The following is a 144,179-nucleotide window of genomic DNA, read 5'->3' on the forward strand; positions in this document are numbered from 1 at the left end:
ATAACTGAAGAAAAACACAACAGTCTATAGTATGCTATATTGCATACCTAGTTTAAAGAAAAGGCCTAAATGAGCAGGTTAACTTTTCAGATATTCTAGGTTTACTATTCTGTATTTATAACAGTCTGTCAATAATGGATCTCTCTAGCTCTGCACCATCTCTATGTAGGAGATGGAAACATTTGTCCATTATCATTAACAATTTAATCTCTGCACACCTATTCTCAGTTTCATTTGTAAAGCAGCTCTGGCATAAAATTATACTAATTAAAGATACTGAAATTAATAAAAGCTCAAATAAAAAGTAATACAATGAAATGGACCAAAGAAGTACAGAAAACAAATAATTATAAGCATTAATGAAAAATACAATGAAAAATAAATGTATACATCGTTTAATTTCCTTCTTTATTTATTTACCTTTGTAACAATTACCTTACTTCGTTATGATTTAAATTTTGTTTTAGATTACTTCTGCTTTCTTCCATGTTTATCAAATATTATTTAGGCGATAGTGTCATAAAACGGGACAGATGGACCCAGTATTCAAGGTGAGACAATCAGTAGGAAAGTTCAAAGCATTTAATAAATAACAACAAAAAAAACTTAAGTGGAGCTGCTAGGATCTGCGGCTTGCGGATACTGCTGTGGGAGAAACACTGGTTAGTGACCACAATCATCTGATAGAAGTTGATGATCTCAATGAGTCACTTACCTGGTTAAACAGTTCAGTCCATCACCCTTGAAGGGGGTGTGATCCAGCAGATGGGCTGACAGCTGACGCGCGGCGGTCACGCACAGGAGCAGACAGGATCAGGTACAGAAGAGCAAGCTCAGTGGAAGAGGGTAGCCGAGACAGGACGTGGAACCAGAACCTGAACAGGGCTTTTAATCTGGTCTCCACCTTGGAGCCAGGGTTACAGAATAAAAACTGATCCTCCCCGTGTATAGAGCCAAAAACCCAGAGGACTCAGCAGTTGAGGAATAGTGGATTCAAGAGACAAGACGGACACAAAACCCTCTCTCCCCTGGCCAGCAGAATCCAGGACATGAAACTTGGAACACACAGAAATGAACAGAAAAGAACATCTAAAATGCTAATTTTTCTGGCCTTGAAAGAATGACCCCAATGGATGTAAGGCAGACAGTCTCCCATAATAATCTTTAACTGCTATAAATCACTTCAATCCCCCAAACTCCTTATCAGTTGTCTGTCACTTGTTTGTCGGTCGACGTTTTTCTTCTGTTTTCTTTTTTTCCATTAGCTATCAACCCAGTACTAAAAACATCAAACTTGATGCCACTTCTAGAGAGTTTTCGACATGATCCCCTATTTCCTGGTCTTCTGTTCTGTCTCCCGTGGTCAGCAGGGAAATTGAAAACCAGAAACGATGGTATATGCAGACCAAACAATTTTCTCAGAGAGGTCACCACAGACAACTCTATTTACCATCTACCACCTGTGGATTCATCCGTTGGGGCACTTTAAATTCTCTGGTGTAGTCTTGTTAAATCTGAAATTATCTGAAAATCGAGCTCAACATCCACCTCTCCTACTTCTAAATGTTGATGTATCCTGAAGCTACTTGTCTTCAGCAGGGATAATAAGCAATCCAAAGAAACTTAGTAATTCTATGTTATTTCTAAACACCCATTTCTTTTTTTCTTCATCCAAAGAATATCTGTAGGCTCATTCAGCAAGTTTTTCATTTCAAATTCTGCTGCTTGATGTAGTATCAATCATCAACTTTTGTCTGTATCAAACAGAGGCATTTCTTAAGAAATTTCTATCTATTACAGTACATACTCTCTTTAAAGAGGTGTGCATAGAAAATTGTTTTGTGCATTTAAATCATTTTTTACAGATAATGGGGCAATACTGGGTTTATCAAGTAGATCAAGCATTAGCTTTTGACTTAGTTTTTTTTTTTCCCTTAAAGTTGTAGTCTCTGAAGATAAAGATGAGAGGGTTTTTTGTTATATCTAAATACTCTGTTTCTGATTTAAAAGGAGTTAATTTGCCATTCATTCATCATCCACTTTTATTAGTTTGCTTTGATCTTTTTTTTTCCAAATCCTCTTCTTATCTGTAAACAGCTGGTGAGTCAGAGGCAGTGTTTCTGTTTTTCTATTTATCATAAAGCCATAAAGTGACACTTGCAGATCGCCTATTCGGTTAGTTTTACAGCTGACAGCTCCTCGTAGCAGTCACATTCCTTTGCTGCTGGCCACAGAGCTGCACCACTAGGGCAAATTGGGGTTAAGTGACTGTGTCAAAGGCAGTTTGTTGGCGGTCATTGGTGAAGGGGAAAAAAAAAAGAATTTCTCAATCACTTTTCTAGCTCAGATTTTTTCCCCCCTTTTGTATTGGGATTTGAAGAGGAAACCTTTTTATCAGAAGCATGCCTACAAAGCTTTGCCCTTAGTGGTAAACCAAACCTAAGATTGTCCAGCAGAGACAACTGACAATCCATCTTCAGATGGTGACTACTGTAAACATTACATGATTTGCAAAGTTTTTTTTTCTCCCACACAAATCAGTATAAAATTTAAATGGCTTAAACCAATCCTGTCAAGGAGAAAAACTGTTATCACCATTCTATTTTTATTGCCCCTCTACAAAAATGTCCAACAGTACATTATTTGTTCTAAGTTTTGTCCCTCTTTTTTTGTTGTTTTCCTCTCTATGCTTTGCACTCAGTTGACTTTCTTTGCTGTGTCAAAGGGTATGAAAGATTTTTTTCCAAGTACTAAGCTCACTTAGCTGATTGCTCCTTTCTGTTTCCAAAAAGGTGACAGCAAAAATACATAACACAGTCCTTCTTTTGTAGACAAGTGCTCTGATGGTATTTTACCGAAAGTATTTTTATCAAAAACATATTGTCCACAAATAAGGAATATTTGTATTAACCAGAGTTTTATGGAGCCTCAGGAACATGGGGCCCTAGGCAACTGCCTAGTATTGCCTAATGGTAAATACCCCCCCCCCCCCCCCCCCCCCCAAAAAAAAAAAAAAAAAAGATGTTACGGTTTATTCAGTGAAACAAAGGAGCCTTTTCAAATATTCTTTGAAATTTAACACAATAGGAAAAGAAGGCAACTAAAACTATACATTTTTAAGATTAAGTCAATAAGTCAAACAATGATTACATTTTTCAGTGGGACAACTCTCTTTAATTACTACATTAACTTATACACTGAGAGCTTCAAGATATGTTTATACATTAATTCATTAGTGTGTGTCTCTGGGCAAGCTCTGGCTTCCTCCCACTGTCAAATCACATGACTTTTATGTTTTTTGTTCTCTCTAAATTACCACTACATGTGAGTGGGCCTTATAAACCTGTGTTGGACATATACCCTGCTTCTTGCTAGAGCCTCTAATAAACCATACAGTGACAGCACTGGATGATGGATTATGTATAAATATATAGAGAATTTTATTCAAAGTATTTCATATGGAAAGTATTTTCTAAATTTGTGGAATTGATTCGTTGTTAGCCTTCTACAGCTGTAATATTATCTAGAACCTATTTTGAGGAGGAAGACTAAAGAATCCAAAGTGTGGAGCAGGTAGAAGGGATAAGTAGGACATAGGTGAACAAGGGGGAAAATGGGAAGAGAAAGACAGACAAAGAACACAGTAGCAATAATCATGTAGATCCAAAACACTAATATATTATCTACCTACAAGCTGACCTGTTTGCATCAGTCGTACTGAGTCAAGGCTTAATAATAAGAATTAATAATAGCAGTTCAACCTTTTTTGTCCATGTACACAAACAGGACTGAAAGCAGAGCCTCATGCTAAGAAAATTGTCTGTTAAAACAAAAGAAGTGCAGATAGCAAGTTACAGCAATACAAGTCAGACTATTGCTCCCATTTTCCTGTTTGCATCACATTGTGTGTAAAGTTAATGGGGACTTTTGTCGTGGGAAAAAAGTATTCAACTATTCATCCTAGTTAAATAAACGGAGATCGATGGATTTTATTCAGTCGGCACATTTATTCATATCTTTGCAAAGAGAGAACAGTCATCATGAAGCCTTTATTGCACAGCATTCTGCTCTGTTCTAATCTGGACAGCGTTCGTTACCCCTTTCTTACAACAATGGAAAGTAGTCAGAGTCATAACAAATTACACACACTTTGGTTAAACAGTAACATGTTATGAATAAACCTTGAGAAAGAATCCAGTTTGTTATGGGAAGAAGCTGTGTCTGGTCTACAAACACCATCCTGCTGAAAATTGTGTGGCCTTGAGAGAGAAACAGACTGAGTGAAAACTTTTATAGTGAGTAAATAGGATAAATTAATATATAATAGAAGAGAGATAAAAAAAATTCCAACAACACTTTACTGTAAACAAGCACTAACCTAAGCTTTCACAAGCCTTTTGAATGATGTTGGGAGCATCTCATGTCAGACTTCCAAAGTCAACATTTATTAATGCATGAAGTAAAAAGGGCTTAAACTGTGATGACATTTGGGTAATATTGAGGGTGTTGTTTCAACAAAGATGCAAGTATAGAGTAGTTGAAGAAAGTAGAGGAATACAACAGACGGAGGCATCTACATTTAGAAATAAGAAGCTTTAATACTAAAGTGTGAGGTGGGTGTGGATAGGCTTCAGGACGTCTTAACCCCAAAATTGAATGGTTTTTAATCTACTAATTAACCTTTACCTAAAATATTTGAATATGAATAAATCAACCAAAATTATTGACAGTCTACACTGTGTCCACTTGCATATAGACATAATAAAATTTAGGAATAAAGCTGTGCAGAAGTTGTAAAAGCAAATTAAGTGTTTTTCAAAAGTTTTACACACAAGGCCATATTTTTCCAAAAAGGAATAAAGCAGGTTTGACAGTTTAAGCATTAAACTTTAATGTTAAAAGACATAACAGAGTCTACTCACTTGTGATGTATTTCACACACAAAAACACATTTAAAAAATATTGAGTAAAACGGAGTCTACCCTGTGCCTACAGCATGTTATAGCAACTTTCACAGCATAATTCTTACCATTGATTTCCTGTATTAATTCATCAGTTTCTCAGAATAACAGCATACCCAATCCATGTATACTTGTTTATATATATATATATATATATATATATATATATATATATATATATATATATATATATATATATATATATATATATATATATATATATATATATATATATATATATATATATATATATATATATATATATATATATATATATATATATATATATATATATATATATATATATATTGAATTGCGAAATAAAAAAAAAAAACTTTAATTTAACATATCTCTACTACTTAAGATATGAAGAAAACTGCTTTCAATTATAACTTAATTTTTTTAAAACTTCCTTGGGCTCTGAGGTAATGAGATTTTATGAAGCACTAGCAACAAGTAAGGCCAGATAATCACAGAGAGCTCCAGTAAAGATTTTTCAATAGTCAAAGTTTAGCAGACTTATGCCTGCTCTCAATTTTGAAATTACAGCAGAATGGTAATAAATAAGTAGCATAATAAATATACAGTAATGTCATACTGGCTGTCTTCAGATGTTAAGAAAAATCATAAGTATTATTTTTGTGTAATTTAATTACAAGGATGTAAGTACACAATTCCTTGTTCATTCAGCCAATATGAGAAACATCTGGAACACTTAAACTGGAAAAAGAGGCACCACAGAGAGGCACAACAGTGTTGAGGTCACCATGCAAAAAAGAAAAAAAAGGATTAAGATTTGGATTTCTGGATACGCTAGATAACCTGTCCAAACTGTACTGATCAGAGCAAAACAAAGCAAAAAAAAATAAAAAATTCTCCAGCTGATGTAAACAGGTTTGTCTTCAGCTGTTATGCAATTTCATTGGTTGGATTATGAATTTATTAACAACTATAATGAGAGGTTATTGTCACTGAAAACAAAGGAATCTGTGTGTGTCAGCTCAACACACTACATCTTATTGGCCAGCATGCACTGTGCACATTGGCTGGAGGTAAAATATAAGCCAGAGTTTTATCACTCTATATTTGCAACAAGAAGGTTCTGGGTTCGTTGGTATTATTTTTGATCAGTACTTTTCATTTAAATCCCTTCACAAGTTTAATACGTTTGAAATATCTTGACCAGAAACTGCACAGAAAAGCTATTACTTTGCTACTTCAAGGCTGTACTATCGTGATGTTTTTACTACCAGGGAGTCCCAAAATGCAAATAAAAGCCTTCAGCTGATCGAAAAAACCTGCAACCACAGTTCTAATGTTTTGTTTTTTTCTATTTTAGCTTCCATTCATTGAGTCCCTGTTAAGTTAAGAGTTTTAAATTCTTTTTCACAAAGACCTAAATAATCAAGTTCAATCTGATTATTTCTTATGTTCCTAACAGAACACTGCTCTCAATCGGCATATTCACAAGGTGGGCTACTGCAGATAACGACCTCCATTATAGACAATAGAGTTGGGCCTGTTTTTCAGTGGTTCTTCCTATTATTTTTCCTATATATAACCATGGTCTTTCTTTCAAACTTTGCGTGCTCTCTTTCCTTTTATCACATAAAAACTGGCTCAGAGGTAATCTGTTTAACAAAATCAATGTCTCAATTTAATTTGCTGGGTTTCACTGATGGAACTTTTTCACCCAGTTTATTTGGTATGATTTGATTAATTTATCTCTGTCAAGTACCTTAAGATAACATGTGTTGTGAATTGAAACTATAAATGGCAGAGTTTAACAGAATTGTGGCCCATAAACACATCTGCACATGCCCCCAAATACACATATCAGATTTGTTCTGTCCATCCATACATCTATTGATTTATATATATTAGTGGTGGACAGTTTTTGCCATTAACGTCCTGCATTAATGCCAGACTCATTCTGGTGATGAAAAAATTATTGCCGTTAATCTATTCTCAAAGTGGGGTTGTGAGCTGTATCTATACTAATGATGACTTTCACCTTGATAATTTAGCGCATATTTATTTCTGGGAGTGAGAATTAATCAGTTTTCAGATCTGTGTAGGTGTACTGTGAAATTACCACATCGAAAGGTGACATGCTGACATGGATGTTGGGTTCAAAAATGTAGGTTTGTAAAAGAAGAACTGAAATACACAGTAAGGGATTTTCCTGCAGAAGGAGAGACAGTTGCACCCAAGACTCAAACTCTCCCGCCTCCTTCTGTTTTATTAACAGAACATGACACATGGTTACAAACAGAGTATTGTTCTGACAGGACAGTTGATCAGTTCATAAAGACAGGATGCTCCACCAGAATCACAAGGCAGGATGGTCTCCTGACTGAATCACAAGACACAGTGGAGCATCCCCTTGCGCAAACGTTTCATAAGCATACATACATTAATTTTATAATCATCATTGAATAAACCTAACAATGGATGCAGCTACAGTATAATGACAGTTCTATCAGCCATGCTAACTAATCTCCTTGCTCAGTGGATAGCCACAAACTATATATATATATACATAGTGTATATATATATATATATATATATATATATATATATATATATATATATATATATATATATATATATATATATATATATATATATACATAGTGTATATACATCTGGTGGTCATACAATTCAATATATATTCAATATTTTAATGTAGTCTTATATATTTTTCCACCTCTTAATTACAAGTATCTTGCACACAGTGTTTGCTTTTGTGATTTCCTGCAAAAGTGATTCAGAGCCAGACCCAGCCTTGGGCAGCATTTCTGAGGGGGTCATAGTCTACTCCTAATGAGCAAGGCCTCCGCCAGATTACCGTTTTGGGAGTCTTTAGGATCCAATGATCCTATCTTTAAACCATCCTATCTTTTATACAAGTGAACCCAGTGAGAGAGGTGTTACATGCAGAGATTATTGGAGATATGGCAGCTCCAGAAGCCATCATCGACACTGACAAAGAAACAATGACTCAGTGCTCTAACATCTGCAAAGGGCAGCTCCTATCACAGCTAGAAATTGATGAGGTACAACTGACATGCTGCGGCAAGGGGGAGTCAGGACAACAGGTCAATAGAGAGATATCATCATCATCCCAACACACAGAGATTGGGTCCCCAGCCCCAACAACAAGCCCACTAACCGAAAGGGCGGCTGACCTTCAACTGCAGATCATAACCAAACTGCATAACCAAACTGGATCCCCTAGTACGACGACCAAGACTGCCAAGGCTAAGTGACAGAGTACCCTCTGAAAGTCTTCTAGAAGATGTAAATGCAGCGCTACGTACTATCCATACTAAAGACATAACAGAGACCAATGAGCTGACCTACGCCACAGCTACAGTGATCCTAAAGAGGCTTGGCTATAAGATAAACACCACATGCCACAAAGCGGAGCACTACCCCCCATGGAGGAGAAGGGTGGAAGCTAAGATCAAGGCAACACGAAGAGAGGTTAGTCAGCTCTCAGACCTGCAGAAAGGTATAGGGAAGAGGTTACCTAAGTGCAACAAGCTGTCGATTCCTGAGGCTATAGAAACTGCCAAACAAAGACTCATCGCCCTGGCCACCCACCTAAAGAGATACAAGGGAGAATAAACCAGGTGTTCTCCACCAACCCATCCAAAGTGTACTCACAGTGGCAGGGTAATTCAAGATCAGATCCACCCAGGGCTGAGACTGAACAGTACTTGAGGAACATATGGGAGCAGGAGGCATCCCACAACACCAATGCTCAGTGGCTAGAAGATCTAAGAACAGATCACAGCAATCTCCCAGAACAAGAACCAGTAACCGCTACAACGGCAGATGTCCAAGAAAGAGCGGCAGGTATGAAGAGCTGGACAGCACCAGGCCCTGACATGATCCACACCTACTGGCTGAAAAAACTAACCGCACTTCATGCATGCCTTGCAATGCAAATGAACCAACTGCTAATGGATGGGATCCACCCAAAATTGTTAACCCAAAAACGAACAATTCTGATCATGATGGATCCCCAGAAGGGAACAACCCCATCCAACTACCGGCCAATAACTTGCCTATGTACAACATGGAAGCTCCTGTCAGGCATCATAGCGGCTAAGATGAATAGGCACATGGCTCAATACATGCACCCTTCCCAGAAGGGAATAGGCAGTAACACCAGAGGAGCCAAGCACCAGCTACTAGTGGATAGAGCAGTCACTCGAGACTGTAAGACTTGGCAGACAAATCTGTGCGCTGCCTGGATTGACTATAAGAAAGCCTACGACTCAATGCAACATACATGGATACTGGAATGCTTGGGAATGTACAAGATCAACAGGAATCTGACAGCCTTCATCAAGAACTCAATAAAGCTGTGTCCGATGAAAGGGTCTGGCTTTCATCGGTTACCATTTGCATGTTTCCAAGCAATACAAGGCTTTGTCTATATAAGACTCAAACTCACTGCGGATCCGGACATTTGAATTGAGAAAGCTTCCTGGAGAGGTGGCGAAACGTCTTCAAATCTTGGAAACCAAGTCCAGTGGATATTTTTTTGAATTTTTACAGAATGACTATGACCTGGATGACTGAAAACCTTCATCAGCATTAAGTTCATTGAGCTTTTTTTTTGGTTGTGAATATTTCATCAGAGCTTTTGTCATATGTTGCTCAACTATAACAATATCAGCCACAGGAAGTAAATCTGACCCTTTTATGAAGAATTTAAGGGGGCATCTTCTGACAATTTTTTAAGCAATCGGAGCCTTTGAAATAAATCCTTTTGAGAGAAATAACAATGCGAGCTGAAAACACATTAATCACTGCTGCATATTTACAACACCTTTTTTCTGTAGTCTTGTCTTGTTAAATTCAGGTAATCATATTTTTAAGGTGAAAAAAAAGTATATCAAAAGAACAAACGTATTTTTAAATTTCTTGACTGATGTTTATTGCTTTCCTGAGGCACTTTGGAGCTTTGTGACATACAAATCTTGCACTTCAGTACATAAAGTAGTAGGCATTTGATTTAGGGACAGTAACACTGGCCTGTTTGCAGAATGAGATTAAGAAACCTTTGAGAAACAAATCCATCTAGATCCCTTATAACACAATGCCACTGATTTAGGAAAATTATATGCTACTCAAAGTGATGATTTTCTTCTCAGTGCATGGTACTTACATTACAGATTGCCTCTAAAAGCTTTACCCGGCTGGTGGCTATATGCAGTTTTCAGAGTGATGGATGGAGCAAGCCTCTGATCACTCCTTTTCATATTGTTCTGTGGGCTCACAAGGCCTGTATCCCCTCATTAATAAACCCTGGTGATTAATTTCTAAGCCTCCCTCCTGTGTCCCTTTCCTTGTTGTCTGTAAAAAAGGTGCCCTCCTAATTAGTGTACACTGATCGAGCATCTATAATGGCCAGGCAATAAGAGCTGCTGTGCCTCAGAAAAGTATTTGAATGCTCGCTGTCGCAGAAGTCTTCATTTCAAAGTATTGTGGATCATTTTTAGATATTTATATCTTCAAATTCATATGACATATAGTTTTCAGTTGCTGCTGTTTATTCTTATCATGCAAATGAAAACTGCTTTATTACAGATTATTTATTTAAAAAGGTCTGATTGAAGAATGTTATAATGGTATTTCTCTAGTTTTTCATGTTCTTTTTACAAATATGCCACTATGATGGAGACTTTTGCAAGTATCTTGCCATTGGCGTCAAGGGTGGTTGAGTTTGCAATTAAGGTTCTTAGAGTCCCGTTGATGTTGTATAGCTCCAAGCATTCAATGATCCAAATATATATATATATATATATATATATATATATATATATATATATATATATATATATATATATATATATATATAATGTTCTGTTCAATATCCAGCCAGCTGATACTTTAAGATTGCATTGCCCTCCCCAGCAGGGGTGGTAAAATATCTTATTTAATCAGATATTATTTCAGCTGTTATAGACTGTTTATGAACACACTCCCTACTAGCTGTGTATTAGAACAATAAACGAAAGTGATTCAAGCACTAATCATGGTTAAACTGTTAATTCTGCACATACATGGAATAAATTCACCACAACTTCTGATCAAAATATAAGACTTTATTACCAAAAATAATTCAGCTCCAAGTCAAACATATTTCAGTTTAACACTCTTGACTAAGACTAGTAAAACTCAACTAAACTACTATGTACAAAGAGGAAGGGGAAAATGGTTGAAAACCAAATTACAGTTTAAGATGGATTTTGAGTTTGGAAACCAAAGTTTATCTGGAAGAATTTGAAAGATGCTCAAATTAGCTTTTCACTTATTTAAAGAAATTGGAATGTTTTTAGACCATTTCACAATGCAAATCCATGATTTTCTTAATCAAGGACCAATAACCTTTAGTCAAATGATTCTTTACCCTCTTTGAAGTACTGTAGCAAGGAGCAAATATTCCACTAAGTGACTCTTGGTCATACTTGGTAATCGCAATGTAATGAGCATATGAGGAACACATTAACACTAATGTTATATCTGTGTTAAACTCTTAGCGACATAAAGCTTGTCCTAGCTTCAGCAACAGCTCGACAAGTTTCTGTGTAGCATAGCTTAGCATGCAGTCCATTCTGTTAGCATTGGCTTTACTGATCAGTAAACACATGAAAGGATCAACATCATCAAGAGACATGTTGTTTGTTCTGTCCCTAATTATACCAGACCTGCAAACCTTTTTTTCATGTCCATTTGTAAAGCTTGAGTTTTATCCAGCTGCAGCTCAGCAGTCAGGGCAGCAAAACACGGGTTTCCAGCCTCACAGAAGGGTTCCTCTTTGTCTCAGTGTTTCACATCCAGGGCAGGGTTATCGTCCAGTCTGGCTCTGTAACTTCTAAAACTCAAGAGAAATGTGTTGCAAAAGGTGTGTTTTGCAGCAGTTTGGTTCTGAAAGGTTCTGACTTATCCTTGAGGATTGTGGAGACCTGGGTCCCCCTTGATGAGTTCTTGGCTGGTCCCCTACAATTACTTTTTAAACATCAATCTTTGTACTAAAATATTCTTAACATTAAGATCTGAAGGTAAGAGACATCTCCGTGTAATTCAGTGAAAGGGTGGAGTCAGATTGAAAAAAAAATATGCATGCCCAGGAGAAGGAGGGGGTCACTCCAGTGGCTAGAAGTTCCAGGGAATTTGTTGGCAAGGCAAGGCAAATTTATTTGTATAGCACAATTCAGTACAAAGACAATGCAAAGTGCTTTACATGATTACATGTTGGGAGTTGCAGGGGAGTCTGCTGCCATTCTGCTGAAGTTTGACTGGGAAGGGCCATTTTGATTGGCTTCTACTGTACATAGTGTCTAAACGTTTTTTGGGTAAACTGTTGCATCCAATATGTTAGCAGAATGCAAGGTTTTGTCCTGCAACTGGTTTAAAGCTCATCTCTGTTCATCTCAGTTATTGTTTCCTTAGGCAAGCCACTTCACCTGCATTGCCTATTGATGGTGGTCAGAGGCCTTGGTGGTTCCTGTGTATGGCAGCCTCACTTCTGTCAGTGAGGCTGTGGCTTCATTGTAGCTTGCCAAAATTAGTTTGTGAATGCTTGCATGAATGAGTCCATGACTAAATGTAATGTAAAATATTTTGGTGTTCTTTGGCTTGATAAAGTGTTGCACAAGTACAAGCAATTTACCATTTACCAATGATTGCTGCGGTTCTCTGCATCAGTTGTTGTTGAAGGCCAGCCATATATATCTGCTGGAGGTCCTTTTATATTGAAAGTAATCTGTCCCTCTCTATGACCCACCATACACCTTTGCTTAGGAGGACAAATTGCTCAGTTAAATGATGCAGTTGGTTAAGTTTTTTTTAGAGAGAAAACTTTTTATCAACTGGCATAGTTAACTTATACTAAATTTACTGTATTATCAACAAGATACAACTGGGATGTCTGGAAAGTCACTGTAAAAAGTTATATAATCTAAATTTATCAGATGATGTTGCTAGAAGCTGCTGTCTTAAAACAGAAATAATCTTCATACATAATTTGTAATTTGATGTGTGGAGGGAAATTAAGCATTAATTTTGAAAATTGATTTTTGTTCTTTTTTTTCACAGATATTTACTTAATGTCCAATTTTTCCAATACACATCTTTATTTTCAACAAAACTCTAAAGTCAAATTAAACTTTTTACAATCAGCTAAAATTGATAAATACCCTGTTATAGACAATTTGTTAGGTAGCATGTCCTTGTCTGCACTGATCCATTCATTCACTCCTAGCAGTTCAGGGCTGTGGGTGTGCTGGAGCCTGTCCTAGTTGTCATATGTTGAGAAGCACTGTGATGAACAATGTATGAGTAAATTCAAACAACCATGAACACTCTCCCCGAATGTCTGTTATTCAAGAATTAATCTAACACGCATGCTTTTGGATTACAGGAGTACAAAGATAAAAAGCCCAGAACTGAACCTCATATCTGTAAGAATAGTTCTTGTTGGCCTTACATTTAGAACTATATTTTCTGAGCTGTATGGAACAGTTCAACAAAACCTCCAGGGCAACACCTTCAGGTTGTTTACTTATAAATAAAAAAATAAAGTCTATAAAAAGATACAAAAAATTTGCTCAAAACTAAAAAGCCTGAATACAAGTGTTCCTTAACAACAGATATCCTATTTTCTTGTAACTGAGCTGCACTAATGATGAGTAAAACTCACAGCTGAACAGGCAGTGCAGTGTGCTTTGATAAATTGAGTGATTATATTCTAAAACACTCTTTTGCTCTACAGAATGCCGCGACATAAAGTAATCCTGTTCAGATCTCTTGGACTAAAAAGGGCTGGCTTTTAGAGACATTCCAATCCCAAAAGAAGCCGCTTTCGGCAGCTTTTCTCGCTGCGGATTACGGGAGGAGGTGTGTTTAGTTTGATCAGGCCTTCCAGTGATCTTGCCTGTCTGTGTTCAAGTTAATACATCTCATTAACTTATTAGATTCCACTTGGTATCTGCTAAATCCACCATGTGAATGTAAATGAATTATTCATAAGCTTTGCCTCTGAATAACGAATTATTCAGAGGCAAAGCTTATGGATCTATAGATCTTTGTGGTACCAAGTATGACAGAAGCAGGAATTATAATATCTCAGGGTCCCTTGATGTTTAGTGTGTTTTCCAGTTAATAATGTTTAATTATGAAATTTAGAACCTACAAAAATCTATTTCTCAATGTAGTACTAAAGAACTTTCAGTTTTGCTCTGTATTGTTTTGCGTGAATGAAGACAACATTTGCCATGAGCATCAGCGTGGTAAAGCCCATAGCGTGGTAAAATCCTGGTCACCTGCAATGGGATTGAAGTACATTCCTGTTTCCAGTGGCGGTGTGAAAGATAAATATCGATGATGTAATGAATATAATTGTGGGAAAACAATGTCATTGGAAGATGTTGAAAATAAAAACTTTTAACTTTGGGTTTGTACCGTATTCCACCATTTAAGCACTGTAGTGTGGGGACTACAAATCTACGAAACAGAACAGTGGTAAGTAGTTCGGCATCCATTCTTTGTGAGTCAGCTGTCATTCTTGTTAGGTGACAGACTGTACGCTGAAAGAGGCCTCCTTAATTTTACGGCCTCCAAAGGACTTAATCCTGGTAGACTGGGTCCTTCACAGGACGAAGCCACGGTAATCTAGCACAGCAAACTCACCCTCCTCAAAGTTGCTTAATACTGGTGAAAGCAATACAGACCACCTCAGGCAATAACAGAGGTGTCATTCAACTAGTTGTATGCCAATGTGTAATAACAAAAGATATGAACATGTTTCATGATGGTTGAAAAGTTACTTAGTGTTGGTTTATAGTTGAACTTTGTATTCCATGAGATGACATTTACCACAATTTACTTGCATTTGTCTATGTGAGGCAGATTAAGTTCTCATGCAGTCAAAATTGTGCTTTGATATTCTTTGATTATTAGGTTATGCAAAAAATAAATAAATTAAATAAAACCAATGTGATGTAATTGGAGGAAATAAATGGTGATGTTTACCACATGAAATATGATTTAGAACTGGAATATCAACAATGTGAAATAGTCTAATTCAAATTTGTCACACTTTCCATCATGTGTTTCACTCTATTAAAATCAATTTAATCAGTGACTACAAAATAATTTACAAACAAGTTTTGAAGCATATGTTTCCAGTTGTGGATTAAAAGGCAAATAAACAAAATTTTAAGAATGAATCTACATTATTATTGTATGTTGTGCTAACTGAATGACTGCTCATAGAGCTGTATCACTCTGTGGGACAGCTGTATTGTGTGTTTTTTTTTCATTAAGGTGAAAGAAAGCAATGCTGGGTGGAATAAACAATTTTACTAAGTTACATTTATAGAAAAAAAAACACAAATTAACAATGATTACCATGCACAAGTTTAGTATACAAGACATTACAGTTACTTTTCAATATGAAAATACCACACTACCTGTCAGTATCTCACAGAGATCATTGATTAATACATCAGTATTAAAGCCAGACAGCACACTATATAAAAGAAGTAAGGTCGAATTTGATGGCCACGTTTAAAAACCATATGCAAGCTATATACAGTGTACCATGTTCTCTCTTGTCCAACTACAGGAGCTAATATATTGGAACAGACCTTGTGAATATTACTAGACATGTTGCTTTTCTGTGATAATTTTAGTTTAAACCCATAAAGACTGACTTGAATAACTGTCTTTTCTTACTGTAGATTGTATTTTTAGCCTTATTTTTTCTTTCTTGACCATGAAAAGAGACAAAAGACATTAGGCTTTTGTACAACTATGTAAAATATCAAAAAATAATGCAAAACAAAAAAAGTTTTCCACAGTTACAAAATGTAAACTATGAACATGTTAGAATACAATTTGACTTCATTTGGAAATTCATTAACCACTTTTATCACAGAGCCTTGAAGCAGAGTCACACCAGAAAACCATGCTATCGGTGTTGTGTTGTACATATTATCAACAAAATTTAAAGTGGAATGATTAATCTGAAAAGAAAAAATGAGAAGATAAATCCCATTTAAAAGTTTTGTCAAAAATAATCCAAATGATCTTATTGCATCTTGTGATCTTAAAAATCCAAAGAATTTCTAGTCAAACTAAAGTTGCTCCTTCAGATTTACCTAAGCATACAAGTATTATTGGCAAAACATTAATATTACTAGAAAAAAGTAAAAAACAAAAATATGGTGCCCATGGAGTGGATTTCAAAGCTAATTCTAAAGGTCTTGTAAACTCAAAAATTAGTCAAGCAAATATTTGGGAAATGTGTCAAAGCAGAAAATGTGAATAAGTACAATGAAAACATGCTACAAAACCAAAAACCCACAGAAAGTACCTACATGATGTTAAAGAAAAAAAAAAACATGCAAAGGAAAATGATTGCTGAAAACAAATACAAGTTAAGAAAAGCTGCAAACAAGTGATGCATGATGGTATGCTCCAGATCACTTAGGGGAGATTATATTAACTGGTACAGAATATAGACATTATTATATTCCATTTATTATAGACCCTTGGATGGGATGCCATCCAGAGGACATCTAAAAGTAAACAAACGTGTTTTTTCAAAGGTGTTTTTTTTTTCCCATTTCTTTTAAACAATCTCTCTTAGCATCTCGTTCAGGGATATATTAAGAGTCTGTTCTTATACCAATGGATAATTCTCACCCCTACTTTTCTGTAGAGCTTCCGCAACTTTGCTCTAGTTTACAGTTTTTCTTATCTTGCAGTTTTATGTATAAGAATCAATTCTGGTGGATTTTGTTTTTGCAGCATGATTTCACTTTGCTTGTCTTTATTATCTGAATTTGTAGCTTTCTTAACTTGCATCTGTTTTTGCTATTTGCAGTTTTTTGCTGTTGCCTGAATTTTGTGTTATTCTTAATTTTGCTAGTCTAATTTTCGAGTTTTCAGGACTTTTAGATTTAGTTGTCTAAAACTTTGAAATAATAATAATAATAAAAAAAACAAACAAAAAAACAAATATATATATATATATATATATATATATATAAATACTAAATTAAAATATTAAAACAGGTTAAAGTAAAAAAGTCAAGATTATTAGAAGTGTATATTAAAAATAAAGCCAAAATATGGGCAAATTTGTCTCCAGCTTCCTACCAATTTGCTTTTTTTATGGAATATGGACCATGTCGGGTCATTAGCCGTCAAAACCTAAACTTTGTCATTTTACCCTGACCATTAAATGTTCAAAGCCTCGATTTGTGCAATAAAATAAAAAAATACAGTTTGGGGCATCGATTAAAGATTCACAGCAGCTTTTGTCAACAATATGCTGGTGAAGGTTCTCAGTCATCCAGGTCATAGTCATTCCAAAAAATAAAATAAAAACAATCCACTGGACTTTCTTTCCAAGTTTGAAGACGTTTCACTTCCCATACAGGAAGTTTTTTACATTTAAATGTCAGAACTAGCATTGAGTTGCTTCATACAATAGCCCAACAAAGCCTTTTTCTAAACAAAGCCTCTCACATTTTGGACAAAGAAAATAGGTGGTTTGAGAGGGCGTGAAGGAAGCCATCTATGTTAAGAAAGAAAAACCAACCTTAAACAGAGGGGGTGGACTCAGATTTTAGCTTTCAAAAACCTACAAGGCAGCAATTGAGTTAATCCCTTCCTGCTATCATCGCAACCCCAACCACTTTACAGGGGAATAGAAAATCCATCCTATTAAGCTAGGCCAACAATTCCCTTTTCAGAGACATGGACAGGTATGGGTCATTGCAGGCTAACTAAAGAAGCCAAACAACCCCCATTCCAAAGGGGTGGACCCATTCGTCTGTTTCAATTTGCATGTTGCCTAAGCAAAAACAAGGCTTTGGTGGGCTACTGTATAAAGCAACTCAACGCTATTTCTGACATTGGAATTGAAAAGCTTTCTGGATGGGAAGCAAAACGTCTTCAAACTTTGAAACAAAGTCCAGTGGCTTGTTTTTTTTTTTTTTTTTTTTTACTTTTCTGAAATATTGTCAACAATTCTCCTAATTTGGACATCTTGAGATGAAAGGAATATAGTTTACATGTCATCAAAGAAACTCCTCCTCTTTTTTTAAGTCCAGTGCTGAACTGTCATTCAAGCAGTTTAGGTTTTCTTTCTTTTTCTGAAACTATTTAAGATTCACTTATTGCTAAGTTTTCATGATTTTAGTTTGGAAATATTACCTTTGTTTTTATATTTAAAATTTTAACAAAATGTCCCATAATATTTCTCATTTATACAATACCATATTCAATAGGATATGCTGAACTTTAATTTTTGCATGCTGCATATTAGTGACTTTGCATTAGATACTTGTGATGAACAAATCTACCTTCAAACAAAATTTCTTTGAGAGCAGACTATAGTCTCAGTATTTCACATGCATGCTCAAGTTTTCTGCACCAAACTTAAAGGAAAAGTCCGGTCATATTCAGAATTCAAACTTCAGAAAGTACTTTAAATATGAAATTATTACATTTTTTCCCCCTTTATTTAAATGATAAGTCTTTTAAATTAAGAGTAATTTCAAATGAATGTGCTTTACCAGTGAAATCCATGTTTGTCAAAGAGCACTACTGCCACCTACCAGTTTGTGACGTCACAGTGCGGTATCGGCTCTTTAAGTTGGCAATACAACGATGAATTTGATTGCAGATGTTTCTAGTAGTTCCCACTAATTTTGCCTGTAAAGTGGGGAGAATGGAGCTAGGCTTACCGCACAGTGATGTCACTGCTGGAAGATGTCAGGAGTGAGGTGTTACTTACTATATTTGAGCATAACTGGCCGGTCCCAGACTCAGTGATCACAACGAAAATTATTATTTTTTTACTGATTAACGCCAAATTCATTAAATAACATTGAACGCATTAGTTTTAGGTATAAATAATGATCCATTGATCATTCCTTGCTGACCGGACGTTTCCTTTAAAATAACCTTAAGCACAATTTTTTATTATTTTTTTTACAGTGTTGGAGTCTTGTGTAGTGAGAGTTCTTAAAGGCCATTGGAGTGGATTGCTCATTGTTTGGTTTTTATCAGGTCACTCTGCAAGTTCTGCTTTTCTTTTGAACAACTATTTGAAACCTTGAGAGAGGAATTTATCGCTTTCTGGTTAGTGATGAAATGATATTCTTTTGGCTTTTAAATGATGGATCAACCTGTCCTTATTTGAACATTTTAAGTCATACGCTGTATGGCAGTTCTTTTTTGTAATGGTAAGACACTTTTTTAAAGGTCTGTTTGCCTTTACCACACCATACAATATAGTACATGGTAATGAGAAACATTGTTGTAAGCTATCAATTATTAAAAACAGCTGATGTGGCACATAGCAGCAGGAACACTTTTCAAATTCTAACAAATTTTAAGTTTACGTTTTTCTGGCTTTGGAACATCCCTTTTTTCATGTGTTCAATACTTCCCCAGTGGGATTCCATCTTTCTACCAACAACTTCCTTAGTGGATTTACATGCATTGATTTTTTTTTCTATCTGTGGATTGTTGCCAATACTGGATACAAATTTTACATAAATGGCGCAATGTCAATTTCAACCCTTTACATATTGGCTGATCAAACTTCTTTTAGATTGTTAGATTGGTTAGAAATGTCTTCAGTCACAGTATGCAGTTCTTATAAACTGCACACTGTGATTATATTCACAAGAACATAAAATAATAGGTTTAATCCTTTTATGTTCTCGTGACCACTCACATCTGTGTGTTATCAACCTCCTCTACCACCACATCTTTATATAAAACATTTGCTAATAAGCTAATAAAAAAAGATGAAACAGCAATTGATTTCTTAAATTATTATTTTGATGTTTTGTGCTACAAATCATATAGTTAGCACTCTCCATTTTACTTAGAATATTGTTTACGTAATGACTAGTGAAGAAAGTTAACTTCTGAGCCAAGGATATTAATAAAATTGCCATCAATAAAGATTATAAATTGTTGCAGTATTAGGGAATTAAACTAAAATTAAATAATATACATATAATAAGACATTTTTATTAATATAGCTATACACAATTTGTGTTAAACAAAAGGATATTAATAAAATTGCGATCAACTTTGTTTTTTAATGTCTAGGAATAATATGTGTAGCTCTTCTCTTTAAAGTATAAGAAATATAGATACAAAAAAAATCTTGATTTCACATCAAAAAGCAAGAGCAATGTTTTGCCAACCCTGGAGTTTGCATGATTTAAATCTTGGTGTGACTGGCTTTCAATTTTACAAAAAGTAGTGAAACAGTTCAACTAGGAGCACAATCCTGGGTTTGTTTCAATATGTTACTTAAAAGAGGCATCTAGATAACTAATGTCAGGTCAGTGCTTTAACACATGATTCACTACGACAGTACATATTAAATCGAAAGATGTAAAGCTTAAAAAGAAACATGAACAAAAAAACCTATGATGAGATTTCTGTTCAAAGTACAACAATTGAAGAAAAATAACAATTTGAAAGTCGGTCTGGGATTGAAAATAGGAAGGAGAAACCATGGAGGACATTTAAAATATTACAGACTGTAACACAATAGAACAGGTGCATAAGAGCTTGGCCATCAGTCAGTCAAATGGCTGAATTGTGACAGCTGCAATAATGGGTCAGGAAAATCAATATCCCATTGACTGGTCTGCAGGAGTCTAATCACAGAGTTTTACGAATCCAGCCAAGGAGCAGATAGGACAGGCTGATTATGTCAGCCTTTTGGACCTTTTATGATTCCTCTGTGGTCCCGCAGCACCAGCTCAGATGGTCAGGTGAGGACTTTCAGTCACCTTGCATCAATTCCTTGTGCTTTTGCTAGACTTCGGGGGTGAAGTATTTTAGGGTCACAGAGTTCAAAATGCAGACAGCTAAAGGTGGAAAGCTTAGGACTGTACACAACCCCATGTTTGGCAAAGGCACAATAAATAAATTTCATCTGTCTTTCCTTTCGGTAATCATTGCCTGGACCAGAGAAATAACACCTCAGTTCCCGTTTAGGGCTGTGGAAAGTAGGCTTCCTCTGCAGTGGTAGTGTTCCTGTTACTTTTTCAGCCCAGTGAGTCCAAGAGAGGTAACTTGAGGGTACAAAAACACACGCTTTTTCTTGTCCAATTCCTTCCATCATTCTGACACCTTAACAGGTGAGAAATAATGATATGGATGGAGACATACACTTATTGTGCTGCAGATCATAAAGACCATGACCAAAATTCAAATTTTGCATTAAAATATTTTGAAGCTTTTGAACCCTTGTTATTAGAGATGCTCCCAAGGCCTACTGAAAGATTCATCCGCATACCATTTCTGATAAGAGCCTGCTTCCACATTCCAAGCTTCCTGTCTTTTATTGTTTATAATTGTCAGAAAAGCAAACAATGAATCCTTCTGTACTGTATTTGAAAGGGAGCAAGAAAAATAAAAACACTGGGGGGAGCGCTAGTGAAGGCACTGTTATCTTGCAGTCCATTGTGCACTGTGGCAGCTACTCAATGGGATTGTTGATGGTACACTTTTAGCTATGTTATGTAAAACAGTGCTGCTCTCAACATAGAGATGGAACAGTACACATGGGATTAGCTTGATGTAGCTACACCACATGTCTGCTCTTCTCAATCCCGATTTTTCCGCTGGACTTAAAATGCAGAGTGTGATAGGCATTTATTATTTAGAAGAGCATGAGATGGAGAGCAAAATGCCAAGATCTGTCAGAGTGTTGTGGGAGCGGTCTAAAGCTCACAAGCCTGTGACCCTAACAGATTTAATAATATTTCTGTAGTCAGAGATAAGTGGGTTTCAGGCACAGCCGATCAATTATGCATTAGTCGTATATATTTGACAAAGCCTGACAAAGCTCCGATAGCTGCAATGGATATTACTGAAAGACCTTGCAAAAGTTTTCAAACCCCTTGAGCTTTTTCACATTCTACCAAATCAACTTAATATATTGTATTAGTATTTCATTATATATACCATTGGAAAGTTATGCATGAATTATAATTTGGACAAAATACTGTGTTTTGTAGTTTTACTCATTAAAATGAGAAAAGGTTTGTTTCCCTATGTATCAAGCCCATTTTAATCAAATCACTCTAAATATAGTGCAGTACAACAAGTTGCCTATAAGTCACTTTAGCAATGATTAACACACCTGTATATTAAGCCACCAATTCTGCTCAGATCCAAGTAACCTACTCCATGCAGGACTCAAGGTGGTGGTAGCATGATGCAGTTGGTAGAAGTGTTTTCAAGTATTGACAATGACACTTGATATATTTTCTAGAAAGATGGATGGAACTAACTGCAACGTTGTCCTGCTGGGTGTGTGTGACAGGTTTTAAGAATAATGTTGATCTACACAGAAATCGTTTTAAGGTGGATATCTCATGTTTTTAAACCATTCCTTTTTTCAGTGGTGTTCTAAATGAAGTGGAATGACAGTATCTTAGGGCCGGATTTATCAAGATCCAATTTTGCGTGCAGTAATTTGCGCTCGCAAACTGGAATTTTGCGCGAGGGGCTGAACCATGGTTTGCGGGTGATTTAACAAGAGTGATTGCGTAACTGGTGGAAGGTGCAAAACTGTTGGAGACGCCCTATTTAAATGATGGTTTTGCGCGTTTTGTGGTTTGCGGCAAAGTAGTTTGTAGTCTGTACAAACTAGTGCATTAAGAAATTTAAATATTACAGTGACCCCCAACAAAAAAAAAATAAGTAAATATATATATATATATATATATATATATTTATAAATTGGCAACCTTTATTCCCTAAGGTGGTATGTGCTGCAGTAAAAAAAACAAAAAAAAACAGGTCTTTTGTATTGGCCTGTGACTGTGGATGAGATCCCCGCAGCATTTGGCACGTTGCTCCACAGGCGCAGGGGGAGAACCCCGACCCCGTCGGACAGCACTTCTGAAAAAACGAGATTGGGAGATCCCAGCTCTCGCTCCAACCGTACGCTGGAATGACCCAGATGCAAAAAAGTGCAATGTTGCAAGGAGTTTTGTGATATCTGGTATTGCGTGGGTCCTCCTTGCGGCTGGCTCCAAATCCATTCGGAGTTCCCCCAACAGCTCCAAAATGGCAATGCTGGATAAACGATATGTTTTGATGATCGTTTCCTCGTTCATTGCAAAAATATTCACACGGAGTGAAAAAATGCGTTCTCTGCGTCTCCTTGCTTTATTTCCATGTCTCCTTCTTGCGACAATAACTGCTGCCATGTGTGCGCAATTACGCATACAGACCATTTGCACCTTCTTTTGAAACGTGTTAAATATAGAGTCAGATACCGTTAGCAAAATTGCGTTCAAGTTTGATAAATCACTTTGCGAGTGCTAAATTAATATATTTACATGTTCTCCTCCCACAAGACGCACTTTAGCGTGTAAACGCCCCATATTGCATATTCATTGCAGAAAAAGTACTAAATGGATCAGAGGCGCTATTTAGCACGTTTTAAAGACCAAATGCTTTTAGCACGCTGTTGATAGATCAGTTTGTACATTTTTTAGCGTGCGCAGTGAAATAGCTCACGTTTTAATACACGCAAACCTTTGATAGATCCGGCCCTTAGTCTGGTTTCCATTTACCACACGGTTGCTAAACCTACCACTTCAACCATTTTAGTGATTTTTGTGGTTTGATAGCAGAGATATAATTATCTATTAATAAAGAAATGGCCCTGTGGTGGACTGGCGACCTGTCCAGGGTGTACCCCACCTCTCGCCCCTAGACAGCTGGAGATAGGTAACAGCAGCCCTAAGTTGTAATGAGCTGTATTTGTTAATGCAAGCAAATATTTTCTTATCTACTTGGATCTTCTGCTTCCTTGAGGTTAGACTACAGAATCACTGTGAGAAATCAAAAAAGGCAGATTTACAAAGTTAGAGGTCATTGACCTTGCTTGGCTTTTCAGCAGCAAGTACTATGACAATGTGCAAAAATGGTAAAATGAAAAAAAATGAAAAACAGCCAAGTGTTGCACTGGCTATTTTTGGAGTGTAAAACACAAGGAGGCAAACTACACATGCACAGCGCACTTATCAGATTTGTTTTGGTGAAATGCTTAAAGAATATCTGCTATTTATTCCACTTTATAATTATTTGCAACATTGTGTAAGTCTTTCGGGTAAAATTCTGATTCAAAAAATAGATTGAGGCTTAAGGTTATACTATGAAAAAGTTCAAGGGATATGAAGACTTTGCAAAGCAATGTGTTAGCTTCAGTTGAGTCAGAAAAATACCTTTGGATGAAGGGTTTAGATTAATCTCTCTTTTGTATGGAAGAAGCAGCCCCTGTTGCCTACTTTGGTATGGACTGTTTCATCAAAGCAGGTTTTAAGGCAATTCTAAGAAGTGATGAAGCTAGGGTATGTCTAGAGACATAGGCAACTTGTAGAGTAAAATCTCGAGAAGGTTGGCAAGTTTCTATCAAAGAAGTTGCACAAAATATCATGCAAGTGATTCATCACTTCTCTTTTGGATGGCTCTTTAAACGAAGTGGCATGTTCCTCTTAAGACTTTGATGTAGTCTTTTCTTTTCCCTCCCAGGTCTGCTAAGACATAGACCTTTGTCCAGTGGGGGGTTTAACATGGGAGAAGCTGAATGAAGGGATAAAAAGAGGGGGGAAGCCTGGCCATCACCAGATAGAGCAGAAGAATACACTGATGAGGACTGTGAAAGAAGACAACCATCTGAGACCGCTGGCTCCAGAACCACGAGCTCCCATACCTGGAAAAGAAACCCAGTGGAAGAGTTAAGAGGAAATATGTAAAACAACCAAAAAGTCCTAGTGACATGTAATTTTCAATTAAAAAGGAAAGAGGGATTTTATTTTATTTTTTTTTCATATCTATACCACATCTGGCTTTCAACCGGAGAGGCTATTAAAGCATCTGGAGAAAGATGAAGTTTGTACCACATCAAAGAGTAGCTCCGCAAACGGAGCTGCCTCACAATGTTGCTCTACAGAGAGATGGGAGCACAGACCTGCTTTATATGCTGCAGCCCTGTGCAGCCAGTCAACAAGGAATAATAACCCAATGGCAGAGATGGATGACACACTGCACACGTTTGGAAAAAAGGTCACTTTTCTTACACTCAAAATAAGTCTATTACATGTGGTTGGAAACAGATCCAATGAAGTGAAATTGCATTTCTTGTCTAAATGAATAAATCTTCACTTGAACTTTAGCAGCATCCAAAAAATGGGAAGAGATGCAAAGTTAGAGGAAAGGCAAGCTCACTTAATTTGTGGATGTGGATGGGTTCGCTGCCCACACCTTCCCCGCCTCCGCTCAAAACCTTGATCTGAATGAGATAGTTGTCACCGGCGGAGAGGCTCAACTCGGCTGTGGTTTTTGTGGTGAAGATGGTGTGGATGTCGTTGTATCGATGTCTTTTCAGCATCACCTGCAGCAGGGGACATGATGAAGGTAAATGCACCAATGCAAAAGAGATAAAGAGAGCATAAATCTGGTTTAAAAATGAACTGGAACCTACCAGATATCCAGCCACCTTTGACTCTGTCTCCATGGCAACTACAGGGTCCCAGTGCAGCGTTAGTGTGGAGCCAATCATGTTCCATTGTATGTTGAGCGGAGCCCTGTCTGGTGCTACAAAGGGAAATCAGACATAAATATATACATATATACATATATATATATATATATATATATATATATACAGGTGCTGGTCATAAAATTAGAATATCATGAAAAAGTAGATTGATTTCAGTAATTCCATTTAAAAAGTGAAACTTGTATATTGTATTCATACATTACATACAAACTCATATATTTCAGATGTTTATTTTGTTTAATTTTGATGATTACAAATGACAACAAATGAAAATCTCAAATTCATCATATCAGAAAATTAGAATATTACTGAAGACCAATAAAAACAAAGGATTTATAGAAATGTTGGCCAACTGAAAAGTATGAACATGAAAAGTATGAGCATGTACAGCACTCAGTATTTAGTTGGGCCTCCTTTGGCCTGTATTACTGCAGCAATGCGGCGTGGCATGGAGTCGATCAGTCTGTGGCACTGCTCAGGTGTTATGATAGCCCAGGTTGCTCTAATAGTGGCTTTTAGCTCTTCTGAATTGTTGGGTCTGGTGTATTGCATCTTCTTCTTCACAATACCCCATAGATTTTCTATGGGGTTAAGGTCAGGAGAGTTTGCTGGCCAATTAAGAACAGGGATACCATGGTCCTTCAACCAGGTACTGGTAGCTTTGGCACTGTGTGCAGGTGCCAAGTCCTGTTGGAAAATGAAATCTGCATCTCCAAAAAGTTGGTCAGCTGCAGGAAGCATGAAGTGCTCTAAAACTTCCTGGTATGTGGCTGTGTTGACCCTGGACCTCAGAAAACACAATGGACCAACACCAGCAGATGACATGGCACCCCAAACCATCACTGACTGTGGAAACTTTACACTGGACTTCAAGCAACGTGGATGAAGTGCCTCTCTTCTTTTCCTCCAGACTCTGGGACCTTGATTTCCAAAGGAAATGCAAAATTTACTTTCATCAGAGAACATGACTTTGGACCACTCACCAGCAGTCCAGTCCTGTTTCTCTTTAGCCCAGGCAAGACGCTTCTGACGCTGTCTGTGGTTCAAGAGTGGCTTGACACAAGGAATGCGACAGCAGAAACCCATGTCTTTCATACGTCTGTGTGTGGTGGTTCTTGAAGCACTCACTCCAGCTGCAGTCCACTCTTTGTGAATCTCCCCCACATTTTTGAAGGGGTTTTGTTTCACAATCCTCTCCAGGGTGCGGTTATCTCTCTTGCTTGTACACTTTTTTCGACCACATCTTTTCCTTCCCTTCGCCTCTCTATTAATGTGCTTGGACACTGAGCTCTGTGAACAGCCAGCCTCTTTAGCGATGACCTTTTGTGTCTTGCCCTCCTTGTGCAAGGTGTCGATGGTCGTCTTTTGGACAACTGTCAAGTCAGCAGTCTTCCCCATGATTGTGTAGCCTATAGAACTAGACTGAAAGACCATTTAAAGGCTTTTGCAGGTGGTTTGAGTTAATTAGCTGATTAGAGTGTGGCACCAGGGGCCATCAATTTTGAACCTTTTCACAATATTCTAATTTTCTGATATGATGAATTTGAGATTTTCATTTGTTGTCATTTGTAATCATCAAAATTAAACAAAATAAACATCTGAAATATATGAGTTTGTATGTAATGTATGAATATAATATACAAGTTTCACTTTTTAAATGGAATTACTGAAATCAATCTACTTTTTCATGATATTCTAATTTTATGGCCAGCACCTGTATATATATATATATATATATATATATATATATATATATATATATATATATTAGTGCTGTCAATCTATTAAATTTTTTAATCGCGATTAATCGCATCAATGCCTGAGTTAACTCGCGATTAATCGCATTTTAATCGCAAATTTTTTTTCTGATTGAAAATCATTTAAATACTCTCGATGACATACTAAAAATACATACAGGCTAGGTTTGTGCCAATGTTCTTTTTTTAAATGAGAACAGGTCACAGATACTGATTTATGCCATAGAAACATATGGCAAGAAGATGGGGAGGCATGTAGCAAAAAATAACAAATATGTAGCCAAAAAAAAGGCCCTGAAAACAGGCTGATGTAAAAGACAGTCTTTACAGTTAATACAGTCTTTTGAACAAAGACAAACATTTTACCCTACTGCTATAAAATGTAGTACAGTTAACATTAGATGTTAATTAACCAAGATAATAATGAACAATTTTCAATCAATACATCAAAATCAATAGACGGACATCACTAGATGGAGGTAGTCTATGAAAGTTACTTTTCAGACTCTTAACAAAAATGAGAACACACACACACCCACCCACCCACACACAGACACACCCACCCACCCACACACACACACACACACGATACCGACCTGTGACAGCAAGCGTGCCGTAGCAGATTCCATTTCACCTCAGTAGTCTGTTTTCTCAGCGTATTTCAGGTTGCTACTAGTTACCAGACACTCAACTTGTTTGTTGGTGGTGGGGCTTAAAGAAAAGGCACTAGCGTCACCCAGTGTATGAGCGTCTTTTTCCCTTGAGGAGCTCCGCTCTTGAACCCTATGAGAAATGCATAGACTGGGGGAAAATAGCCCCGCCTTCCCGCAGGCTGCAGCGGGATGTACTTGGAAAATTGTACCATAAAACCACATAGCGTTAATCTCACGTTAAAAAAATTATCGCCGTTAAAATGGCCTCGCGTTAACGCGATAATAACGCGATAATTTTGACAGCACTAATATATATATATATATATACAAATCATTAGCTGGTTGCTGAAATATATATGCTACACACACATGCTTTGTGTGTTGCCTATGGTGTATAGCTTACCGAAATCTGATACAAATCAGTTGCATGTAAAATTTAAGATTTCTATGATTAACCTGAGCCTCTAGAGTGGTTGTAGACAGGAATCTTTTTTAATTTTATTACTGTGTCTTTAAGAGAAATATCTTGTGGCTTATAGGTATTAAGAATTAATGGATCACTAATTCTGACCATAACTCCCAAATTTTTTTAGTACTTATTTGTAAATCTAACCTGCTGAATGGTGCATTTCATAGCCAATGCAGACATTGGCTGCAGGCCTGCATTTGACCCCCTGTCAGTGCTTTGGGATAGGGAGGGGCTAGCTCCCTCCTTGCTAAAGAAGACTGTTGAACTAAGCAACCAGTGTTCTCATCTGTTGTCACTGAAGTCTCCAACAACGCAGTAGGGTTGTCAAAAGTATCGATACTCAAAAAAGTATCGATACTGAAATGTTGTATCCGGATACAATACTCATTTTCCAGTCGCACCTAATCAGTCATTCATCTTAAGTGCAGAATAGAGGAAAATGCACTTTCTGAACACTGTGTGATTAAATAATATTGTGTACTTTTCAGTTTCAGACTTTTTTTGTAACAGTTGCAGCTGCTGAGAATTACTTTTTGTTTCTTAACCGGTTTGGCCAGTGTCATTGTTATGTGGGCAAAGCATAGCCAAGGAAGGAACACTTAATTTTAATTTTGTAAGTTTTTTTATCAAGCTTGCTATATACTGTGCACAGCAAACGACCTCAAAATGTTGTTCTTACTGTTTATTGTATTTTTCTATTTATTTATTTATATATATTTCTATTTATTGTATTTTAATTATTAATCAAAATTTTTCTGTTGAAATTTTATCCTTGTGGTATCGAAAATGGTATCGAGTATCGAATATTTTCCTTAGTATCGGTATCGAGTTGAAAAGTTTAGTATTTGTGACAACCCTACAACGCAGTGACTAGACTTGTCACTAGTAACCTTAAAAAAATGCTTAAGGAGTTTAAAAAGTCACTAATATAATGACAAAGGGCCCCTTTTTCTGTCTTCCCTTTTTCTTTTTATCATCAAGTTTTTTCTTGTCTGCTCTGCAGGCTGTGGGTTTGAATGTGCCGTACTTTACAACAAAAAGTCTCATTGGGCCAATGAGCAAACGCTGTGAGTAAGCGGTGCACATGGGAGATGTGCAGTTGCAGAGTCACTTTAGGCTTTGTCGAAGTATAAAATGACGTAAAGGTGACAGTATACCTCTGAAAGCTATAGTACTAGTAGAGGTTAGTACTTCAAAAAGGGAAATATGAGCAACTTCGCAGTAAAAATGACAGTATCAACGATAAACGCTGTTGATAGCTCACATCCACATCATGAAAAAAACAAAAAATATCTCTATATCACATTTATCATTGAAAATAGTGTTTTCTAGAAATATATTGAAATAGTATCTCAGTGCTCAGGTAGGTGTTAATACAACAAATATAAACAACTATCTAATACTGAAAACAGACACAAGGCTCCTTCACTCAGTAACATCAAACACTATGAAGAATTTAGAAACAAGACTTGGTTAGTCTTAAGTATTGTGTTCACAGGTTGGATAAAGGACAGATTTCCAGTTTAGGTCACTTGTCTGGCTTGGTTAAGCTTGTCTGATTCTAGTTATAGTAACTTGTTCCAAACATCTCTACAGCAGTAAAACTTCTACTTATAAGCTTAATTTTGGTATCATAAAGATAATATTTCTTCTGTCCTTTACTAACTGTGTCACTTATGGTCAAAATTAATTATGCTTTCAGCTGTTTGCTGGTTTTGCTGTGGTTCAAATGTTTATATCTGAATCCCAATAAAGTAAGATAGGTTTATACAGCCACACAGTGTTGTGAACAGAACACATGCTTACATGTTACACATAAGTTTCCTCATGATATTTTTTCCAAGTAAATAGCTAAGATAAGCAGGATTTGTTGATATCCGAGGAAATTTTAAGGGTTCCAGGAAGTTGGTCTGTCAGATTTAATTTAATATGGCAGCAGCAGCTTTCATGCTGGAGACGCAGAGCATTCTTTTCTCTCCTGGACTTACGTGGTTTCCTTGTGGTGTTGTTGATGGGTGCCGACTGAGGCCCAGGCCCGGCAGTGTTGAAGGCAGCCACAGAGAGGTAGTAAACCGTGTTCGCTTTCAGCCCTGTGATGTTAACCTGTGTGTAGTTTCCAGTAATGCGCACTTTGCCAACAGTGTCAGGCTTGGTGTCATCTTCCCAGTATACGACCTGAAAGGACAGAAGGTTACAAAAAAAAACAGGGGGCCTAGAATGTTGAAACATAATTTCATTGGTGTATTTGGTTATATTAGTAATTATTTTTAAATATATATGATATTTAAGATATTTGTTTTTGTCGAAAATGAGATGGGGAGGGGGATTAAATAAAACGTTTTTCACTAGTGGAGGTTTGAATGAATTATGTATAACCAGTCACCACTTTACATTAGATCTTATAAACAGGTCATTGGTGGGTAATATAATCATATAGTGGAGAAAGAAATGATCTGATTTTGCTTTTGGGAGATGGATATTGGGAATGGGAGGGAATGAATGAATATAATTAAATGCAAAAACTTGAAGGAACAAATCACTGCAAAGACAGCAAAGCAGATCAGTTTAGCTTCAGACTGTCTGGTGTCTGTGATGTGTGGCGGTGGTAAAGCAATTAATAGAGGATATTACTAGCTTTTTGGCTTACTTAAAGGTTTTCACTCTTAATGAGCCCATTACTAGCTAACATTAGAGTTAAAAGGATAATTATAAATTAGTGTTCGTTTAGGAGTACTTTGAGTTTTTGGTTTTTCACTGTTAAAGGTTTTTTTTTACCAATTTGTAATTAGTTAAAGCCAACATATTAAAAGCACTAGACTGCTGTTTACAATAACATAACCCCCCACCCGAGAAGACTTGATTTTGAATTTATTTGGAGTTAAAATTCAACACCAGTTAAGTATAAATAACTCAACTGTATAATAAATAGGTATGTTGCCGTACAGCCGGGAGCCTATTGAGATTCAGCAGCCTTAATCCACTTTAGCCCTGCAATTTTAGAACTGTGCCATGGTTGGAAAGGACAATGAGGCCAGTGCTATGGCAACAGAACTGCTTGGTGCTATGGGCCAGAGGTGACAAATATTCAGAAAGTACCATGGGGGATAAAAAAAGCAAGGCCCACTTTGCATATGTGAAAAAGAATGCTTGCTAATTCTTTATAATGTTTTTCTTAGTTATTTCTCCAATTCTTTAGGCCAAAAACAACATGTTTGTGTAGACAAATAAAGAATATGGAGAATAAAATACAGTGCCTTGCAAAGGCATTGGCCTCACCTTGTGCTTTCCATATTTAAAATATTTTATTGGGACTTTTAGTGATACATACACGCATTTTTTTTTACAATTATGAGGTAGAAGAACAAGAGGATAATTTTCAGATTTTTCCAGTAATAAAATCTGAGGCTGGTATGTATTACTTTTGCCTCTCTTTGAGTTAATTCTTGTTAGAAGCACATTTTTGCTGTGGTAAATCTGCAAGCTACTCCAACTGTGAATGAACTGACATGATCATTTGGGCCAATATCAGTAATGATATTAACCTTATGACAGATTATAAATAATTTACTGGTATTACATATTCTTATTCCTCTACACTTTGACAGCAATCACCACTAACTTTCACCCCTTAATTAGCTTAACACCCCCAAAACCTATGCAGCATCATTATCACTGTAATATTTCTTTACAAAAACCAAGGTCAAACCTAGAGATCCATTTTCTTTCTGATCTAATCCATTACGATACCTGGGTTGACATATTACCCATTATCCATACAAGCGAAGTTTCTTTTTTTTAAATGAAACCAATCATAATGCGGTGCACTGTATATTCCTAAGTCTAACACATGGAAAGGCTTTGATCAACACCATTCCGTTCTATTTCCAGCCTTATGTTCAGTGGGTGTGGAACAGACTTCCTGACACTGCTAAAGAAAAGCATCCCCACCACATGATGCTGTCATATTTCAAAGTGAAGATAATGCTTAAGTTCTGCCGTATACATAATACTGTATACGGTCACAGTAAAACCTTATTTGGCATCTTTTACAATTTGTTAAAAGATTATTGCACCTGGGCTCAGGATCTTTAGGAATCCTCCATGAGATGTTTCTCTGAGTAATCTTCTCCTCACCAGCCATTAAGAACAAGCCGAAGGCTGTGTCTTCGTATGTTTGCAGTTTTGCCTGTCTGTTTATCAAACAATAATCCAGGAGATATTCAGTGTTCGGGTTCTTTTCTTCAAACCTAACTTCGTTGAAATTTGATCATTGACTTTTATACTGTTTTTGTTACTATTCATGATGCTGCCCATTCTTTCATGTTTTCTAAAACAACCTCTGAGACCTTCACAAAGCAGTTCTATTCATAATATTTTTTTCTATTAAGGCACTTATTACCTAGAACAAAGTAAATGGGGTTGAAGAGAAATGTCTATCACACTTTTTTAGATTTGTATACTAATTTGCAAAGTTTAGTCACATACAATCTCCCTAAAACAATTTTCATCAATGACAGTTTACTTCTAAAACATATCTTAAGTTGTAAAACAGAAGAGAAAAGAAAAAAGAAACAGAAGATACTTTTTAATTGAACTAAAGAGCTTCAGAGAAATGCTTCATTACCATGTTAGAGGAAAGAAAAAAGGATGTATCCATGAGTCATACCTCATATCCCAGAACTCTTTCTGGGAGGGAAGGGAGAGTTTCCCAGATCACTTCAATTTCTGCTGCCGACAAACTTCTGGCCCTAACCCTCTTAGGAGCTGCACTTGGGACTGCAGAAATAGAGAAGAAATGTGGTCAGGATCCCACAGCCTCATCTAACACCATCAAACACACTAATAGCAATAAGAGGGAAGGCGCTGAATAGACCTGTAGTTTCACTGAGAAGCTATTTCCCGAGTTCGCTTTTAATGGGATCTGTGACTGACATAAGGGAAGACTATCTGCCCGGCAAATTCAATTAACGGGATACCTCCCTGACAGCGCAGTGTGGTAAGTGTCTGCAAGGATTTCCTGTAATCTACCAGCAAGATAACTAATATCAAGTTGACATTCAGTGGTTTGAGAGGGGAAGGAAATAACAGCATTGGAAAAGGGGGAAAAAATCATCACTATTCAAGGTCACAATTGTAAGAATAAAGATTACAGCTTATTTGAGCATCACTTTCTGGAATGTCTGCAGCGTACCGTCTTCTGCGGAATACACTGTGGCGATGGAGCTGAATGGTCCTTCCCCCCGGTTGTTGGAGGCTGCCACTTTAACGTCAAAAGGCGAGAAAGGTGGGATACTGTCGTTGCGGAGGACGTAACGAGATACGCCTGGCGTGGAGATGACTGCCCGTGTCCATGTGACTGTGCCCACAGACCTGAAGGCGATGATGTAGCCAAAACCTTCCCCATTCTGCAGTTCCTCGGGCAAAGGCTGGGAGTGAAACACAAAACTATAGTGATATTAAAATGCATACAGACAAAGAAACAGACAGGCCCGTCTCTGCACCGTACATTGATTAGGGCTTCTGGGAATAGATATGGCCTCTTCCTTCATCTCCACAGTCACCTTTTACCTTATCTTTGCCCCCCTGCATGGCCTTGTAATTGTACCTAAGTGCAAAACCCTTCAAAGGAAAGTGCTCTCTTTTGCTGGTTTTGGAGGGGGAATTGGCTCCCTGTAGCCGAGCCAGATGAGGGGTGGCTCCCTCTAATGTAGGTCATAAAATTACTCCACTCAATTCTGCACAATTAAGCAAAACCATTACTTGCCGATGGAGAGAACCGTAAAATGTGACAGATGACTTACCTCCCATGTTATCACTAATTCAGACTTTGTGCCGCCTCCACCTCCGACATCAGTGGGAGCTGTATCAGGAACTGAGAGGTAAAACCCAAAGGGGGAAGCAATTAGAACACAGTTTACAAAGCTTGAAGGAAAGCCCTGAAATGCACTTGTAGCCTTATGTCAAGACACACAGCGACAGATACTGTTCTATGCCACACATATGCCCCTCTCACTGCACGTAAAAGCATTCCAGAGAATTCTGATTTACAGACGTTGGTCAAATGTCAGTGTAAGGCCTGTAAGCCCAGATTCATAATATCTTTCAAATGACATTTTGACTTAGCCCACTCTGTTTCTATTCCCATTTGCCTGAGTGTTCAATGTAGCATGTTGGAAAAAAATGACCACTCACCCACATCCTTATAATATCCTTCTGTAAGAGCAGCCCTGCTCTAGTAACCTCTGTTAGAATCTGATTGCTATCAGTGTTTTGTCCAGCAGGGTTGAATGGAAAACAAGTTTTTTATTGGATTTCTTGTTTCCTTGTACTCTCCTGCCACAATATTTCTTATCCTAGTGAAGTCTGTCTTGCGGCAAAATACACAAGGTCTAAAATATTTAGACTTATCAAACCAGAACTAGATAATCCTAAGAACACGGATCCTTTAAATGCACAGAATGAAGCATATTTTAGTTTTGCTTTTTAAAAGCTTTAAAATATGAGCTAGTTTAAAGGAAAATCGTAAACTGTAAATGTTTCTAAAGTTTGTGTCAGATAATGATACATACCTTGGACTTTACTATTTTTTCTATATTATCCCCAAATTTTTCAAAAGTTAGACATCTCACTAGACTATTTTGACAAAAATATACTTTTTCTACTTTGGATTATATTTTAAAACTCAACTTGACATGTAAAGCACTTAGATATTTATCTTTTGTTAAGCTTAAAGGAAAGCAGCTTTAATTTAGCATTTGTGACTTAATTCAATGGGACAAATATTTGCCTTTTTTGTCATTGGAGAGTTCTATGATAAACCTCCAAATAAACACCCTGCCTTAGAGCCCCTGTGTTGTTTTTTTTAAAAACAACCTTCAGCCTACAGCCATATGTGCTTACTAACATGCATCTTGGATTGTGAAACTAATGGGTGTTGTGCACAGTAAGACTTTCCGGACAAATGCTGCTACTTTAGCTCAGTAAATATCTCCATTGATGGGTTACAGTAGCATTTGACCGAACAACTTTTTTTGACTTTCTGAGTTTGGGTCCAGGCTGCGATGACTGACGTTTTTTTAAGGTCAGCGTTAATTGTAAAAAAAATTATATTCATTTTTATCCAACTCTATTTAATGGGAAAATAGATGACACACTAAGAAGACACTAAGAAGAAAAATAAAGACATACATTTAGCCAATTAGCTGAGAAATTCTAATCATTTGAACATCCAGTTTGTAGCCAAGTTGAGTGCACAGAGGATAGTTTTACATACTGGCATCTTCTGTCCTAGTCTTGGCTGAAGCTGGACTGGGTTCTCCAAGGCCCACAACATTTCTGGCCACAACCCTGAACTCATACTCCACCCAGGCATTTAAACCAACCACAGTGGCTGTCAGCATGTTGCCATTGACAACCTCCGGCACTAGAAAAAAAAAAAAAAAGTAAAATCAAAGCAGAAAATGAAATTGAGGCAGAAAAAAACCCACAGTATCAACAAATATCCTATTTCAAAATCATACAAAGATGTCTAATTGGGATACCTGTATCTACAGCCTGCCAGCCCACAGTGAAAGGCGTCCGAGCCTGAATGATGTAGCCCGTTATGGGGCTGCCATTGTCTGTACCGGGCGTCCAGGACAGCTGTGCTGTGCTATCTGTGATTTCATCCACTGCAACTTTGTCTGGAGGGCCAGGAGGACCTGGAAAAATGAAATAATATAAGGTTATAACCTGTTTTTACAAGCTTAAAAAGTTCTGCTTTAGAAGCTTAAAACCTTCAACTTTATATCTGTAAGCTTTGATATTCCCTTCAATTAAAAGCCTGATCTGCTCTGTGTTTATGCAGTGTGTGTGTAATGTGAACAGCTAAGCATTGAACTAATAAACCGGATGGGCTCTATTTGAAATTGAACCAGACGCTACATGTAGAAGGTAATCTGCTGAGAATAAATGAAACATTATTCACTATGGTGCTCTGTTATTCAAATGTGCTCCATGATATTGTGAGAGGTGCAAATTAGGCAATTATAGTCATTTTCTATGATAAACACAGCCTCCTCACAGCACCTGGCAAAGATATTAAGGTTTGTTAAGAACAAACCTTCCAGCTTAAGAATCAACGATCAGTCCCCTCACTCTGCTTGACACAGCAAGCATAAAACAAATGTACTGCAGCAAAACTGAACCCAGAGCTGCTCACGCCACTGTCAGTCATTTTTATGTTTCAGCAGTATTTATAAGATATTAATCGAAGATGACAGAACTTGGGCTCAGGCAAAGTCCATTTTTGCTTTCCTCCACCGTTTTTTTTTTCCACTGAGAGCCTGGGGGATTTTTCTCACTGGTCTGTCAAACATCTTTCACTTTGGAAAGACTCCTACCTCTAAGTAAACATACAAGGTTATTCACAAATTGGCCGCAAAAACAAGCTGTTGGAATCAGCCAAGTTACCTTTGACAACCAGAATTGCAGAGGTGGACAGGCTCTCCACATCCGTGTTGATGACGCAGACATACTTCCCACCATGGTTAAGCTGGATGTTGCGAATCATCAGATCCCCTGATATACTCTGGAGAAGAGCAATAAATGAGGGTAAGGGGGGGTGCAGTGTTATTTTACCGGCATGCTTTTGGCACAGTGATGTTTAACATTTAAAAAATACTTTCCACTAAGTCCTCAGGCCAAGGTATTTCTGCATCTCCCCACAACAACATGGCAGATGCACTCTGCACAAATAAAGCTGTCCTTCAGGCGATAACTGCACCGACCAACACGCACTTCAACAAACAGCTACCAGCTACACACAGGACAAACTGAGCAAACACATTCAAGCTAATTGGCAATCATTATTTTCTAATAACATATACTTGAGTATGGCTTGGGTGTAGATCTCAGTGTACAAAGCAAATATCACATATTAGCTGCCAGCATATGGTTTCCATTTGAGGAAACAAAATGACGACACAATTTTTTTATCAAGAAATGAAAACTTAAATATTATACTTTCCACTCTAAATGTAAACATTATTGTTGATTGTGTTCAACCCTCTCTGTTGCATTTGATTTGGTGGTTATTTTTCCTCTTTAATTAATTCTTTTAATGATATTTTGGTAGTTTTTAATGACTTTTTATACTCCATTTCAAACCTACTGTGCATATATTATTCTCATGATGTTGGGCCTTAAAATGATTCTTGAGGTAAAAATGTTATCAAATCATTATATGCCAATTTTATTTCTAGACTTGCTCTAAATTCCCAAACAAGTTTAAGAATGATAAACCCTTTGGAAGCAACTCAACAGTGAAGAAAGTGAAGCAACTGCAATCCCAATTTTAAGCATTAGAAGGCCAGACTTATGATTTTGGCCCAAATAAATAAAATCTCTCCTTGTATTTAAATTATCTATTAGTCGTTTTCAAACTAAAAAGCAAAATATAAATATTTGAAATAATTTCTAGCTTTCTGTTACTTCTTCTAGCTAAAAGCCTTGAACAGGATGACTAAAAGAAGTAGACTCTGAATTAGCCTTTAACCTGCTCATTATTTTTCTCTCATTTTAAAACATAATCATGCATCCATGAAAAATTGGAAGGGGCTTTGTGGTTGATTAAGGTCTTGGATAGATCACAGATGAGAAACACAGTTGAACTGATTGCATTACTATTTTTCTTTGTAGAGGGAAAAATATTGCTTTTGGAGACCCTTCTGGCCACAAATGTCCTGCTGACTTTAACCAAAAGCAGACTGTTTTATAATATCACCTCTATTAAATAAAAAATAAACAAATAAATAAACATATATTATAAAAAAGTTAAGTTTCATTTGGAAGGAACCTACTGATATTTTACATTTTCCTGAATTGTGTCATATTAAAACATTGTCCTAGTTTAGACTGATGTATCAAAATTATTGTAGCAGGGGTTAAAACACCAAAAGATATGGGTCTTTTAATACATCTTTGAATACTTTTTTTTTAAGATGCCAGAAAGTAAACCAAAGATGTTGGAGGATTCACCAGGTGGTCAAGTTCCTAAAAAGGACTGAAATTTGTATCATTGAGCTGATTTTAAAATATGTATGTATTTTCTTTTCATTCTAAATAAAAATATAGGTAAAAATGTACAAACATTAAGGTGTTTGATAAACAGCCATCAAGTGATTGCAATAAGTATTATTTGCAGTTGCTCTTGTCAACAAAGTGTTGATTTTCCAAAGGTGCAATTGTAAACAATAAAGTCAGTTGTTACATTTCTGACAGAAGATGTTGTTGCAGAGCCAAAGAATGTTATTTGTAGGGTATTTGGACAGCTGGCTCCCACATTAAACAAGAAATTGGATATATTCACACTCAGGACACATGGATTAAATTCTGAAGGCGCGATAACCATGTACAGACACAGACATAATTAATTCAGAATGAATGTTTTACATCATCAGCTAAGATTGAGCATTTTAGTGCATAAAACCATCTCTCAGTGCTTCAGAAAATAAAAATATCGCAAGCATTCAGCTCATAATGACATTGTCTAAAACCCAGCAACTCACAGTCTCTAGGCATGTTTGTGTCATTCTGACAGAGTGCTATCAAGATATTTTTAGACCATCTTGCAGAGAGTCACATGCATCACATGGTCTCAACCTGTTAAACTAATGTTGATGGAATCTGAAAAGGACCTCTGGAAGGATGAGTCCATTTACGCTAAAAATGTTTGTTTTAAGGTAAAAATACAGAATCTCACAGGGAGAGATTTTATCTGGTCTATTTGACTGTGTCCTTGTTGTGACTGCTGATGGTATCCGCTCCCTGGAAGTCACCTCTCCAAGCAGCCTGTCACAGAGCATGTCAGCCAGTAAAAAAAGGGTATGCTGCATTAAAAACTAGTCACCTGGGGCCAACCTAGGTAAGACTTGCTGCAGTCACAGCAGATTTCATCAAGCCTGGTGGCTAGTCATTGTAGTTCTGGTGGACAGCCATCCCTCAAAGGGATCTCAGACAAAGAGAGAAAAGGCAAATGTATGCGGCCAATGGGAGAAAAAAAGATCTTTACTTCCCCTTTTCTCCTTTAGCACTATTTTCATCCTCTTTGACAGCTTTTATGCAACCAGTCAGATTTGCACTCCAATGTCAGCCACCACCTGGACAAGCCAAAAGCTAGAAATAACTTGCAAGTCCTCTTGTCTTAGCAGAAAGGAAGTGGTTGGGCAGGTTTGCTTTATTTATGGTAATTAATTCATCAGAAGCTTTTAAGAAGGGTTCTGGTAATCTCTCTGGACAGGGGAAGCAGATTCTTGGTGAAACTATATCTCATTAAATGCCATTGCACCCCTCAATGTCACCAGTAATTTCCATTTGCATTAATGAAGATGTGGGGTTGGCATGTCCACAACACTGTCAGGGTCTTCCAACCTTTATCACCTGACTGTCACTAATTGATATATTGCAATGCATAAAGCAAAATTAGATTGAACAAGTAATTATTTATATAATGACAATCTCTGAACAATTAACTTTGTCCTTTGTCAAAGGGAACAAATATTCAACAAGAAGTCATTATTTTAAGGTATAAAGATTTCAAATGAACACTTACTGGTGTCAGCCTTGCCCTTGGTGAAAGCAAGGCGGCTCATTACTTAATTATTTCTGGGCTCTAGATTCATAAATAGGTATGCAAATTCAATTATAGCAGCGGGAGATGATAAGAAAATGTTCTCCCTTGACGTTCAGGAATTAGAAGTTGAAAGGATGAAAAGGAGAAAGACTTTATTAATCAGGACCCTTTGTAATCAAAATAGCATTTGCCAGTATTTTTAGAAGTTTAAAGCATGGAGGCTTACAGTGAGTTTAAAAAGGTTAGAAAATTTAATATATACCTTATGGTGTCCTCATCTGATATAGATCAACTAATCGGCTGGTGACTGGGCCTGTATGCTTTTATACCTAAATCCTGATCAAAAAACCTCAAACAAATTTGTTTAAAGGTCCTGCTCACTAAATGTAAGTGTAATGTAAACTCAATGTTAGCGCAAAAACAGGTAGAGGCTTTTAGAAAAATAAATAGATATTTTATGGAGCTGTCCGGTTTATTCAATGATGATTATAAAATTAATGTGTGCTTATGAAACATTTTTGCAAGGGGATGCTCCACTCCTGTCTCATGATTCAGTTAGGAGACCATCCTGCCTTGTCATTCTGATGGAGCATCTTGTCTTTATGAACTGATCAATTGTTCTGTCAGAACAAATACTGTTTTGTAACCATGTGTTATGTTCTGTTAATAAAAGACGGCTGCAGGAGGGGATTCGGAGAAGGAAAGCTTGAAGTTGGGTTGGGCTTTTCCTTCCGCTCCTGCAGAAGCTGCTTGAATCTCTTTCCTGTGTAGACTCTATTTCTATTTATTTGCAAACCTACATTTTCTGAATCCAACAGAAGCTATAATAAATGTAATTTAACACTGCATTTTGGATGATCTCAACAGATAAGAGAAAGGCTAAACATATTGCAGCAAATCTGCACTGTTTTGTCGTTTTAAGCTTTTAATCTGCAGAATGTGTGGATTTGGGAATAGTGTCACTTTTTGGGAAATTTCACAGTTAACCTAAGCTAAGTGTCTAGTTATTCTACAGGGATTATGTTTCAGATGTTTTCATGCCGAAGATGGTGAAGATGTTTTAAAAATGTCACCTAACTAGAATTAGGCTTTCTTTTATTACAATAGTAAAAATATATTTAGTCAGCACTGCACATCAGTGGGAGGTCTATGACCTCACATAAATGGTAAGCATTGCAACAATTAAAGGTTCTGTAAATGAGAAGGAAAAGATAAATACATTGCAGTGGCATAAAGGCAACACAAATAATTAAAGAGTATAAAAATGAATGATTGATTAAAATGATTTTATAAAAAATAAAATAAAATCATTGATATACAAATAAAAAAATGGACTGAAAACATAACTATTAATGTTTGGATACCACAAATGCCCGATTCAAGGCAATTTATAGTTTCAGCACTTTAACAGTTTTCTGGAAGTTATGACAATAAATGGGATCAATCAATCAATAATTTTAGCTATTTGATCAAAATAATCTTTGAAAATAATATTTTTATAATTCTTTGTGACCAATTTTTACAACTGAAAGATGGAAAGAATATTCGGTAATTCTCTTTTAAATGTTGGTGTCTTTCTTCAATAACATGGAGGATTTCATTGTTTTTGTATATCACCATTGACCTACTGCAAAGGAAATTCGATTTGGCAATAATAATTGGTGGGTAGGAGATTTACTGAATTTGCAGGCAGTAACTGGCTAAAACAATTTCTGATTAGTGCAACTCTATTTATTGAGGCTTTCACAGACTTTTATTATTACATAAACATATATATGTGCCTGTATTCCAAGCTAGTAACTCTCCTTCACTTCCTACACTGACCATAGAGAAGCTTTCAAATGGGTACCTCTTGGCATAAATCATCCTCCATGGGTATTAATGGTGTCTAAGAGGTCCTTAGCTGTGCAGTGGACCATTCCCTACCCCAGCACACCACATGGCCCAATTAATCCCAGAACAGGCAGAAAGTTAGAAGTTAAATGCCTTGAGATGACTTACCCCGCCCACTCTTTCAAAATGATCACGGTCTTGCTGGAAGTCGATGAGCTGGCCATTGAATGCCCACGAGAAAGATACGTCCAGAGCTGGATCACAGGCAATCTGGCAGGGCAACACGATGCTCTCGCCAACAATAATCTCCATGTTAGTGGGCCTCATGGTAATTCTGGTGGGCTCTGGCCAGACAACAGATGACAGTGCATGCATGTTAATTCCTGCCACCAGCACCTCCAGTGCCTCCCCTTGACCCCTGCAGCTGTGATCTCACTACAATTCACAACTAAATCAATTGGATGTCATTGAATGGTCACAGGATGCTTGCTTAAACAAACATCTTCATTTCATGCCTTACTATTGGCAACATTTAATGACATCTCAAATTTGCAGTTAATGTTTTCGGAGCAGTTTGGAAGACAACGTTCAAAGCAGAAATGCAAAGAGCAGAGCATGTTCCCAGCTGCGACTGCGGTGAAATGGAGACCTTAGAATGCTTTGAGGAAAGGTCACCGTAATTAAATTCTGTGACATTAAATAGTTCAGCTGTCAGGGTAAGAAAAGAATAGAAGCTAATGAGAATAAATGTGATGCTTACAAACACAGCACATTAGACTAGGGGGCTACATAAATATGTTATGTCACAGTACTTAGATAATGACCTTTAACTACATCAAGGATGATGTCTGATGCTACTTAACTGCTATCTCATGGAATGTGTAATAACTGCTATGTTTATTCAGCAATAACCCTAAGTTGTAAACATTATATATGCATCGTAACTCAAGAGAAAAAAAAATAAAAATCTGATATTTTCCAGCTATTGCCTGCCAAGATATGGACCTTTATTTATTTATTTATTTTACAAGAGTTGCATAAAATTCAATCATTTGCCAATAAGCTGTCCTCTAATAATGGTTTTACACAAAACAATAATTGGCCGGTATGGAGTGTGCTTGAGTGTGCCTCTTTATAAGTTTTTCAAGGAACAGAAATGTAGATAACAAGCTTATTACTTTTATTAGTGGCAACCTAATATTGGGCATATATCCTCATATGCAGTAAGAATACAGAGAAAAAAAAGAACGGTTTAATAAGAGTCCAAGATTCTGAAAATGACCAAAGTATATTTTTATTATATAGAAGTATACGTACTTCAAAGATTAGAATGATTACACCAGCTCACAACCCAAGATAAAGGGTAATTAAAACCAAATGTTATAACCATTTACAACATTTTCCAATCCAATTAGGATAATGATATTCGTGTCACAGCGTGTCTGCCTCAAGAAAACCACAGCTTGTTCCCTATTTGCCCATTTGAAATTCAATGTCTTAAAAACTGCCTTTTATAAGCATTCTAATGAGAAGTTTTGTGCTTATCTAACAACAGAACTAATTATATGAAATTATGTGAAAAAAAAATCTAAAGGGACAGTTCCAAACTTTAAAAATGAGGCTCTGTTAAAATGAAATTAGTATTTAATATCTTACCTGCAGCTTCTGGTGCAGTTTCCTTTGGAATAAATCCTAATTAGTTGGGCCCACAGGCTACAGCTATTTGCCAGCTGTATGTAAATTTTTTTTTTTTTTTTATTAACCTTTAATCTGTCATCATGTAAACATTGGGTGCATATTTAAACAAGAAGCTAGAGATTATTTTTATTAAAAAAGAAGGAAGCAGGGAGTGTACCATCTTCAATCTAGAGCATGTAAATAATTACCTATCAGAACAACTACCTGATAGTAAAATCATTTTTAGATTAAACCCAGTTAATACTTTTGATTTTTAGGATGCACGCTTATATGAAAGAATAATTCTGACCAAAAATATTTCATTTTCGAATCTGTACATGTTTTACACAGCAGGATAGTAGATGGCGTATTGCCTCTAACCATTTATATCCCTTGTAGATAATCATTAGCTCCTCTGTAGGTAAAAAAATAAATGCAAATAGGACCATTCTAGAAAGGTTAATGGAACTACACTCACATAATAAACTAAAGTTATATTTGACAGTCAATGGCAAATTCCGGAACAAGTCTACTCTGTTTGAGTTATTTAGAGATCCTGAAAGAGTATAGTTTTCCACTGATGTCAAACATCAAAATTGAAAAAGAAGTGAAGATGATATGACTCTTTGAATGTTGACACTCGCAACAGTACTTTAAGTAGAAAGGTGCCTTCAGGGTTTTCTTGGATCCACTCTGGAGCCAGGTGCGTGGTAACAAATGCTGTACATTTCAACACCTTTGTGCACTTTCAAGATGCAATCGGCCAAATTTGTTGGCAGGCCGATGTTAAGGTCTATCTCTTTATTTATTTTATTTTATTATTTTCTGAAATCTTTGGTGTCTGGAAGTTGTGTGATGACTGGAACTTGATTTAAAATGTATATTCTTGTGGAATTGTAAAATGTTTGTCAGCAACTGATCATTCAATACGAGGTACATTACATTGAAAGACAGCAGTTTAAATCAATGTTGATCTATAAGTGACTTGTGATGCAGTCTCTTGATCTACTGTTTTCTAAAGGGGGCTTTATTCTAACAACTTTATTTTAACAGCATGTATATGATGAGTTATTTTTTATGTTACACTCCACAATGTTGCAGTTTATTAATTGTACTTTGTTTCCTAATTCTAATCCCTCTTAAAAATATGTTGCTTTTCTTAATTTTCCTCCATGATAGGTAAAACAAAGCTATTATATGAGGAAATAGATACACCGTTGTTGGTGCAAAATTAGTTAAGGGTTTTGTTTAAGATTTGAATTTCCCTAATTATTGAAAATATATGAAAATACGTCACAGGCCTTTTTTTAAGCCTCAGGTTGTCCTTGGATGCGCTAATTTTTTCAGAGTAGTTCAGAGTTCTGCTGTCATAATTCAACTTTACTCCTTTTCATTTTAGTCATTTCTGAGCCAGGTCAACGTCACAGCTGCAATCTTTTTAGTTCCCCTGTTTTTTTCAAACATTTGGACACCCACATTACCATGACTGTAACTGGTGGGACAGGGTGAGGATGAAGGCAGAAGCATCACAAGCAGAAAAAAGTGACTATACGCTGAGGGCTGAACTTTTGAAGTGATCGTACTTTTAATCTGATTCTATCTGCACAAGTCAGTAGTCATATGCTTACTTTAAGGCATTGAGCTTGCTGGCTGACACACATTTCCAAAGCCTACTTTGAACAATGCTGCTACATAAATGAGGGGTTTTGCCCCTCCTGGTATGCAGATGTAGCAGGGAGATTTTAGCTTGAGTTTAACCATAATGTTTATTAATTTAAAAGCCCTAAGTGTCATTTAGAAATTAAATCTTCAACTTGCTACATATGAAATAAAATGAAAAAGATTATTTTCCCAGGATTTGATGGTATTTGCTATTTTTCTCAGTTAGTAATCTTCCAAATTTTTACTACTTTTTATATGTCCTGTCTAATATTTTAAAAGGTATTTTTTTTACATCCTGAATCCTTGATTTAAAAAAAGAAACTTGCTGGAGCAGTTTTGGTGCTTTTTATTTAATAAAAGACAATTTACTTTTTTATTCTTACCTTACTGATCATATTTTTGTGCTTAAGATATTTTCCTCTGCTATCTTTTATCTTCAGTTTTACCTGTTTTCTCTAATTTTATCCATTGTCACCCACAGTGACTTTAAAGAAAAAAAATAGAAGGACATGTTTTAAAGTTCCAAGTCAAGGTATAAACATAACAAAAAATCTCTATTTTGCAAAATATCATGGTTAAAGTGGATTCATCACATTTATAAAATATGCACATTTCTACATTTTAGTCATAGAATAATTTTATTTTGGATTTGATTACCTTGAATCAATATATTCCTTTTCTGGTCCCACAAACCCTTATCTGAACATCTTTTTTTTTGCCACCCTGCACACCTGGCTCATATTAAAAAGTCATTAAGTGGCTTCTGTTGGACTTGATGACTTCAAGCTAATGAATCAATCTATTCATTTGAGTGATTCTCTTTCACAGCAGAAAAAATAACTAAAACAAAGAACGCAGAGGTGGTTCTACACCAGATTTTCCAGGAGGGGCATAGTGGGCACATTGTTTTTATAAAGGACACAGAGCAAATATATATCACAAAAGAACAGGGCAATATTTAATTGTTTTAAATATAGAGAGGTCCACGGAAACAAAGAGCACTTGGATCTCGTGAGCTAAATGTTGCAAATCTCTGGTCATGCATTTGTTCTTAGCTAGATACAGCGGAAACTAAGTGTTATAGACTTATTTTTAGATGATAAAATCTAATTGATTCAAGGGACCAATCAGTTATAGTTTCTGTGTCTGAGAATATCATAAAAGAAATAGATTTACTATAATGTCCTTATTAAAATGCCCAGAGGTGGGTGCTACCAGTTTTACAGGGACACTGGTGGCCTCTGGCTATATAAATATAAATATATATTTTGACACTTTTGACTTTAAAACTGAGTTAACATGAACCAATGTGGTGGGTCGTTTTAACGGCAGACAATCATATTTAACACATATTTAATCCTATTCATTAGTATTATTTGTTACTACCACTTAGGAGTGAGCATATAGATTGTGCTCTAAAAAGCTTCCAAAAACATGTTAGTCCAATGCATGCAGCTCAGTCTGATAGGCTTCGGCAAATAGAAATGGTCTTACCGGTGACGAGGAGCCTCCCAGTTGTACTTGCTGTGCCAAACTGATTCTTTGCAATGCATGTGTAGATAGCTGCGTCTCGTTTCGTTACATTGACAATCTTTAAAGTTCCATTTGGAAACAGAGTAATCCTGGGGGAGTAAAAAAGGGCTCTTTACTGAGGGAACAATGAGTTCAGCTTTGTTTTGCATCGTTTGTATCACCTAAAACTTGTTCTAATAATCAATATACGTTTTCTCTTTAATAAGTTTTTACCTTATTCTGCGACAATTTTTCTAAAATGATAAACAGTAATGATCATACATTGCACTTTGACCCATATTGTGTGTCACACCTTGGAAAGAATTCCCTGTGATTCCAAATTTGAAAGCTGGGTGTGTAGCTGAGCTCGGGTCCATATTACTAAGAAAAAATATTATTTACTGAGAACATCCTTGAAGACATCAGTAAATAAATGATTGTGCTTTAAAGACTTTATATTGTTATGTAGGAGAGAAACTTCTGTCGTAATGGGAAATTAATAAAAAAAATATTCAAAAATGTAGCACACTCAGCCTAACCCTGCAATATGGTCGTAACAGCAGTGTGCTACATCAACAGAAAGTATGAAACCTAAAAGAGAAGGCAATCAAAGATGATTAAGGGGTAAAATATAAAAGCATATCCAATTATACAAAGACAGTGCCTTGAAAAATTATCTACAAACTTAAATTTAAGAGATTTTAAGTTCTGGATCAACAGAAAATACTCTGTTTTACAAATCAAAGTAAAAAAAAAAAATTGTGGTGTATATTTGTAATTTGCCAAAGTGATGTATTCAAATAAAAATCACAAATCAAAAAATATTCAGAAGTCACACTATTAGTAAATGCATTTAATGGCATAAGACAAAATTGTCAGGCACAATAGAAGAAAATATACTTCAGATTTAGGGCTGGGCTGAAGGTTTAATTTCCAGGATGAACATAACTTAAAAAGTGTAGCCAGTGTTAAAATGGGTGTGCTTAGATTCAAGCAAAAGTTTACATTTTAAAGGCCCAGTCAAGGTCTGAACATAAATCCAATTGTGAATGAAGAAAATCTTTAAAACTGAAGATGCCAGAGGCTTTCTATCCAATTTCACCAAGTTTGAGCTATTAAGAAAAGACAATAGGTGTATTATTTAATTATTTAGATATTGGTCTATCACAACCTTGTGGCATTAAATAACTATTTTGTTTTAATATGTCAAAATATGAAGGGGTTTAAGTGGTATGCATTCTTTTACAGAGTAATATCAATATATCACAGCAATAATTCATATATAACTCAATCCACAAAAGCAGCATCTAGTCAGCTAGAATTACCTCCCATTATGAGATACCTAATTTAGCCTGGAGCTGATCACACTAAACTAGATAAAGTAGATCTTTAAAAGTCCAAACAGGGTTTTGTTCTAAAGAATAACACTTTTCCCGCTGCTTCAATTTGTAGAACAGCATATCTGAATTCTTTCCTGCAGTCTTGATGCTTTCAAAGCAAAGTGGGCTTCACACGCAATGTGTTAAATGTCAGTCAGTCTGGGAATTCTACCAATTATCTCCGGCTATAGATGTGGCTTTCCATCCAGAGCAACTGTGCTGTTCGGACATGATGCTTCGTCGGCATTGCTTCTTTTACAGAACTCTTTTTAAAATGAGCAGCATGGGAGTGATTTAAACAGCATTTCTTCGGTGAAAGCCGCTGCCTATGCTGGAGTTGTTTTAAACCAGTCGGCATGAAGCGAACATTTGCAGCAAGGTTTAGAAGCTGTGTGCTTTTCTTTCCCTGCCAATGCAAATGTGTGTGAACGGGTGGATCTAATGTTTCTCTAATATGTGTTTTTGAGCCCTCCATGTATGATTGGTCTCCTTTGTTTTCTGTGAACTCCTTTTGTATATTCAACATTTCATCCGGGGATGAACAACAGATCAAATTAAGCACAGCTTTATGCAACAGAAATCTGTGTTTGATGCTGCTTACTGCCTGGATGCCGCCCTTGTGCAGTTTCTAGCCTTTTGAGGCCCCTTCTGCTCCCTACTGCATAGCTTTTATTTTTCTGCAGCCTTGTTATTTTTTATCAAACATACTCCTGTATTACTTTAAAAAATATTAAAAAGGAGATAATTGCTTGTGCAAATGCTTCACTTTCCCATTTAAATTGCCTTAGTTTTTGTTTGTTTTTTCTACTGCACTAGTGGCTCGTTTTATCGACAGTAGACTGGAAGAAAATGGGGTAGGAGAGATGGGCAGAGACCTGATGGATTTGAACCCGTGTCAGCCACGTCAAGGACTAAGGTCTCTGTACATGGGTCATGCGCGCTAACCACTGTTCCACCTGCACACCCGAAAAAAAGGGATAGACTTTGACTAACTCTCTATCCCACTAGCTATTTAACAAGCTAGGTGTTGATACATGCACCTGGCATCTTCATATCTCATATCGCATGATTTCCATAAAAAGGTGCAAGCAGTATATTAAACACGCATTTCTGTAATTTTCCTGGTGGGTGCTCTACCCTCTATTTCTCCCCATTAGTCTCTCCTTTAATGCATTCCCACAAATGACAAACACACCATTGAAATTAATCTGCTTGCCGTGAATGTGAATGAGAGCTGCTGGAAATTTGCGTTTTTGACTCTTATCCTACCTTTCAGTTCTTTGCAGGATCTCATTCCCCTTCTTCCACAGGCTAATTGCCAGGGGTGAGGCCTGAGGCTTGCATTCAAGAGTGACTTCGCTGCCTGAACGAGCTTTTAGCAAGGCCTTTAATGGACTTTTGGAGAAAGTCGGAGCAGAAGCTGCACATAAAACAGTAAAAAGAAGGTGTAACAAAGGAAAGATATGAAAATCTTCATATACAGTAGCAAATGTATTAATACCAGTTGTTATTTTCACATCTTGTAATGTTACATACAGACTGCTACAGACTTCAGTGTATTTATTTGGGGTTTAATGATGCATATCGTGGTGCATAATTATTTGGGTTTGCTGTTAAGTCATACCTTTTTATAAATCAAATGAAGAAATGAACAGATTGCAATGAAATGTTCAAAGCTGAGGATTCTTTTTCATAAGCAAGCTATGCTTAGAACCTTTCCAGAGCTTTCTCCCTGACCTGTCTGCTGTGTGCCTTTATTATACTGTTTTTCAGTCATTTTTTTCAACTCTCCTTTGACATCTTTACATAAAAGCGGAATTTATTAGTGTGGTAAACCTTTTAAAGGCAATTGGTTACTCAAAATTTTATTTAGAGCAAAGTAATATGATTCTGCTGTAGCTTTTTATATATTAGGCAAAGATGCTGAAAATGACAGCAAGAAAAGCCTGACAATAAACATCATATCCATATCCATCCATATCCATCCTGCAGCCAGGCCATGCACTCATCATCAAATTCAAGTTAGCTATCATTAGGACCATCGAGTGTCGTCACATGTACCAAGAAAGAATTGAATTTCTCATGGAGCCAGTCATCAAAGCTTAGCAAATAAATCAATACTGGGTCCATATGAGAAAGCTTGCACAATGCCAAGAGGCATCATGTTTGTAGTATCCCAATCAATAGATGAAACGACTGAAGGTAAAATGAGACACTCTATTAGATTTATATTTTCACTGGCAGTGCCCATGGTGACATCAAATGAGGGTGCAGACTGATTTCTGAGCAACACAATAGCGGGCTGCTTTCTTATCTTAGCAGATGATCAAACACATTGAAAGATAAGCAGAATGAGAGCAGGAGAAGGAAAGCAATCTTACCTAACACCATTAGCTGGGCACTTGAATAAACACTGCCATGTTTGTTTTCAGCCACACACTGATACATCCCAGAATCTGACAGGTTTAACGCAGTTATGGAAAGGGCTCCGTTTTCGATTTGTACCCGGCCCTGCAGAGTACAGAGAAACAATTCTGCATATCCATTGCAAGGCCAGCTTATTAAGTCCAAATGCATAGCAGCAATTATTCATGCACCATGAAAGGAGGATAGGAGAGAAGGAGAGGGAGGAAAAAATAAAATTAAAATCCTAGGAAAAAATGTGTCACTGCTTGTATTGTCAGTTTAGAAGACATGAGGAGGCAGTTGCAAACTTGAATCTTAGACAGAAATTAGAAAATGCTAGCAAAAGCAAAGACAGTCTATTAAAATGTCATTTATTTTCTGTAGTCATTCAACTGGAAACACTGTGATGGCAGCTCACAAGATAACGGCTGAGTTTAACCAAATAAGCTGGTAAAGGATCCAGATTGCTGCTGGGGAAGAAGAACAAGACTTGCTTAATTACACTCTCACAATGTGACAGTTTATATACCAAAACCAAATTAGCTATAAGCCTACTAAAAATAAAAAATAAACATATATGTGAAGGCATAGTTAATTTACATCTCTTTGAAATCAGCCCAAACCAGTTGTTTTCTCTTTCCAAGGCAGCATTTGTGCATCAGCTGTTATCCTTCCATTATCCAGCCACTGAGTAAGAGCCCGTCAGGCTATAGAGGGAAAAGTGAATGCAAGCTTTTCAAGGGAATTTGATGTCTAATGAGGATGTTAATGGGATTTCTTATCCAGATATGAAAACTACCTTCTCCTGTATGACAAGTACTGTAGCTTTTGCCTTGGTTCTCAAACTGTTACTGGTAAGCCTACCACTGGTGGAAACTAAAGTCCCTCTACTAGGAGAGTAGTTGCAAAAAAAAAAAAAACTGATTTACTGAAGTTAAAACACTAGTTTAAGCACAATGATGTTTGTTTTATTTAAAAACCTCTCTGACTAAGATGCAGTGAAATAAAGTTTGTGTACCGATGTAATATCCCCGTCACCAGAGTTTGGGAGTAACAGCGTTCCATTGTAACAAAAGAAGTTAGTTGCATTTTTCCAGGAAAGTGATTTTAGTCATTACATTTCATATACTGGTAACATGCAACATTTGTAATCTAATGCAGCATGCTCCCACAACTCAGTCAATTAAAGCAACTTTTAATAAGTACACACTTTGCTGTGGGAGAGGATGGCATTCTGTTTACTGCAAGGATGAATAAAGGCATACATGACCTTGTTATTTGAAAATTTATTGTTCTTGATTTTGTTACCAGATCCATCATCCTGCTGATGATTTTTGGACTTGTACTGTTTCTACATCTCATGTATGTCAAACAATTATATACCTTTAAAGCAGAATTAATACAACAGTGACTGAAATATTGCAGTAATGACCAATTAACTAATTTATCTCACAGTACCACAAACAGTGGGAATTGATCTAATGAAAAATCACTAAATTGACATATTGTAAGATTTTAACTAAATGTGAAATTGATGGCTTACATCAATTGCATATCAGTTTAGCTAACTATTATCTGATCACTTGGAATACTCATAGAGCATGAGAATGTCTTACCAAGATGACGGTCTGATCCTTCTATACATTTTTTAAGATAATAGATCCTTAAATCACTAATAAAGTAGCACATATTATTATTACCCAGCATAACACTGCAAATTTCACACTCTAAATTTCAATACCGAAACGGCACATACAATTTCAACACACATACTTCAAGATACAACATCATTTGATATTCTGAATTCCCTATGATTTAGCACTTTCAAACACAGAAGCAACACATTCTCTTCACGTCTGCATGTGTGAGGGAAAGATTTCATTAGAAAAATAACATAAGAAAAGAAACCCTCTGCAGCTTTCCCAAGGTTTATATACAAGACAGCTACATTGGATTTTGTGGTTGGTAACACTTCTACAACTTTTCCACTAGCTTGTAATTACCACCTCTAATATCCCATTTTATTAAATATTTTAACTTTGAAAACTTGGAAACCTCTTTGCAATATAAAAAAAACCCTCATACCTCAGCCATTACTTGCTCGCCATTCTTCAGCCAGCTGTAGGATGGTTTCGGCTTTCCATTTGCCTTGCACTCCCAGAAGAGGTTCTCTTCGATGGACTGAGCTGTGTCTGTTATGGTCTGGAGCCACTGAGGTTTAGCTTGAAAAAAAAAAAAAAGAGGATCACCGGCTCAAACATGTGTTTTAATTATTTAGGTTTAGAGAATAGACAGAGTGCTATTAGGCATTGAGATGCCTTAACAGAAGAAGTTTTTATTTTTTGCATCCTGCAGTTTTAACACACAATTAAAAACAAAAAAGTTCAGATATTAAGGTTTTGATGTGAACTCAAGCCATTAAATATCAAACTTTAAAAAAAAAAGCTTGGTATTTCTTGTGAGTTTGAAATCTGTTTTATAAATTGAGATGTTATCTGGATGTGGATTTGACTGCTGATATAAGGATATTAATAGTAAACCTAGTTACAATCGTATGTGCCCAGATATTCACTGTTGTTTTAGTAATTAAATATACGATTTTGAACTATAAGGCATGTTCTGTTGTGTAGAGTCCAATAAGAAAATGTATGTGACCTCAAAAGGTCTGTGAAAGCCCCCATCACTTTTAAGTCACTTGTACTTGTATAGGAACCCAATAAAAAAAAGGGAATGTTGCAGTAACAGACAAATTTCTTTTTTTTTCACAATTGGCAAATTGTCATTTAGCAAGAACTGTATTTCATACCATGGTAAGAAATACGACCCCGCGCAGCATTTTTGCCCCGTCTGTTCTCTGCTATGCATTCGTAGGTTCCAGCATCTTCCTGCTGAAAATTGGGGATTTCAAGGATGGCGTTGGAATTCTTCATTTTGACTTTGCTGGGGAAAGGGACACCACTAGTTCTCCTCCAGCTTATTTCTGGGACAGGGCTAAGAAAGAAAGAAAAAGAGAGAGAGAACAAAAGTTGTTAAGCTTTTAGCTCCCAGTCACTGTGATCAAAGTGTGATCTAATGCAGAAGGGAATTAGATGAGAAGAAGGCTTTGTGAACATTTTTTTCAAAATTCGAGCAACCATTTTCACATATATAGGCTGCCGAATGCTTCTTAAGTATATACTGGGCAACCATTAAACCCTTTGATGCATTAGTTGCCTAAATAGCTGTAATTTATTTAGAAAATTAAGTCACAGTTTAAGTAACACATAATATAAAGCCCAACGGTGACTTACTTTCCCAGTGCAAAGCATTCTAATTTCACCAACGAGTCCTTTGCTGCTGGAACCGAATCTGAAAAATGAACTTCTATTTTGGGCTCATATTCACCCATTACACCTACAAAAGAGAGAGAAAAACAGACAACACAGCTTTAATAGACTTAACAAGAGGCAGACATTGCACTGGATCAGAGTCCAAGCCTTGATAAAGTAGGACAGCTAACACAAAAAGTCTTTATGGGCATGCAGCAAAGTGACCATTGAAGGGCTCATAAAGGAGGGAAGAAATAAGAGGTTGATCATAAAAGATTTAGAGAACACATCATGGAAAGGATTAGCTTGGTGGAGATTACTTGCAGAGATTTATGAATGCAACTTCATTTACGACTTTATTTATATTCACATCACCAGGATGGGTTGCACACTCTTTTGCAAATCGAGCACCGTGACCTTTGTTATTACCGGCTTCAGTCCTGGTGCCTGAGAGCAAAAGTAGCTGTAATGTCCTGTTTGAGGTTTTACATTCAAAAGCAGAACAGACCGGAGTAAATCAGGGGTTTATGTCAAGATCAAAAACTTAAATGCATCCTAATCTTTAATAAAATGATATTAACCAGTGAAAACCGTGTGGTTACCATTACATTAGCCGTTTGGATGGGGTGATGCATGTGTGGAAAATCAAGAAAGGATACGAGCCGAGATGTATTACGGTAGTTTCTATGTTATCAAAGCCCACCGAGCAAACAATGACAGTGTAACATTACTAAACATTCTACAGGTGAAATACATCAGAGCAACAGATTTTTTTATTGCTCTTGTGTGTTTTTTTTACTTGCCCAGCTATATTTCTACTGTAGAACATTGCAGAATAACATTTTAATCTTTTACTCCAGCTTCGGTAACAATTAACAGATAACAGTGTTCTAAATCATAATATATCTATACTATATATATAGTAACATGCTCAAGTAACATGTTTGTTAGCAGCTAAAGAGATCTGCTGCCTTGTATGTAGCCCAACTACACATCTAGCAAATATTGGCCTGTAATACTTGTTTCTTTTACAATAATAACTTGAAATCACGCTGATACATATTGAAGGAGCCTATTGTATTTTTGTTTCATACCATTTTGTTTAGTTTTGTTTGGTAATGTATCCAAATCAGAACAACAATGATTAAATATGATTAATATGACTGTATTTACTATTGTGGTATATCATATTTGCAACACCCGGATCAGATTATTTAATATTCAAAATTTTATTGTTCAAGGCTAGCTTAAACTAGTTCTTAGCTTTGGACTGTGTGATCCACTCGTTTGCTTTTACACCAATGCAAGAGCTAAGAAAATTACCTACAAATGATGTGTCTGCACATCAAGTATCAAGTATTGTGCAGACAAGTATCTGCACAAAGTCCTCAAGTAAAACCTATTACAGAAATGCAGATTATTTATTTTTGGTTGGAAAACCAAACTGTGTTTCATCTAGGGCTGTAACACCGAATAAAATCGATAAAAATCGACTTTTAAAAGCGTTGGCAACGAATTTCATCATCATTAGTTGCGTCGCGCGATTAATGCGTCATCCGCCGCCGCCGTCATCACTGCCACTTGACTGAAACGGGGGAAGAAAAAAAAATTACGGCAGAGCGAGCCAGCGCTGCAAGTGCGCAGTGTTGCCAACTCAGCGACTTTGTCGCTATATTTAGCGACTTTTCAGACCCCTCCAGCGACTATTTTTTTTAAAAAGTGACAAGTGACAAATCTGGCGACTTTTTACGGTGTCACTGGCGGCTTTTGGAGACTCTTACGTGAAAGCATGCATCGTTCCTACTCTTGTCCTGCAGCAGCAGCTGCTGCTGTGAGGCGCCTCCCCCATCCCAACCCCGTTCTCCCGCAGGAATCCCTCTCAGCGCATCAGTCAGAGCCGCAGGATGTTTCAGCGTCCAGACTGCAAATGAAGCGCGCATGCGCCGGGATTGACGGCGCAAATTGATCACAATAATTAAAATAGCCTTTATAAATAAATTAACTTGCAAATTATGAGGGCAAGGCTTTTGAAGTTTAAATCTTCTGGCAAAGATAAAGTAAAGAAGATCCTGCAATTTATGGAAGTAAAGCAGAATAAAATCCAGCAAGATCAGTAAGATGTCAATTAATTATCTGCCACATTCCCATGTAAATATCTGTCTTTGGAGGATGTGTTTTTTAGCACCCCTAGTTCTCTCATTTTTATTCCAAATACAATTTATAATTTGAACCACAGGGCTATTTTTATCTATATGGTTAAGTATTTTCTCAAGTAGCAACTTTAACTGCTATACTTTCCTGTCTTAAAAGGCAGAACTCTTCTAGTCTAAAAAAAACTCATTTGTTGAAATGGGGGGACCTATTGTTTGAACCCCTTAGGGGCTTTAAAAAAAAAAAATGTATTTTTTGCGCTTTATGAAACAAAGTACCCTATATTTTGTGGATGTACAGCTACATTTCTCATGTAAGTTTGCGTAGTTTTAACACAAACATTTATTTTTCATATTGCACCAGTACAGTTAATGAGCAACCTGTACTTGTGTGCTTGTTTGTTCTGTCTAAAATGTTTATTTTGAAATAAAGAGGTTAGTATAAAAAATATTTTTTGTCCGATTCATCGATTAATCGACAAAATAATCGGCCGATTCATCGATTTTTAAAATAATCGTTAGTTGCAGCCCTAGTTTCATCACAGAAAGAGTTAAAAAACAACAACAAAAACTCATTAAAAGCTTCATTTAAATGACATTCAAAAGCAATGCGGATTCAAAATTAGAATTGTGAAGGAGAAAAATCTATCTTGTCTGGAATGTAGTTGTTTTCTTTTAATATAATAAGTATCAGAGAGAGCTACAGGAAAAACTGGATTTTATCTGTCCTCTGATCCAAAAAAAAGTTCTTACGTTTTAGCATTAAAGAGAATAAAATGTATTTGTATGTATTTTACATACAAATAAAATTTTACATATAGATTTTTATACTACAGCAAGGCTGTATGTATTCCATTCAATCATTGGTTCTATGCTGGTGAAGATTCTCAGTCATCCAGGTCATAGTCAATCCAAAAAACCTAAAAAACACAATTCCACTGGACAGTGGTTTGGTTCTGTTTAATCAACCCTTTCGTCTTTTTACAATATTAGAAATTATTAGATTTTTCTTAAAAATGTCATTTAAATGCTATCAATATAATGTTTGATAATATCAAATTATCACATATAAGTCTGCTTCAGATTTATACTTATTGAAGACACTAAGATTCAAAAGTATAAACTATAACTTTTATATTAACCTACAAAACAATTATAGTACTGAATTCATACTTTAATTGCTAAAGAGAAATAAAATACAACAATAGGTGACACTTAAAAGAATAGAATAGACACAAACTAGTAAAAGTGTGTTTTTCTACCATCACTCCTGAGGACTAGTGGTGTTGGAGAGCTGAGAACCCTCTGCTTTGTGACGGTGTTGTTGACCACACAAGTGTAGTTGCCCACATCTGAGGGCTCCACTTTGGCTATATACAGGCTCCCGGTCTCCTGAGAGATGAATCTTCGGCTGTCTTGTTGGACGGAGTATGGGTATTCATTGAAGATCCATGCAAATGTCAGCTCTAAAGGCAAGAGAGAAACAGTTCAGTGCAGTGTTTGTCCACAGAGCATATTAACAGATGGAATGACTGAATCAAAAGAACTCCTCTTTGGCCTTCTCTTAGTATATCAAACAATTTTCTATCTCTTATACAGATTTTCTTCGAAGGAAATATCAAGAATGCAGTAACTATCAGTGCAAAAAATAAAAAAACATGAGAGCAGAGGAAAGGGAGCGAAACAAACAGGATTACATCGCGTCAGTGGTCTTCCCCTGACACATGGCCTCCATTCTCCGGGTCCCTGAGCGACTTAGTTTAACGGCGTCAGGAATAAACGAAGGAATTGAGAGATCAATGGATTGACATTCACATATAAGAACATGCTGTCATTTCTCTTCACAAGCGACAGGCCCACAGTAAGAGCGGGAAGACCTGTCATGACAAATTACAGTGTCATTTCCCAAAGCCGCACAAGAGAGAGGAGGTGCTCCATGCAATCTTCCATTTCAGGGCTGAAGGGGGCAGGGTGTGGTTTCTGAGCCAAAAGGTGGATGCAATGACTGTCAATCATGTCCAACACCAATGAAGGAGGGTAAGCCACTTGGCTTTTGACTGGCTAAAGCACCCATGCTGAGTGCAGAGATGCAGATACAAAGCTGCTTCTGACTAGGCAAGCAGGGGTCACATAGCTCAGAGTCAGCATAAGCCCAATTTGAACTGGGCAGCCATAATGAGCACTGATAGAACTCTGCACAGCAATTCTGCTTCAAGTGCCGCCTGAATCAAAACACAAATACTTTTATGCATAAAAGGTGCAAAAAAAAAAAAAAATCTATGTTGAACTACAAAAGCACTACAATAACAATTACTTATCTATTCATTTCATTTTTCACATCTGGGTGGTGTTATATTTCATATGCTAGCAAAAGAGAAAGCTTTTTCACCACTCAGACTCAATCAAGCGTAATAAAAACCCAAAGAAATGTCTCATGCTGTAGGTGTCTAATACAGTTCATTGGAGTGCAAGGTTATGAAGCACATCATTGCTTTCAAATTAAAGAGCGGAAAGGGAAAAAAAGGATTAAAAGAAAAGAAAGACGGAAAGAGAATGAGGCAGTGGGGAGGTTAGTGAAGTAGCAAGACGGCTCGGTCTCCTTTACTTACATTCACTTTTAAAGAATGTGGTAAAACACAAAAGCACTACAGTTACTGCATCCTGCTGTGCGTAAGCCTGTGTCAGAAAGGGAAGCTGTCAATGTGTATTTCACACAGAGTACTCTGACCCATTATCCAAAAGACCAGCTGTACAATGCACTGCGACAAACTCTTCTCTTGTGAGAAAAATTGGTTGTTCCAGTGTGCAAGCTATTGTATCAAGAGGTTGACAAGCTAGGCAGCAGCTATTGTGGCTGTCCTTGGTTTTTCTCTAGATATGCAGAGTGGTGGGGGGTTGTGGTGGCTGTAACTTAATCTTTTATTTGTAGCCTCTCATTTATTGAATACAGTCTCAGACTTTCACATGGGAAGCATCTTTTCAGAAATGTTTGGGGTATAGATCTACAATCAAGAGCTCTGTGCTGTTTTGCATACAGGCTGTGCATTGTTCAGCAAATAATTTGTAGCCCTTGAGCTTTTTGACACAAAGTAGCATGTTGTTATGAAAAGTTTATACACAAAAGTGAACCTCTGCTCATGTCTTAATAGTATGATACGATTTTCTTTAAAGGGATAGTTCGGGATTTTTGACATGAATCTGTATGGCATCCCCATCACCAGTGTCATGCAATCACACTGACTTACCCCTGGCAGCATCCTGTGAGCAGAGTTCTCGTCCAGCTTTGGTCAAGCCGAAAGTAGTCCGGCAGGTTTGCTAGACCCAGCGAAATAAAACGTTTCTCTTCCCAAAACATTATGTGTTCAAAAGAGTGATATTTTTGCATCCCAAAAACATTGTAGTGGAAAAAGTCACACGTCGTTATCACTTGGTCCTATTTTCTCTCTGTTCGTATCAGTGCGCGCGACACCATCACCTGACAGCTAGGGCCTACCTGTTTGATTCGCGATTGTTTACTACTGGGGAAGATGTCTGACTACGAGAGCGACGAGGAAAACATCGACTTCCACTTAGAGCCAAAGGGATATCTTTATGAACCCGAGTACACTGACGATGAACTTCGACAAATGGAGTTAGATCGGGCAGAAAGAGAGAGGGTGGACAGAGAAGTGATGGAAGCTGAAGCCGGAGCCGCAGGAGCCACAGCTGGAGCTGCGATATCCAGGGTGGCTGACAAATCATGGTGCACTTGTTTCAAGTGCGAATTAATGCAGACAGAGGTGGAATGCTACTGTTGCCACGAGTGGGAGTTAGTAATGCCCGAGATACAGAACCTTTCCATTGATGAGGATGTCGGAGTTGCAGCAGCTGCTGTCTGCATCACTGAAAGCACTGAAATGAGCTGGAAAAGTTGAGCTCGCTGTCAGAATGATGGCGCGCACTGATACGAACAGAGAGAAAATAGGACCAAGTGATAACGACGTGTGACTTTTTCCACTACAATGTTTTTGGGATGCGAAAATATCACTCTTTTGAACACATAATGTTTTGGGAAGAGAAACGTTTTATTTCGCTGGGTCTAGCAAACCTGCCAGACTACTTTCGGCTTGACCAAAACTGGACGAGAACTCTGCTCACAGGATGCTGCCAGGGGTAAGTCAGTGTGATTGCATGACACTGGTGATGGGGATGCCATACAGATTCATGTCAAAAATCCCGAACTATCCCTTTAAGGATGGTACAGCAGTTAAATAAAATATCTTTTCATTGACTCTGATTAGGTTTCTGCTGGAGAGCATCATGCCAGCAGCATAACACTGCACCAAAGAGTTAGTTTGTGCTCAGGGTGCTAGCTCTCCACCAGACATACCGCTTTTTTATATAGGCCGAATAGTTTATTTTTACCTATATCTGAATATAATATTGGGGCATCTAATCATTTACACATAACAATTGCTGAAATAGATGCCAGGTTTGTAATTTAAAAAATGGTAGTCCTGTTTACAGACTCATCCAATTAAGCTTAGAATCTCCTCTAAACCCACTCTCTATCTTTCTTTTAACTAATGCTTACATTGATTGGTCTACCCAGCTTGGTTGACAGCAAAGGCATAACACATACTCTTTACAATAATGGATTACACAGTGTCCTGTTAGACTTTATTTGGTTTTTATGAGGATGTTGATTCACTGATGATCTTCAAGAAAGTGCTCACAGCTTTGCAAGAAATACATTTACTGAGAATAAAACCTCTTATCCAGTGGTGTCAGATTAAAGGGGCTGAGTAGAAATACATGGGGATGTTTGGAAATCATACATCGTTTTTCTTCTATTTACACAATTATGCCCAATGCTGGTCTATTACAAAAAAGTATGATAGATGAAGAAATTACAAGGCCCAGTGAATAGTGAAGAGGTAGCTAATTCCAACTTTGTATCACTGAATCTGGTTATTTAAAATGTATGCACATCTTAATTTAGAAAGTGAAAGGTTGTAGTTGTGGACAGCATTTTCTTTTCTTCCAGAATTTAATTCTTTTGTAACCAGAAGCTTTTCCACACAATAGACATCAAAACGCTGTGCTAATTAACTAACTTTAGAGGTAATGTTTGACTGTCAGTGGTTTTGTCACATTTTCACAGCACCTACCTATCTGTTTCCTAATTTGCTTTCCAGCCTTTATGAAATGGTAAGTTAACAACCTGTTTATTGCAGTTTTACTGAAGAAGATAATTAAATATTCAAACCTTGTAATTCAAGCAAGCACATATAAGGGGCCAAAATAGAGTTTATTCAGCTGCTGATTGATGGAACAGTGCAAGTTTAGCTAATGAGGAAGACGAGCAATGATCTGTAATTTTTCTAGTGGCTGGGGCATTGCATTTAGTATCCAGTGAGTTTGAGTTCCAGCCCCACTCCTACAGACTGCAACTCTGGGTCCATGAGCAAACACCCTTAACCCCACACTGCGCCTCGGGGCTGCACAATGGCAGCCCACTGCTCCTCAAGGGGATGGGTTAAATGCAGAGAGTGAATTTCATTGCTCTGTACTTGTGACAGTGTATTGCCAATAAGAAGCAGGAAAAAAATATTTATTTGTAAATTATGGAGGCACATAAGTATTTACAAGGGCAAGATGCATGGCCCTCTCAGACCTGTAACAACTTCTTTAAGAAGCACTTCCTTACTCCGCACGTTACCTATATCAACGGCATCTGTTTGATCTACGCTGATTTTCTATATATATAAAAGAAACCTATGCACAGTCTCAAACAGTCAGACTCTACACTCATCCATGATCAAGATCAAAGACTGGTTGAAGGATACCAAGAAGACAACTATGGACCTGCACAAGGCTGAGAAGAATGAATATAAAATCTTAAACAGCAGGCTGGTCTGAATAGATTATCTCTGGGACCAACTGTAAAAGAAAAAATTGAAGGACTGCGAGATCATTGACAACCTCCCTTGATCTGGGGGCTCTTTGTAAATCTCATCTAACGATCAAATGATCATAAGAATGGTGAGCAAAAATTCCAGAACTACGAAGCGGGACCTTATGAATGACCTGCAGAGAATTGGGACTAATTTAAAATAAACATAATCATAAGTAAACCACTAGGTCGAGGTGGACTCAAATCCTGCAGTTCCAGGCATGCCCCCCCTGGTTTAGGTGATACAGGTCCTGAACCATCTGAATTTCAAATGAAAATAGATGATCCAAAAGCAGAGTGGAAGAATATCATGTAGTCACATGTAACCAAAATTCTCAAAAAGACAACTATTCTGAAGCATGGGGGTGAAAGCATCATGCTTTGGGGATCTTTTATGTTAATGTTTCTGTAAGATTGAGAGCTTCAGTGATTTGATAATTGCCTTTTATTAAATTCCGATTTATTTGCCTGGCCCTAATTAGCCCTATAAGGCCTTATTTTCCGCTATAAAATACAAATACATTTTTTAGAAATCTACAATGAGATTTCCTGATTTTTTTTTTCTCCACTGTCTTTCATGGTTGTAGCGTACCTAAGATAAGAAATTACAAACCGCTTACGTCTCTTTAAGTAGGAGAACTTGATCAATAAGTGGCTAATAAAATACTATACTACAACATCTTGGGAAATTTTGCAATTGGTTTTAAATCCTTTTATTATAATCTAGATCTTTGTAGTTATATATGTCAAAAACATTAAAAGGTTATTGTTATGAAGATGGACAATAAAGTAATGGGTCTGCAAGAGCATTTTCTCATACCCATTGTTGCTAGATTGGTCGGGCTTCTACTCAGGCAAGATTCTTTTAAACAAGTTACTCTAGCTATATGAAGTAAAACTTTACACAGCTATGACCCCCAAACAATTGTTAACTAAAGGCAATATGGGCTGTTTGGAAAATTTTCTGGTTGTGGTAAAAATAACAGTCAAAGAGTAGAAGGTATTTGCTTAATATTTGTTTTTTGTTTTTTTAGCAAACTTTTCAGGGTTAGCTACAAGAGGATAACGCCCAACAAATTAACTACCAAGTATCAGCTTTTATGTTGTTTAGCTATATAATCTCCAAAAAGGTTAGAAAGCAATGCACATTTAATATGCTTAGTTAAAAAAAAGAGAATTATATTTACAGTAGTGGACATTCTTATATTCTTCTCCAACAACATAGCAACAAAAATGCAATATCAAAATATGTTGGATTGCTCTAACAGTTGCAGTAATGCAATGCAATCTTTATCAAGTTCTGGGAAGCAACAAGAAGAAAGTCCTGCGAGTATTTCTAAAACAAAAAACCACAAGAATAATTAAACTGTTTGATATGGCAGCTCTTACCTCCTGAATGTGGGGGGGCTCCACATAAAAGAACCACTCCTTGGCCCTCACGGACGTTGACTGCACTCCTCACCGACTGGGTTTTGAAGTTGTCAAGATCTGATGAGTCAGAAAGATTGAATTTAATCTGTCAGCAGCTTCACCAAGCATAATCCTCAGCAGAACAGCACTGTATTCTTTTCCTTATGTGTTTGTAAAGTATATCCATCTGGGGTTCTTCGTTTAAAAATGGGGAAAACAGGTTTTACGAATTTTGCCCTCCCTGAGTGGAAGATTGAGTCTTTAACAGGCCATCATTGATCGCCCTGCAGGCACCTCCTGACGGCAGCTAATAGTTTCAAATGTCGGAGTGTTGATGAAATGGATGGACTTGCCTTGTTGATGTTTACTCAAGCAATACAACAATTTAGGTTGCAATGAAGAGATAGACTGAAATAGGATGAAATTAGAGCAGGAGGAAGGAAATGCAGCGCAAGGACTAGGAGATAACAAGAGAGAATGCATGACAAATGACATTTTGCAGAGCCAGCAGCAATAAGTAACATCATTATTAAATTTGGTGTAATCTTGCACTTAAAAGCATTAGCTCCCCCATCAATAATCGCAGCACAATCTATTGCCTGCAAATAAATGAGCATTTGCTGGCAGGTGGAGGGAAAAAAAGCCAAAAACCTGCCATGATAACCCCCCCCCCGGCTTCATGACGGATGGAGGGAAGCTGCCGCAGTTTGCTCTGCTCCCTGTCTGCAGCCTCTGGCTAACAGCCTGGAGTAAGCCTTCCAAACACAAACAAAAGAAAGTCAGTGTGACCGATAAGGGAAATTAGGAGAAGGAAGATTATGGAGAGAAGTGGGACAGAGTGCTGCTAAGATTAATGAGCCGCTCTCCGATGACCGTGGTGGAATCAAACTGAGCCAAGTCACGGCAGGACTGTGAGAGGCCACAGGAGGAGGTGGCAAGCTTAAAACACAGACAGAGGTAACATCCCTCTGATCTCCCCAGGCTGCCTTCATAAATACCGATTATGTCTCCTACAGATGATTCAGATTCTGCGAATCTATGCCCAAAAAGGAATTACATATACAGTAGCTGATCGTTTAATGGCTTGTAATCATAACAGCAGGACCTACACAATGGAAGGTAAATACATTTTATTATTGCTTAGCCGATATTAAAAGGACAACATGTTTGCCCAGATTGTGCATATTTGAGAAAGGAAGGGTTGCCAGGCTCAGTGCTGGAGGGGGATACACCTCTTTCTTTTAGCCTCTGAAAGAAGAATAATGGGCTTCATGGGAGTCAGCTGACCACATACTGTAACTCTTGAAATCTAGATCACAAACTCACTATAGCTGCAGTGATTCCTTTGTAAGTAGGATAAATCTCTGTCATATAAGAATGGCGTGCCTAGAGTTTACAGAGGGGGGCTATCACAATGCCAGGATGATTGGTCTGGGCAAGTGTGCCAGTGCACAGACATTTGCTGTCATAATATTCTGTGTCTGCTAGAATCTTTAATCAAAAATGTTTCAGACACACCACAGCATAGCCCAACTCAACTCCTCACCGTAGATGTATCTGAAAAATGTTGCTGATTATAGGAAATCAATATATCATTAGTGAATAGTTATAAATATATCATTGGTGAATATTATATTAAAATATCGCAGTAAATCCACATTCTCTCTGATGTATTTTTTTCTATTTAAAGAAAGATGTATTCATGGAAAGTGAAGGATATTAGCAAATACTGAATACATCCACCATAGTATTTTTGATATCTAAAAAGCAATTTGACACAAAGAGAAAAAGATGGATGGAAACCAACCAATGTCTTAAGTACCTAACATTAACGCTATAACTTTTAACTATGAGCTCTTGGAATGACAGCCTTACACATGCCTGTGAAAGTGTCCCCCAGATTCTGTTTCTGTAACTCTTTTTCTATTAAAGAAGAAATTAAATTGTACCCATTGCCACAACAGCTCTAGCCTTTCTGCATATACTGTATAGTATGTCTTGCCTTTTAATAAGCATCTGATGATATAAAATGTGCTCTCCAACTAAACCAGCATTTAACTGGGTTTTGGGTACAAGTCAAAATATTGTGTAGTAAGCTATACCTACTATGTTTTCCCTACACCATTTTGTGTAGGAAAAACACTACAAAGTGAAAAACTATGATTGTCATATGGCATGGATTAGATATAAATTGACTTTACTTAACACTGAATTGACTTAACATTGTCAGAGCTCTCCCATAATTGCCATTCAAGAAATTAAACCTAGATTCAATCAAGCTTCAAGGAGTCTACAGTTGCATACTTAACTAAGACTATAATTAGTGTTGAACCGATACCAATATCAGTAGGGGCAGGGCTCCAATACTGCACAAGAATGGTGGTATCTGTATCAGCGAGTACCGACAAATAGGGCACGATACCATGAAAAGATCATGGATTTTCTGGGTGTGGTTCAGCTTCACTGCTCTGATGGCACGGTTCAAGTTGGCACATGCTGTCTTCAGTGCCTCTTTATCACCAGACTTAAAAGCGGAGTTCTGTGCTTTCAGCGATTTCAGAACCTCCCCATTTATCCAGGGTCATTGGTTTGCTCGGATGGTGATGTTCTTTGTGATGCTGACGTCCTCAATGCATTTATTGATGTAGGCTGACACAGTCATGGCATACTCGTCTATATTTATTTTGTTGTCATAGGTTGCTGCAGCTTTGAACATATTCCATTTAGAGTATTCAAAACAGTCTTGGAGTTTCTCCACGGCCCCTTCACACCATACTCTGATTACGTTGTCTTTCGGATTAGCCCTGATTAGTTGGGGCTTGTATGCAGGAATTAGCATGACAGAGAGGTGATATGCTGACCCGAGGAGGGGGCGGAGAGCTGCTCTGAAATCATCTTTGATGTTAGAGTAAACCAGGTCTAAAGTGTTTGTGTAGCCCTTAAAGCATTTCTATTAATAAGTATGTTTATGTTAAATAAAAAAAACTCTAAAAACATTTCTATGGTATTAAAAAGGATTGCATGTTGTTTAGAAATTCAGTTCATGGTTTGTATAAGTTTATATTAAAAAAGATTGTCTGTAAATTCTAATTCAGGTTTGGCGGTTGTGCACTTCTGGTTTGCCATTTTGCTACGAAAAAAAAGAGTCACATGCAAGAAGCGGCATGGAAATGTTATCAGATGCCATCCATTCTGAATTATCAGAGTAAGTTGCATTATATGACAGTTTATACTGATATGTCTGGCTATTATTGATGATTTTTTGTAAATTTTATTTTAGTGAGCTTGAAGCACTTGCTTCTTGTTTCGATGTCTATGTGTTGAGAAAGTGTATTCTGTCATTTCCATTTTCCCCACATGTTCATGGAGACAATTTAAACGAAATGTGATATATATTTTATATAATTTTTGTAATTCTTCAAAAGTTTTTCTTCATTGGATTTAAAAAGTTAATACACTTGCTTATTTTGTGTTCATTTGAGAGTTTGATTTACCTATAAAAATTTCAACTGGTTGAAAGAAGATATTTGCTCTCTATACTTTTCCAGCACTTTAGTTTGTGTAACTGCAATTCAGTCAATGTTATTTTTGTACCTTATCTAGCAGTTTTTAAGGAGTGCCGTCCATATATTCATATATCATGCTTCATGAAACATAAAAAGATATGGATGAAGTTGAGAACATTCTTCTTCGAAATTTAGCTACATTTAAGTGTTTTTTCTCTGGCCAGAAGTTTAATGGCAAATCCTCCATCTTCAAGTTAGCAGTCCAACAACACATTTGTGGTGGATCATGAATCGGAAAGGTAAAATAATTTTTTTTCCAATTTTACCTGATTTGTTGCAACATCCAGCTGCCATTAACGTGGGCATTGTAACTCTAACTATAGCTCTCACAAATTTCAATGGCGAAGTCCTCTCGAAATCTAAAAAATTGTTGTTGATGAAAGGTGTGTATAATAGTTCTCATTGATTTTGCTTCTAAAGTGGAGAGAATGGCCCTTGGCTTAGCAACCCATGACGTCACTGCAGGAAGATCTCATGAGTGAGGTGTTAATAACTTTCTGCAAAAATGACACACTCAAGGATCTGCAGTTTTTTTTTTTCATTGATTAACGCTAAATTCATTAAATCATTGCTAAAATATTTATTTTAGGTATAGATAATGATGCATTGATTATTCCTAGCTGACTGGACTTTTCCTTTAAACTGAAAAAAAACAAAATCACCTCATTAAAACGCAATATTAAGATAAAAAAGAAACACTTTTAGATTGTTTTCCAAAATCGCTCATCCCTAGCTCTGTGCTGCTGTATCTCAAAAGAAGTCTGCCTCCACAAATGGGAACCCACTCCTATGTAATTTTAAAGAGAAAATCCTAAGGCAAGCCAAACATAAAGGTGATAAGGCAATAATAAATTACGTACATATAGAAAATATATTACATTAATTTTAGCAAATCCCTGTAAATTCTTACACATTGTAGCTGTAAATTAAGCCATATCCTAAATTATCTTAAAGTTTTTTACAATAATGAAGTTCAACAAGAGTTAAACTAGAGATGATCAAACTGTGGATCAAGTGTGTCCAATGTCATTTCTGGAAGGCAGTTGTCCTGCAAGTTTTAGAAATTTTGTGGCTTTAAGACTGAAAATGTGTATTAGTCCTTTAGTTTATCACCAAAATACAATATCATAAATTATAATGGTTTGTATCACCCTATTTCCAAACCTTACATTGACCTTGACACAGGGGAAATATCCAATAATTGTGAATTTGCCCTAGACAGACAGTCACATTTTCAAAAACAAAACAAATATAGAAAAGCTCGTTTTGACCTAAAAGTTGTTAAAGACCCTTTATTCCTTTAAAACATAGTATTTCTTTATGATTTTAAAACAAACATTTCTATGACTTGTCTTGTACACTTTAGTTGTAGCCTAGGCAAAAAGGAAATAACTGTGTCTGGTGTATTAAACTCTCTGCAAAATAACTGGCATTGAATTAGAAAATAATAAAATGTTTTTATAAATTACATTATATTTAAATTACATTTTAATTTGTATATAGTCCAATCTGAAAGAGCAAAAGACTGATCATGTTTCTACATTTACGTTTTCAAACATTATCAGTCTGGTGGTTGTAGTAGTAAAAAAGTAGATATTCTTATCTCCTTTCTTTATTTCCTTAGATGATGATTTATTTTGTTATGCTTGATACGATACACACATAATCTGGAGATAGTTCACCTGTTTTGACTACAGCTGGATTTTGAGTGGAAGGCAAAGCGGCACAGGAGGAATGACATTTCAATCTCAGGGCAGTTGCCTCATTACACGGGAAAAACAGAGTATCAGCCCTGCTGATCTTTCAGGCCTCCTTCTCCGTGCATTAGGCAAGACAATAAATGTCAAGCAGCTCTGTTCCTCAGCCCGTCCCCACAAGTGAGATTCATTACTGAGCTATAGGGATAATGGCAGTTCATCTCATGAGAGGAAGTGAAAGGCTCCCTATCCTTGGGACAAGATCAATAGTCAGTAGGCTTGATCAAGAAAAGAGCGGTACTTCTATAGGGTTTGTCTGGAAGGTAGAGCACCACTCCATGGTGTCACAATCCAGAATTCCTTTTCTCCCTTTTATGCAGCTGTCTGCCAAGGCAGCCTTCATTCTGTCACTGTGTAACTTGCTCACATCAGCCATACATGTGATAAACAAAAACAAATGTTGTGATTACTGTCAAAAAATACAAACCCATTCCCCGCATTATTCCTGCCTGAAAGCTTTAAAGTCTAGATAACAGGAGCATGAATATAATTTGGCAAAATATTTGTCACTTCGGACAAGACAAGGAGGCTGTCAGAGTTTTAACCACTAATGAGAATCAATGGGGTGGTCAGAGACTACCCGTGTTTGTTGTATCTAACGTTTCACTCAATTACCATCACCCCTCGTGAAAATATATACCCAAGAAATCTAAATTAGAAACCAGAATAGCAAATGGCACAGAATGAAAGGGAAAAGTCTAGGGCCAAAAGCATATTACATGCATCGGGGTGACATGCAGCAGATACAAAGAGATGCCTGACATTGGTGTGTCAGAGACATGCCAGGAATGTGTTAACATTTGTAGCAGCACTTACATGCAAACTGGATGCTGGCTCTGCGGCTCAGAATGGAACCCCACGTGTTGAAAGCCATGCACTGGTACATCCCACTGTCTTGATCCTTGTCCAGGTTCCTAATGATCAGGCTGCCCCCAGACATGTGACGCCGGTAGTCACTCCCCAGATCAATGAGTGTTCCGTTTAGCGACCATCTGGAAAAAACGCAAACACAATCAGTGGCTGAGCCCCCCCTGGAGATGAATGTTCAGTGTTTATCAGAGATCCATTTGATCGGTCTGCCTACATCATGCTGAGAGGATAAAAGGTACGTAATAGGAGCAGGGTTTCAAATTACGTTTAAAGGATGTGGAAACAGCCTTTGTACCAAGTTTGGGTGAAAGAAAATGTCACAGTTGACAATGCTGCATTTAATTATTCTGAGTTCATTCAACTTTAATCTCCAGCTGTTCTTAAGGTAAAATACATATATACATAAATAAAAATATATGTATTATTAACACCTCATCTGCTATGGTTAGTGTTATACTTCATCCAAGATGCAATTAGCTAAACAAATAAGTCTGGGCTTCAACAATGGATGGTAGTAGGACCACCTAATTCTTTGAATAATGTGGTAATAGATATCAGCATGCAAAGAAACTCGTGTCATCAGAACAAATGCTGCAAACTGCCTTTTGTTGGATCTGATAATGTTGTTCACCCTTTAAATCCCACAAGGATATCCTAAGATCTTTGATGATATTATATACTAAGAAATAGGGCTGCAACTAATGATTATCTTGCTAAATGATGAAGGCTGATATTGTTTTGATGAATATTGGGATAGAAAAGATGTCTTAAAGAAGATTTTATACAGAATCAGGTGAAGCTAATACTATGAACTTTCCTATGGACAAAAATGCTTTTTCCATCTTAAATCAAAAAACGTTGATATATTTTTTTTTTACAATTTGAGTATAATTACTGCTCTGCATGGGTTGTTCTTTCAGCTAATGGCATGTGTTAGAGTCTTTATTTGCAAGTTAAAGGTTTCTTAATTACTAAATCAGTTGAAGATTATTTCCATTATCGGTAAATCATGATTAAGCTGATTAGTTTTTTCAGTCCTACTAAGAAATTTCAGAGCATTCAAAATGCACTGCTTTTTCAGTAATTAAAGCCCCGGAATGACCGAATGTCACCAGAAATTTATGTCACCCCTTCTGTTATAGCTGTTTCTGTTATAATGCCTTTTATGCTCCTTTTAAGATAACAGAGGACAACATGTTCTTTTACACGCTTTCATAAGTTTGAACATTAAGAGAGCAAGAGAGCTTAGAACCTGCCCTTACTCCAGAAAATACTGGTCCTATATTTGTTGTCTTCTCTTGACCTCACCTAGCAAGGTTTCAGAAGGTCCAGGTCTGGCAGCTGAGGAGGCCATGCAATGGAGGATTTTGCAAACCATTTCTCTCTTTATTTTGCTCAGTTTGTGATTTGCATGCTGGTCAAAGAACCTGTTTCAGCTTTGATGGTAATCTTTGAGGAAAGGTTTTCCACAGCGTCACAGATCCCCTACCATTATGTGAGCAACTTTTTCCACATTTGTATTCTTTGTCACATTAGCGTTTATATGATTCAGTCGACATAACATCTAGATTTGATATGTCAATGTGTTGTGAATTTTCACTGTCACTGGATCTAAATGAAATTAATGGAAACATCTTTTTAACAAAAACTGGGAAATTGAAGGCTGACCGAACATAGAAGTTCCACCTGGATGGCTCACATTGACCTTGGCCAAAGTAAGCAAAGGAAAAAATAAAGTAAATCACTCCTGAAGGGAAAATCTCTTTGGCTCACTGTTTGCCAACGTTTTGAATGCACACAGTGGACTGCCTTTAAGGAAAGATTTGCCAACTGCTGAATTGGGGGTTTATTCATTACCAGCATAAGGCCTTATTTAACCGAGATTATGTGGGAGAGACTTAATTTATGTTACATATAACTTCGCTAAAATAATCTGGAGATATGCTAGTGAAGATTCTCAGTCATCCAGGTCACAGAAATTCCAAAAAAGTTAAAAAGCAGTCCACTGTATTTTGTTTCCAAGTTTGAAGATGTTTTGCTGACATTTTGATTTAATAAAATAGATGTTCGAGATCGGCCTGTTTTTCAGAGTAGTCCTGTTTCTCTGACTGTGAGTGCCTGGATATGCTCTCTTCATCCTCTGACACGTGAGCTGGTTTGCAGCTCGTCTGCTTGGCTGTGTGTTTTCTGAAGGGGGCCACCTGTGAAGCTGGTTTACAGTTGCCTTTTGTATCTTCTTTTTCTATGTTTGCTTCTGTCTCCTTGATCCCCAGTCGGCCTCGGCAGATGGCCGCTCAAACTGAGCCTGGTTCTGCTAGAGGTTTCTTTCTGTGAAAACTGAGTTTTTCCTTTCCACTGTCGCTACAAGCATACTCTGTGTGAGTGATTGCCTTCGAGTCAATGAGTCGATGTATTCAACTGGTTCCTTAGATAGAAAACTTTTAATCATTTTGACTGTATGATCTGGTTGATTTGTAAAGTGCCTTGAGATTACGTGTTGTGAATTGGACCTATATAAATAAACTCAATTGAATTTAATTAAAAAAGGTTCCTGGATGGGAAGCCAAATGTTTTCAAACTTGGAAGAATTTTTTTTTTTTTTATCTCTTTTGGAAAGAATCTGGAAGTAGATCTTTTGCATAAGTAATGATTTTTTTATCGAAAGGTTGCAACAAGTCATACTATTTCCTCTCCTAATCTAATCTTAATTTGGCTCCAGGGACTTGGGATGTTACCTCACTGGGTGGAAGGAGCCTGAGGCTGTGCAGGAAGTAGAGTGATACTGGCTAGAAATAGTCAGGCTCACTTCAAAACATAGCCTGGACTTTGAAATCCAGCTCCTTGAGACAGGGTGGGAGAGTCAGAGGGGAGGCTTCTTTCTTCTTTCTTTCTTTCAGCTCAGCCATATTGTGCTGAAGTTTACTCGCCTGGACTAGATCATGGCGTTCCCTCACCGTTATATAGAAAGGAGATCTCTGACTGTTGGCAGCATGTCTTGGACACTTGGGTGAAGAGAGAAGTTCGGCTGGCAATTGGTGGACTACCTCAGCAGACCCTCACTACTCATTCAGGTCTGCAGAGAATATCCAGTGGAACCATTGATCAGGAATTTGTTAATCTCCCCCTCAAGGAAAGTTTCTCCCAGATTACAGGAGTCTGAGAGGACCATGTTCTATCTTCATTGTTGATGCAGCTGCATGTAGCAGTGACCATAAGATCTGCTCATGGCGTTAATCCCAAACTCAGTGGTGGGCACTAGCAGTAAAGGTTGTTGTCAAGCTAAATACGGAGTCCTATCAAGCCTGACTGGCTTGTGAGACTCCTGAGGCAACAATCAGGAAGTGTGCTGCTGCTTGGGCAGCGGCAAAAACTCAGGCCTAGTAGGAGTTTGGAGAGGCCATGCAGAAATAGTATCAGTTTTCCTCAAAGCTATTATGGCTAACCATCTGCATCCTCTGGAGGGGGAGCAGTGCTTTGCTAACAATGTTTTCAATGGGAGTGGGACGCTGCTGACCCTGAGAGAGGACATCTTTGGACAGTGGAAGGAGCACTTAGATGATCTCCTCAATGCAGTTGACACACCTTCCATTTTGGCAAAAGAGATTGGGAGCTTGGGGCCAGATTCGTTAATCACCCAGGCTTAAAGGAATAGTACACCCAAAACATGATTAGCCTTCATTTTCTACTCACCCCCATGCTGAACAACACTCTGTAGTACTTTTTTGATATCTCAAATGCATCTGGAGATCTGGGAGGCTTCTTGCTGTCTGCTGACATTCAAACAATGGAGGTCTATGGTGCCCGAGACAGAAAGGTCCATAAAAGTCCACAAAAAACGTGTTAATATTCCTCCATACTGCTCGTCCAATGTATTCCAAGTGTCCTGAGTGGGTAGCATCCAGAATTTACTCGAAACGAAGTCATTTAGAATGTTTTTAGAGCATAAACAGTAGTGTATAGGATTTCCTGAAAGCGCGTTCACGACGCTACGGAAACCGCGGCAGACCAAACCAGATGAAAGTGCGCATATTGACATGTTTTTTGTGGTCTTTTATGGACCCTTTCTGCCTCGGGCGCAGGGCACCTCCATTATTTGAATGTCAGCAGACAGCAAGAAGCCTCCCAGATCTCCAGATGCATTTGAGATATCAAAAAAGTACTCCAGAGTGTTGTTCAGCATGGGGGTGAGTAGAAAATGAAGGCTAATCATGTTTTGGGTGTACTATTCCTTTAAGTGATCAAGATGGTCAAAAACTGCATGGTGAGTGGGCTTCGGGGTGGATGAGATCTGCCCTGAATATCTTAGATCTCTGAATATTGTCGGACTGTCATGGCTGACATGCCTCTAAAACAACTTGTGGAGTTTGGAAACAGTAGTCCTGGACTGGCAGACATGGATGGTAGTTCCCCTGCATGAAAAGGGGGACTGGAGGGGTGTTCTAACTATAGGGGGATTAGGGCTGGGCGATAATTCAATAACGATATATATCGATCGATAGACGTGTGGCGCAATAGAAAAAAAGAGGGTCGATAAAAGTTAGATAAAAACGAAATGCAGTTTTCCTTCCTTCTCATTGTAGCCTAGCATGTAGGTTTATGCTAGTCACTACTTCCTCCCAACCAATCACAATCGCGGACCCAGGCACGCCATCACAAAGCGCCGCCCTCTCAAACCACAACACAGAGCACATGAAGATGTCGCAGCAAGGAGAGGCGGAGGAAATTGTTTCAAAGAAGGGTTTTTGTAGTTTGGCAGTATTTCGGTCATGGCAAGTCGGACCAAAAACAAACCACAGTCATCTGTAAAATGTGTCGGGAACCAGTGAAAACCAAGTCTGATATAACAACCAACTTTTTTTTTTTTTTTTTTTATCATCTCAGCCGCTCACACCCGCAGGAGTACGAGCTGTGTAGGCCCCGACGCGGCTCTCCTCCGAGAAATCCTCGGGAATTTCGGGAAAATATATATATATTTTCAGTTCTGGGCAGTTTCCCACGTAGTTCTAACGATTGAGAGAAAAATGCTGAGGGGCCAGCAACTTCAAAGTAATAACTCAGGTTAAAGCAGGAAACGGGGGCTGCGGCGGTGGGGGGGCATTTATTTATTTTGGTCATTTTTCTGGTCACTTTAGTTTATTCTTTGTCAGTATTTAATAACATAACCCAGGTCTCTTAAGTTATTTTTCTTTAAAACAATTCTGTTATGGTTAAAAAAGTTGGTTAAATAAAGATTTAATTCGAAGTCTGTGTTTGTGTTTTTTATTAAAATTAAATCATTTAGCAACATTATAAAAAGTCCAGGCAGAGCTGCACATAAAATATGGTTTCAAATCTTTTCAGTAATTATCGATATCGATCAATATGCATTTTTTTTTTATCGATAAGCTTTTTTTCTATATAGCCCAGCCCTAAGGGGGATCACACTTCTCAGCCTCGCCAGGGAGGCCAATGCCAGGGTGCCGAAGAGGAAAGTCCAATTGATTGTTGAAACTCTGCTTCTGGAGGAGCAGTGTCATTTTGTGCTGGCTGTTGAACACTGTATCATCTCTACACTTTCAGCAGGGTGTTTGAGGGTGCTTGGGAGTTTGCCCAACAGGTCCACATTTGTTTTGTGGACTGACATTCAACATTTTGTCTTTTAAAAGTAATTAAAGCACATATAGTATGCACTACTATATGTAAGCACATATAGTAGTGCAAAAGTATTTGATATCTTGGAAAAAGCCAATGACCAGCATCGCTGTAAATATCTTATTTTTTAATTGCATCACTCTGCATACTTGTTACGCTGACTGTAATTTCTTCAATGTCTGCAATCAGGGGCTTATTTGAATCTGAATAGAAATCAAAATGTCTAAATATTTTGCAATATTAACAGAACAAATCAAAGGAACTGAACAGCCTTAGCAGATTTATGCGCCGTCTGAGTGCTTTCTAATTACTTTCTGTTTGTTACTGTGTTGCTGACGTATTGCTCTCTGACACCTTAGTATTGCATCCTCTATAGACCATTTCCCTTAGAAAGGTCACAAGACAAGTCTGTAATGCATCCTGAATTGAGGAAGTGACAGCGATTAATCACCACCAGAGTGAGAGACAAAGCACTGAATAATGTTTGTGCTGTACAATAAAAAGCACTTCATATGTAATTCATTGGATTCTGTGATCTGTTGATCTGATTTTGACAGGGGGAGATACACAAATCCATTGTGGAACCCGCAGCAGTAAAAACACTTTAAGTGAAGCTTTATCTCAGAACATTACTGCAGATGAAAAGTTACACCCCACCATTCTTATAGAATCTAGGAAATCAAACGTTATTGGAATGCCGGGTATGAGGCTCCCTCTGCGAAGGACAGCAAAATGAAAATGCCGATGATAAGAAGTGGAGGTAAAAAAAATCAATATCATTTTTTTGCCTTTCAGACAAACTATCAGGCATTTATCATGCAGTCTTAAAGCCCGTCCCCCAACAGTCCCCAAAACCCTGCCCCTACTGAGTTCTCTCTCTAACAGACTACAAAAGACAGAGCTGACGTTCATCTTACATTATTCATCTAACATTCACAGCTTATCACTTAATCTGACTGATTTTGTAACTGTCTTAACCGTGTTCCTTTTAAACTTACTTTACTTCTCATATGCATACATATGAAAACAGTATTTACAACCAAAGATTTGTCTACTTGTCTGCAACATTCCCAATCTTCCCCCAGTTGGTAAATTACACCCTCTGTTAATGCCAAAGAAAGCATTATTTTTTGTAAGGTTTGTAAGCCATCGGTTTAATAAATAAGGATGGATAGCTGATTAGACTAGAAATATAAAAGGAGATGAAAGAAGAAAGCCTGGGCTGCTCACACAATGTGAATTAGGTAACCTTGTAAAAAAAAAAGGTAAGGTTCCCTGGTACATTTCTAGGACAGGGATTTGTTCACACAGGCATTATCTGCTCCAGAAACCAAACTCTGGCACAGTAAAAAGTTCTCCAAAGGTTTGTTTTTGAAAGCACTGTAAGGGCATTCCATCTTCTAACCGTGTCCCAAAATATTAAGGACATGCTCTATACTAAAAGACAGATTTGGAATCTATTACATATCTGTTCTGTCGTTTAATAGTTTCCAAACAGTAAATTGTGTTTCAATTAACATTTGCTAAATCCCAATTAGTAAATGCTCTTTAGCACACAAATTCATCAGAGTGAGTGAGATTTTAATTTGAATTAGTACCTCTTATTATGAGCTTATTGCAGAGATAAGAGAACTCTCTTAAAGAGAAAGAGACCCCCAAGAGCACCCGATGATATGTTAATGTACTGCTGTAATTTCCCTATTCACAAATGACTATATATAACTTACGGATGTTTCTACAAGCCATCGTTACCCACACCATTAATCTGCCACCACCTCTTTTAAAGGCAATGTTAGATGGTTTTAAGAGCATGATTCTGAGATATATTTTTTAAGTTTTTCAAAATTGTTAAAATCAGTTTGCAAGTCATTTAATGAACATAGTAAAAAGTGGGAAAATATACCAGTGGAAACATACAGTAGATAAATCCTGAAGGAAAGAATGTTAAAGGGTGCAAAAGATTTAGGCATTTTTGTCAGAGGATTTTCTCTTAGTTCATAGCTAGAAAATACAATTTCCATGCCTCAGGATGTTTAACACAAAAGCTTCCAAATCACAATGATGCTACTTCAATGAACATAATACATTAGATGTTACATCAATGAAACAAAAGAAAGAGAAAAAATAAAAAAATAAAATAAAATAAAAAAGAACAGGGCAGAATTTGGGAACAGTTTTTCTATTTTGACCCAATAAAACCAATAGCCTATGATAAACTTGGCTGGAAAAACTATTGTCTAGTTTCCAGTTCACCAACTTTTGAAGCTCTCATCCTAAGTGATTTCATAATGGTTTATTCCTCCAATTTACATAATTTATTGATTCCAGAAGGCTTTAAAAACAATAAATTCTAGTGGTAAATGAAAATATGCAGGCAGTTTCTCCTCATAAAATGTGCCACACAAAGGGAAACCTTTGTGCTTTACACCTCCACACAAAGCAGCACTAATCCTTGGCCACAGGCACCTTGGATTGTAGGTGCAGCTAAAATCAGCTTTTGTAGGGAGTTTCACACAGCCTCTGCTAACTGATGTACAGTACTGCTAAATAAGGCTATGCCTTGCCCTGGTAATGCTTCACCCAGCCCAGAAACAGGTCTTATACAAGCTCTATTTAACAGTTCTCTGAACTGGGGGTCAATGCGCTGATACAAGCTAGTAGACTATCTCTCTACCTGGATCTGGGGAACATTATTTAACCCCAATCATCGGGCCAAACTGATAAACACAGTCCACTCACCGGAACCTTGCAGGCATCCATTTTTTCCTGCCTACTATGTTTTTCTATAACATCACTAACATAACTGTAGTTTATTTTGTGTAATAATCCCTAAAATTGTTTATCTCTATTTAGATAAACTGATAGATTTTTTTTGCGTCACAACTTTTATTGGGATAGCTGCTGTCCATGACCTTCGATACAACCAGGGGTTAGAATCCACCAAATAAGTTTTCATTTTTTAAAAGAATGTCTTAAAAAGCTCAAGTAATAGGCCTATGTCGTTTTACACACAATAGTTAAGTGTTTTTTGCTAAAAACTATAGAGGACGATCTTTTATTCCCGGTGGATCATCTAAACCCTACTAATTGTCTATCATTCTGGTGATATGTTTACATAAGGCCATCCTACTTGCTAGCCCCCAGTTAGCTATCTTTTTCTGCGAATGCACATGATTCCATTTCCTGTCACCCACTGGCCCTGTCTGTCCCCGTCTGATCTGTTTGCCTAAACCATCCTTGGACTCATACTGGATTCTGCCTGTCTGCATCTGTGCGTGTCCGTCTGGGCATGCTTCTGGACCCGTCTGAATCTGAACCTGCCTTCATGCTCCAAGGATTCCTGGAAGCCTGGATCCCACTGTTCTGGTTTGAACCTCTGATAGAGCAGAGGTTTCCTAGAATCCTGAACTGTTCCTGCCTGCTCTGTTTCCCCCTGACCAAGTCCTCTGGGGCTGCAGCATCAGGGACACTCTGGGCGACACACACCAAGTCTTGTTAGCAGCTCATCGGCTGATGGATGGACTGAATAGTGAAACCAGAGTCAGTGATGGGTTGCACCCTGCCCCTGCAGTCTATGCAGGTCTGCAGCTTCACAGTTCTGCACTTTTCTTCTGCTCTATCTGTTTAATGTTTCTGTTAATAAACGTTGGAAATACCCTACACACTGTTTCACCTTGAATACTTGGTCCAACTGTCCAATTTTATGCAGTCATCATGCAGTCATCACAACAAAGTCAGGTATACAGAGTGTGATAACTTCAAGCAATAATAATATTCATTTTGAACTGGTTATACTGAATGTACCTGAGAAACGGCATTACTGACATTAACATTTTTAACATGCTCCTCCTTCATAATCCAAGCAATTGTTCAAGACTGCAGCCCATTTAATGTTTTTGTTTAGAAAGATCAACATGTCTACATGCTCAGGTTGAGGACCAGAGCAAAGTGTTTTTAAATAAGTAGGGCAGTGGAGAACACCGTTTCCGACGGCAAAGATGTGGCCATTAGAAGTATGTACTCACCAATTTTGTCAGTCTAGGATATTTGTTGTTGTTAGTTTTCCAACAGTCCATGGGATCAAACTGTGGGCATGGACATTTGTTCTGACAGTAATAATCCAGTTCCCTCGTGTTGTATGTTGTTCATTTGCAAAAATCCTCACCACACAGGGCAGGAATAGCAGAGACAGACGTAACAGCCCCTATATGGTTTCTTGGCCTCAGCTCAGTCTCCTCGGATTCAACTGCAACCGCTTCCGCAACCCCTGGCTCTGGTCTGCATGATAGCCCAAATAGCAACTTTAACATCATCAGATGTGAACACAGGGGTGGCAATTCATACCCACCACTGGCCAAATGTAGGACACTTTAGGAAGTAGCACTTAGATAGTAGAACAGAGAAAAATATTGTTTAAATTACATATCTAACTTCTAGGGCAGTTGTGAGCCTCAAGTTACATTTGGACACTGCTTTTTAACCTGTGATGATCCTTCACTATCTCCCAGCTCCCCAACTTCATAGTTTGTCATTTCCACATCCGTTTCCTGTTTATCATCTCCGACCAAGCTCATCTGAACACCCCACTCACACCAAACCCAGAGTTTAGATTACAGCGACAAGGCCGACAAGACAAAGATTTTGCCTCTGGGAACAGATGAGGTTGGACACGCAGCAGCCTCCGTACAAACAACTTTTTCAAAACTCATACTGTACACTATGTCTCATTGCACTGCTGGGAAGGAAAGGACCTGAAATGAGTATTTATCATTAACTGTTTTAAATGTGACACAAAACTGACAAGGCTTCCAGGTAATAACAAGCAGCAACACAACACTCAGAGCAGCCAGTCGCTCTTTCCTTTATTTCCTTTGAGTGTGTGGTGTGAGTCAGATGTCCGCCACCACATTGTGGAAAATTAAGGCATTTCTTATGAAAAACTTTAAGAGCTAATAGCTTCCCGCCGCTTTTACCCTGGTGTTTTGCTCACATATGAGACTTCATGGTTCGTAGTGGACCTGTGATAGAACGTACATTGTGCCTCTTTTTATTAGTTTTGTTTTAAAATAGCTCCACATGAGACTTTTTTATTGATTGCTGGAGTAATCTTTCTATCATGTCTTCTCCTGTTTGTTTCTCCTACAGCTTGACATCTTGTCCGCAAAACTGTGGCACTCTCTGGTATCATGAATTACTATGCTACTCTGGTGTGGAAGCTGGCAATACAACAACTTTACTTTTCCAGATATCTGTAGTGGACTATCTTCTTTAAGTAAAAAAAAAAAAATAAACCAAACAACAACAACAACAAAAAAGACAGACATAGGTTTAGGAAAAAGTCTGGGAAAAATAGACGAGACAGGGGGTTTGTATCCAATCCCTATTCTCAATGATTACAGGGACTTTTCTTAAAGTAGAAACAAAAAGCAATGTCATTATGAAGCTCCACGTTACTTTTTCATGAGTGTTTTGGTTTGATTGTTTTGTATGGAGTTCAACTGATGAAGAAGCAGCCCTCTGCAATTTTTTTCATATATGATTTTGCATATGTCTATAAAGAGTTGAAGACAGGAAATGCTCTGTTGTTGCCATACTATTGGCTGTCGGAAAATAAAGTATTTGAGCTGGCATTAATTTAATAAATTGGCCCTGGTAACAATTGAGATAGATTAGAGATAAACTGTAAACAGTTTTTTACAACAACATCTAAATAAGTGAGCCATGTCCATGAAAAGATTTTTCCCAATAGTGGCAACTAAAAACAATATTTCCTAAACCTTCAGACCATGATTTTCAGTTTTGCTAGAAGGTCCAAAATGGTGCACTAACAAAAAATGAACTGTCTTTCTTTTGTTATGCAATAAGTTACTGCTGTGTTTCTGTTATCTAATCAAAAAACTTTCAGACTTTCATGTCTTGTTGTGTAAACACCCCCAACTGACTGTGTAAACACATTACGTAGTAAAGATAGGACAACATATGAAAGTATGGTTTGAGCTCAAATCATGGTCAAACAGTTAATTATGCACATAAATGGATCAATATATCAGTGTTAACCAAAAGCTACTCATTGACAGTGCCCTGCTGAAGGGTGTCGTATTTTGGAAGAAGAGAGAAATGCAATTTGCTCCACCAATATTCAAAATTAATATCGGATTATAACACAAGACTTGTGAAATTAAAATATAGGGCTATGAGTAGTAAGGTACACACATAACATTGAGACCATGATTTCCAGTTCTGCCAGGAGGTCCAAAATGGTGCACTAACAAAAAATGAACTGTGTCTTTGTTTTGTTATGCAATAAGTTACCGCTGTGTTCCTGTTATCTAATCAAAGAACTTTTAGATTTTCATGTCTTGTTCTGTAAACACCCCCAACTGGCTGTGTAAACACATTACATAGTAACGATAGGACAACATATGAAAGTATGGTTTGAGCTCAAATCATGGTCAAACAGTTAATTATGCACGTAAATGGATCAATATATCAGTGTCAACCAAAAGCTACTCATTGACAGTGCCCTGCTGAAGGGTGTTGTATTTTGGGAGAAGAGAGCAATGCAATTTGCTCCACCAATATTCAAAATTAATATCATGGATTATAACACAAGACTTGTGAAATTAAAATATAGGGCTATGAGTAGTAAGGTTCACACATTTTTTTGAAATTAAGGGATTCATGGAACAGTAGCCAACCTCCCTGGGCATGATGGCAGGAGGAAAATTGAAAAATCAAGGAGACAGATAATACAAATGGTAAAAAGGTGCCCAATAACAGTTCAAAAGAGAAGTTAAACTTCAAGCTTATGTAACATCAGTATTTCGCATCATCTGTCAGTTTTTGAGCCAAATTAAACTTAATTTGGAGACTTGTATGCCATAAGCCATGATATTCCTTTTGGACCTTGAGGATCAATGTCTGGGTTGGTTTACTTTTAACATTGGTGGCAAATAAATGTTAACTCTCCTCTCCTATCTGCTGCAACCCCCCCCCTCTCCAAAGACACAAGACACTCCTGCAAAAACATGTGAAATGACCTCCACTGTGCATGGGGACAAAGGCATCCTCTCAGAGACTCTCTTCTTCACATCCTCAGTCAGCCACATCTGAGGGACACCATGAATGGAAGGCCATGCAGGCCATAGGAATCAAGAAGCTCTGGCAGCCAAACTTTACCAGCTAGGAGGTGCAGAAGTCTCATAGACAATTACAGGAATTGTACAGGAACAAAATATTAAGATAAGCTACTATCATTTTTGTCCAGGTTTAGTTCATGTGTTTAATTTAAAAAATTTTTCTGTTGAAGCTTAGTCACAAAGTAATGTCTCACTCTTATTTGTTAACTTTCATTTATTTATTATTAAGAATATTTTTGTCCGATTACATTTTTGAGACCACTGTGGGTTTTTCTTCCACTAAACAAGGGGTAGCCACAATTTTGTCCACATGTCTAAAATTGATTCCTTCAAGCTGCACGAGTGATCCTCTCTGAGATTCCCCAAGCACAACCTTTCCTTTGGCCTTCTGCCCAATCAGCTTCCGCATCAACCATCTTCAAATGTAACCGTATTCTTCCATGAATGGGAGCTCCTTTAAACAGTTCTCTGTCATAACATATGTCTATTCTCCATTAATGCTTCTTAATATTGCAAATTGGTTATGGCATAGGACGAGGATCCAGATCAAGGCTACAGAATTCTGTCATGATCTGGCCTGTTTGCTCTCCCCTAATTAGTAATTCCTCTCACCTGCCCTCTTCCTTCCCTGCCTCAATTTTAATTTATTCCCCTCACCTGTATCCTCTGGTTGATATTCAGTTCAGCCTGAGCATTTGGGGCCAGATCATTGCTTGTCTTTTGTTAGTCTGTCTGTTAATTTTGCTTTGATGGTTCATGTCCTGGATCCTAGCTGCCAGTGGAAAGAGGGCTTTAGTGTTTGTCTCGTCTCCTGATCGTCCACTGTTCCTCCCCTGTGGAGTCCTCTGGGTTTTTGGCTCATTATGGGGGGAGGTTCAGTTTTTATCTAAGTAAGCCTGGCTGCAGGGAGGAGACCAGTTTAAAGTCTGCTTCAAGTTCCGGTTCCTACGTCCTGTCTCGGCTACCCTCTTCCACTGTGCCTGCCTGTCTGCACCTGATCCTGTCTGCTCCTGTGCGTGACCAACTGGTCATGCTTCTGGTCCCGTAAGACTCTGAACCCTCCTGGAAGCCTGTGGATGCATGGAAGTCTGGATCCTGCCACCTGTCTCTGTCCCTGTCTGATCTGGATCCTGCCTGTTCCTGTCTGTTCTGGATCCCTCACCAGGATCAGCTTCCACCATCACCTCTGGGACTGCAGCACTGGGGACACTCATGGTCTGGACTGTTAAACCAGGTAAGTGACCAACACAGTTAATCTTCTGTCAGATGATCGTGGTCACTTACCTGTGTTTCTCCCCCAGAGTGTCTGAGATTGGGCGGTGCCCCGCCCCCCCGCCTGCAGTGTCCGCGAGCCACAGCTCCGCTTTCGTTTGTTTTATTTTAATAAACCTTTTGAACTTTCCTACTGACTGTCTCTCCTGAATACTGGGTCCATCTGTCCCCGATTCATGACAAATTCACAATAATCAGGGATTTAAGCATAGGATCAATGACCCTTCCTGTGACGTCACTGGCTTATTCTATTTATTTTATTGATAACTTTGAAGAAATGTATGTGGGAATAAAATCAAAGTCAGATGATTTCATCCGTACTTCCTGAGGAGGATGAGGAGAGCCCACCTGTCCCCATCCATCCTCACCACTTTCTAGAGAAGCACCACAGAGAGCGTTCTGACCAGCTGTCTCACTGTGTGGTTTTAGAGGCTGCAGTGTGTCTCACACTAGAAAAAGGTGAGAAGAGTGGTGAGAACAGCAGAAAGTATCATCGGGGCTCCTCTTCCCTCCATTAAAGACATTTCATCTCAGCGCTGCGTGTCCCAAGCCCGTAACATTATGAATTATCCCTAACACCCCCATCATTGACTGTTCTCCCTGCTGCCCTCTGGGAACAGACTTCGAAAAATATGATGCAGGTCCAGCAGATTCCAGGAAAGTTTCTTCTCCACTGCCATTAGACTGCCGATTGTTGTATAAAATGGGGTTAATAAAAAAAAAAATGTTGGAAACTTTAAATCATATACGTTTTATGATTAAATTTTACCACTGCTGCTTACCTTTTAGCACTGCTGCGTTTTAAAAATAAAAATGTCTTGAGAGCTGTACTGAATAAAATGTATTTTTGTATACACTCTGCGTTTACAAAATGACAATAAAGTCTGTCTATGTCTAAGGATGTCACCGACCATGGACCTGATCTGCATCCCTCATCATCAAAATACGGAACAAAGCCAAATTTCTATTACGGCCAGACCTCTTGGTCATGGTCTCTTGGTGCTTCATAGCGTTTGTGAAGTAGTTTGGTCGAGGGTCAAAAAGGTGAACCAAAAAAAAAACAGCTTCAGCCAACGGTTCCAGTTTCTCTGTTGTCTTTTATTCCTTTTCTCTCAGACAAAACATTTCTCCTCGAGCTCAGGGCTTATATAATCAAGTGGCAACACACCTGTACTTGATTGGACCAAGCCTCAATTAAACAGGTAAAAAAAAGAACAGTCTAAACAGAGAAACAAGAATAAACTTAATCTAATTTACAAACTCATCTACATAAAGAAACAGTCTGCAAAATGAACAGTGTGAAACAAGATAACTCAAAAAGTTACTTTAAAGAAAAACAAACAATGCATAACTCTAAAGGAAACCCTCTAAATGGTAGAATCCAGCAAATTAATGGATGACATAATTTAGTCAATTTAGCAGGAAATACTTAAATAATGGTAAGTAAAAAGGAAAACAAAAACCATGAATATACTTTGAAACATAATAAACAATTTAATCCAATAATCCTGAAGTAATAGTTTTAACCTAAACATAAGTAGATGGAAACTGCAACATAATGCTAACACAAACAAACCCGGGATAGTAAGTGAAAGTCAAAGTTGCAAACTAATGTTTAAAGTTAAGCCTTACAAATCAGAAGCAGGAATAAGGGACAAGTGGTAAACACAAACTAAACCACTTTGTCAAAGCGTTATGACAAAACTGTTTAAAGGAGCATCCATTCAAGGAGGAATATGGTTACATTTGAAGATGGTTGATGTGGAAGCCGATTGGGCAGAAGGAAAAAGGCCAGGTTGTGCTTGGGGAAGCTCAGAGAGGATCACTGGTGCAGCACATGGAGCAGGAGCTCGACTGTTTACCGCAGATTTAATACCTGTTACTTTTTTATGGGCTCGGTCTGCTTCTGTACTGACACATGTTAGCAATAGGGCAATGTTGTAATAATTGAGTTTGTGTTGGTTCTGCAGCAGATGTGCCAATGTGTGGTACACATTACATAAATGGTAGAATACCATGTTTCTCCATTGTCAACACTTAAAAACAATTAGATTTAAGAATTTTGTGTGCCTTTTCAATAAAATAAGAAGCAGAATATTTTTTGTGTGGGTTTTTACTTTGTTTTAATGATTGTTTTAGAGATGTCAAAATTATATGCACCTTTTTTTAACAATACAATGTAACAGAGCTGCCTTGTATGCATGAAGGCTAGTCTGGGTATGAACTCTTCGTGACCTTAAGACTCCTATCAAATTTGCATGAGTTCTCTTCATCAGATATAGTAAGCAGTGTATCACCTGGGATTCTTCCAGGCCAGATGCCCATGGAGACAGCAGTGACCACACACACACACACACACACACACACACACACACACACACACACACACACACACACACACACACACACACACGTTCACCTACATACCACACACACCCAGGGCTTTAGAGCTGTTAATGGAAATTCAATTGCTGGCCAGGGCACTCTCTACAATTATTTTTAGTAGGTTATTGCTACAGAGTTCAAATAAATTGATACTCATTTTGCTTTCAAGCCAAGTGTAACACAATGAAAATTCCGGAACCTGCTCTTTATCACCGTGGGTGTTGTTGTGTGGGAATGTTTGGGAATGCGCATCAGCTCATAAATCCTGTGGAATTAGTGAATCTACTGGCAGAAGTACAACATGCGAGCACTCAAATGAACACACCTTGTTCTGTTGTCAGTCTGGATATTACCGACTGTAATTACAAAATTTGCTCGGGAAAAAATGCTTTTACTGAAATTAAACTCGTAAAAAAATCCATGCCTAGTAAATGCCAAGAGAGTGAATGAGAGAGTATATATCTTAGTTCCAGCAAATACTAAATGCAACATATATTTGAATCAGCACCCTTTCGGTTGCTGTTTATTTTAACAAGCCTAGGAGTCAGAGGGCTTTTTTTTTTTGTAAAGACACAATTTACCATCTATAAAAATGTATTTAGCCAATACCATTTCAGGAGCCAAAAATATTATCTGGCTTTTTCCTGAAACAAAATTACAATCAAACATGTGGGCAGCTTAAAATCAACGTTTTCCTTGTTGTTTTTGTGTTTCCCAGCAGAAACTTTTACTCTAAGATAGAATTATATTTCTGCCCAAAGTCACACTACATGAAAGCAGAAACCAGACAGAGCACATTTTTATTCCCACTTCCCAATCACAGCATGCCCTTGATCCTGTGTTACAGCGGATTCATAGTAAACACAGTGACAGGTGTATTCATAGAGCAGCACTCCGAGCCTCGGACTGTGCAGCAGACTATTTGTCATATGAGTTACTGTCAGGGTTTTTCCTTTCATATGTTTGCACTGTCACTGGCTGGGCGAGGGGGGAGGTGGAGCACAGAGATGGATAAAGTTCAGAGTGTGAGGCCAAGGTGCAAGTAATAAGCACTGTGATTAGGAGTATTGTATCTGCAGTGTGACTCTATTGTGATATTTAAATTAACTATGATGCATTTTGCTCTTGTTCAGAAGCTGGTTATGGGACACCTTTGCAACACTGTCATATTACATTTCTATCATTATGGTAGAAAGCATTAATGGTTTTTGTCTCCATCATCCTTATGCTGTTCATTTAGTATTCCTGGCTTCTCTGGCTTGACAGACTGTATTGGCTGCTGTTCAGCTGAGTATTTTAAGACGATTTTTTTCCCCAAGTGCTGAGAATGTGAGAAAACTGTGTGGCACTCAGTGTTTTTTTGACAGCCATCTTCGATTTAGTCTTATTTTTCTACTTGAAGACGAAAACTATTATTAATTTTAGTCACATTTCAGTCATTAAAATATGTGATAGTTTTAGTCAGTTGTAGTAGACTAAAACTCAAAAAGGTTATAGTTTAGTTTTAGTCAGTTTTATGTTGTACTTACAAAACACTAACCTTTACAAATTCGAATACCAACCTGATTTTTACCAGACTGACAGCTTTTGCATAGATACTACAATTGCTGGGTATAGAACACTGCCCTCCATATCCTCATTGGCAACAAGCTTTGATTTATAAAATTAAAACAAACTTTTTCATGAATTAATGCTCTACTTTATAAAAAAGTGTCTTCACAAAATTATGAGAATAGCAGATCTAGTTCAACAGATAATATTGGTTCAAAGAGCAGACAGACAACCTAGCAAATTCATAATAAAGGTATCCTTTAGACATACAGGGTTTCTATTTAAAAGCACTTCCTGATCTACAATGAATTATGAATTACACACAGATCAATCAATCTCCGTTGCTCCAAAAAAGCAAACAAAAAAATTATTCTTCAATTTTTGCTTTATTTCTAAGAATTTACCACTTGCTAGATTTAAATTCACAAGGGTCCGATATAAAAAAAATACTCAGAGAACCTAGTAATGCCATGGCAATCTGGACCCAAATTTCAATATGTTTCCAAAAATCTTAAAATGTTCAAATATATAGAAACAAGAACTATGAGAGAGAAATAGTCAAAGAACTATGTAACTTTTCATCTGAGTCTTTATCCAAAAATAAACAGTATGCAATAAAATATTTTCTTTGGATATAATTTAGGGATTCCTTTTTTGATAGAAATAAAAAAAGGTTATCTCTTGTGAGCTGGATAAAATAAAATCTTGATAGTTGGACAAAAGGATTTTTTTACGCTTAGCAGAGGATGATTAGCCTCATATATTTATTAAGTAGCGAGGGAAGGAAGAGCCATACTGCTGAGAGCAAACCATCATTGTGGAGCATAAAGCACGAACTCCGAGCTTAGCTGTGCAAAGACACATTTCTGCACAAGCACAGCTGCAAGAACAGAGTTTGTCAGAGTTGAACGCACAGTACCTCACCATTCCGGGTTATTTCACCTCCATCGCTGCAGCATGAAACTAAGATGTTCTGGAAGTTAAGAATGGAAAAATCAAGCAAACCTTTACTGTGCCATTTTGGAACAGTTTGGCACAAATGCTGAAATATGAATGTTATATTTGTTTATTACATATTACATTCACACAGACACTCACACATTGATGAGCCCTGGGACTCTCTGACAGAAGTGAGGCTGCCATTCACTGGTACCACTAGGACCTCTAACCACCATCAAAAGGAAATGTGGGCTAAGTGTTTTGCCCAAGCACACAACAACACAGAAAGCCAGAGTCCTCAGGTTGCAGGACAAACTCCTTCATCCAACTGCACTGTTCATGACCTTCAATGCTCTCTTGACCACAGTCCTTTGTTGCAGCATTTGATTTTTGGATAGAAAGATTCTTATTTCTAGCCCACATGCATGGATCTGGATGCTAGGGGCAACTGTCTTTATTTTAGTATGACACTTAAGAAAGTGGACAAAAACAGGCGATAGGAAGCATCCTGCTTCCTCTTCCTAGCTTCTTCCTTACGACCACATCTGGTCATATAGCACTAATTGTGGTGACTGCTGATGCACTTTCGCTTAGGATTAAGTGTACTTACCGATTTGCAATATTCAGAAGGAGCCTGTTTTTTTGACAATAGTCTTTCCACACCTTTACCAGTAACAGTATGACCACTTCCCCAAAGCATTTCTTTTACCTGTTTGGAACATCTGAAACTCATAATTATATTATCATTAAAATGAATTGGAGCAAATCTGATGCTTTCTATTTTTGCATTTGAGCAAAAAAAAAAAAAAAAAAGCAGAAAGAAGTCCTGTCCTTGCCTGAAGGGAGTCCCATCAAGGGCAATCAGTGTCAAAAAAGTGATGCAACCAAAATAATGGCACAAAAGAAAAGACTCATTTTTGCATGTAAATTTGTGGGCAAAGAAAAAAAAAAGAATCTAGTTTATTCAAATGCATTACCACATATGTCAATCTAAATGGGTGAGATTTTGCTGACTTTAACATTAATTTGTCCTTTTAAAAGCTGAACTCACATTCTGTTCATATTCATAATTAACTCCAAGTGTAAGAGCTGCTAGCCTAGAAGAAGACTGTGAATCTCAACTATTCCTCTTTTTTTGTGTTGCACCACCAACTGTAATCAAGCAAGGTGAAAATGGAATATGGAATAAATGTTATCTAATGTTATCTAGTTTTCTGTAAACTGCACCCATTTTACAGTCTCAAATATGCAATCATTGGGAGTTGTTTCATTTGAAAAAAACAAACATGTTTTTATGTTAGTCCTCCTTTGTTTGGCTCCCAACCTACTGCAGGCAAGTACAGCTGGCACATTAGCTGTTAAATGCACCACTGTGCTAGCCTGTTGCTAACCCCTCTGCAGCTGGTGGCAGGCAAGGAAATCACAGGTTATTTATGAGAGCTGCTGTTATTTGTTGTTATGTGAATTGAGTTGCAGTCTGTTTCATGACACGAGGTTGAAAAAGGTGGAGACTTGAGATAAACTGAAACAATGACATGGAAGACACCATTTCAATCTAGAAGGCTAATGGGATATGCAATAGTGGTAATAAATCTCTTTGGGTATGTCACAGAAAGCAATCCATTTGTTATTACATGATGTCATCTGATCTACAGTATTGTTCTTATGAACTATTGATTGGTGCAGCTTTCATGTGACAATCTGCTCTAACAGTGATAATCTGTTTGTGTTTGCTCTCATAAAACATCAGAGCTTCGCTTATTTGTAGAGAGACTGCAGTTCATCCAGACAAGAACATTGCATTAATTCAATTCAGTGTCATTTCATTTTATTCATAAGGCAACAATTTACAACACATGTCATCTCAAGGCGCTTTACAGGGCCAATTCAATCAAACTCAAAGATAGATGGTTAACTTTTTTTTTTTTTTTTATCTAGGAAACCCTGGTATATTTCATCAAGTCATTGACTTTTCAGAATTAATTCCTCCTGAATGAGCATGGGGCAACAGTGGACAATCACTTGCTGGCATTATCTTTTCAGCAATCACAAACCATGCATGTAGCAACAATGTAGAGGAAAACTCTTTTTAAAGGAATATTTTAGAATTTTATTTTGGTTCGTTTCAAAACTCATAAGAAGTTTATACTTTAATTTCAGAAGAGATCTTAACATCTTAATTTAGTATAAATCCAGATAAGCAGGTTCCAGCTAATGGCTAGTTTGTACAAAAAAAATTACCCTCCCATCTAAAAAGAACTCCAATTTTATAAGCTTAATAGGGGGTCATGGTAACACTACTTCAGAAACCTTTTGAATCATGCTAATGTCATAGCTGGGCGGTTATTTACACAGAAGCTGATAAGGTTAGATAAAGTGAATTAAATAAGTGTTTTTTCAACTTAGGAGATTTGACCAAAGCACTTTACACAATATATAGACATTAACGCGCACACTGGACTGGGTCCCAGTAGCAAGGCTGCCGTACACTGGCGCCCTCAGGCCCTCTGACCCACTTGAGTTGGCAATGCGGGGGAAGTGTCTTGCACCAGGACACAAGAAAGAAACCCAGAGCAGGAAAAACTCCTGCATCCGACTAAGGCAAGTGACAATCACTAAATTACAACAAACTGCATATCATCTAAGCCCCTGTAAAATTTTATAGAAATTTTTATTTTAGATACTTGTTCTGAGATGAAACACTTCACAAATTCCAATCATTTCATTTATCAAACAGAAAAAAGCTACTATGAAGACTGGCCCTCTAGAAAACGGCAATTATACTTCTTGCTAAATGAATTAACTGTCACTAAGATGAAATATCGCCTGTCTGCAGATAAGTAAAATATAACACCCCTAATGTCTGAAAGCCTAAAAAACTTTGCATTTAATCTAAAAAAAAAATAAAACAAAACAGAAAAAAACATCCACTAACATTTCCGAGTTTAGAAGGGAAACCAAGCTCTCTCTAAGACTTTGAGATGCCGTTAAACCAAAGCGAGAGCCATGATCCACAAGAGAAAACATGGAGCAGGGGGGACCAGTAATGACCATAGAGAGCAGTCATCCAAAATGAGTCCAAGCTAGCTAGCTGCTCTTCCATCCTTCCCCCAATTCATCCATCCATCCACCCACCTACCTACCTTTAATACATGAAAATGTGAAAAAAAAACGTAAAGGTTCATAACATAGAATGTGTATAAATCCCTGATATTCTTCTGACTTGAGCACAGAGGGTGACTTTAAATCATAGAATAACACTCAAGAGAAACTGAGGTGCCAAAGACAAAAATAAAGACTTCAGACATTTCTTTACTTAAGATTTGGGAAGTGCTCATAATAAGCAAACTTTATCTTAAGTCACAGACTGTAGCTCTGACAGGTGATATATTCAGTGGAAAGATGGGTTTGTTTTCATCAACAGAGACGGTTACAGCTGTTAATTGCTCATAGCAATCTGTTTATGTTAGCTGTTGCTTTTTGGTAATGACCACGAGTATGTCTGTCAGCTTAACTGTATCAACATAACTTTTTATTCAAAACCAAACTTAGGTAACTGTCAACATCTTATTCCTTTACTGCCTCAATTATAAATTATACATTTTCTCTTATTCTTAAATCAATTTTCAATTCTATTCAATTCAGTTTATTTATATAGCGCCAATTCACTACACATGTCATCTCAAGGCACTTTACAGTTCACCAAATCATACAGTCAAATTGATTCAAAGTTTTCTATCTAAGGAAAACCAGTTATTTGCGTCGACTCATTGACTCGAATGCAATCCCTTACAATGATTGGTAGACTAGATGTCATTCATTAAATAGAGGAAGGACGCACTGACTTAAAACACTTCCGGACGGTTGTTTAACAGTGTTAATATGAAGACCTTTACTACAGAAACTAAGATGAGTGTTGATATCCTATGAACTAAATATCAGCCAAACTGCCCCAATGAGCTAATCACTCCCTCTTGACTCCCCATAGAGGCTTAGTTTGCCAAGAACGCTCCATTAAATATTTGTCAACAAAAAAACAGGTACTGACCAAGTCAGCACAAATACTGATCGTCCTATTTGTCCTATTTTTATATTAACTGTTTTTATTACAAATATTCCCATTCCTTACTTTTTAACCTCACCAAACCCACCAGGTTGCCGGCGACCCGTATTATAGTTACAATGGTAATAATTTTACCGATATATACAGACATCGTTGGAAAGCTTCACATTCACAATTCAAATGCATAGTTTATTTTATGGACACAGCCAGCACCAAAGCACAATTAACACATATATAGCACCATGTCAAAATATAAACATTACAAAGCAGCCACAACAACATATTTTTAAAGGCATTCAGAAGCCGTTTTATAAATCCAATATTTAATGGTTTATATTCCATTCGTACACAAGGGGGCACAGATTAAAAATAATCCAGTATATTCGTAATATTTTCCATCATGGGAAACTGCCACATAACGTCCAGTTGTTGACGCACCGAGTAGGTCAATATTAGTCCTCATAGAGTCCTGCTGTTATTGGTTAAGACCATGTGGGCTTTTTGGCTTTGTAGGCAATGAAATAAGGTTTCAACAAGGGTAGACATGGCTGGGTTGCATAAAGCATAGCCGTCTTACCGGCTTGCGTAAGAGTGAAACACACAGCTGGAAGTGGATCAATGCGTACAGTACGAAGCTGAATAACAACAACGGCCCTATTTTTTAAGTTTGGTCGCTGATTATGTTTTATTACAATGACTAAGGCTGAAAAAAAATACAGCTCAGAAAAAGCACTGGGGCTTATTTTAGTTTTAAAAGCAGCAGTTTCAATATTTTTTTAATAGATTTTTATGTTATCGTAGATTTATAAATGTTAAATTTTGTTATATATACTGATTCTGAAAAACAAAAGTGGAAAATACTTCCTTCATAAGTGTTTTGTGGCCATCAAAATTAGGGATGGGGATCGAAACACGGTTCCATCAGGGACCCGGTTCCACTTTTTTCAAAACCCGAAAATCAATAACGTTTGGGCTTATCGATACCACTATCGAGTCTGGTCGTTTTTTTTTTTTCTCCTGGAGGTCCTGTAACGTAATTGTGTGTCCCTCGAGTCGCGTCACAGCATTTAAATCTAATCAATCCAATCACTGCAGCATGTCCACCAATGTTTTGGAATGAAATTGTAAGCAAACAGATATTAAAAGTAAAACAAGTAAAGTCTGGCAGTTAACTTCGCTCGCGACTCGGTTTCATTTTACCAAGCTCAAAGATAAAGAAGAAGCAAAATGCAACTTATGTTGCAAAATCATCTCTTGTAAAGGGGGGAAAACAACCTCAATGGCCAAGCACATTAGTATTGTGCATGAAATAAAGGCCAAATGCAGTACCTTCGACTGTCTCCGGGTTGAAAAGACTCCTCCTCCTCCTGCTGCTGCTGCCGCACCACAGTCGGGCCCGTCTATATCATCCACTCAGAGTACCACTGGTTAGCGCGCACACAGACTTTGTAGCTTGTCCGGTCAGTTAAAAATAGTAATTGTGAAATCCGTGTTGTAATCGGCAGCATACAAGCTAGTTAGCTTGAAAAGTAAATAAAGTTTCAGATGTGCTGCGGGATGATGTGTTCAGATTGGCTCAGTAAAACGAGAATTAGGTTATCATGATGCTTTCAACTGTAACGCAAAGAAAAGGGAAATTGAGTTTTTGGCGAGAAACATGAGTAATACAGTTGTATATTGCTCTAATTATTTTAGAATATATAATTAAACTACTGATGCCAACATTTATTAAAAATTACATTTATTTTAAAATACTATTGTTTATTTGCTAAATATTTTCCTAATCACTACTGTCACTGATGAAAAGTGACAGTAGACAATACATTAACCAACAATTGTGAAAATGTATATATTTTTTTAAACCAAAAGAAGACATTTCTTCAAAATATAGGACATTTCTTCAAATATTTTTTTTCCCCACTTCCTTTCTGTCTGTTAAAAACATATTGTTGCATCATCTTTCCACCAAATAACAGAAAAGTATCGATAGTGGTATCGATAAAGACTCGTATCGATAAGCAGTATCGATATTTCCTATCGATATCAATAAATATTAACGATCCCCATCCCTAATCAAAATGCTTCAGTGTTATTCTATGGGTCAAATAGTTAGGTAAAAGCATTTGGCACAATTTGGAGAGATTTGGAGATGCTGGTGACGCCAAAGTTAAAAGCCCCACAGCTCTGGAACTGTTGGAGCTAGAGGTCTGAAATTTTATGCATTTGTGGTTGACACAATGTAGAACAAATGTAATACAATGAGACATGCTGTTCAAAAAAGACCTATAATTTTTGAGAATAAAAAAACAAAAACAACTGAGTCATGTTTGACCTGATGCAGCAATTTTCATTTATATTTTTTAGAAACTAGAAGGTGTTAGCTCTTGTTAATTTGACAGAAATGGAGATAAATTCATCCTTGAAATGAAATAGATGATGATGAAAGGTTATGGGACTGTTTTTAATTTTAATACTAATTAAGCCTAATTGAATTCTGCAAACCTATACACTTAATAGTACCTAAAACCTGCCACAGGTTTTTGCTTTAGGTAACAGACAGCCTGTTTGGGAATAGCCAGTAACTCTTGCCACTGAGACCAACAAACCTGGACCAATATTGAATGAAGATTTCAAGTGAGTTATCTGCTGGAGGTAAAATACTAGAAGTTTATAATCTTTTAATATAACCTGACTTAAAAATTCTGATATGCTCCTTTAAAACCTTTAAATACATGGCTGTGCAACAACAAAGATCAGCAGCCATTAAGCTGTGTGTAAAATAAAGCAGGTGACAGTTTCTCCTTTATCGCCGAGTACCTCAGGTTGCACAACAGGTATAATGGGAGAACACCCCCCACCCCCCCACATACCCCCCTCCCACACTGCTGCGCCTCAGCCATGTTTTCAGCTTCAGCACATTATAGGAAATGCAAGCATTTAACCGAATGTCATTCACAAGGTTATTGCCTCTGTGCTCTGCTTGCTGCGCATCTACATGGTGCTGACCAAGCTCCGAAACACAATCCACCAAAAAAAAAACACAGACAGCTGCCATTTTCATTCAAGCCCCTTGTACCGGCAGGGAATAATACCAGGAGTCATATCAAAGGATATGTAATGAATATAGGTCACAGGGATTTCCTGTTCTCATGTAATCATTCCTTAAACCATGATTTCATTAATAAATCTCCGGCCCATACAGGAGTTTAAATATTTTCATAAATAAACTTGAACTAATCTTTAGGTGTGGGTACAACAATCAACCACATTTGACCCTGACAACACACCAACACAAGGACAGTCAATTAAGCCTTTCCTTTTTTATATCCTGTCTTTTTTATAGATTGATGCTTTATCTCGCTCACCAGCACACATGACCAGAGATTATTTTTTTAGAAAATTCTTAAGCAAATTGCAGTGCCTTCCTTAAATTCTCATGGAAGCCGCGAAGAAGTGACTGGATAGAAATTAAGTAATTATGATGGAGGTAAAGCATGTGACTCGGTTGAGCCCATTTATAGGTTGAGAGTTTGCAGCAGTGGCGTACCTGTACTGTGGCAGGGGGCTCCCCTCAGCCTCGCACATGATAGTTGCTTGGTGGTCCGGGGTGTTGATTGGCAAAATGAGGTCGCTTGGCTCCGTCCTCCATCTTGGACCTTGAAATATGACATCCTCTGCACAGGCTGCAGAGAGTGGGAAAAGTCTTTACTTGTACAAGGCAATAAATCTCTCTCTTTGACCTAAAGGACAAAGCACTAGAAGAATAATTTCATTGTGAACAAAAGTTAATCTTTTAGAAAAACAAAAGCACCAGTTTCTTTTTCAAGAAACTAAATGCAGTATCTTTGTTGAAAATGTTGCTCTCAACAAAGATGTGCATAGAATACACCAGTATGCTATCCTTGGGCTGTATTCTTGCTATTTACGATGCTTGTTTGTTAGGATAGCACTCCAAACGCTGGAGATTTTAGTGTATTTGTGTCACCTCTGAATAACCACAGTGTGTACAAATGACAAGATGTCTTGGTGTCAGGATGTGTATGGCTCTGTAATGTTTCTGTGCCTTTAAAATGATAGAGTGAATAAAAGCCAAATTTAATAGCAGTGTGATATTTTTTACCACTCCATAAGCCAAAAAAAAAAAAATTCCCAACATGACCACTGGGAATCTTAAAATTTACAGAACTCTATATTTGTTTGGGATGCACGTAACATCTACTCAAGGATTGGGATCTATGTTTACTAGAAGTTTTCAACCTTATACTTTGAACATCGAAGAGTTGGGTTTTAAACAATTTTTTGATCCACTATTTGGTGCTTTAACATTAGATCATGCGCAAAAAAAAAAGTTTTTTTTTTTCAACTTTGGTTTATCCATCCATCCATCCATCCATCCATCCATCCATCCATCCATCCATCCATCCATCCATCCATCCATCCATCCATCCATCCATCCATCCATCCATCCATCCATCCCTAGCCACTTGGGCCAGCGCCTCTAGGGGAACCCCAGGGGCTCCCAGGCCAGCTGAGAAACATAGTCCCATATGAAACCGTTAAAACCAAAGTTTAGCGGTTCCATATTAGTTATTCAACTTCATGATCATCTCTTATGACCTAAACCATTATTTTCTCTTCTGACAGGAACCTGCACCATTGAAAGTAAAATTAAAATAAAAGCAAATACCACCAATATTTTTACTGAATTGTCTTTAACATTTAGTTATCTAAGAGAAGATTCTAATAAGTCTCAAAGAGTTGGATGATTGACACAGTGTAATAGAGGTTTTTAACGTTAATTATCAGTCTAAGTTGATCTAATGACTGAAGCAGCAGAATACTAAAGTAAATCGACCAGCAAGAGGCCAGTCCAAATACTAACATACATTTTTAACAAATTTCATATTAATTAACACTTATTTGGAAGTAAGAGAAAGTATATAGGAGAGAGATTTATTTCAAGAGCATCTATATCATGCTACATGCACACAATCTAAACTGGGCCATAAGGAGACGCACTCATCTGCGAGCAGCCTAAAAAGAAGGGATGTGGAACACAATCTGGTACTAAATCAACGCACAGTCAACAGACGGCCAGAGAGGGTCTAATTAATATCCTACTGCTAGCAGATTGAGGCATGTGGCTAGCCATTCTACACGTGGTAAAAATTTGTCATGAAATCCAAACAGGTTGAGAAGCCAGACAGGGTAATAGCTGTGCCTGCTGTTAAGAGGTTGTTTGGAATGGAGAAAATAGAACCAGCCTAGAAGTTATCTGTCGATACCAAAAAAAAACAAACAAGCAACCTATAAAAGTAATCATTTTAAGATTATTCGTTTTTGAAGCTGCACACAGAAAAAGGCCCTAATACTTCTTTACAATATTTCCTAAAAAAATAAAATAAAACTAATACCCTAGAGCAGGGGTCTGCAGCCTTTCATATCCAAAGAGCCATTTAGCCCCGAATCCGACCAAGTAAAAGTTGTTTAGGGCCTCAAAATACTTGAAAAAAAAAAAGACTTAAAAAAAAAAGCCTATTTTTTTTTTTTTTATATCTTATTTGGGAAATTAGTTGCCAACAAATTATGTATTTTTAGCTTTTAAAATAATATTAAACACATAAATTCCAAGCTAATTCAAAGAAAAATGTCATTCTTTTCAATCTTGTGTTTATGAAAACATTTAAGACTAGTACATTATTTAGCTCTTCATATACATTTTAGCCACTATTAAGAGCCGCTGTAGGGGGTCCAAAGAGCCGTATGTGGCTCTAGAGCCGCAGGTTGCAGACCCCTGCCCTAGAGTCATGTTCTCTATGACAATGTTCTCTTAGCCTATCACATTGTAATGAAAAAGATTGCCGTATTCATCTTAGGAAACCTGTGTCAGGTGCTGCCAAAGTGGGATGTCCAATACGGGTAAGAGATAAGAAACAAACTGGTAGAATCATGTTTGAACTTTTTTCTTTTTTTTGTGAGGTGGTGTAAATGTAAATACCTGTGATAGATGAACAGATGATAAATCAAGTGCAGACTTGTGAATTGAATTGAATCAAAATTGCATCAGGATACATAACCTTGTGATATCAGTAAATGTCATATTGTCATCCAAATCAAATATGACACTGCAGATAAATCTCGTTTGTCTAAGCCACTACATCCCTTAAATGAAGTCAAGTCCGGTCAACTTTAAAAATTCTTCAACACAAAACAATTTTTTTCAGGCAGCGCTTCCAAACAATCCATGTTTTCTGTATTATTTCTAATCATACTCCCACAAAGTTTACAGCAGAGTTAAGCAAGGGCAATGCTATTTTTGTGGGGGTAGAGATGACTTTCTCCTTTACTAAAAAAAATGTAAACAAAAATGTCTGTAATATGTTTGCAAAATCATTGTCTTCTGTTAAATATGATGAACCCCAGATTCACTACTGATATCTTTACTTCCTGTTTATGTTATTAAGCAATTCAAATGCTTCAGTGCTGTAATCAGCCTGCATTTATTATGTCGAGTAGACCTATCAACTAATCGTCAATGAACTGCTTGATTATACTCTGTTTTCTAATTCATAGGAAAGAATATGGTTCTCAACACTAAACGACTGATTAATGTGGTAATTTTTTTGGTAAATATTCATTACCTCTGCTATTGTTCCTGTGAATTTAGGACAACAGATTTTTATATCTTAATATGAACAAATTTGAGGATAGCCTTACAGTTAACCTTAACCTCTCTCAAAAATAAGCAGAAAAATGTTTTTCTTTTATTTTGTTACACTATAATTGATAGACTACATGTAGTTGTGGAGCAGGAGAAAAAAGATATATGATTTTATATTTTTTCAAACAAACATAAAAAAAACTGAAAAGTGGAATGTGCATCATGTGTTAACCCCTTGAGTCGATACAAAGACCATAGTTTCTCAGCACATCTTGCTTTCCACAATAGAGACTGAAGATGTTCCCATTCCTCTTTGCAAAAAAACAATCTTTCGTCAGATTGGATAGAATGTATTTATTATTTTTTACATTCCTTCAAATTTCCAATTATATGTAGGTTCAGCTTCTAGCAGGTTTTCTCCTGGATATATCTTGTATTTAGCATAGTCCATCTTCTCTTTCACTGTAAGCTCATTGTCTCAGTTGACAAAAAGCATTTACGACAATATTTCATTTTGTTTGTGTGATGTTCAGGGTAATGTGTAGAGAATGTTACATTTTGAGATCACCAGAAATTGTTTCATATACTATCAACATCTAGATTTCTGTTGCTAAATACAGTCTTCAAACAGGATTTCTTATGCTTTTTATTTTAGTAATAGGTTTTTTCTTGTCTCTTTTTTACAAAGTCCAGAGCCAGTATTTACGAATTAAAAGTAATTCTTAGTTAAGTCATAAAAAACTTGAATATATCTATCTTCCCCTTCAGGAAAAGCTTTCAAGTGCCCATATAAAATGCTAATTTTAAGAACAATAAATCAATAGTAGAAAAAAATGATGAATAACCATTATTATAAAGTGAACGAAGCCATGACCTTCAGAAGGTTTATGTGTCTTAAAACATTTGCACGTACATTTTGTATGTACAGAGTGGATCTACAAAGAAGGTGCAACATGATTTCACATCTTCACAAACCTTATTTTGGGTCTTTTCCTTTATCAATTTGCAGATCATATTCTGATCATTCTAATGCATTTATGGGTGGAGGGTATGAAAATGTGAACATTTACCATGTGCGTTTTTTGTTGTTGTTTTTTTTTCTAATTGGACTCTGCATGTTTTTTTAGTACCTCTGAAGGTCAGGTGCCATCTCACATGTATTTGGACCATCAGAAGTACCAATAGTATAATAATATTGATAAAAATAAAACTTCTCTACAGGTGGGCACAGAAAATTGAGGAAGGATGATAGACATTCTGGCATCACGGACTGCTTTCCGAGTTTTTTTGTGGTAATTAAAATTTCAACTTCAACTTCAACTTCAACTTCAACTTCAACTATATATATTATTTTCAATTATTATTTTTTGATAATGAAAAGTTGAAATTATATGGCTTTGAACGGCATCTTTTATTTTACGGGCACTCTCAAACTTTTATTTTAGTAGTCTGGAAACAATCTGGTTTGGATGTCTTAACATTTGCCTGTTTGTTGCAAAGGCAAAAAAATTATTGCACAGCAATTAAGTCCCCCTTATTTGATATCTCTCATGATCAAGCTCTAAATGAACAAAAATCCTCAGCCTTGGTTTATATCCTATTAGCAGGACCGACTTTAACAGTAAATCCTCCTCCCATTCTCAACCTTTATTTCTCCTTTTTATACTTGTTTGCCAAATCAAACCACTTTATAGAAGCAGACAATTAGAGCCCTATGCTCACAGGTGAATACATATTGATATTCACTAGATAGAGAGGCAAAACGACCAGTATGGTGCATAAGGATAATAAGAAATTCAAAATAATTATCCGGATGCAAATGAGATGCAACAGAGTATGACAATTTAATTAATCAGGGCTAGGTTTCTTCATTATGACACATATTACTTAACCCAGTATAAACTCTGTGATCAGTTAATATCTTTCAATTGTTACTAGGAAACTATTCCAACAACCAATCACAGCTATTTGGGTAAAATTTTCCTCTTCACTAAGGTATGAGCTTTCGTCCTGCTCACTTGTAAGATAAATCTCCTTGCCCAGAAAGTTAAGCTCCAAAATAAAATCCTTGTCAATTTAGGTCAATATTGCTAGTTAGTGGTACAAATAGTTTTCAACATATTTCTCCACCTTAGTTTTTAATTCCTGAAGTTCCTTTAGTGTTACTACAACCTTTTGGATGCTTTGATAAATGCTTTACTTCCAACTTGTATTGCAGGTGATATAAGACATAAAAAAAAAAAAACATAAATGCTAGTTCTGCTTTCACCTTTAAATTATCCACAACTTTGTGTCAGCATAGTATCTAAACTGAAACAATGAAATAATAATTTTGTGGCTACATTATAAAAAATAATGCCCCAAAAAACATTTAGAAAGATATTCCAGATTGCCAATGGAAGATTGCAGTTGCTTCCGTTTTACAATCAAAACAATGAATAAGAACAGGCACCAACAGATAGAGAGACCAAGGCCCTTCTAAAAACACTTGCTTCGCTAGGGGAAGGTGAGACTGGATCCATTCCTCCCTTGGGCTAAATGCGTGAATTACCCATGAGCCAATTTGAATAACTTTCACTGGGAGCTACAATGTCATTTGAACAAGGGTTGACATTCCGGTAGAGTGTCTGTGCCTCTCCTGCTCAAATCCCAGGTGGCTGCGCAAGGGCAAAATGAAGCCCAGGGAAAAGTAGATTGGGCTAAAATGTGAGGCTAGATTCATTGCATGGATCCTGATAAAGATCTGGACAGACCAGAACAGGAATAGGAGTCCCAGGTGTCTGTGCAGTGGTCTCTAAATGTGCAGCAGGGCACTGGGGAATGGTGAAGGACATCATGCTGGAAAACTGTACAACCCTGTAATCCCTCCAGCTTAATCAGTATAACATTTATGGTTTATGCAGCTTCTGCAGTTAATAACAACTCCTCTGCTTCTCTCATCTTCTCTGTAATGCATATGTCAAAGAAAATGTGTTAGTTAACTCTGAAGCCGTTATAATAGAAACGTTTTTAACTGATGAATAAAGAACAGAACCCTCCCCAATGGATAATAAATTATTGAATAGTAAAAACTTAATTTTGGTAAGCTTCACCGGAAACATATAGCCACATTATACCCAATTCAGAGAAATTCAAGAAGAAATTGGAGAAAAAGACCTGCCATGTTTCCATCCAAATTTGTGGCAAATTTTGAGCAAACTTTGAGCAAAATAGCAGGGCTCTGTAGAGCAATACTGTCATATGATGATGTTCACTTGGCTTTAGTAAAAAGGAAAGTAGATTTCCCAAGCGTGTGCAGACCACACATGAGTGATGGATCAAGGTTTTAAAGAATGTACTCAAGTTGTAGTTATTTTATCATGACAGCTAGCATTAGTAATGGTTCATGCCATCTTGAGACATCAAGACATAAGAGTAATTCTAATGCTGCATTAAGGACTCCAGTGGCACCGGAAACAGGTGATCAGTGATGTAAGGTAAATATTTCCTATGTCAAAACTTATTCGGAAAAGCATCGTTTTATCTCCTTTTTAGTGCATTTACAATTTTTTTAAGAAATTCAAAATCCATCTCAAGCGTTTCTCTGCATTTTGTTGTTTCCATCAAAATCTTCTAATGCGATACTCAAGATCTTCTAATGCAATACTCTGTCAGTATGGAAGAGGGATACAAAGCTAGTATCAGGGTTTTGTGATATAAGTGAACCACAAAAGAAACCAATTCTCTATAAATGCAAAATCACATTTAAATGGTAAACCTTCTAGGAGTGGTTAACCTACCATAGGTAATAAACTCAAATGTGGTGATCAAAGTGTAATGATCTGAGGCTGCTATTCTGCTCGAGATCATAGACAACTCTCCATAGTAAATGGAGCCATACATTCTGTATTCTAGAGCAGGGTTTAGAGAACCCGCTACTCCAGAGCCGCATAACGCCCTTTATCCTTGCGGCTCCCTGGAGCTTTTTCAAAATTGTATGAAAGCGGAAAAAGAGAAAAAAAAAAAGTGGATTTTTTTTTTTTGCTTGTTTTAATATGGTGTGCAAGAAGACAAGCAAACATCCATTACGTTTTCCAATGCTATAAAAATTTGTATAATAAATAAATTCAAACAATAAATTTCTGTCAACGGAGATTTGGGTAATAGCCTGCAAACACGTTTCAGCGTGGCGCGATGCCAGGCATGTGGTTGTTGTAAACAAACTGGAAGATAAAAAAAGGAAGATAACTGATAAGAACAGAAGACTTTCATTATCAATTCTGAAGGATTGCCTGCATGTTTGCTTTGTTACGAGAAGTTGTCAAGTAATAAAAAGAGTCATATGGAAAGGCATTTCCAGGGAAGGCATGCTAAATTTGCAGCCAACCACCAAGTTGGGAGTGTGAGAAAATGTGTGATTTCAGTACTTCTGGATAGATTACAGGAGCACAAAGACAGATTTAAGAAGTGGATTGCATCTTCAAACTCCCCTACTGCTGTTAAATAAGACTTTGAATTTTTTTGTGGCTCCAGACATTTATTATTATTTTTTGGTCCAATATGGCTCTTTGAACAGTTTGGGTTGCCGATCCCTGCTCTAGAGGAACATCTTGATTAGAGAACACCCCCTCATCAATATGTGTCCTTAAACTCAAGCCATCTTGGATTATACATCTAGATAAAACAACAAAACCCACCACTAAATTCAGCTTTTGAATGGCTTAGAAAATACAAACTAAAGGTTTTAGAGTAGCAGTAATTACAAATACTTAATGGCCATTTTAACTGAGAAGGGTGGCAGAACAAGGTGCAAGGTTTAGAGTTCAACTACTTTTCCACATAGTGTCAGGTTGGGTTCAACATCTTGCTCCCTTAATGAAAGACATTAGCCTTTGAAAAAAATATATATATTTACTCCAATTATTTTGTTCTGATATTAAACATTTCGGATGATCTGAAACACTGAAGTGTGAAGAAAAAAATCTGGAAAAAGATATTTCTTTATAACACTGCAATGTGTTACACCACAGAGAAACACAAAAGTGGCAAAAAGTAATTGTGTGTAATGAATATACCCCAGACACATTTTTAGAAAAATATTCTGGTGACATCAACCATGACATCAAGCTGCAGTGTAGTGAGACTGAAATACAATATGTGCTACGATGTCTTACCTGCAAGGCATCCAGTGATTGATAGCAGAACAATTTGTTTCCATGGTAACATCATCTTTAGTTGCTGAGGGCTAATGAGTCTCTCATCCAATTGCTTCTGAATGGAATGCTCTCCCTTGAATAGAAGATTTTAATCTGAAGAGAAAGTAATTATGGGTGTGATTAAAATGTGACATTTTGATCCAAATACGACAAGCATACATACAGTGGGAGAGAAAATATGATTACAGCGCTAGTAAGTTGCATAATTGGTTCTTATTATTTTGGAGTTACACTGAGTGAGGGGAAAGAGAATCTCGAGGAAGTGTGAGGAGACAAGTGGAAAACAGAAGAACAAGCAGTCGAAAAAACCATGAGGATATACAAGGATGGAGTACAATTTTCAGGTGGCACATAAAAAGCTGCAACAGCTGCTAAATAGCTGTTTTCTTTTGCTGTGCCTGTTTTATGCCACCTAACAAGAACATATTTCAGTTTTAAATAGGAGTGAGAAAAGAAAATGTCTGACCTCAAAAAAATGCTTTTCTACCCTAATTTGACCTTTAATATTTGCTTGCAGACTATTTACCGGCATTCGACTAAAAAATGCCTCCACCTACTAACGATGTGGTTAGACTTAGACTTACTTAGGCTTAGACAACTCTCATTGTCATTTTCTATACACAAAGTGTATACAAAACAGAATTTCATTTAGTACAGCGTTTCAGACAGTAAATGCAGCAGTGATCAAATGTAAACAGTGTGGGAGAAAAAAACATGTTGCAAAAACGCATTGATATGGAAGTTCAGAGCCTAATTTTTAGATTAATATATATATGGTGCAAATATGCAGTATTTTTGGTTTGGTGTTGTCAGTGTGATGCAGAGTTTGTGACATCATTTAGTTTTTAAACAGTTCAGCAGTCTGATGAACTGTCTGGCAGTGGGAAAGAAATTGTTGCAGAATCTGCTGGACCTGCATCTAATGCTGCAAAGCCTCTTCCCAGAGGGCAACAGGAGAACAGTCCATGGTGGGGTTGTGAGGGGTCATGGATGACGTTACGGGGTAGGGACACACAGCACTGGGATGAAATGTCTTTAATGGAGGGAAGAGGAGTGACGGATTGCGTAAGGAACACTTTTTAAACTTTATGCTAAATTTGTTACTCATCCTGTTAGAATAGCCTTATTAAGTGTGCTACATTGACTATAAAACCACATAATTTTGGCTTCTTAAAATTTTTCAAACTAATTGTGTCTTTTTTTCTTTCCTCATCCGACAAAGGGTTTTATAGCATAATCTAATCCAACAGCCAACTAGATATGGTACGTACATTATTCATTTAGTAACATCTAGAAATGTACTACACATTTTTCTTACCAACTGACAGTTTGTCAATAAAGTGAGAGAAACCGAACAAAGGCAGAAAATCAAATAGAAATACTAGCAATTAACTGAGTTTGACAGGGTTTATGAGAATGCCTCAGGGCAGATGGTACGGTTGTGCAATTGCTAGGCATATGGGTTGCTCTATTTCCAATGCGATGTGATGACACGTGTTTGTTTGTGTTGGTACCTTTACAATCATACTGGTTCCAACACAGTGACATCTTTATGGTGCACATGTAAAGCAGTTACATAGGTGACATACCCATCCCTCATCTGCATGTGTGTCACACTAGACCATTCCTTTGGCTAAATTGTGTAGACTGAGTTTTGTCACTGTTATGTATTTGGAAATAAATATTAAGGTCTCTAAAAAGCTGAGTAGTTGCTGGATTTTTTATGAATTCAAGAAAAACAAGAGGAGCACTTTCTCTGTTTCTCCTTCCTTTATGTAGCCAACAAAATCTCTCCACATTCTGGCACTTTCTATGGCATCTTTTTAATACAATATTAAAACCTGGCATATCAGGATAGATTATTTCTAACCATTTTAAAAAGTTTACATTTTAAAACATTATTATACACTGGTAGCAGTAACATATCTATATCTAGACCTGGTGCTCTGAAAAATTACACAGAAACTGTACTTTTAAAAAAGTATTAAGGATTTGCATGCTTTCCTTGTTAGGAAATGCACTGAAATGCTTTGAGGTCGTACAGAAGTGTTATTAAACCCCACACTAAAATATAGCCTTAACCATTAAATATAATTATTTCTGTCAGCTGCAGACTTAAAATTATTTGATAGAACATGAATCAGGGGCAGCCATCCTTTCGTCCACCTATGTGCTACAAAGTCTGAAATACGGCAGGATGCTACTAACAATGACTCGGGCTAAACATACTGTATGTCAATGGCTGTGTGTAAAAGATTGAATTGGCATCATTCATAAAGTGAATGCAACATGTTATACTCCAACATTTATAATACGCTGTTACTCTGCCCCACCTGATGCCCTGCGCTTTTCCTGAAGATAAAAGTATTTTTTTGTTCAACACAAATTAGAGCAAAGACAATATAACACATACTATTAAACACTAATAAATTGAAATTCTGGACTCATCCTGAATTTGTTGCTTGTTAAGCTAGTCGGAGTTTTGCAATTTTGTGAAAACAACATTAAGGACATTCAAATTAGGTGGATGGGCTTATTAAGGAAGCAGCGAAGAATAAACATAGGAGGAAAAAAGTGGCTGCTAATTAGTGCTGAGGATTTAGGTAAAAGCAGCACAGGCATAGTATGTTACATATAAGCATATGCTACATGCTGTGTAAAAGTTCTTTCTGCATTAGGGAATATTCAAAATAAGTAATTGTAACCTTTATATTAAAGCATGTTAAGATAGGGTCCACAATCACAGGAAGGCATGTAATTATGATATTACTATAGAATATTCTGATGAAGATTTTAGCAATTAAACCAACTTTTCCTGCATCCTATGAGAGTGTATGACTGTTGGTCTGTTGGTCATTAAAATCTGTATAAGGTAGGTCATCAAAGAATGTTCTTCCAACTGATCAAATTATTGTGGCACATAAACTGCAAACAGATGGCACAAAGATAACCTCAGTACATATTAGATCTGAGCAGTTACCCTGCTGAGAATAGCGAATAACATTTTTTCATTTCCTGGATCTGAAGCAACGAATGGATACGAACTGCCAGCATGAGAACTGACATGGAACTCGGGTTGTCAAAAGTATCGATACTCAAAAAAGTATCAATAATGAAATGTTGTATCTGGATACAACACTCGTCTTTAAAAGTATCCACCAGGTGCCACCAGTGGCACCAAAGCAGTCATTCATCTAAAGTGCAGAATAGAGGAAAATGCACTTTCTGAACACTGTGTGATTGAATAATTTTCAGTGTCACACTTTTTTTTCTGTAAGAGGTGCAGCTGCTGAGAATTATTTTTGTTTCTTAACTGGTTTGGCTAGTGTCATTGTTATGTGTGCAAAACATAGCCAAGGAAGGAACACTTAATTTTAATTTTATAAGTTTTTTATCAAGCTTGCTTAATATTGTGCACATCATACAACCTTTATTATATTTATTTATTGCATTTTATTTATTAATGAAAATATTTCTGTAGAATTTTGGAGTCTTTGTTTTTATCCTTGTGGTAACAAAAATGGTATCGAGTATCGAATATTCTCCTTAGTATCGGTATCGAGTTGAAAAGTTTAGTATTGTGACAACCCTACATGGAACCCACAAATCCTACACAATTTCCTAGGGTGAATCTTGACAGAAAACACCCTTTTGATTTCTTTATCCTGGCAATGGGCTCTGAAAGCATATATAAAATGTGTTTCCATCAATGGAAAGGTCTTCTAATGCAGTATTGCATTAGAGGACCTTGATGAAACAAATACATTTTGAATAAATAGACTTAATCTAATAAAAAACTTGAGGTGGTTATTGATTTATTTATTTTTTCAGAAAAGAGTAAGTGTGCTAAAGAGAAGATGAAAACATATTTGTCAAATAAGTTCTGTTGAAGAAAACATTTAACTCACGACTGATCAGCTGATTTGCCTGACGATGTCCAATCCCAAACACTAGTATTAGGTTAGGACTTCTCTGTTAATGTCTCCAGAGGGCATGTAACATGTTAATAATGGTGAATATGATAAAGTAAGTACAACTTTTGTGGTTGAGACACATTTATCAGAACCATTGTGCATTATTGATGTGTGATACTCGCTATATGAACTTCCCTTTTTATCACAGCCAATACATTGCATTTTGGATTCCCTGGTTAATGTGCTTCAATAGATGAAGCATGTCTAATTTACATTTGCTTTTCTTGTCACCTTAAAGGTTTGCACCTGATCAGCATGAGAATCGGATGGAAACACAGTTATGGCCCATGATCTCATTAAAAGGGGTTTGTTGCATTTTTTTCTGCTATACACTGAGCCTAAAGGGGATAACAAGCAAGATCATTAGAAAAAGAGGAAGCTAAGTAGACATAGCTGGTACCATTATAGTTTGACCCTTTTGCAGAGCTTTGCAGACCCTAACCCATGGACCTCATTTTGGTTTCATGATGATCATGTTCTGTGCTATTGTCCAACAAAGGATAGCTGAACAACTTAAACAGAGACCTCAATTGACATGTGCTATTGTTAAACATGAAGATTTGGCAGTTCAAGACAAATTAAACAGGAGGAAAAGGTGATAATGTACATCAAACATTACAGAATATTTATTAATTTAATCTAGAAACAGGCAATCCATGAAGTACATTACACAGTGAGGTTATATGACTTAACTATCAATTTAAAGTTCAGGCCATTGCACACAAAAAACTAAGACATTGCTTAGAAAGACCACCAAACTGTCTAATGTGACCCTCAGTAAACCTTGTCAGATATGTAATGTCTTCAGACAGCATCCCATGTTGCTGGGAAAATGTGCTTGTTGCCAAAGGAACTACCTCTTGCTCTGACAGTCAACTCCAGATGACGTCGCTAATGCCTTCTTGCAGCCACAAAACTGTATATCTATCAAATGTTGTCTATAATGGACCATTTTAATGGGCGTATAATAGTGTTAAGCAGATAGCACTGACAATGGTATTGATGATGCAGTATGAAGTGTGTGGCATTTAATTAAAAGCTAAACATTGCAATAGTGAGTATGCTGCTGCTGACATTTACATCCATTCCCCATGAATTTCAGCATCACTTGAAGTCTCGACTTATTTATTGCTCAAAACTGTGGACACGGGTTTAATTTCCTCATGTGGAATGGTAAGCTCTAACAATGCAATTCTGAGAAAACAGGAGGGGCTTTTCTTGAGCTCTGACCTACATCACAGTAAGTGGAAAATGATACGCCTTTAAGGATTAAAAATTCAACTCAAACTATTATCCTATCCACACAACCCTGTTGTGTGGATTAACCCTGAGCTATCTTTGGAATACTTGACTTAGACCTACACAGATGTATTGGTTCAAGACTCACATGAGAGGCAGGATGTGGAGAATCTTTGTCCACACCATGCCTTTTCCTGAGGCATAAAGTCTAAAAAAAAAACATCTCATCATGACATTTGTTTGATTATAGCTTAATGGCTAGTGTTGGTGTTGCTTGACTGTTTCAGTGCCAGTAATTGTTCCTCATCTGCTATAATTGCAGGCACAGCCAAATTCAGGGTGAATTTCCTGGTGTCTTTCAAAATTTTGTGGGAGTTTTGCTACTCTAAAGAGTCGTTGCATTGGATTTCATGTTTTGAGGGGCTATCGGAAAGAGGAAAAAAATGTGTGCTGTATTTTTTAGTTTGAGTGTAGCATTAAGGACCATCGTCTTCCTGGATGATCCATTCTTGCTATCTCGACCCTTCAGTCCTACAAGTTTCAAGATGATAAAAGGAAAAGTTCCTTAGGAAAAAACGTCCTTGAAAATCAAACAGTCCATAGCAGAGAGTATCAGCCGATATAATGAATGTAAGTCCCTGAGCTTAGAAAACCTAAAAGGACTCCTTTCATTTTGAAGCATTTTGTGTATTCGTATTATGTAAATCAAAATAAATGTGGGATAAAGGGATGAATACATATTTCTAAAGCAGATTCACACAGGTCTTTCTCTTTTATGTATTTTTCTTTTGCTATTTGGACATTTCAAACCTTTAAAACAACTTTTACCTTTTCAGAAAAAGGAGCACCTGAAACTTTTCCAAATCTAAGAGAAGAAAACCATCTAAATTTCTGGATGTCGAAAGAAAAACAAAATTAAAAGCAATTTTCCTCTCTTAGATTTGTTGAACTTAAGATACTGTGCTATTTCTTACCCCTCCCTCCCTCTAGGTTGCTCAGCTGAAATGATGAGAGAAAGATTGCTGTGCCAAATGTAATGAGGCGTTGCACTTTCACCTCCACAGAAGCTAAACCTAATGGAAGTCATTGGCTAAACGCATTGCAGAGTAAATGAGATGACTTCTTGGTTAGTGGGGCTGTTGTTTGGCGCATAATTGATAGGAGAGGTGTTTAAAGGCATTCATCCCCCCCTCCCCCTGAGGGCAACATAATTGCAAAAGAATCTAATAAGGTAGGAAGGAAAGGAGACTTTTTATCAAAGTGCCGCACATGCTCTAGGTCTGCATTTCAAATCACAAGCTGTAAGGAAGTGCAACAAACCTGGGAGATCTGCACTATCAGATCATGCAAGGAAAATAAAGGCTCATTCTGAGCAAATTGAACACCACTGGTCGACTGGGTGTGAATTTAGCATAGCATCTGATGCACTCATTCTAGTGTTGTTATTGTCTCTACGGCTATCTGCTGCCATCTCCATCCAATCACTCTGAAGGAGAACCTCGGAGACAAGAAGCCTCCACACAATCTGAACACACAGCTGCTCTGGGCTTTGGCCAGTAAATGAAGAATTCACAAAAACAGATGCGTTTTTTCTTCAGCCAGGCGACTAAAAATACAAATACAAAATTAAAGGCAATGTCTTCAGTATGAAAGCTGCTAAAGGGTTAACACAAAATAAAACAAAGGCTTCTTTATTCTGTCATGTTATTATGATCAACCTTTTAATGATGCCTGAAGATGTCTGGCTTCACCAGCATCACCAAACTGAGGTGTTACAGCTTTCTCTCTGTTATGCAAGACTGATAATAAAACACAAGTTTTTTTTTTATATACACTAAATACTACCGCAAAATGCAAAACATGTATTAAATCCTGGTGCAGAACTCAAATCTCACTGATTAAAGTGCAAAAAAGAACGGCACCAAGTGGTGTTGGAGTTACATGGCAACTTAAAAAGTAAAACACAAGCCAAAAAAATGTCTTATTTACCCTTTAAAAACACATTGAAAATGTCACTTTCTTGTTTATTGGTTTAGACCTCTTGTTGTATAATTAAACATATTCTGTTTTGAACCTGTTGACCCTGTAAACTTCTCAAACACAGACCTCTACATCTGTAGACATCTTCACTTAAATTCTCAATTTGCCTCGTTCGCTTTATCACACACAGTTGAGAAAGAAGTACAAAACTTTTTATTTTGATAAGAAAATTTGTGTGACATCTGTTCAAACATTGGGCCCTCTTCATTTGCCATTGAAGTTTTGAGGATGTTTAAATGGATGCCATTAATAAAAGGTCATGTCATGTTATCACTGCGATCAATTGTCTCATTAGCTGTTGGATTAACACTTATAATATAAGGAGTAGTAAGACAAATTTTTCCTGAATTTATTATACAGATTTTAAGCACAATGTTTAACACTTCAAAGCCTTTAGTGCAAATAACACTGAAACAGTGGCAGAGGTCAGCTTTGATATGTGAAAAGAAAACTAGAAGTATTAACTCTTTTTCAGCCTTTTACTCAAATAAAATATGATAAATTAAAAACGTTACAACATGTGAATTTCTGGTAATCTTCATTCAGTGTATTAATTGTAATTAATTTAATTTAATTTGAAAATCTAGGATATTTAAGCTGTAGAAATCTGCGGATTGCAGGTAACCAGAGATGTTAAAGTCATGTGATGTTGATTTTCTTGAGGACACAATGTTTTTTTTATAGGTAGGCCTTTGCTATTACCAGCATAAAGGTATGCAACAGTTTTAAACCCCTAATGCGTTTCATCATATAATTTTACTGGTTTAGAAGTAATTCAATGAGATGCAACACAGGGTCTCATTTATCAAAGATTACATGCCGTCTCTACTAAAAGTGTACATACACATAGAATCAGCAAGTGGCATAAAGAAAGATATTTCAGATTTATAAAATCAATCTGCAGACACAAAAAAAGTCGATTTCCTTAATGAATCACACCTATGAAACAATCAACCATTAAATGTCCATGCAAAGCACCCCATGAAGAGCACTGTGTATTCAAATGAGCCAGCTGATCAATGTTATTTCATGGTTACCGATGGCAACCACGGGGAAGAGAAACAAAAGCAGAAATATACGTTTTGAGTGAGGTGGCAAGTTTGATAAACATGTTTGGTAGTGACAATATTGGTCCAACAAATAAAGAAAGTATGAATGGAAACAGAAACTGATCACATTAACAACATCTTCCTAGCCAGCAGGCAGTATTGTACTTTGCGATGACTGGGATATCTTCACTTTATGGATAAATGTACAAAATAATTATGCTCCTAAAAGTTTTTTTCAGACAAAGAGTTAAATAATTGTTGATTATGTTTAACACCAGTGGGGGATGTTTTGCTGGTCAGTGCCGGTTGACAGGGAGCCAACAGTAACTGATGGCTAAAAGAAAAAAAACACAAAAAAAAGTCTGGATAGACTGCCCACCAGAAAATCTAGTATAACATTTAATATGAATAAAAAAATGCTCTCTGGTTTTTTTTTTGTACACTGGGGTAGTGTGTGCTGGCCTGCTGATGAAGAGGGATGGTGTGGCTTTCAAACTAAACCCCATTCAGAACGTAGGTCCAACAGCAACTATCTAGGGAGTGTAATCGGCTGACAAACGGGTTAATGGGTCAGGAAACCTTGATGATCCCTGTAAACGTGTTTAGATTAGATTAGATTACATTTGATTAAATTTATTGTCCTGATAGGGGAAATATGTCTTGGACTACGTGAAAACACACAAAAAAAAATCTGTTATGAAATACAATAAATACACATTAACATGCACCAGATCACATATATTTCAATAAACAATCAACACCGCTTTTCCCCCCTAATTTTTCCATTTTAATTTTCTCCAGCGGAGCAATGCAACCATCATACGACATTATGCCCTGTTGTCACAGCTGTATAAAATGGTTTACAGTGTGTGAATGCCTCCTAATTTGTTAAATTTATGTATTGTTCTGAGGTACGACTCGCCCTGTTGACCATTGGGTAGAGGGATGTAATAGTGAGGAAACCTTTGCATGTGCTTTGATTAGAGATTTTAGCTGCTCATATGCCTTTTCGATTTCTTTACAGGCCCTCATTTAGGTATGGTTCACAAGTGCGAGCACAAATTGCACTGCTATATTAAGTGCCTATGATTATGTTGTTCTATGATTAATGTTTTTTATATAAAGTGGAACAAACAATCTGAGAGTTCACTTAATCTTAATCTTCATCTCAGCGTCTGTTCCACCATTTACCCCATTCCTGATGTGTGTAGACTCAGAAAAAGCTTCCTGGATTGGAAGCGAAATGTCTTCAAACTCGGAAACCAAGGCCAGTGTGTTGTTTTTAATGTTTTTGGAACACACAACTGTCATTTAATTTTAGAGCTGCTTTCATTTGGATGAAAACTACTTAATGCCAAACATTACCGTCTTAGATTTCGGCAGACCTACATTGATGTTGTGAAGACTGCTTTCACTCAAGGTTCTTATATTAATACTGTAAAAACTATCACATGCCCAATGAAAGTCACCGCCACCCGCCCCCCAGCATGCACATACTCACACACACACACTAAATAATCAGCTAAACATAGAGATGTGACAGATTATGTTATTCCTCAAGTAACACTGATAACTGTCATTGCTCTCAACATCTGGAAAGGATCCTCCAACACACATCCAGCTGTGCTGTTTTCCATACAATCTTTGATCCTCTCAAAGTTAAACGCAGCCTATGGCCAGCACCGGGGGCAGGAGAATAAGTGCACTTAAAAGATAGGGGAGCAGTGATCCATCTCCCTGCAAACCCCCTCACCCCCCCAACCTACATAGAAACTAGAAACAGCCACTAAACGCATGACTGGAGGTCAGGAGACACTTGGGCACCCTCTTTACAATTTTTCCTTTCTCTCTTATTCTCTTCAATTTATCTCACAGCTTTTGAAGGGGAAAAAAAGAAAAGAAAACTGGCTGTGGACTGTAATTGCCTCTCTGGTTCAATCAAAGGGGCTTTTGAAAGCAAATGGTGCCACAGCACAAACTCATCCCCCTGCGCTGCCATGCTGGATATTGGTGCATTACAGAATAACTCCCTGCATGGCTCCAGAAACATGGTTCACCTCTCATTTGGCTACTGCTTGTTATTCTCCAAATATGTGAAAAGGCTCTATAAATAAACATGAAGAGAAGGAGGTTGAGCAGATGGGGGGGTGCAGTCCCTTCTGAATAAGGAGGATACTTTGAAGATGCGGTCGGCTGCATTTTTCCTTTTTGCTGTTCCGTCCATCTGAGTGGGAATAAAAATAAATAAATACGGGGGAGTGCAAATTGACTGGTGGGTAAATGTTTGGTTTTCCCGAACATAGCAGATTTGTGCTGAGCTGTTAAAGTGATCTAGTTAATTACAATTTCCGTGTTCCATTTTCAATATTATCCCTTTTAGACACAATAGGAAGATAAGACCTTATCAGACAACATGTGGATAGCGCTGTTAATAATGCACCAAATCATTTAGATGAGTGTTTTCCTTTTTCATGGATATAAAATGATTGGATTCCATACGTCCATTTTAGTTGGATGTGAATGGGACCTGCTTGTCTTGTAAAGTGTCCTTCCATGAAATGCATAAAACAAATAAACTAGAGTATACAGAACAAGTTTGAGTGGGAGCTTTTGGTCCTGATGCTGCGTCTGTCTGACAGAGCAAAGCAGCACCATATGGACTCTGTCCTAGATGGAGGGAAATGAGCCCCAGCAGCGAGAATCCCCAGAAGGACAATACAAACAATTTGAGGCTTGTCTAAAAAAAACAGCCATCAGCATCATTCGTGTGTGTGTGTGTGAATGCAAACTGTAAGAGCACTATACCAGCACGCACATCCCTCAGCATGTCATTATATTCCCTCACAAATTAAGATAAGACGCATCTCTCTTCATGTAACTGTGTTTCGTCATAGTTTGCTTTAAATGAAGTTGCAAACTTGGCAGCAGAGTTTGATTTTAACACCAAGCGGAGAGGAAAAGATTTAAAACCATGCAATGATAGTATCAGAATGAACACTTACTGCTCTTATGATGCTGTTTTTTTTCCTCTTCATTAACCGGCTTTAGTGTTAAGTCCAGTATCCTTTAGGTTTGTTGCTTTTAATACACTGCAACTCTCAGAGGAGAGAAAGAAAAAAAAGAGAAAGAAGAAGAAAGAAAAAGGGCGCTCTTTGATCCGAGTGGGGAAATTACGCCTTGTCTTCCCAATTCAGCTCACTCGGACGGGATTGGTCAAACAGCGCTTCTGCCCCCGTTAATCCAACGACCAGAAGTGAATGTGGAGGCTGAAGCTGATGGTCGACGTGTTTCCTCGAGCTCCTTTGACGCGTTGAGTGCGCTCCTGAAAGATGCAGTCTGGATAGAGGGAAGCTGAGATTGAGGAGTGGAGAAGGGAGGAAAACTGCGCTGCACTGAGGCGATACTCACATTGGGCGCATCCGCTGCTTTTGCTCTCTATGATGCGCGCAGGAAGAAGCGCCTACTGGTGACGCTTGGAAAGAAAAGCAACCGACCCTTTGCCACACACACACACTAATGCGCCAGCAGTCTATTGGCACCTGCTATTTCCACGGCTGGAGTGAGTGCCCATCTAATCTCTGGACATTTATTATTAAAATGCGTCCATCTCAGAGTGAAAAAAAAAACTGGATTTGGAAATGTGTTTTTATTCTGACAGTCTGGTGATTTTATTGTTAGTTATTTCTTTCAATCCCCTTTTTTATTCTTGCGCTGAACCGCGGCATGCCGAGTCAGTTCCATTGTTCATTGATGTATCATGACATTAAAAGCGTTCTATATATATTCTAATCTGTTCTATTAGGCCTGTACAATTTTCTAGGTGAGACATTAAGAGCAAATATTGTGTAGAGATTTGAACATCTTGCTGAAATAGCCGCTTATTTGACTTCCAGTCCCTGCAACGGATACTTGTGGCCAATGAGCTGAAGAGTGACCCAGTGTGGCCAATACATTTAGATGATATTTTTCTATACATGCATTGGTGTTTCGCTCAAACTTTGGGAAACCCTCAACATTTAAGAAATTCGATTTTTCTCTTCAAACTAAATATTCAAGCTAATCTTTTTCTATCTCTCTTTTCTTGTCTGTTTATTTTGCAGTCTGAAATGAAATACAAATATTTATTCACAATTGTCATCGTCTTGGTTCTGTTAAGTTTTCCGTTTTATTTTGCTCCATGTTTTCTAGTTTTATTGGTTTAGTTCCTATTTTGTTGTGTTTTCTGAATATATTTGAGTTCTAAGGTTTTTCTTTGTTGCCCTCTTTTCTCTAGCTCCTTTCGTTCACACCTGCTCCCAATCAGCTAGTTAGTCCTTTCTTTGTTCAGTCAGCCAAACATATTCTCCCTGTGCAGTTCCTCACTGCTTGTTCCCCGTCTTTCCCTAGCTCCTCATGCATGTTTTCCCTGATGATGCCATGATTCCTGCCTCAGTTACCTGTTGAGAACACTCAATTAAAACTACACAAATTCACCTCTGCCTCCCAGCTTCTGCATTTGGGTCCCCAAAACCTCAACCAAATCCTGACAACAAGAAAAAACTCAAACTCAAAAAATCACTATTAACTAGAAATGGAAAAAACTGGCCAATTGTCTCATATTCTGATAGTTACATTCCACAGCTTAAACTGATGAGTCAAGGATCACAGAATGATGTCACTGCACAATTATGGAAGGGGGGGTTGGCTGGGATTAATTATGTCCTCTAAATGTATCAACATTTTAGATATCTTTATTTTATTTTTTGTTATTTTAAATTTCTAAAGAAACACTGATGGTTAGGATGAAAGAAACACCATCTCAACTACAACAACAAATTTGCTTTTGTCTCCTCAGCTCAGCGTTTACCCAAGATAGTTGGAGATCATTAAGATAAGATTTTGGAGACTGTGAGACGATTCTTTATGTTAATTTTGAGGAGTGGCTGCTGTTGTAAACAATTAGAAAAACGGAAGCTGTAAACGCTACTTTTTGGTTTATTTTGCCCTATTTTTTATGAAATAAAAAATCCTTAGAGTTGTCTCTATGTTTTATAACTGAAATAACTCTCAAACAATCAATTGTAAATCCCAGTTGTATGGCAGCAAATGCCAAGGTGAATCCTTTTACAAAGCCTCATACCAACAATGGCTTGCAGAAATTAGCTACTGAAAGACTAACTATATGAATAAACTTGTCTGCTTGTACGGTTTAACTAAAGTGCTTTTATAAGCCCTATTTTGCCCTGTGGAAGAAGTTCAATAGTGTCTGATCATGTTTGTGTGAAGTTTAAAAGGGCCACGTGTAATGAATGAAGAGACTCCCATTTCAAGGGTTGAAATGTTTGATCCAGTGTTTGTTAAATCTAAGCCGTTATGTGTTTGATCCCATTCTAGAATAGGAGTGATGACCAGTTTCAGCTCTTAACCTTTGGAGTGAGGACAATTTGGCCGGTCTTTACAGACTATTTTGCTAACTGTTAGGCACATGCAGAGATGAGGAGGCAGAGATGAGTTTTTGCTGTTTGACTGACAAAAACAGAAACAAAATCAAAGAACAGCATGCAGTAAACCAAAAACCAGGAGACGTCAGGGGAAAACACTCATGAGGAGCCAAGTAAAGCCCCTTTAACACCTTCATGATTTAGACCACTATATCCCTAATGTACAATCTAGCAAAAACACTGAGATATGTTGGAAAACTTATGGGTATGTTTTGTATAGGTTATGAGCACACTGAAGCATGCAGGCACACATCCAGAAATTTTAAGCATGCTAATAATTTCCCGACGTATGCCAGCGTATGTCATATGTGGGGCATAAGTTACAGGTAAGTTATCTGATCATTGACATACGTTTAGTGTAAGTTACTCATAAAACATGGCGTCTTTCCTTCTCCGACTTTTCATCAAACGAGCCACTACTGCGGTAAAAACTCAAAAAATAAATAAATACTCATCAAAACTTATCTCCAGTGCACATCAACATATCTGACGTGTTCCAGACAACTGCTGAACATGTTTCTAACTTACAGCTACTGTATAATGGTGTATTTGCAGCATTTTGATATAAAAGGGGGCTCACGTGAGGAAACTGTCAGTTCTCCTCCACACTTCACCCCCATCATAGGATGAGTGAGAAGGAGTGTGTGATGGATCCTCCCTGTGTTCACGGCCAGCAAACTTCCTTGCAGACATGACGCTGAATCTGCTGCGACTGCACACCATGTTTCTTTCTTTCTTTTTCTTTTTTTTATTTATTTATTTATTCCTTTTTTTGGGCAGCTGATAAAAAGCAGCTAGGATAATATTGCGATCAAAGACATCTTTTTATGGAGACCGAGCGCTTCAGGGCGCATTACTGCCCCCCTCAGGTACATTGCTGCTCCTGAGGGGGACAGCTTTAACTGATATGTTATGCATAAGTTCGGCTGTCGTTGGACATAAATTCTGGACTCATTATGAATGTATATGCCCAAAATTGAAATAATACATAGACATTTAAGCGAATGCCAGCGTTCTGGGAGATTCTGGGACGTCTGGCTTACGCTGTCTAATCGGCAACGTTTGACAAGGCCCTAACAACAAGAAACCAGCAAAGAGTAGCTAAACGGAAGGTGTATATAGGGTAGACAGAAACAATGGGAGGACTTATTATCTGATAGGGAGCAGGTGTATATAGAAGTAAATAGATGGAGCTAAGGGAAAGGAGACTGGCACAAGGGGGCAACAGAGAGTAACTCAAAAACACTGCTTAAACTTAACACAAATTGGAAAAGAAACCAACGAACAAGAAAACACAGAATAACATAAATCAGAGTGAAACTAAAAAATTAAAAACACTCAAACATAAGTCCACATAGGGCACAATCAGGACACTAAGTTTTCAATTGGGTTAGGGCTAAGGTGAGATATGCTTTGGTAATGGTCAGGTTTAGGGTTAATTTTAGGGTTAGGCATAAAAGGGGTTGAAAATTACTGAAATTCGATTGAAGGTGTTAACATGTGTAAAAAGGACAAGGTACAAAGTTAGGGTAGTTCTCTTGTTTAATAATATCACCTAGTTTCATTTTTTTTTTTTTTTATGATGCAACAAACTGAAATCACAGAGATTATGTGCTTGAATTAATCCCCCTCCCTAAGGCTCTTTTGCAGCACAATTGCACAATTCAATCACATGTTCATTAAAAGAATAGGAAAACACCTATGGATTCTACTTATATCTCAAAGGGTTTTTTGATTTGGGTACAGTACCTACTCTTTATTGAGTGCTTGACATTTGTTATTAATTCAAAATAATCAAACAGGTCTTCATTTTAGTGGTGATATGAGGAGCCCAGCGTTGTCTTAAAGCAAGGTTTAACATTTCTTATCCAGTTCTCTGTCAGTTGGTGAATATTAGTTTAATTTGAGTCATTGTTATGTTGCAGGGCACGTTCTGCTTAAATTTTATTTTTTTAGATAATATGAAACTTTATTTTATTTTAGAATTTAGTTTATTCCATATATTCTGATCTACCTTGATGTAAACTTTCCTTAATGTTTCCTAGAGAGAAAAGATCTCCCCCTGGCGAGCCATCAATGAATCTAGTTGTTTTTGAAACTTAAATGCAAAATTATATTTCTAAAACAGCTAGTTTGCACTTTTCTGACTACTCGAGGGTAAACTTGTTAAGAAAGCAGCCCCCAACCCCCCACCTGTCCTTGCACTTGTTAAGTGTCCTCTTTATATCAAACAAACATAATAATATGTCTACCACCTGGAGAGAATCCTCACTCTAGCTTTTGTTGAGATTCCCCCTAAAAAAGGAATGGCTGTTTGATCATCCACAACTTGAATTGACATACTGGCTTTTTTTTTTTTTTTTACCCTGCATAGAGCCCTTTTTTTCCATAGAAAAAGAACGTACCACACTGTTGCTTTCTATATCCTTTGTTAATGTAGCCTAAGGATGGCCTGCTTTATTTGCTCTCAGAAATGCAGAAGTTTCAGCTGTTTGAGGTTCAATTAACATTTTAAGCGCAAATAGAAACATATGCTATTTATTTTATTCTGCATTGTTTATGGAAAACAAACAATGCAAGGCATTAGCGCACACATATAAAAACAGCTTTGAGCACATTGTGCAATTAAGCCATAGAAGTTCTTTCATTTTCATTTGCTCTAATTCCTCTATAATAAATGTAAATGCTGTATATAATAAACACAAGACTCTTCTGTTACTAATAATATGCAACAGCAGTGCAGCAGATTTATTTGCTAAAAGATTTCCAATCCCCTGAAATGTGGTTAACCAAGATATAGAGTCATTTAAAATCATATGCATTAAAAATAAATCAATGGTGTTATTTTTCAAGCTGAAAGACACATAAAAATGTAAAGATTTAAATCGAAAAATTTTAATGTATGGTACAGTAAAGAAAAAAATGTCCACTTGTTAATGGTGGCAGTTTAAGAGGCTCTTCAAAATTTCTAGCCACAAAATATTTAGCAGAGAAAAACATTAGAAGAAATTAGGACTAAACAGAATCTTTTCAACTTTAGTTTAGAGAGGAGATACAGTTTTTCACTAGCTGTGAAAAGCCACTGCTTGTTTGGGTAAAGCAGATATTGTGTTTTGAAACTTTTTATATGCATGTGATTAGCCTGTTAACAGTGGAAGATTAACTGCTGTCAGAGAAAAGGGAAAGGAAACAAAACTAAAAGGGTATGGAAACCTAGAAGGATGGCAGCAGACATTGAGTCTCTTTTTCCACTGACTGTCAGTCTCCACATGAAATGAAGCTTCCTGTCACTGCCTTTTCTTTTATCAAGAGCAATTCACATGATTGCCTTAAAATAAAAAATGATGGAGAGTGAAATATTTAATATTTCATGTCACAGGAGAGCTACAGGGCTGCAGTGGTGGGAAGATACAAATGTGAAAAATTGCATTAATTAGAGTCATTTGGGGGTGCTGTTGGCTATGAAGAGCCATGCATAGAGGATGTTGGGTCGTGTGGTGAAAAAAAACACATGAAGGTCAGCGAAGAAAGGATGCTATCATATCCATTCACACTGAACATGATCCACTGTCATCTATAAGTAACAAGAGTAAGGAAATGCGGAATACAAAGATCCTGCATACACATGCATCATCTTCAGATAGCCTGTTGGGTTTCTCTTCAGTAACTAAAGGGTAGAGAATATTTATAGCACACTATGAACCCTACCTTTACAATGCAAGCATTCAAAAGAGAAGTATTTTTTACAAGAAAATATTTGCAAGCATTGGTTTTAGCTTCCAAAACCATTTTACTAAGATATGAAATAAATATAGCATACAAAATGTACTGAAAAACTACTTGTAAATTTGTATTGTTTAATTTGGTAACACTAGAAACTGTTTTTTAATGATTTCATTCTTCAGTAGGACATATGAGAATGTGTCTCTCTTCAGATCAGGGCTCAAGAGTCCCTAATAGCCTACATCTAGCACTCAACAGCTACTATCATAATTCTCTTTACTATAAATATGTTCCCTATTGGTAGAATTATTACAAAGCATGGGATTAATTTCCACTGTAATGCTGATGATACTCAGCTATATTTATCCATATATCATGGTGAAACTGATCCATTTCATAGACAAGAGGCATTTCTTGAACACATAAAAACCTGGATGACTGGAAACATTCTACTTTTGAATGCAAATAAAACAGAAGCTATTGTTTTTGAACGAGTCTTTGAAAAGAATTAGTCAGACACTTCATCTTGATGAGATTAAGTTGGTCTCAGATAATGTTGTAAAAAACCCTGGTGTTATATTTGATTTGAATTGTCATGCAAATCACACAGGTTTCTAGAATTTCCTTCTTTTATCTCCAAAAAATATAGCAAAAATTAGATATATCCTGTCCAAGTATCCTGACAAGGACTAAGCAGGAGAAATTGGATGGATGGATGGATGGATGGATGGATGGATGGATGGATGGATGGATGGATGGATGGATGGATGGATGGATGGAAGGATGGATGGATGGATGGATGGATGGATGGATGGATGGATGGATGGATACTTTCCAGGGGTGCGACAAAGAAACTTCTCAATGCATTTCCTACTTAAAGGTTGACCTATTGCTATTCCTTACCATCAGCAACCCCACAAACAGTAGTTAAAAGCCTCCAGATGATCCAAAATGCTGCAGCCAGAGTTATGATAAAAATGAAAAAGATATCTCCCATTTTAGCTGCTCTTCATTGGCATCCTGTTAAATTCAGAAAAATCATCCTAATACATAACGCCCTGAATATAGCCCCATCCTATATCAGGGAATTGATTGTCCTTTATGTTCTTAACAGCACTTTGTTCTCATGCATCAAACTTTCCTCTCATTCAGGTTTACTTGTAGTTCATAGAATCTCTAACAGTTTAAAGGGATGTTAAAATAAAACGTTAAAATAGAGTTCAAAACTCAAAACAACCCACCCAAGGTGGGCGAGGAAAAGCACATTCTCTAAAGGCTGGAGGTGAAGACGAATCTCTGGAGCCAGTCCGTGAGGCTGGATACGAAGACCAGTCTCTGGAGGCCCGTCGTGAGGCTGGAGGTGAAGACGAGCCTCTGGAGGCCAACTGGAAGGCCGCCGTCTCAAAAGCAGGAGCCTTGTAAGCCGCCATCTCAGCTGCAGCAATCTTGGAGGCCGCCATCTCAGCAGAAGGAACCTTGGGGACCCGCAGACGGCGGTACAGGAGTGGCCCTCAAGATGAGGAGCGCCTGCTGAGGCGCCTTGAAGAAAAGAAGCACCCGTTGAGGGTACTTGAAGACGGGGGTCAAATTGAGCTTTGTTTTACTGTATAATCCATCATGGGGATCAGGGGTCTCTAGACAGCACTGAGTGGGATCAGACTCAGGAGAGGGAACAGCAAGTTGATTTGATACAGGAGAGCAGATAGGCGGTGGGACCATCTTGACCGTTGCACCCTCGCTGGCTGCGGCATTAGAATTAGCAGAAGCAGAACCCAAGGCAGCCGCGAGACCCTCAGCAATGGGTACACGACCTGAGGAGTTAGCCAAACCCTTGGCGACAGGAGTCGAGGCATCCATCTGAACATGGTCAGGCACAGAAGTGTTCTCTTTGACTTGAATAGGATGAGTAACAGTCTCAGCTCTGAGCAACTGAGCAGTCTCTGACTCAGTTCTTGTTGAGAGCAGGACGGATGGCGTAACTGATGCTGCCAAACGGGAATAAGTCTTCTCGCCATAAAAAAGTCGCCCCCTAGATATAAGAAGCTCTTACTGGAGGAGATGTGGTCCTCAAAGTAGCTGCAAAAGATCCTACTCATAGGGACAGCTGAGAGTCGTTGAGGTGGTGGAAGAGATGACGAGTACAAGTTTGGAGGCACTACAATGATCTATAGTGTAGTCATTGCTCATTTTATACTTATTCAAATAATAAAATAGGTGTCATTTGTCATTTAGGCTTTTGGAAATTCCTCAGAAAAGTATTATTTTCGAATCCAATAAATTTGATAATAATCCACCTCTCCTTGGTGACGCTTTTGAATATTTTTCTCTGATTATTTTGCAACTTGCAGAGCTCGCTCCTCCTGCGCATTTCTGGAGCAGTGATATCCCCATAGAGTCTAATGTAATTCTCCCAGCACGATAGGAGACTCATTTTGAGGAAACTACGGTTGTAGCTCACTGTATGGCTTGCTGTGGTGTCTGTTTTGTAGAATAAATAATTTGCAGTTATTAGTTATTAATAACTGCGAATAAATGGGACTAATAAATATTAGTCCGGAAAAGCCGAATTTGTGCATATATTGCCAGCAGAGGAAAGAGGAGAGAGAGAGGAGAGATCGCCTGAGTTATATTACCCCCCAAATAAATAATGCTCATTATTGTATAAATGGTGATTATTGTATAAATCGTCATTATTGTATAAATGGTGTTGCTTTCTACAGCGTTCCAGCGCATGCAGCTATTTTCATTGTACAGATCAGTTATCGTCTGATTTCTGCGCTGCTGGCTGCGCTGAAATCATTGCGCAGTTGGCGACACTGATGACGTAGAACTAGTTATATTTAATTACAAATATAACTTTCCCCCCTCCTGCTCTCTGGTAAAACAGTCTCAAAGAGAAAGACGAGCTAAAATCGAAACTGAAGGGGGTGGAATGTTTCTCAAGCCACAGCGCTAATTGGGCATTTACATTTGAAAAGGGATTCATGAGTTCATAAGTACTGCGGGGAGACTGGAGGCTGACGAAAATTCTTTTAGTGTTAAGGCCTGCTCTTGTGGTGTCACGGTCAGTGGTTATGTGCTCTCCCTCAACCTGGCTCTCTCCAACGATTGGTAGGATTTGGTCAAATCAGCCACTCCAGCTATCTGTCTGTGGTTCAGCTCATGCACAGTTTTCCTTCCTCTACTTTCATCTCTTCCATCTTTCATTGTCTGAGACATTCACTGAGTACTGTATCCATTGCATGAAGGGTGTCTTCATGATGTATTCTTGGAGCTTGGATGTTTCATCTTCAATGGTGGCTCCGGTGCTAGGCCCCTGCCTACTTCTTTGAGCTTTGCTAATAGTCTGTAGGTACTGAATTTGGGGTAGAATCCACCATCCATGGTAAGTAGCTTACATGTTTCAGTGGCCTGAATTTCCTCCTTTGGTCAATATATTACCCCTTTAGGGTGTGTGGTTCCTTGCTAGGCATAGCTATTGATTTCTTTACCTTGTTTTTGATATTTGGCTGTTGTTGCTTCCCTTTTGGCCGCTTCATAGTTGCCATTTGCCTCTGGTATTCCAAGGTACTTGTGACTTAATGTGTGATTCTCCCTTCTGGGAGTGAAATCCTGCCCTGCTGTAGATCCAGGTGGTGTGGATCATCTAATAAATGTCTCGCTATATCTTAGCATACAACTAGATGTTGTTCTGTATTAAATTTTATAAAAAACAGCCTAATAATAATAGCTTACGCATTAAGTGGAGCCTTAAGAGCTGGTTATACTCCCCACAGAAGTATGTCACAGTGAGCTTGATGCAGACATTTTCGATTTATGCTCAATTTTGAGCATGGTCTGCACTATATACACTGTGGGTCTAGATATGACCGAGGCGGTGAGGAAGTGGGGGCAAGTTTGTGTGACATTTGTCACTGAGGGACATGAGGGCAAAAAAGAGTAGGGATCCAGGTGGCAAAAGGATCCCAGCATTCTCACGCACCTCACTCTTCTAGCTGGTCCAACTTCATAAGTCGTTTTCCACAATTGCTTTCACAAAAACAAAAAAGCCGGCGTCCTGTCTGCTGTACTGTCACCTACAATTTGGCAGAGGTGCAGCAGAGTGTCTGCGGAAGGGGCGGGGACACTGCGATACCTACGCAGACAACCTATTTTCGAAGTATAAATCAGCCTTTAGGGTTACACGTTCAGTGGAACCTTAGGGTTACGCTTCAGTGGAACCTTGGGGTCACAGTTCTATTGACCTCGGACAGCAGGCAATCCAGGATTCTCTGGACCGGTGAATCCACTGAGACATAGATTTTCTTGTATTTAACCAAGGCAGTGCACAAGTTGGTTTGTCTGGTTTTGTTTGCAGTCTAGGGTGACTGCTCTGTCAATCAGCAGTTGATGTTTTACTCCTTTTGAGTCATAAATGTACAAGGTTCAGATGGTGGCAATTGCTGTCAAGTTAATGACTCGATGCAATTACCTGGTTTTAAATAGAGAACTTTGAACAAATTTGGTGTATAACTGGTTGAATTCACTGCATGAAAAGTGAGATTTTCGTCCCCGTAAACCCCCGTAAACTCCCGCAGATCTGCCTGATTTTCGTCAGTTTCCGACAATTTGCAACCTGTGCTTGTCCGCGTTTGTCGTGCCACAAATTGTCGGAAACGGACAGTGACGTAGGTGGAGAGCGATCAGCTGTACTAATGGCCCTAATTAGCATATGAATGCAGCAAACCCGCGCGGCTGGCCAGGTCTGGCTTGAATAACCTTCTCAGTATTGGCTGAAACCACTATTCTCAAACAAATGAAATCGCTCGTGATATGCAGCAAAACCACACGTGGCCACGCCAGGCTTTAATTTTCTTACTGAGTATTGGACGGAACCACTTCTTTTTAAACAAGTGAAGTCGCTCGTGATTGGTTGGCATATATATATATTTACATATATATATTTATTCATATATATATATATTTATTCATTCATATATATATTCATATATTTATTCATTCATATATTTATTCATTCATATGCTGTGTATTTATGTTATCCTACACTACTACACAATTATTATGCTACCATCAAGGACATGAATGAATTTATACAGGAAATGAAGATTTGCCAGGAAGCTGTTTATGCAAAGAAAGAGCTTTATTAAAACACACACAACTATATACAACGCGTATCCAAACACATGCGTATCTAAAAATTACAACTCCGTGAACGGTCCGTTTGCTTCCTCGGGGTTGGAGGTAACAGGCAGCATTCCCTCCGAGGCAGGTCCGATGTGCAGACGCCTACTGTGCGTGGCCCTGTACTTCGGCATCGCTTCTAACCGGGACTGCAGCTTAACACAGAGTTCAGTGAGATCCGGCCTACGAAATGGCGGCGACCGTACAATCCATCCAGAGACACCGCCAACGACGCCTTCTTCTTCGTCGGACATGAGGTCGACGGTGGCGGACTTACAGAGTTCCACTTCCTCATCTGCCAGCACACTCTGCCTCGCCTTCAGCAGCTGAAAATAAAAACATGAATCAGCGCACTGCATATGGACACAACACATCTATCAATGCAGCTGAAAAATAGTCACCAAATAAAGTCTTACCCTCTTTCTTCTGGCCCGACTCCGAGCAGATAGCCTGGCAGCCTCCGCACGTAGCGTGCTAGCTAGCAGCGTGTATCTGAAGCTCCTGCATACCGTCTCATAATACGTCTTACAGGCAGCTGGAAAACAATTAAATGAGAGTGGTATGAATAAAAAAAAAAAAAAAAATCAAACGCAAGTCACAGTAACAAGGAAGGAGAAAACATTAAAACAAGTCACTTACACACAATGTCGTCTTTATCAACATCGTGCAAATCCGAGCAAATAGGAGGTCACCGCCTCATTGTGAGGCGACTGTAGTCTGTGAAAAAAAAAAAAGTACAGCTATGGTCGGTATCCATCCGTATCCATGTCCTTTTACCGCAGAATGAAAGCATATTCTTTAAACCTTACCCCTGCCGGTTCATAGCGCCTGCAATTAGTCTCCGAGTTGTTAAGACGGCATAATGCTTCCTGTGAATCACAAAAAATACACTTTAGTAAAGCTTTAGGCTAGGCTGCTTTTAGCTTACCTAGCTAGGCTAGGTTGTCTTTAGCTTGCCTAGCTAAGCTAGGCTGCTTTTAGCATAGCTACCAGTAATCGAACATATATTTACCGCTAGCGTGGCGTTGTGCACCCGTCTTCTCTTCCTCGAGTTCGTATATCCCGCAAAGTTGCTCGACTGCAGATAGGGTGGCCAGATGTCCGGCTTTAGGGCGGACAGTCCGGATTTTCATTGCACTGTCCGGCGTCCGGCGCTGCACCCAGCCGGACGTGTATTTGTCCTCCTTTACCCCCAGATTCCACATACTCCGTCAGCGCTCCGCCCCGCTCACGTACGGAGCATAGATATCCATAATAAAGCCTTTATTATGGATATCTATGGTACGGAGTACTTGTCTGTCTTCTTCTTCTTCTTGTCGAGTTTTATGGCGGTTGGCAACAACTGTTAGTAGCATTACCGCCACTTACTGGTATGGAGTGTGGTTCCTGATGGTTTAAATATTGATCCTGATACATTCTACCCTAACTTCTTCTAAGCATACATTCACACATTCACACTTAAAAATATAAACATATTTGTGCACAGCTTTGTATATCATTCCTTCACTCACAAACACACTTACTATAATTAAATTCTATGGAATAATTTCGTTTTCTTTAGAAATCGAATAATTATTTGTATGTGTTTACTCATAGCTACCAGTAATCGAACATATATTTACCGCTAGCGTGGCGTTGTGCACCCGTCTTCTCTTCCTCGAGTTCGTATATCCCGCAAAGTTGCTCGACTGCAGATAGGGTGGCCAGATGTCCGGCTTTAGGGCGGACAGTCCGGATTTTCATTGCACTGTCCGGCGTCCGGCGCTGCACCCAGCCGGACGTGTATTTGTCCTCCTTTACCCCCAGATTCCACATACTCCGTCAGCGCTCCGCCCCGCTCACGTACGGAGCATAGATATCCATAATAAAGCCTTTATTATGGATATCTATGGTACGGAGTACTTGTCTGTCTTCTTCTTCTTCTTGTCGAGTTTTATGGCGGTTGGCAACAACTGTTAGTAGCATTACCGCCACTTACTGGTATGGAGTGTGGTTCCTGATGGTTTAAATATTGATCCTGATACATTCTACCCTAACTTCTTCTAAGCATACATTCACACATTCACACTTAAAAATATAAACATATTTGTGCACAGCTTTGTATATCATTCCTTCACTCACAAACACACTTACTATAATTAAATTCTATGGAATAATTTCGTTTTCTTTAGAAATCGAATAATTATTTGTATGTGTTTACTCCCTAAATTTTTCCTCAGTATATCTAATAAATTAACCTTCTCCTTAATGTCTTCAAACTCTCTTCTCATATATCTTCTCTCTTTTTCATATTTATGACATTCTAATATAACATGTTCTATGGTTTCATATTTATCACAGAAATCACATTTGCCCGTTTTATGTTTTTGTATTTTAAAAAGTGTATGATTAAGTCCTGTATGACCAAATCTTAACCTTGTTATCACTCTTTCATCCTTTCTATTTCTTCTTCCATTTCTTCTTTCTCCTACCATCTTCTGAATTTTATAAAACCATCTTCCTGTTTTATCTTCATCCCACCTTTTTTGACAAATTTCCATAAGTTTCTCTTTAATAATACTCTTTCCTTCTGATTTACTTATTTTAACTATAAAACTAATAGAATGTTTAATTGCCCTTTTTGCCATTTTATCTGCCCTCTCGTTTCCTTCCACCCCAATATGTGCTGGAACCCACACAAATGTAACTATCAGCCCCATGTTTCGTATTCTGAACAGTGTATGATTTATTTCTAATAAAATGTCCATCCTACTATCTGTATTACTTGTCTGTCATGTAAATCAATGAGAGCTGTTCCACATCCTCCGCTCGTCACCGCCCACGTACGTCTTCTCCGTCCTTCACCGTCAAAATACGGAGCTGAGCTATTTTTTGCTCCCCTCCGGTTCGTCCAGATCAAGACCCGCTATTGCAATCGCACCAAACAGAAAAAAGAATGTAGAGAAGACCCGGTTTGTCAAATTAAATTATAGTAAAAACAGATCGGTATCTAGAAATTAGAGCATAGTTTGTATATATTCCCAAAAACTAAAACAATAAATTTAGATTTTATTTCCTGGCAAAACATTCAATTCGGTTTATCCATTAAAGAAAAAAAAAATTGGAATTTTTAATCAATATTCTAATAATTGTAACAAAGTATTATATCCATAAATGTCGCTATGCAAAATGCTCCCTCTCAATCTCTGCTCTCAAAAATGAACTTTCCCTTTTCAAAAGATGTCTGAGAAAGATGCAGAATTTAAATGCAATTAAATTGTTTGAGTTAATTGAAGAATTTCAGTTGGTAGTCCCCACTGATTAATTTACTTTAACTACTATTATTATTTTAATTATTTTTATTTATTTTATTTTATTTTATACTTTGTTCCAGCCTGTGCATTTAATTTTATTTTTCAAAAGCAGGAGTTGAGATATTTCTTCTTGTATTGAAATATTTGTTATTGACTTGTTATTTGAGATTGTTATTGTTTTCTTATATATTCAATAACAAAAAAAAAAAAGTGGAAATCTAAAAAAAAAAATTAACCATTACAGCCAACTGATTCTGATTAAAACTAATTTTTGAAGTAAATTATTTTGTGTATTTTTTTTACATAACATTTGCATACACAGTAATCTAGCGTACTTTAATTAAATAAATCAATTAAAGCTAAAATGTAAGAGTCTATAATTAGGCTATACTGAGCCTGATCTATTTCTACCATCTATTTGGGGGATATTTATTGCCACACTTTGGGCCACTTAAAACCAATTTAGCATGCTGACCTATGTCCTTATGACCACAGTGTACCAATCTTCTGATGGCTACTTCCAACAGGATAATGCGCCATGTTATAAAGTGAATCATCTCAGAATCATTTCTTGAAACTTTTCCACTTAAGTAATTGTGAATTGAGCATATTGACAGACAACATTTTATTTTTTATCTTAAATGCAAATTTAAAAAAAAATAATTACTGCTCTAAATGTATTGCTCTGTCAGCTAAAGATCTGTTTTGGTCTCTATACTTTAATTAAATAAATCAATTCAAGCTAAAATGTAAGAGGCTATACCTGATCTCTTTGTATCAGAGATTTTCTTACCCAGGGTTGCAGGGGGGGGTAAAACCCCCCCTGCAACCCTGGTTTGCATTTGTATAGCTCACAGCATGTTCATTTACATGTTAAAGCCTCCCCTAGAATTCCATGGGGGGGAGGCATGGGGGGAACACTGCCTAAGAGAGTCCACGTCAATTTCTGACAATTTACGGGAGTTTTCGTCAAAGCCTGCAAATTGCCGTAAACTGCCGCTAACCTGAAGTTCCACGACAATCTACAGTGCCGTATATTGACGAAAATCCCACTTTTCATGCAGTGATTATCCCTGTGAAGTGCCTTGATATTACATGTGTTGTGAATTGGTGCTATAGAAATAAACTAAATTGAAATGAACTAATTCTTAAACATTCTTGACCACCTAGCCTTTTTATCTAGGTCTGGTGAAACAATGGAGCTAGTATTTAGAAAGCATGAGGGGACTCATTTAAAAGAGCTTTTTTGGTCATATTTTAGCAATCAAATATAATGAATATATCAGAAAACACAAACATGTTAATTTTATATTAGTGTCCAAAACCTAAGTGAAATATAGTTAATTTTATTTTTTTTAAAAATCAGTTAACATTCGAAATGTTCAAAAAATTCTCATAAGCCACATTTGTTTAGCTGGAAAATCTTTCCTTAATTATGCCATACATGTAACCACTATTGATATCTGTTTTGGAAAGGTAAGGCATCTCCAAAGTTTAGGCAAATTTAGTCCAGGCTGTCTTGCTGGAAGGGTCTGTCTTTGAATGGCTGAGGCGGCCTTTCAAAGAGAGTATCTCGGCTCTGGATCAAACTTTGGAACTTCTTAGTTACAGTCTCTTTTGCAGTAATTTGGTTCTCAAACATGGCTTCAGAAATATTTAACTTTTAAAAAAGGTGTTGAAAAATAAGACCCATTTAGTCATGTTGTCTTCAATGTCCTTGATGTGCCTTTCCTCTCTGGAATCTATTGGAAAAGAGGAAGAGTGTCTGTGAGTAGATGCCTTTGTCCCAAGCACACTGAGGAGCAAAACTGCTGAATTTTTAGGAGTATCTAGCAGAGGGAATTAGAGGGCGTGAATCATCCTTCCAATCTTTCAGTTTCTGTCTCTCTCAACCTGCCATAAACATACTGAAATATTAATTATTGTCTTTATGTAGCTGTAGCTTAGTGCCTCTAAAATATCTAAGATAAAATTTAGGATGTAGGAGAATGCAAACTTTATTAATTACAACACTTGAGTTTATGATTATCTGACAATATTGGGCTTGGGCTTCTTTCCGCTTTGCTCTTTTTAAAGTCAAGATTAAGCTTCTGTTGGGATATCATAAGGGGAAAAGAAAAACAAATGTTAAAAAATAAATACAAGTGAGGAGATAAGATTCACCTGAAGAAATAAAATATTCCAGAGAGATCTCCTGCTCCAGCTTTGAATTAAAGACCATTTCTAAGCTTCAGGCTTGGCAACAAACTGTTTGATTTTTACGTTGTTGCTACTGCCGGGTCTATATAGCTGAAGGTGCTGACAGACATAGTTCTACCGATACACCCCAGGCCTGCACTGAAATAGAAAACACAAAAAGATGTAACCTAACGGTTTGTTGGAAATGTTGAACAGGGATGTTCAACCATACAAACATGTATGCATACACATACACACACCAACACCCACAACAAAGTCACAATGTAAAGAAAATGTGTGGATATTTTTAGAGAGCTGCTCAGTTTTCGCTCATGTTCTTTGTTTCAATAACAACATGGGAATGTAAATGGCTGAGAAACCATTCCAGGTGAAGTATTTAATTATTTATAAAGCCTTGCATTCAGTCACGGTCTGCTGCAATTAATGTCTTTTGGTCACCATAGATATATGTAAAAAAAAATATATAATTACAAAAATCATTTTTATGATATGAAAGGAATAACATAATATAATCTATACAATAATTACCAAGGATTGACCTTGGGTTATCTCAGGTCATACGTGACCATTCTGATCTGGAATCTAAAATAACATAAAAGAGCAATCAATTCTATTCAGATTTGCTTAGGTAATAATATACTAACAAACACAACAGATATGTGCCCCAACCAAATGAGGGTTTGAGCAGGAAAAGCAGGAAAAAAAGATAGAACACAGGAGGACATTTCATACATGGCAGGTAAGCCCCAAAGCATTTATGCATACATAATCGACATTTGTCAGGACCATGAAGGCTGAGGGCTGGCCTAATTGCTCATTTTATTCACCTACCTAACTCTGCCCAGTTTACAATTACTGCTTATCTAATTCCCCTGCTTGTGCTCCCATATGTGCGGCTCAGTACCAGCCATAGGGGCCAGATCATTGAGTTTGAGATCATTGCTGATGCCATAGTTTATGTTGTCTTTCTCTGGGGCCAGTGGTGAGAGAGCCTCTTTTCCACTGAGTGTGCCCTGTTCCTGTCTTGGCTCAGTGGAGAGTGCGAGTTTTTGGCGTTTTTGTAGCCTGCCTGCTAGCTTGCCTGTTCCCATCTAAACATTCTGCCTGAGCACTCCATGGACTCCTGGAACCCTGAACAAGCCTGTTCCTGTTCTGATCATTATCACTGATCGGGCTTTGGACTCCTGGTCCTCTGAGCTTTCCTGTTCTTATGTTTCCCTGACATGGTACGGATTTCTGCTTGCTCTCTGGGGCCAAAGCATCAGAGACACTCTGGGTGGCACCCGCCACATCTTTTTGGCAGTCCACCGGCTGGATCCTACCTTGCTCTAAGGAGATAGACTTAACTGTTAAACCAGGTATGTGACTCACATACCTGGTTACCATTTGCATGTTCCCAAGCAGTACAAGGCCTTGTCCATATAAGACTCAAACTCACTGCGGATCCAGACATTTGAATTGAGAAAGCTTCCTGGAGAGGTGGCGAAACGTCTTCAAATCTTGAAAACCAAGTCCAGTGGATATTTTTTGAATTTTTACGGAATGACTATGACCTGGATGACTGAGAACCTTCATCAGCACTCACATGGATAATCATCCTCTGTCAAATTGTCTTGGTCACTTACCTGTGTTTTTGTCCAACCAAGAGTTTCCAGTGATGGCTGGTGCCCAGCCACAGCCGCTCATACCATGCACCCACAGTCCACTCCGCTCTGTTTCAATAAATGCCTTTTAAGTTATCACTGTCTGTCTTGCCTTAAGTCTGGGTCCTATGGTCTGAGCTCTTGTCAACCTTATTTTCTTTCAAGCAAAGTAAATGAGGAAGGAAAAAGGCCTCACCACAAATAAAACAATGAAATATTAAAAATAATCTTTATTTTAAAATCTGCATTTGAACAAAGCATTTTACAGTGAGAGGTGGTTATAAATACCCGTTTTAAAGTCAATGGAAATGCATTTGATCTCATTACGATAAAACATGTCCTTCAAAACTGGATGTGGGTCATAAAATTAGAATATCATGAAAAACATCCATCCATCCATTATCTGACACACTTGTCCCAATTGGAGTCGCGAGGAGTGCTGGTGCCTATCTCCAGCAGTCAATGGGCGAGAGGCGGGGTACACCCTGGACAGGTCGCCAGTCCATCGAAGGGCAACACAGAGACAAACGGGACATACAACCACTCACTCACACGCTCACACCTAAGGAGAATTTAGAGAAGTCAATTAACCTAACAGTCATGTTTTTGGACTTTGGGAGGAAGCCGGAGTACCCGGAGAGAACCCAGGCATGCTCAGAGAGAACATGCAAACTCCATGCAGAAAGACCATGAAAAGCATATTTTCAGTAATTCCATTCAAAAAGGGAAGCTTGTGCTTTATAGTCATTTACTACACATATACTGATATATATTAAGTGTTTATTTATTTTAATTTGGAGGATTATAATAGACAAATAATGAAAACCTCAAATTGATTATCTAAGAAAATCCTATTATCAAAAGATTTTTTTTTACAGTGTCCTGTCTGGGAATGTGGTGATAAGAGTAATTGTCTTGATGCCAAATAGAGAGCCCTACAGATTTTGCTTTCACAAGTGGAGCAGTACCACTATCGCCATAGTGTTCCACTGTAATGTAAGTAGAACAGGAAAGGAAAAACAGAAAGAAAGGACAAAAGATAAGAGAAAGAGAAGATAAAAGGGAGATAATGATAAAACATCTTTAGTCAGCTTCATCACCAGCAAAGAGATGTAAAAAGAACAGCACAACCAACAGATATAGTATAAGAGATATGATAAATTAACTCCTTGATACTATGGCTTAATTATAAGTAGTATTATTCAATCTGACATGTATACTGTGGTAGCTGAAGATCAGAATATGAGCTTTCTGTATGGCAGTGAATCTCTAAGTACCTGAAACCAAGCACCTGTAGTTGTTGTGAGAGTGCAGTTGTGCATGTACAGTTTATCCAAAGTAAAAATATGCTCAGTAGTGGTTGTGAGGAGCCAAAGACATGTCCGTCCAGACAGGCAGTATAAATAGGGGGCTGGAACAGATGGATCAGATGAGCGGTAATGAGCAAACGGGCAGGAAGGTGAATTGAATGAGCAATTAACTCAGCCATCAGCGCCAAGATCATGACATGCAAACTATGTTTTCACATATTTGTTCAGTACCCCTATTATGTTCCAGTTTTATCTTTAATGTCTTACTATGTTTAATAATGTGTATTAAAAAAGCTTCAGTTTATATTAGCTAGGCTGTCTCTTCACTACAACCTTTCTATCAATCTCCTGCTCCATTCTTTTCTTATGAACAGGACCCCAAGATTATTGAACTCTTCTTGGACTTACAAGCTCTCAATCAGCATTTGGACTTTGTCTCTGGCCTATTCTTCCCCTACTCACCAGACTACTTTCTATAGGATCTAGCTTGATAAACAAACTTTAAACAGATTTTAAATAGGCTTATGTTTAAGGTTCTATAACGTCATATAATTATTGCTACTTATTTTATTTTGTCCACTCATTATTTTGTGAGTAATAAATAAACTTCACTCGACTTTAGTTCCTTGCACAAACTGTTTATCAGATTCAAGTTTGGACCTAGACTTGGCCTTCATAAGTACGTATATAGAATTCACAAGGGTAATACACTTGTATTGAGTCTCAATTAAAAGTTCTACATACTGTAATTAAAAACACTGAAAACTAATTTGCAGTATTATGGTGTGTGTTGCATATATATACATATATATATATATATATATATATATATATATATATTAGTGCTGTCAATCGATTAAATTTTTTAATCGCGATTAATCGCATCAATGCCTGAGTTAACTCGCGATTAATCGCATTTTAATCGCACATTTTTTTCCTGATTGAAAATCATTTAAATACTCTCGATGACATACAAAAAAATACATACAGGCTAGGTTTGTGCCAATGTTCTTTTTTTAAAATGAAAACAGGTCACAGATACTGATTTATGCCATAGAAACATAAGGCAAGAAGATGGGGAGGCATGTAGCAAAAAATAACAAATATGTAGCCAAAAAAAAAGGCCCTGAAAACAGGCTGATGTAAAAGACAGTCTTTACAGTTAATACAGTCTTTTGAACAAAGACAAGCATTTTACCCTACTGCTATAAAATTTAGTAGAGTTAACATTAGATGTTAATTAACCAAGATAATAATGAACAATTTTCAATCAATACATCAAAATCAATAGACCGACATCACTAGATGGAGGTTCTATGCTCTAGAAAGTTACTTTTCAGCCTCTTTACAAAAATGAGAACACACACACCCACCCACCCACTCAACACACACACACACACACACACACACAATACTGACCTGTGGCGTACACAGACAGCAAGAGTGCCGTAGCAGATTCCATTTCACCTCAGTAATCAGTTTTCTCAGCGTATTTCAGGTTGCTACTAGTTACCAGACACTCAACTTGTTAGTTGGTGGTGGGGCTTAAAGAAAAGGCACGAGCGTCACCCAGTGTATGAGCGTCTTTTTCCTTTGAGGAGCTCCGCTCTGGAAGCCTATGAGAAATGCATAGACTGGGGGAAAATAGCCCCGCCTTCCCGCAGGCTGCAGCGGGATGTACTTGGAAAATTGTACCATAAAACCACATAGCGTTAATCTCACGTTAAAAAAATTATCGCCGTTAAAATGGCCTCGCGTTAACGCGTTAATAACGCGATAATTTTGACAGCACTAATATATATATATATATATATATATATATATATATATATATATATGCAACACAACTGGACACACCTTTTCATTCAAAGTTTACTTTATTTTCATGATTATGAAAATTGTAGATCCACACTGAAAGCATCAAAGCAATGAAATAAGATATGTGGAATTATATACTTAACAAAAATATGTCTTACATTCTAGGATCTTCAAGCCACCTTTTGCGTAGATTATTGCTTCACACACTCTTGGCATTCTCTTGATGAGCTTCAAGAGATAGTCACCTGAAATGGTTTTCACTTCACTGGTGTCCCCTGTTAGGTTTATTGAGTGGGATTTCTTGCCTTAATACCAGGGTTGGGTCCATGAGTTGTATTGTGCAGAAGTGAGGTGGTGTCCTCAAACGTGTCCTCAAGTGCAGTCAAAAAAAACCATCAAGCGCTACTCACATGAAAGTGACTCACTTGACGACAGCCCCAGGAAGAAAGACCAGGAGTCACCTCTGCTGCAGATGATAAGTTTATCTGAGTCCCCAGCCTCAGAAATCGCATGTTAACAGCAGCTCAGATTAGAGACCAGGTCAATGCCACACAGAGTTCTAGCAGCAGACACATCTCTAGAACTATTGTTAAGAGGAGAGTGTGTGAATCAGACCTTCATGGTAAAATAGCTTCTAGGAAACCACTGCTAAGGACAGACAAGAAGCAGAAGAGACCTGCTTGTGCTAAAGAACATGAAGAATAGACACTAGACCATTAAGTCTGTGATTTGGTCTGTCCAAATTTTAGATCTGTGGTTCCAACCATTGTGTCTTTGTGCAACGCAAAAAAGGTGAACGGATGGACTCTAGATGCCTAGTTCCCACAGTGAAGCATGGAGGAGGAGGTGTGATGGTGTTGGGGACACTGTTGGCGATTTATTCAATATTGAAGGCATACTGAACCAGCATGGCTGCCACAGCATCTTGCAGTGGCATGCTATTCAATGTGGTTTAATTGGACTGCAATTTTTTTTTCAACAGGACAATAACCCCAAACACACCTCCAGGCTATTTAATGGCTATAAAGAGAGCGATAGGGTGCTGCACCAGATGACCTGGCCTCCACAATCACCGTACCTGAACTCAATCGAGATAATTTGGGTGAACTGGACCGCATAGTGAAGGCAAAAGGGCCAACAAGTGCTTAGCATCTCGGGGAACTCCTCTGGGAACTGTTGGAAGACTATTTCAGAGAGAGATTGCCAAGGTGTGCGAAGCTGTAATCAAAGTAAAAGGTGGCTAATTTGAAGAACTTAGAATATGACACATATTTTTAGTTGTTTCACACTTGTTTGTTAAGTATATAATTCCACATGTGTTAATTCATAGCATTGATGCCTTCAGTGTGAATCTTCAATTTTCATAGTCATGGAAATTAAGAAAGCTTTTTGACTGAGGTTTGTCCAAAATTTTGGTCTGTGCTATATATATATATATATATATATATATATATATATATATATAGTTATATAAACTGAGAATTGCTTTACATTTTACACAACTTAAGCCTGGTTTATGCTCAGAAACCAGGCCTGTCCCCACCCCATAAGCGTCCCAGGAGTAGGGACAGGAGGCCTCTGATTGGTGAATTTTACATCCGCTCTACACTGTGTGTATTTCCCGTTTGGTACCAAATGGCAGAAACTCTGTCTGTAGTGCCATCCACATTACCTGGCACACCCCGGACACTATCCCAGACACCATACGGCACGCTAGTTTGCAGCTCTGTGAAAAATACGCAGTGCTACGGCCAGTCTTTCTGGAACACTCACGGGCGAGCTGTGTATCGTCCGGCGTTGGATGAGGGGCTGTAGACACATGGACACTCACAATCCTAGCTAGTTCGTGATTGTTCCTCTTGCGTTGTGGAGTGGAATAAAAGCACAGACCACGCTTCAAAATTGGGCATAAATCAAAAATATTTGCGTCATATCTGTGACAAGCAAACTGTTACACCCTGCTGCTGGAGTATACACAGCTCTTAACATCTTTATTGAACCCTCTGTCACAAATTTAAAATGACACTGAATAATTTTGCAGTTTCAATATAACAATAAGAAGCTAAACACTGGATTCCAAAATAAAATATGTCTGCAAGACGTCTAAACAGCTTATTTTGCATGGACCAAAAGAGAAATTATGAAACCGTTGAAGTGCAACAAAAGTGATACACTTTTATGAATACTTATTAGAACAAGATATACAAAAAAGTAGCATAAACAGGTCCTTTAAATAGAAATAAAAAGTTATCAAATTAAAACTTATCTGTTTATCTTTCTTTCTACTTATTCAACACAAAAAAAGCATACACCAAATAGTACTTCTTTGGTAATCAGACCAAAAACCAACATGAAGAATTGTAATGCTCTTAAAAGAGAGAAAAGGCAACAACGTGATTGAGATGTAATTTGCCATTTTTACTTTACTCACTATTTCAGGTAAAACATCATCACCCATTAGCTGAATAAGCTAATCTGTTTTGGAAGAAAGATATGAAGGTGTGCCTGAACCAGCATTTCCATATTTTTGTTTATAAGTATTTTGTATATGCGCTGATCAACTCCATATTACCCAGGTAGTTTTTTGTTATCAGTCCTGACAAGTCACTGGAGCCTCTGCAGCCAATTCTCCCTCTGGCGAAAACTTCACAACACACACCACTCCTCTTACAACCTCAATCCTGTATGCACACTCAGATTCAAACTGTTTCTTTAGTTCAGTGTCTATCCTTCCACTGGCTGACGGAAGTGTAACTTATGTGTGCTTTGCTTTTCTATGACCGTTACTGCTTTCATGCTCTCGTATGTGCCGTGGGGCATGCTTCCAGTCAATGAAGCCCTTTTCAAAGCACAAATTACATTTCCCACTGCTATAAATGCGATATTTGATTGGCACCCATATTTTGATAGCTCCCCAGTTTGCGATCAGCTCAGTAATTCCACACCGAATAATCAACTTTTCCCCAATAAGCAGGATCAGTACTCTAGGAATCATACACACAGATCGAAGTTTGTGCCTCCATCACCTCTGTTTCTGCAGACTCACGATCATTCAAAGATCAGGATTCTGGCGCATCCTTCTTGTGTAAGCAAGAGTAATTCTTTGACAAGGCGATGGTTCTGTTGCTCTCCAGCAAGTATTTAAAAAAAGCCCGTCAGCTTGGGCATTTTTGTGATCACCTCTTTCTAACATTTCTCTTTTTCTTTCTTCATCTTTGTGCTCCAATGTCATATTTTCTGTTGTCTGTCATTGTGAGTGCTAATGCCCCCTGCACCTTCCCACCTCCACTGGTAACATGCATCGAATCTGGACAAATAATAATAAAGAAACTATGACAGACGTCCATTATAGCAAATTATAATGCTCCTAGATGGCACGGTGAAAATCTTACCAAATGATAAACGTTGCATATTCACACACTACTTCATTCTCAAAAATAAGAAATGCTATTCAAGGCCCTGGGCTGCTGTCCTGGTAAGTCCTTGTTTAAGTTTGGGCTCAGTCATCTGCATGACCTGCCAATTACCTTACACATGCTCAGGGTAAACAACAGGGCAAGCTTTACACATTTTCCAATATCAGATTATTCGCTTCAGCAACTGGTTACTACAGAATGAGGGAAATGAACCTGATCCACTTCCTTACCACACAGTTTAAAGGTAATCCATGCCAGTGATAAGCTTAACCAATCTTGTTTGCATCTCTAAGTCATGTAAAAAAATACCTGCAGGACACATGGACCTGTGCAACACTTGCATGTACATGTATACACCCTTTTTGGTTTCTATAAGTATAAGGGCCTACAAGAATGATGAGGAGAAAGAGAATGCTATGAATAAACAAAGATGTTTTTATTTTTTTTATTTTAAGATTTCAAAATTGCTTTGGGGTATCAGGTTGACTCTTGTTAATGGAGACAGCTGCATGACTTCATGAATTGGTGGGTTCAAGCTGTACAGGTGTAGCCCACAGTCTTCACCTCTTCACCTCCCTAACCACCATGCCAGCCTTAGGGCGGGAATCCTATGCACTGGTTTAGAGGTGGTAAACAAGTTCTAAGTTAATAAAAACAAGAAAGATAAAAATATGCACCCCAAGATATATGTTTTATATGAATCCCTAAGTTTTCAGTTTAATAGGTTCTTTGTGTTATCCTGTTCAATTGGTTGCAATTACACATACGACCTCTTGGGGACTCTGGTCGCCCTGGTGGCATTGAGAGGAGCAAGCACATAGAAGAAGAATGAATCTTCTGCTTGATGCTAAAAGTAGCTGTGTGTCTCATCTGTTCTATACTCCAGGTCAGTATTACTGTATTAAGAAGCTGTTTGGGTCTTTTAACATTATGAATGTTTGAATGCTTCGCTATTCAGAGATTGTAAATCCTTTTTTTAACATATAAATCACCTTACTCTTTGCTTTAACTCCAAAACGTTGTCTCTCCTGGTCGGGAAGCTGAGAACCTGCATAATTATACTGTGTAATCGACATATTTAAAATGTGTGTAACATATAAGAAGACTAAATCTTCTGCTTGATGCTAAAAGTAGCTCACTGTGTATGTCTCGTCTGTTTTATACTCCAGTCACACGTGTAGGAAAGAAATCATCTCGTTTCCTGCAACCTATCCAAGGCTTCAGGTTCCATACTGGCTTGGTTGAACAGCTGCGTTACAAAAAATTACTGTGTTTGTATGTCGGCATACAGACAATTTTGTTGCTGTGAAGTATTGAGACGCTTTAAGCTTTGGGCTTTTCAGGTTGTTTGGGTGTTCCTGTCTATCGTCACGTACAAAAAACATTTCACTGGTTATAAACTTTTAATATTTTGTCCTATTTTACCCTCAGGTTAATATTGTAGTAGGGTGAGGAGTTGATAAACAACCTTCTTTTATGAGAAATCAGTTAGTTTGTATCCACTTGAGAACCATCACTATCCAATGTAAAAAGACATATTCAATCAGATAAAAAGTAGCAAAATAAGCTTAGTGACAGAAGTTACCCAGAAATGCCCATAAAAATGGTTATAGACATTTTTATGTTCATGTACTTTTTTGTTATAAAGTCCAAGTGCAATGGTTACACCAGGGATTTTTTTCTGTTCAAAATCGAGCACAAGACACTTTAGATCTTTGCTAGTGTGATTTGTGTTTTTTTCCTTGGATGTTAGTAAGGTTAAATATTAAAGTGTGCTGATTTTTCTTGCTGAATAATGGTGATTAGTGAGAAGCTATTGTTCCATTCTTTATGCTGAGATGCAGGGAAAGGAAGGAGGTTTGAAAAGGAGTTTCCACCCTAGGTTAGATAAGGGGGAAACATAGATAAACAGGTCCTTATTGTGTTTTGGATCCTCACGTCCTGTCTCTGGTGTGAACGGAAAACAGTTGTCTGAAATGTTTATCTGAACATATATTTATGTCTTTTGATGAAGTGTTTCTCTTGGAAAGACTCAATGTTTGTGTGTTAGGAGTCTTTATAATGCAAAGGTGGGGCAGGACCTAGTCAGAGTCACACTGGGAGCTGTCTTCAGCTGTTTGTGTAATTCTCCTCTGCAGAGAAAAATAAAACCTTTTCTTCCTTACTCTCAGTGCTCATTTTTACTCCACACTAGAACACTGACTCTTGTCTCTTCATAAGACAATAAGCCAACATATACAATCAATGAAACAACGGAATGGCAAAGCAGGAATACCTTGAAATCAAATGGTCTAACCAGTCTTTAAATTAGCGTCTGATACTATGGGCCGGATCTATCAAAGGTTTGCGTGTATTAAAACGTGAGCTATTTCACTGCGCACGCTAAAAAATGTACAAACTGATCTATCAACAGCGTGCTAAAAGGATTTGGTCTTTAAAACGTGCTAAATAGCGCCTCTTATCCATTTAGTACTTTTTCTGCAATGAATATGCAATATGGGGCGTTTACACGCTAAAGTGCGTCTTGTGGGAGGAGAACATGTAAATATATTAATTTAGCACTCGCAAAGTGATTTATTAAACCTGAACGCAATTTTGCTAACGGTATCTGACTCTATATTTAACACGTTTCAAAAGAGGGTGCAAATGGTCTGTATGCGTAATTGCGCACACATGGCAGCGGTTATTGTCGCAAGAAGGAGACATGGAAATAAAGCAAGGAGACGCAGAGAACGCATTTTTTCACTCCGTGTGAATATTTTTGGAATGAAGGAGGAAACGATCATCAAAACATATCGTTTATCCAGCATTGCCATTTTGGAGCTGTTGGGGGAACTCCGAATGGATTTGGAGCCAGCCACAAGGAGGACCCACGCAATACCAGATATCACAAACTCCTTGCAACATTGCACTTTTTTGCATCTGGGTCATTCCAGCGTACGGTTGCAGCGAGAGCTGGGATCTCCCAATCTCGTTTTTTCAGAAGTGCTGTCCGACGGGGTCGGGGTTCTCCCCCTGCGCCTGTGGAGCAACGTGCCAAATGCTGCGGGGATCTCATCCACAGTCACAGGCCAATACAAAACACCTGTTTTTTTTTTTGTTTTTTTTTACTGCAGCACATACCACCTTAGGGAATAAAGGTTGCCAATTTATATATTTATATATATAATTTATATATATATATATATATATATATATATATATATATATATATATATATATATATATATGTATATAAATTATATAAATTATATATATAAAATTTATATATATATATATATATATATATATATATAAATTATATAAATAATATATATAAAATTTATATATATATATATATATATATATATATATATATATATATATATATATATATATATATTTACTTATTTTTTTTTTTTGTTGGGGGTCA

At 37.5% G+C, this 144,179-nt stretch overlaps 1 protein-coding gene and 1 long non-coding RNA gene across 2 annotated transcripts; one reads left to right on the forward strand and one right to left on the reverse strand.

Moving 5' to 3' along the window:
• Window positions 1–23,605: 23,605 nt before the first annotated feature.
• cntn3b (contactin 3b) lies at window positions 23,606–116,199 on the reverse strand. The gene is made up of 24 exons (XM_038299878.1): window positions 116,113–116,199; window positions 115,707–116,040; window positions 104,361–104,495; window positions 96,094–96,229; window positions 69,513–69,688; window positions 63,353–63,451; window positions 57,291–57,494; window positions 53,861–53,963; window positions 53,377–53,561; window positions 52,656–52,792; window positions 50,546–50,675; window positions 49,434–49,584; window positions 46,768–46,895; window positions 42,103–42,278; window positions 36,942–37,059; window positions 36,032–36,190; window positions 35,764–35,913; window positions 34,292–34,362; window positions 33,682–33,916; window positions 33,157–33,266; window positions 30,479–30,665; window positions 25,534–25,646; window positions 25,278–25,443; window positions 23,606–24,762 (listed from the first exon to the last, which is right to left on the reverse strand). Exons 3-24 carry the CDS (start codon window positions 104,413–104,415, stop codon window positions 24,671–24,673), a joined length of 3,081 nt encoding a protein of 1,026 aa, XP_038155806.1. The 5' UTR covers window positions 104,416–104,495; window positions 115,707–116,040; window positions 116,113–116,199; the 3' UTR covers window positions 23,606–24,670.
• On the forward strand, window positions 98,211–108,647 carry LOC119792983. The gene is made up of 3 exons (XR_005282054.1): window positions 98,211–98,350; window positions 102,197–102,198; window positions 108,637–108,647. It is a non-coding gene; the product is annotated as an uncharacterized LOC119792983 (long non-coding RNA).
• Window positions 116,200–144,179: the final 27,980 nt, after the last annotated feature.

Source organism: Cyprinodon tularosa, unplaced genomic scaffold (assembly GCF_016077235.1).
Source record: "Cyprinodon tularosa strain WSP-4 unplaced genomic scaffold, ASM1607723v1 ctg439, whole genome shotgun sequence".
Taxonomy (NCBI): Eukaryota; Metazoa; Chordata; class Actinopteri; order Cyprinodontiformes; family Cyprinodontidae; genus Cyprinodon; species Cyprinodon tularosa.

What these genes read in the sequence shown, in the direction of transcription:
- cntn3b (XM_038299878.1), bottom strand. Translation starts at nt 104,415, where the DNA reads ATGATGTTACCATGGAAACAAATTGTTCTGCTATCAATCACTGGATGC. An exon ending in GCGAGCAAGTAATGGCTGAG is followed by an intron (nt 50,676 to 52,655) that starts GTATGAGGGTTT and finishes TGTACTCTGCAG; the next exon opens with GGCCGGGTACAAATCGAAAA. An exon ending in AGTGTATTCCGCAGAAGACG is followed by an intron (nt 33,267 to 33,681) that starts GTACGCTGCAGA and finishes CTATTTCTGCAG; the next exon opens with TCCCAAGTGCAGCTCCTAAG.